Source organism: Ictalurus furcatus, chromosome 15, assembly GCF_023375685.1.
Source record: "Ictalurus furcatus strain D&B chromosome 15, Billie_1.0, whole genome shotgun sequence".
NCBI lineage: Eukaryota > Metazoa > Chordata > Actinopteri > Siluriformes > Ictaluridae > Ictalurus > Ictalurus furcatus.
Window position 1 is genome coordinate 23,812,484 of NC_071269.1, and position 144,179 is coordinate 23,956,662.

The 144,179-nt window shown below is 38.3% G+C and overlaps 5 protein-coding genes across 6 annotated transcripts in view; all 5 read left to right on the plus strand.

The window, feature by feature from the left end:
* The first annotated feature begins 521 nt into the window (after positions 1 to 521).
* Positions 522 to 27,791, plus strand: LOC128619072 (cadherin-like protein 26). Of its 2 annotated transcripts, none has more exons than XM_053642940.1 (19): positions 522 to 631; positions 3,392 to 3,451; positions 3,574 to 3,669; positions 7,800 to 7,955; positions 8,170 to 8,317; positions 13,188 to 13,357; positions 14,820 to 14,948; positions 15,999 to 16,184; positions 16,400 to 16,677; positions 17,568 to 17,710; positions 18,456 to 18,686; positions 20,008 to 20,229; positions 21,085 to 21,209; positions 21,874 to 21,933; positions 24,336 to 24,380; positions 24,509 to 24,568; positions 25,442 to 25,486; positions 25,614 to 25,664; positions 26,731 to 27,791. In XM_053642940.1, exons 1-19 carry the CDS (start codon positions 557 to 559, stop codon positions 26,941 to 26,943), a joined length of 2,493 nt encoding a protein of 830 aa, XP_053498915.1. In that variant the 5' UTR covers positions 522 to 556; the 3' UTR covers positions 26,944 to 27,791. The 2 variants fall into 2 exon arrangements, with proteins under 2 accessions (XP_053498915.1, XP_053498914.1); XM_053642939.1 differs by having other exon boundaries at positions 24,321 to 24,380; positions 26,731 to 27,790.
* A 13,535-nt stretch (positions 27,792 to 41,326) lies between these two features.
* Positions 41,327 to 59,378, plus strand: LOC128619656 (cadherin-like protein 26). Its single transcript, XM_053643979.1, has 19 exons — positions 41,327 to 42,610; positions 45,266 to 45,325; positions 45,480 to 45,575; positions 47,626 to 47,781; positions 47,987 to 48,134; positions 48,456 to 48,637; positions 49,692 to 49,820; positions 50,501 to 50,686; positions 50,801 to 51,081; positions 51,328 to 51,470; positions 51,967 to 52,200; positions 52,500 to 52,721; positions 53,124 to 53,248; positions 54,267 to 54,311; positions 55,275 to 55,340; positions 55,636 to 55,749; positions 55,969 to 56,010; positions 56,118 to 56,180; positions 56,792 to 59,378. Exons 1-19 carry the CDS (start codon positions 42,536 to 42,538, stop codon positions 57,008 to 57,010), a joined length of 2,586 nt encoding a protein of 861 aa, XP_053499954.1. The 5' UTR covers positions 41,327 to 42,535; the 3' UTR covers positions 57,011 to 59,378.
* A 10,914-nt stretch (positions 59,379 to 70,292) lies between these two features.
* LOC128619515 (cadherin-like protein 26) lies at positions 70,293 to 98,430 on the plus strand. Its single transcript, XM_053643732.1, has 17 exons — positions 70,293 to 70,405; positions 79,168 to 79,281; positions 81,150 to 81,299; positions 82,015 to 82,159; positions 83,103 to 83,275; positions 84,656 to 84,787; positions 84,984 to 85,166; positions 86,243 to 86,553; positions 86,924 to 87,066; positions 89,407 to 89,631; positions 91,766 to 91,987; positions 92,426 to 92,547; positions 93,926 to 94,033; positions 94,496 to 94,558; positions 95,781 to 95,828; positions 96,230 to 96,310; positions 96,862 to 98,430. Exons 1-17 carry the CDS (start codon positions 70,337 to 70,339, stop codon positions 97,063 to 97,065), a joined length of 2,493 nt encoding a protein of 830 aa, XP_053499707.1. The 5' UTR covers positions 70,293 to 70,336; the 3' UTR covers positions 97,066 to 98,430.
* A 7,168-nt stretch (positions 98,431 to 105,598) lies between these two features.
* Positions 105,599 to 125,525, plus strand: LOC128619493 (cadherin-like protein 26). Its single transcript, XM_053643700.1, has 16 exons — positions 105,599 to 106,859; positions 108,023 to 108,136; positions 110,732 to 110,881; positions 111,758 to 111,899; positions 114,039 to 114,211; positions 115,861 to 115,992; positions 116,467 to 116,649; positions 119,107 to 119,411; positions 120,257 to 120,399; positions 121,260 to 121,490; positions 121,828 to 122,046; positions 122,660 to 122,778; positions 123,630 to 123,719; positions 123,816 to 123,863; positions 124,556 to 124,633; positions 125,298 to 125,525. Exons 1-16 carry the CDS (start codon positions 106,818 to 106,820, stop codon positions 125,523 to 125,525), a joined length of 2,397 nt encoding a protein of 798 aa, XP_053499675.1. The 5' UTR covers positions 105,599 to 106,817.
* A 7,681-nt stretch (positions 125,526 to 133,206) lies between these two features.
* The window catches only part of LOC128619495 (cadherin-13-like), a 23,817-nt gene continuing 12,844 nt past the window's right edge, over positions 133,207 to 144,179 (plus strand). The window contains exons 1-12 of the mRNA XM_053643701.1: positions 133,207 to 133,618; positions 135,898 to 136,005; positions 136,817 to 136,963; positions 137,576 to 137,708; positions 138,253 to 138,401; positions 138,583 to 138,714; positions 139,620 to 139,802; positions 140,015 to 140,319; positions 141,566 to 141,714; positions 142,355 to 142,570; positions 143,319 to 143,522; positions 143,624 to 143,754. Of these exons, the coding sequence (XP_053499676.1) occupies positions 133,574 to 133,618; positions 135,898 to 136,005; positions 136,817 to 136,963; positions 137,576 to 137,708; positions 138,253 to 138,401; positions 138,583 to 138,714; positions 139,620 to 139,802; positions 140,015 to 140,319; positions 141,566 to 141,714; positions 142,355 to 142,570; positions 143,319 to 143,522; positions 143,624 to 143,754 (1,902 nt within the window). The 5' untranslated portion in view covers positions 133,207 to 133,573. The remainder of the gene's footprint in view (positions 133,619 to 135,897; positions 136,006 to 136,816; positions 136,964 to 137,575; positions 137,709 to 138,252; positions 138,402 to 138,582; positions 138,715 to 139,619; positions 139,803 to 140,014; positions 140,320 to 141,565; positions 141,715 to 142,354; positions 142,571 to 143,318; positions 143,523 to 143,623; positions 143,755 to 144,179) is intronic.

Sequence of the window (144,179 nt, forward strand, 5' to 3'; positions counted from 1 at the left end):
TCGGAACAATGAAAATTAGGTGGATAAATGTTAATAATATGGGGTGTATGCAAGTGTATATCACCCCTACCACCACTTAAAGCTTGAGACATGTGACCAGCTGGGGCTGCTGGGAAGTGTAGTCGTGTCAGTGCCGATTTTGGCATAACCGTGACAAATGCCCATGGATATGGCACAGAATGTTGAATATGTTAAATTATTTTAAAAGCAAGAAACACCTAATCACATGATAAGTGTTTTTGTTATTTGACATTATGTTTTACAGTTCGTATGAGTGACACAAAATACAATACTCAAAAAAATACAATACTCAAAAAAATAAATAAAATTGTCACAGATCATATAACAAAGGCTCTCATCTTTCACGAAATTTAGACAATCCTGTTTTTCCTGTAGGAGGATTGTAACATCCCTCAACCATGTCAGCATGACCACTCCCACACCTCCTGCGTCACCCGCGCAATACACACGCCCACACAAGCTCTCTCTCTCTCTCACACACACACACACACACACACACATACACATAAAGAGAGAGAGAAACTGTACAGATGGTATGTGGAACATTAGGACAGCTTCCTGTACAAGCTTCAGGATGAGGAAAACCACTGTTTTGCTGTTTCTTCTGGCTGTGAGTATAAATATTTCTGTACAAGGCTAAATGTAGTGTAGTTTGTTTTGCATAAGCCAGAGGCTGGGAGGAATATAATTGATATTATTTTTGACTACATTCACAATATGTACACAATATGTAACACCACACACATACACACACACATTTTTTACGCTATTAGAGAGGGTGTGATTAGAGCAATGCTTACAGCTGGTTTCTTTTCAACACACTGATTATGGCTTGAGAGTTTTGTCTCTACAAGTCTTTGCTTTGAGGGGTTTTATGCTCTCATGAGTTCCTAGTTTGCTCCTAAAAATTTACAGATGTCTGCACACACCAGGTCTGCTTGCTGTGCTAGAAAATGTGTACTTGCTGTAGTCTGGGTTTAACTTACATTTTAATTTAATTTGATTTGATTTATTAAACAAAAAAATAGTGAAATAGACTTATTTGTCAAGGATAGCACAATAAAAAAAAAAATAAAAAAAACTTGTTTCCATTGCGGTCCTTGATGTAAAGAACAAACTTCACTCCTAGCGACAGGTTACTTTGGTATTGCTTACTAAAATGCAAAGCTACAATAAATTTCCACATTTGCAAAATTTACAATCACAATTTTTTACAGATTCTTCACTGTCTAATTACCAACTTCTGAGTTTCGAACTAAAACCTATCATATTTGAAATACTTTTAATATCCAGAGGCAACTTATTCCACACTTGATTCCCCTGAGTATTCGAAAGACCTACGACCATACATAGTTGTAAAACGATATAATGTAATATCCATGACACTTTGTCTAGTATTATAAAAATGTCTCTCACTTACCCCAGAGAAATATGTATAAAAACATGTAGGAGCTCTTTTATCTTGTGTACCACTTTTTGTATAAAATATGCTACTCTGCTTTCTATAGGTAACCAGTCAAGGTAACATCAACATGTGTAAATCTCCTAAAACCTAAAACCGACCTTATCAATTTATTTTGAGATTTCTGTAACTTATCCAACCATACATGAGACAAATCCGACATCCATAAAATGCATGCCTACTCAAAATGACATTGCACTAAACACGATACAAGTAATTTTACATTTTGTTTATCCAGAAAACGAACATATCTAGCAAGAAATTTTGTCCTAACATTAATGCTACCTAAAGTTTTCATATCCTTACTAGCACCACTTAAATCCAGGACACATACAAGATAATTAACAGTGGTTCTGCTTGATATTATACAATCCCCTACCTTGATAGACATGTTAGGAACCTTGTTCAGTTTACTTTTATACCCAAATCATATGGATTTCGTTTTACCTAAATGCAATAAGAGTTTATTTTCAGAGAGCCAGAGAGTCAGTCTTACATATCTCCTCACCTAATATCACTTATATTTATCTGACATCCTTGAAACTAGTAAAGCACTTAAAAAACAAACTACAGTCACAAACTGCTTGCATATCATTTATGTAGCGGTGGAATAAAAGGGGACACTTCCATGAGAAACTCAATTATTAATAATTATTTCCTCAGAGAGAATCCCATCAATTTCTACCCTTTGAACTCTCTCAGTCTCCTCTTTTCTTAGTTCTCCTGTAAGTCGAAAGAGCCTTAATCCTGCTTTTTAATTATTCCATTATTTCCTGATTCATCCAAGGACTCGATATTTGCTTCACTCTTACTTATCTAAGGGGGACAATTCCATCTAATACTTTAAGAAATAAAACTTTAAAATGTGTCCAAACATCATCAACTATTGAGGAATTACAAATGTCATTCCATTTAACTCTCTTAAATTGATCTTTGAATACTTCAAAGCTATATTTTTTAATGATCTAGACCATACTGTTTTATGAATACTAAATTTTAATTTATTTTGTTTCCTTGTACAGAAGATAATATTGTGATTGCTAATGCCATATTCTAGCATTAGAGTCTAGCAAGTCCATATGTTATGTTTCATTGATTTATGGACACAAGAAATATGTGCAACAGTTATCAATTCACTAATATGTAAATAGTTAAGCCAATTGTTATTTGATTCCTAATTGCCTTTCACCCTATAGAAAGACTAGAAAGAATTAAAGAAAGACAAGTATCCCACACAGATATACCACAGTTCAAGTCAATTGGACCTACGGTTCATGAGGAGAAGATTTTTGTAGGTTTGGACAAATTTTCAACGTACTGGAAAATCTATCATGGCAGACTTTATGGGACCTAATAGCTTTTTTAGTTCCCCATGAGAAATAAGGCATGTCTACCAATTTTCAGACATTTTGGACTTATGGGGCATAGGGAAAATCATGTAGATTTTAGGTGTGGCCTGTAGTGTCACCTATGGGCTCGTGTGAGCCATTTTTGGTGTGGGCGTTACTTGTGGCCTGTAGTATTAATGTGCCAAATTTCAAAACTTTTTAACACTAACTATTACAATAGGTGCCTACAGACTTTCGGTGCTTGGCCCATAATAATAATAATAATAATAATAATAATAATAATAATAATAATAATAATAATTATAATAATTATAATAATACAATAATAAGTACGTGGTACTGCAGCCCCGCCCCCAAGGTTCAGCCATTTAAAAAAAATACAAAAATATAAAGAATTTTCTGTGGGGGATGGGGCAAATTAATGATGCTGATTTTGAATATTATTATTCTGTCCTCTTTTTAGAAAATTAAATGTTGATCTAGTTTACATTTGTTTTAGTCTTTTATTGCACTTACAGGTTTTGCTAATTCTTCTGCTCATTGTGTTGTGTGTTTTCAGCTGTGGGCTGAGAGTTCACACGAACTGAGAATTCATGAGAAGACCAATAAAGAGACAAGTGTATGTATTTATTAATATTTTTTTTCATACAAAGTGTTTACACTAACACATGAAAGTGAATACAATGAAAAAAAAAAATTATTATACTTTGACCATTATATTATGACTTTTTTTTTTCTAAGGAACGAGTGCTCATTCGATCCAAGAGGAGATGGGTGCTGACTACTATTGAACTGGAGGAGGAAAGTCCTGGACCTTTTCCTAAAAAAATTACAGAGGTATTACTTTTGATAAGGCTCTCTGCACAAGAAATGATGGCTGAGCCACAATAGCATGTTGGTGCAGTGATGTTTATTTACAGTGTATGTGGTGATACAAACAGTCCCAAAATATCCAAGAAAGTGCACAAACCCCCCCCCAAAAAAGTTAAAGAAACAAAAAGAATATATATATATATATATATATATATATATATATATATATATATATATATATATATATATATATATATATATATTTGCAATATAGAGTGAGGGAAATAAGTATTGACATTTTTTTCAATAAATATATTTCCAATGAGGCAATTCACATGAAATTTTCATCAGACATCAGTATTAACTCAAGTAATCCAGAAATATAAAGAATTCACAACATTAAAGTCCATAAATAAAGTTATGTGTAATAAAGTGGAATGACACAGGAAAAAAGTATTGAACACACTAAGAAAAAGCAGTTCTCCAAGGCAAGGTAAGGTAAGGAACCAACTGAAATCTGTAAGTAATTATACCCCCTATCTGTGCAACTTAAAATCAGCTGGGTTAGAAAATTTATGGTCTACATAAAGGCTTTTCATTACCAAGGTGTCACACAAGAAACATATCATGATGGGTAAAAGCAAAGAGTTCTCCCAAGACCTTCAGAACCTTATTGTTGCAAAACATATTGATGGAATCGAATACAGACGTATTTCAAAACTTCTGAATCCTCCAGTAAGCACCATTGGGGCCATTATCCGCAAGTGGAAGCAACATCATAAACCGGCCACGCTCAGGAGCTCCTCGCAAGATTTCTGACCAGGGAGTCAGAAGAATAGAATGCATCCAGGTACTGTGACACAAGTCTGGCAGCTGACAGACCATCGGCTGGCTCATGCGCTTGTACCCAAGTCCTGACAAAATAGGGAAGCACGCGAAGCAACTGTTCAAGGATAATGATTTCTCCAATCTCCTCCTTTGCATGTTGTTCCAGTCTGACCCAGCGTAGGTAGGGTCGCTTGAGATGGTGGCAGATCTCAGTCGGCGTTTCTCCCAGCATTGTTAACGGGTGACAAAAGCGTTGATGGTAAGTCTCCGCCGAGATGTCTAATTTTTTCCAGCAGAGCCTCCTTCAGGTTACCATAGATGACAGACCTCAGTGCTTTTTCGGTGAGTAGCGGAACCAACCGACATGACCATTCCTCCTCTGGGCATCTCCAGGTCCTTGCCAGATGCTCAAAATGACTGAGCTAATTCTCTATGTCCTCCCCTTCCTGATATACTGGCATTCAGGGCTTCTGACATGGCACACATGGTGGATCAGGATCAATGGATGGATGGGGCCTCACCGGATCGCTGGAGTAGGGCGCTCCATCCGCAGACTTTGTGTCGTCTCTGACATTACTGCAGGCTCTGGTGATCTCTGCTTATGAATTGACTCTCTGAGGCCTCAGAGCTCATGGAGGCAACCTTCCTCCCTCCTTTGCTGTGCCACCAGAAAGTCTTGCATAAGGGTCACGATATCTGAGGAGGTGTATAAATAAATAAATAAATAAATAAATAAATAAATAAATATATCCTCACATCCAGACGGCCTTGTGTTCCACAGGCAGCAGAGCTCTTAAAAATTGATGCATCACCACCCGCTCAATGACCTAGGTGGTAGTGTGCCATTCTCGTTGAAGCCACCTCTTAGTGATATGGAGCAGGGTGTCCATTTGGGCCTGAGGGGTGGCTCCAGGGTGGTAGGACTATCTGTGGAACTTGGCTGCCATGTTGGTGAGAGACAGGCCAAAGCGAACCAGGAATTCGTTGTGCCTCCCCCAAGAGAAAGGGAGTGAGCATGTTGGCCCAGGCATGCTCTTCCCACTCCTCTGGCAGGGTGACTCGTTTCCAGGAAGCCCTCTACATCATATTCACTACTGAGCTTGGAGAGCAGGTGCTGAGCATCTTGTCAGGGGTCCAGGAGAGGGATGGCAGCAGTGGAGCGGGGTTTATTTAGCTGCAGGAGTGCCAGTGTGGTGACCCAGAGGCTCTGGGCCAGCTCCTGAGTCACCACCTGCTGATGGATATTTGTCTCCAGCAGGTGATATAGCATGGGATCCATGCTGGAGGTCTGGGTTGGGTCTGTGCTCATGCCCGCATTCTCCACCACTAAGGTGTAGTGGGTGGAACACAGATGCCCAGGAGGCAAGAAAAGGGAAAAAAAAGACATGTCAGTGTGATCTTGACAGGAGACCTTGCTCACCTCTGTGTTGGCTGCACCCTTTTGCACTCTTAGGGCTTCTGAAGATGGGTGAAGAGCAGCCGCTCTTCTCATTGGCCGCCAGCCGTGTGTGCTTCGGCCGCCATGTGCTCTCATGCTGTCTTCAAAATGCGGAGTGCTGAAGCGGAGCTTGGCAAATTCTTGTATGTCCAGACACTGCAAAATTCACAACATTTATAACATCCATCAGCAGATTCTTCTTTAACCACCTTCCTTTTGGCATTGCTTTAGTTCCCGAACATTTTCAATGCAGAATGGTCTCAGACATTACGGAAGGACTGTAGGGGCTCATTTCTTATATAGATGATGTGCTTGTCTGGGAATTGACAGGATGAACATGATGCATGTTTGCACATGTTATTGCAAAAGATTCAGAATGCTCAAATGATACTTAACGTGGATAAGTGCGATCTGTAAAAAAGCGAGATTCACTTTCTTGGACATATCATCTCAGCTGATGGAATCAGGCCAGACTCTGGGAAAACTGAGGTTATGAGGAAAATGCAGATACCCTCAAATATTAGTGAAGTACAAAGTTTTCAGGGGATGGTGAATCAGTTGGGGAAATTTATCCCACAACTTACTCTGAAAGTCAAACCGCTTAGAGATTTATTGTCAAAGCAAAATTCCTGGGCCTGGGAAACAGAGCAGGACAAAGCAATTAGGGAGTTAAGAGCTTTCATCTACTCCTGTGTTAGCAATGTATGATCCTAAAAAAAAAGCTATCAAGGTATCCACAGATGCTTCATCATTTGGATTAAGAGCAGTCCTATTGCAGAAATAGGAAAATAAGTGGAGAAATGTGGCATAACCTTGATCTTTTACTCCTCTAGAGCAGTGTTATGCTTAAGTTGAAAAGGACAGCATTAGGTCTAAAGTGGGCATGTGAACCCCTCAAAAGATTTCCCTCATCAGCCTCCTCAGAACACAATCATTGGACTCCTTCCCTCTGAGAATTCAACATTTCAGGATGAGACTGATGAAGTACTCTTATTCAATGGTGCATTTTCCAGGGAAGAATTTAGTAACTGTCTCACACAAACCTGTAAAAACAAGGCTGAACAGTGGCGATACAGAGTTGCTAGAGGACACAAACATTTATGTGGACGTAACCGGTCTGACGTGTTGGGCCTTCGGCTCTGCACTGTGTGTGAAGGAAAAATGGACACTGTACTTCTGTAGCTGGTCAACGGCTCTTTATTTTCTGCACTCGTTACATGGACATTACATACAACACCCTACCTGCCAGCAATTCTTACCTCTCTAAACTAAAAGAACACTTGAAAGTAGGTAGTGTTTGTGGGCAGATCAGCTCAGGTGAAATTTAATTTTATTCAGGGCATTGAAAATATATGATCACATCATGTTTGATGTACGAAAACAAATTATGTTAATGTAACTCAATTCAATCACATGAAACCGATGTACAAATTTGAATAAAGTATATTCACTGAGATTTTTTTTCAGTGTGTGGACTTCTGTGTTCATTTTAAACCAGTTTTTTCAATAGTGAAACTTAAAATCTAAGAAAAGAACAAAAGTTTCCATTGGCAAGAAAGGAGACTCAGAGCTGTTATCTTGGCAAAGGGAGGTATCACAAAGTATTGACTAAAAAGGTGCCAATAATTATTGCACACTTATATTTAAGAAAGATATTTTTTGATAAACCTATGTTGTGTTTGCAATTGTTTGATATCCATGATATCAAACAAAAGATCAAAAGGTTAAACAAGCCTTCTCTGCTCATATTTACCAAGGGGGCCAATATTAGTGGAGGGCACTGTATATGAAAGCCAATGAAATTGTCCTTGCTCCTCAGACTTTTGACAAAATGTAAGATTAATTGGATTAACTTGTCAAATCTTTCTTTTCACTCTTTTGGTCCCAGTTGTTCAACGATAAGCAAGATGATTATTCCGTCAGGTTCAGCATAAGTGGCCATGGGGTGACGAAAGACCCAAAGGGTGCATTAGGCATCAATGAAAGAACTGGTGAAGTCTTCATGTACAAGCCAATAGACCGAGAAACACATCCCACTTTACATGTGAGTCCTTAAATATGCATTTGATCTTGTTGCTTATGTTTTAATAATTATTTTTTTCTTTGTATGTATTTTCAAGATTTACATTCTGTGTGTATTGATTAGGAAGTTAATGAAGATGACCCATTTGAGTCTTCCACTGTTTATTTCAGGAAATAAAACCCTAAACGTTCAAATGAAATTGCCATATGTGTCTCATTACATGGTTTATAACTAGGTGGAGTTCGATGTGTTCGATGCAAAAACTAATGCACCCCTTGACAAAACATTGTCCTTCGACGTGGCCATACTGGATAAGAATGATAATCCTCCTGTGTTCAACCATAAAGTTTTCAGTGTAGAAGTTCCAGAGAACCAAAATGAAGGTGAGGATTGTCCACATTGCTGTTTGTCTGCATGTTAAACATTTTGAATAAAGACATATTCTTCCCAAAAAATCTGTAAGCAGAAATTAAGCCTGTTCCCTTTCAAAGGGAGCTTCACATTGCTTTAGCTGAACGCTTTGGGAAGCACTCTCGGGTGTGACCAGTAGATGAAGCTTGTGTAACATCATGCCTATGTATAGGCCTGCCATGATCAGGTAACGTGGCAATTAAACGCGTCACGTGATATATAAATGCCATCTCTGAACCATGCCGTCAGCCTTATTATCTTCAGAGAGACTGCATGTCGGTCGTTTGTGTAACGAAAACAAAAGACTCTTCATTTCCTCTCTCAAAAAATCTAGACTTTTCTATCCTTTTAAAAAAAAGAGAAGAAAAAAAGAATGAGCAAGAGAGAAAAGTATGAGTGAGAGAATTCAGGAAGTGTGTTACACTTTGCTCCCGTTTCATCACGGGGAGGGCTGTACACTTTCTGTGGGAAGTGTCTAGGAATGGAGCATGCCACGGCAGTCCTTGAGAGGTCTGACTGTGCACATTGCCTTACAATAACCAGCTCCGCTCGCGACTCGCTCTCTTCTCGGAAGCCGAAGCGAGTTGGGTTTCAGAGCCTTGCGGATCTGGGCCGTCTCAGGTCCTGGGGATCTCGTATAGATCTTGAAGAGGAGCCGGAGATGAGCTCTACCTCTTGCTCTGTCTTCTGGGTCAGGCTCTCTGCTGGATTTTGGAGCTCGCATCACAACTCCTCCTTCCATTATGGAAAGTCAAAAAAAAAAAAACCCACAACCCCCCCCCAAAACAAACAAACAAACAAACAAACAAACAAACAAAAAAAACACACACAAAAGTAAAAAATAATAATTCCTCTCTGACTCTAAGGAGCCAGAAGGGTATGCTACAAACTGAGAGCAGCATATAAAGATCTGCTTGAAGTGATGACTAAGTCTGGATGAGCTTTTTTCTCCCCAGTAAAAATAAATCCCTCACACAGCAGAAAACTCCCCCTTTTTTCCAGAAGTGCATAACAAAATATCAGGCTTCTGGTGGAAAACCATGCATAAGCAGTATGTATAACCCTGCGATGTATTTATAACCCTGGATTATTCGGCCATTGTGGGGAATGAACGGCATGGCTATTTAGCTATGCTGAAGGTGGAGGAGGCGCTTGTGAGCTGCCTCTCTCCATCGACTGCAGGTAATTTAGGGGGTCCAGCTTTGCCATCCAAGCCATGTAAGACAACCGTGGCATTGGTGGGCAAGGCCTTTGCAGTAGTGGGTCTTGCTTGTGGGTCACTGCAGACAATGGCAGTGTTGCAGGCCTACAAAGCAGACCTGCTGAGTGAACTTGACATATGGCGGCATTCAGCCAACTCCTTCCCTGTTGTGTTGAGTTCACCCAGGCATCCACGAGTAGACCCTGGGCCAGCACTAGTGCAAAGGAGGTGCAGAAGGTGAGTACGGAAGCCCGACAACCCCTGCAGACAGCCAGGGAACCGGGCGGCCAAAGTCGCGGCCTGCTACTAGGCCTGATCTGAGAATGGTCATAAAGGCCAAGCAGACAAAGATCAGCGGTACATGAGGTTATTAGGGAAGTTAGACCTTAGTGCTGCTGTAGGGCCTCCCCTACCCAAGGCTGTCCCAAGTTTTCAGTGTTCTCTAGTCAGCGAGCTGTCACAGGGCAATGAAAATCTGATGCTTTTCCTCCAATAGAATGTGGAAAAGTTAACGTCACTAAAATACCATCTGGCAGCATGTAAACTACTGCCAAATGTGTTTCCATGGGTTCTGTCTACCATAGAAAAAGGTTGCCAGGTCCAGTTCAGAGCTTGACCCCCCCGGTTCAGAGGTGTGTTCACCACAGTAGTCAGCACAGACCAGAGCTCTACATTAGTGCAGGAAGTAAGATCCCTCTTGGACAAAGGGGCCATAGAACATGTAACCCGTTCCCTGAGGGAAGGAGGTTTTTACAGCCGTTATTTCCTGCTCCGTAAAAAATAGAGGAGTATGCGGCCAATTTTAGATATGCTCAACTGAACTGTATTCTTTGGAAATACAGGTTCAAGATGCTGACACCAAAACTTATCATTCCACAGATTCAGTTTGAGGACTGGTTTGTGATGGTAGATCTAAAAGGTGCATATTTACACATAGAAATATCGCCCAGTCACAAGAAGTTCCTGGGGTTTGCGTTGGAGGCGATGCAAACCAAGATCAGGTACCTCCCTTCAGGCTAGGTTTATCCCCTCTCACCTTCACAAAGTGCTTGGATGTCATTCTGGCTCAATTGTGACTCCAGGGCATCCGTGTACTAAAGTACCTGGATGACTGGTTAATTCTAGCACGATCCAGGGAACTGGTAGTTCAACATCGAGATGTTGTTCTCGCCCACATGAAGAGCTTGGGGCTCAGGTTGAACCTCAGAAAAGTATGCTTTCTCCAGTGCAGTTTTCTAGGGGTTATAAGGATTCTACTACAATGATGGAATTTTGTATCCCCAACATGCATAGGGTCAATCCTATCAACATTGAGCAACATAAAGCTGGATCTTGGCATCCTCTCCAGTCTCTATGGGAGACTGTGGGAGCTTATGGCAACAGCAGCCAATGTCATACCATTGGGCCTATTGCACAGCAGACCGTTTCAGTGGTCACTGAGAAGTTGGGGGTTTCGTCTGAGGATGAAACCTCTGAGAGTAATCAGTGTCACGCAGCAATGCCTACGTGCTCTGAGAATTTGGAAGTGTCCCTGGTTTCTAGCCTTGGGTCACAATCTAGGGGTGTCTCCTTTGTGCAAGACGGTAATGACAGTCATCTCCCTAACGGGCTAGGGCGTGGTCTTAGACAGCTGTCCAGCTCATGGTCTCTGGAGTGGCATATAAAATGCCTAGAAATGTGGGCCTTATTTCTAGCACTGAAATTCTTTCTTTCTCAATTGAGAGGTCACCATGTGTTTACAGACAACACAGCGGTGATCTCATATATCGGCCTCCAGGTGGTATTATGTGCGTGCCCCCTGTTCAGGCAGGCACAACTAATTCTTCTCTGGGCAGATGGAACGTTTTGTCAGTGAGTTCAATGTACATTCTGGGCAACAGGAATGTGGGGGCAGACATCCTGTTGAAGCAGGGGCTGAGGCCCAGGGATTGGTGGCTCCATCCACAAGTGGTGGAGTCCATATGGCGGAGGTTTGACCAAACGGGAGTGGATGTGTTCGCCTCTGAAGAGACAACACACTGTCCGCTGTGGTTCACCCTCACTCCTCCCGCACCATTAGGGCTGGACGCCATGGTGCACATGTTGCCAAGGTCACATCTATATGCTTTCCCCCCTATAGCTCTGCTCCAACAAGTTCTAGTGAGAGTTCACCAAGACGGTCTACGTCTGCTGCTAGTAGCACCTTATTGGCCAGGATTATATTCCTAAAGTGCCTACATTGGCTGCCAAGCCAGTAGTGTTGCAGGCTTTCTGCCCTCCTCTGTTCCTCACACTGGAACAAGAGGAATTGCACTGACTGTGTCCAGTAAGGGCTCTCTGTACTTACGTCCACCATTCCGGCCAGTGGTGTAAGTCAGAGCAGCTGCTGGTCTGCTTTGGCGGCAACAGTAGAGGTGATGCTGTGTCAAAGTGGCGCATCTCTAATTGGATAGTGGAAGCAATCTCTATCGCTTATGAGGCACGCAGTCTCACTACGCCTCTGGGCATAAGGGCTCATTCCACTAGGGGAGTCACCTCCTCGAAGGCTTTGTCCAAATGGGCATCCTTACAGGATGTGTGTGCTGTGGCAGGGTGGTCTACGCAGCACACAGTCATTCGATTTTACAGCCTGAATATACATTCCGACCCAGGCTCGAGTGTCTTGCCGTGACCCTCGGGCTCGGGTCTTTTTGAACAGACCATACCCTCAGTATGACTTAGCGGGTATTCTCATTGCCATAGCACTCAGCTAATGCAACGTGATGTTCCCTTTGAAAGGGAACGTCTGGGTTACGCATGTAACCCTGTTCCCTGAGAAGGGAACGAGATGCTGCATATCTTTGTCATACTGCAGCATGCCTGTGAATTACGTGTTCGCTTCAGATAATAAAGGCTGATGGTTCACAGGTGTCATTTATATATCATATGACACGCTTAATTGCCATGTCACCTGATCACAGCAGACCTATAAATAGGAATGCTGTTACACAAGCTTCAGATACCGGCCACGTGTGAGGGCGCTTCCCACAGTGTTCAGCTAACGCAAAGTCTTGTTCCCTTCTCAGGGAACAGGGTTACATGCATAACCCAGACGTTTTTCAAGACTGAGCTTATCACCTAAGCATCTTCTAGAAAATATTTCTGAACTTTACAGAGCAGTGATTTTTAATTTTTGGCTCTCAAATTCTTTTGTAGCCAGTGACCCTAATTCTAATGTATATTAAAACCATATTAAAACTATTCCTATTGTTATTAAAATTACACTTAAATATACTACAAGTTGACAAATTTATATTATTGATGTGTGGAGTAAACCCATTAGATTAAACTGATCATCAACTTGATGTGAAAGCTACATCAAGTTTCTAATATAACCTAACACTAACCTTAAATAGAGAAATTGAGTAAGTTGTCACATATTGGCATGATGTGATTTTAGACACAGCTATTGGTTGTAGTCTGTTGTAGACATGATGTCATATCTCGTTGTACTGAAATTTTTGGGACATGCAGACAAATGAATTCAGGATATACACAGCCTCCATCTTGCACATACATCATTACCAGCCAATAAAAACCTGGCCTAAATCTATAGTTACTATGTGAATCTCCCCACTGCTAAATTTCCACATCCTAATTGCTGTCCAATCTCACTGCATTAGGTGACCTTCCTTTAACTCTGCAAGTGAGTGACAAAGATGAGGAAGGCAATGACAATTCCCGCATATCCATGAGGATAGTGTCTCAGGTTCCAGCTTTGCCACAAATCTCCCTGAAATCCATTGCAAACAAGATATCAAAGCTTGCCTTCACCGGATGCTTTGATTATGATGTGAGTATGACCACGTACACATCTAAAGCGTTCTTCTCAATACAAATAGAATCAGTGTATAACACCTCTATTACTCATACATTACATTCTTTATTGTTTTTATGCCCAGAATATTGTGGTGATTTGTTTAATCAAGTAAAAAGACTCAAACTTGTTTTAAATAGAGCACATTTTTGAGCTTCACTGCACTGACTAACAATTGTTCAATTTAGATGTTAAAATGTTAAATTAAACATTAAAATGTTCAATTTAGAACTGATTTCAGAATCCTTTTTTTTTTTTTTTTTTGGGTGTTATGTAAGGACTAAACCATTCGGGTGCATGCTGTTATAGGAAAATATAATCAGTGTTGGGATGGTGTGATGTGACACTAGTGTTGATTATTTTCCTAAAACAGCACGTCCTGAAGTGTTTTAGTCCTCTTATACAATGACAACTTGCCAAAGATTTAGATTTTTATCCTTCTTAATGGATGACATTTTGTCATTTATATATATATTTTTTCATTTTGACTTGAATGAAGCTTTACCTTTGACTCAAACATGTTAGAAAACTGTGTAATTTCTGATATGATGAAGCCTCAGTGCTTTGTTAATTATTTGCCATACAAGTCCATGTGTAACAATTATACTATCTATATCAGTATCTGTGTAGTGCTCCAAATATTTGTATCTGTATTCGAAATTGAAGTGTGAGTGGGTATGGTCTACACTGGATTTTTTAATGTGAACCCTACTCTGTCCCTAGAAACATTGGAAAACACTTAAACAGGGCTGCTGGAAAAAGAAGTAATTTTTCATTCACAAAATTTAACAAATAGAAATTTGCAGAACATAACTTCTTCTTATTGACTTCTACAGTTCTATCAGATATGTCTTTCAAAACATTTCAAAACAGCATGGATCTGTTGTTTACACTTGCCAACTATTGTCACCCTAATAATATTTTAACCGATATACTTCAATTTTGGGTTTGTTACATTATAATAAGTTCAGAAACATTTGCTAGATATGCTATCAGGATCTACTATGTAGCAGGTACACAGTGAGATCTTTTAATATTAAGATTAACATTCTTTATTATTAATGAAAAACACACATGAACAAACAAGTTCATATTTTTACAAGCATAAAAAAAACGTTGTTGTTTAGTGGATTTCACGGCAGTTTACAAAGAAATATGGCAGAATTTATTTTTGCAGCTCAGTAAAGCTGGGCTACTTGAGCAAACCCCTGATCATAGTGTGCCACCTATTCCTATCTGTATTTGTATGTGTTTAGAACACATTATCTGTTTAATCCAAAATAATGTATTCATATTTAGTTACATCCCTACCCCATACCCCATGTAAGTTGTTACTATAGAAACTATGACATGTGAAAACGAGCATGTTAATATAACCCTGTGATTGTTCTATTGTACAGTACTATTATCAGCCCTACTGTTATCTTACATGATTTAGAAAGCAAGGACTTACACAATGATTGTTGAAGCACGAGATCATGGAACACCTTCACTTTCATCCACTGCGACTGTTATTATCAGCATCACTGACTCCAACACTCATGCACCTGTGTTCACTGCACCGAAGGTAAGGATTTGCAAACTTGCCATACAACGCAATACACCATTAGGTCTGTGCCACTACCACGAACTGGTCTTATATTTATCCAAATTTTTAATGCCATATTACATTCATGTACAAAAGGCCACAAGGAATGAAATAAGTCAGGTGAGGCTTAGTAAGGTGTTTTGGAGCTACAACAAGTCACCGAACAGATTCAGCGTGCCTTGGCATGGATCCTATGATCCTTGGCAGTCTGTCAAACTGTACTGGAATGATGAACAGTGTTCTTTCAAAAAATTTTCCCTCAGTTAATGTTAATGGAGGAGTGTAACACATCACTAAAATCTGCTGTTGCTTTTCAATTGTGTTGAGAGCAAGTGACTGTCCATTTACATCATTTTCACCCTCATCAAACTATTTAGTGAACACTCCATTCAGCCCATCATGATAAAAATGTTTCATTATAGTATAAAAGTGATCAGTAAGAAGAGCTTTGCATTGATGGCTCCCTGAGACAATTGAAGCAAAAATAAATTTTTAAAAATGCTCCCGACAGCATTACAGGGCTACCAGGTTTTCCTTTAAGTTCTCGCTTGCTTGTATATGGTGTCATTAATATGACATTTAAGAAATAATATATATGATATATCCAGACTTGATGTTTAATTGAATGAGCTCCTCAAAAACGGGCATGCTTCAGAAATTACATTCCATTCCCAAAACCTTTAATATACTAAGTTATCAGGAGTTGGTAGGTATAACTATTAACTTGGTGATCCTATCAAAGACTACAGGTGCACGCACATCAACATTCTGATATAAATCGGAAATTGGCAATATTCTAATTAGTATTAGAAAATTAAATTTACAAAGTAATTTTTTTTCCTATCATTTTATGTTCCAAAGTGATTTGTTCATCTTAGTCCACAAGAATTTACCAATGCTAACAATTAATTGCATTTATTGTAGAAGGAAACGCCCAGCATATATTTCTGTGGAGCATCCACTAAAATAGTTAAACATATGTAAAGCAAACTATGCTGTATTTATAATAACATATGTCTCTTGGTCCAGTACGATGCTCAGGTTATAGAACTGGAAACCAATAAGGAACTTTTAAGGATCCCTGTGCGAGACCAGGACACTCCCAACACTCCAGCATCCAGAGCAGTGTTCACTATTCTGAAGGGTAATGAGGAGGGCAACTATAAGATTGAGACAGACCCAGTTACCAACGAAGGAGTGCTGACTCTCATCAAGGTAGATTTCAGAAATTCACAATCAAATTGAAATAGAAATGCAAGTACGAATTTTCCAGTTTATTAAATATAACAATTTTGTAATTGACAACTAAGTGTATTTGCTCTGTGTATTTGATTCAGCACTATATTATATTTAATAAGAACTAGACATATTGTGAGAAAAAAAATAAATAAAAAAGATTTAATGTGGATATTTATTTCCTTGTTTCACAGGCAAAGGATTATAAGAAAACTACTACAGTTGAGCTGGAAATAGGAGTGGGGAATGAGGAGCCCTTATTTGTATGCATCGACGGAAAGCCAGTTAAACCCATTGCAGAGACTGGAACCGTGAAAAACAGCACAGTTAAAGTCGCTGTCAAAGTCATTGATGTGAATGACCCACCTGAGTTTCAGAATAAAATTCAGAAGATTTACAAGATAGAGGAAGAAGAGCCAGGAGAAGTGTTGTACACACCCACAGTAACAGATGAGGATTCAGTTAATATCAGGTATGTGTGAAAAGCAACTTTGATTGATTAAGATGAACCTTAATGGTAACCCTAAATGTACGCATGTCAAGTGCTATAATTTCTTAATTTATTTTTTTTTTATTTATTTATTATTTATTTTATTTGTATAGCGCTTTTTACAATAGACATTGTCTCAAAGCAGCTTTACAGAAATATCAACATGGTATACAGATATTAAAGGTGCAAATTTATCCCAACTGAGCAAGCCACTGAGTGGCGACGGTGGCAAGGAAAAACTCCCTAAGATGTTTTAAGAGGAAGAAACCTTGAGAGGAACCCGACTCAGAAGGGAACCCATCCTCATCTGGGTAACAACAGATAGTGTGAAAAAGTTCATTATGGATTTATATGAAGTCTGTATGGCCTTAGGAGCAGCCGTAGTCCCAGCAGTCTGGAATTAGAGAAGATTTGAGCTCCATCCAGAGGCAGAAAGGATCTGGATCTCTAGTATCTCCATAAATTCATGTGGGGCTCGGCGAAAGGAGAGAGGGAGAAAAAAGATTATTATGACTGCGAAGTAGTAGAACAGAATCTAGTCAGGGTAGGCTTGAGTAAACAAATACGTTTTAAGCCTAGACTTAAACACTGAGACTGTGTCTGAGTCCCGAACACTAATAGGAAGACTGTTCCATAACTGTGGGGCTCTATAAGAGAAAGCTCTTCCCCCTGCTGTAGCCTTCACTATTCGAGGTACCGTCAAATAGCCTGCATCTTTTGATCTAAGTAGGCGTGGCGGATTATATAAAACCAAAAGGTCGCTTAGATATTGTGGCGCGAGACCATTTAGTGCTTTATAGGTTAATAAAAGTATTTTATAGTTAATGCGAGAATTTTCACACAAAAACATGATGAACTGTTTTTGCTTCAAGGTACGAGCTAGCAGAAGATCCAGCTAAGTGGCTGTCCCTAGACCCAAAGACATGCAAGGTTACCTTGGTAAAGAAGATGGACCGCGAGTCTCCATATGTCCACAACAGCACTTACACTGTCGTGATGCATGCAATAGATGATGGTATGATTTCCTAGCACAGACTTTCTTCACTTTACATTCTATTGGATTCTGTAGGTGGAATGCAGTTCAATTGAATCTGAAAGAATATGTTATAATGTACTGATACCACAGTATTGTTGTATTTTTTATTATTAACTTCAAGGGAGAGTGAGGGAACAACTGTTTAAAGTTTTTAAAGTCGCTATAACATAAGTGGCAAGATGAGCTAATCAACTGCTGTGGTTTAAGAGGAATAAAAAAGTCGGGGACATGATGTTATAGGAAAATACTAACTTTCGGGATGGTGAAACTAACTCTGCTTCGCATTGGGCCACATTCCACCACCCTGTCATTGATTCTTTTCCTATAACACCCGACTCCCAAATGTTTTTTTTATTCATTAATTAATATATTGAGACATGCACTGTGTCTGAAATCACTTCCTCACTCAGTACATCTACTTTAAGTTTGCGATACATTAACAATTCAAACGATACAAAGTACATAGTACTAAGTATAAAGTCTTTAAGAGCTAGTTTTCATAGATGATGATCAAACTCAGCATTCAGCAACTTTAAAGCCTCTCTAATGCTTATATTCTTTATGTATAATGATGGCTATGTAAATTATTATAAACCACTGAGTAATCTAAAACAAACCATATCTTTATGGTTATGTCCAATTATTTCCAATTATGTCCAACTGTTCAATTGGTTAAATCCAATTTTCAGTCTCCCTATATTTCTCTCATTGTTTTGTGACACAGGGGAACCTCCTGCCACAGGTACAGGCACGCTGGTGGTCCATCTGGGAGATGTGAATGATAATGCACCTCATCTAACCTTAAACACTTCTGTGATGTGTGGGAACAAGGCTGACAGAGTGAGAGTCACAGCAGAGGATGCAGATGCTTTTCCATTTAGTGGACCTTTCACCTTCACGTTTGGCAAAGAAGATCAGGAGCTGAAGAGACTGTGGAAGCTTGACCCGAACTCAGGTGTGTAGAGAGAACAACTGTAAAACGTGGACATTCGTGGCAGTGGTTTTCCGTTAATGAAAATTACTATGACTGCTAGCTCGATTCATTTTCTAAAACAGCGGTTCTGTTAGTACTACAGCTGCAAATCACATGTTTATATTAACATTCTAATACATTACTGCTTCTATAGAAAGGACTGCTGAACAGTAGTTGAATCTTTCAGAGTTGAATTTATTCTCTGCTGTTCTTCCTTAAGTTCTGAAATGTGGACAAAGCTAACTGTGATGTGTCTACTAGACATGAGCCTTTTAGTTAGCTAGTGTTTTTCACCCATTCCATCTCAACCCTACTTGTGCTACCTCAATTTTACTCTAGATTGGACTTCCTGCCTGACTAATTATCTCAATTTTCTTTATTCTTTAAATATCGCTCTGATTGATTGGTTGATTGATTGATTGATGTTTCACTGCCATCATCTGCCTTACACTAATCTCTGTACTTACATATCACAGAGCCTAGAGATATAGTCCACAAAACAGGGGTCGTACTACCATAACCTTCATAACCTGGGGCAGTGGTGGCTCAGTGGTTAAAGGCTCTACGTTACTGATCAGAAGGCCAGGAGTTCATGCCCCAGCACTGCCAAAGCTACAACTGAGACTATTTGGAGTGAACTTGGAGCACGTGGGGGGCTGGTGATGTCACGGCACCATAATTCAATGCCTAATATTTTAAAAACGAAAGCAGCACAAACGAAATTTTTATCAGTACAAACCAGCACAAACGAAGCACAAACAATTGAGACTATTTGGGGTGAATTTGGAGCATGTGGGGGGGATGAGTGACCCCAGAATGACCTATGAATATTCTTTTAATATCTCCAGAACCGAAGCAGCACAAACAAAAATTTTTACGGCACAAACCAGCACAAACGGAACACAAACGATTGAGACTATTCTGCCGACGTTTTGCGGCGTTGGTGGGGGGGCCAACTTCACGCAGGCCTAATATGTGCATTTTCTTTTCATGTTGTACTAACCTCCCCCAACAGGGTTTTAGCTTGAGGGTATCCTTAGTCCCTGACTAGGTGAACAAGCATGGTGTCATGTTTTTAATAGAGTCTACAAAGTCACTTTTGATAAGGGGCATCTGCTGAATTCTGTAAACATAAATGTAAATGTAAATAATGCCATGCCAGTCAGTTGCTCCAAAAATATGTTTATAACACTGTCACTCATTCACTCACTTGATTTTATATTTACCTGATGTCATGATCATCAGTTTATTCACCTGCATGTCCTCTTTGTTTCGAATCATCTGCATATCTGTTTTGCCACAGGGTACCGAACCTCACTGATTAGCCTGACGAGTCTGCCTTACGGGACGTACTCGGTTCCACTGAAGATTACTGACCAACAGGGGGTGCTAGCACGCAACAACTTTCAAGTGGTGGTGTGTGACTGCGGGAAAGGAGACGTGTGTCAAGACTTGTTACCTCGATCCTCCAGCCTCCATGGAGCAGCTATCGGAATTCTACTGGGAGCACTGCTCTTGATGGCTTGTGAGTGTTTCCTTAAAAAATACAATTATAGTAATACGTCTGCTAATACATCCAGTCGCAATTAAAAATCAGAATCAACATTCAAAAATACAGTATTTTAACTTCTAAAAAAAATCAATTTTTGCTTTGTGAGAAATTATTGTTGTCTTTTAATGACTTTATACCGAATGTTGACTCATCAGACGCTGTTAAGCTTTCCATGTTATCTGAAATATTTCCAAGAAAAATGCTGGGCGAAGCTCCTTTTTTTGCATACATATAGGGCTCATGCTGTGTGCACACTGTATCCATAACAATGCTCTTAAGATTACATGCACTGACCAAACCAATTGAAATGGTATACGAAGCAAATTAAAACGGCATTGTTATCTGAAACACTTCTAAAGTATACCACATTGTTATACAGTGTCAGAAAGCACTTACTGTAGGTAAATGTGTTTTGAGATGCTGTACAAGTCCACAAAGAGGTGACTGTGTAATTACTTAGACGTGCACTTTGCAAAACTATTAGCTGTAAACTTTTTTTGCTTTAGTGCAAAACTTAAGAAGGAAACTACACAATAAGCATGTTTTGGGTGATTGACTACATTTGGTCCTAAGGTAAAACTGTGCACAATTTTGTTTTTAAAATGTTTTCATTTTAAATTGGCGTCAAGCTTTAAAGCATACTGAAAAGTCTCCAGAAGAAGTATTTTGGACAGGTCTAATAAACGTAACAGGGAAAACAGAGACTGAGACTACGTTCCACATTGATGAAAATCCTGCAATCTAAACATTTTTGCCATCAATAATTACATACTTAAATAATGCATATTAATTAACAGGTAATTAACAGAATCTACCATTTCCCCACAGTGTTGCTCTGCTTTTGTTTCCTCTGTAAGTGTGGAGAGAAAAAAAAAATCAATCAATACTTGCAAATTGATGGAATCCAAACCCTGATGGCATACAATGATGAAGGAGGGGGTTCATTGTGCAAGGTGTGTACATGCTGATGATAAACTTTACTATTTGTGGACTTCATCTTGTCTTTTAATGCCATTCATGTAGAGTTATTGCAGGACAAGCTCATCACAAGCTCATCACGAGTCATCTGCTGCTCAACACCTATAAATGATCGTTGGAGACTTTAGAGGGAGCCCATTAATTTAATTAAATTCATTTTTATTTGTATAGAGCTTTTAATAATATACATTTACATAGACAACGGCAAAGCAGAACAACTTCCTGAGATGAACCATAATCAAAAGGGAACCCATTCTCTTCTGTGTGACCCCCTATAGCAGGGCTGTATGTTATTACAATATACAGGTGTAGAGGAATTAAGGCAAACCATACTAAGTATGTTCAAATGATGTGTCTTTGTGGATTTATTCAGTGCTCCCTGGTTTCCTCCACTCTATAATAACATTCTTTATCCTTTGGTAATCCACTGTCATTTTAAGTCTACCCTACTGTACCATCCAGTACATCTATACCTTACCCTATCCTACTGAATCAATCCTACCTTACCATGACCTCTAACCCTAATATATCCTGCTATATTTTGTTCTCTTCTAATCTATTAATTTCCCACATACCTAATAACATTTTCCCCCTACTTTATCCAGGTGTATTTTATGTTTCTTTTCATTCTCCTTTCAGGCTGATCCACAGTTCGTGCAGAGCCCAACTAGCAGTATTTGTCCTTTTAAGACAGAACAGGTGTGTATTGCATATTTTCTATTTTTAATAGCATGTACATGCTTTAAATGAACATATTATAACTGTAATTATAATAACAAACCTGTTGCATTTTAACCTTTCCTTAATGTACAATATGCTATCTTAATCCTAGCCTATTACTACAAACTTTTTTCTAATACCCTTGATCAAAAAAATGAAATGATCCTGTTATGTATATTTTTTTCCAATAATATGTTACTACATCTTCCGATGTTTTATTTACAATATCAATCCTGTTAGGTAAGGCTTACCTTATCTTATAGATTTATCAATCTTTCATCAACTAGGTGCACAATTCAGCTAGAGTTTGGGTTGCCTATTTTGGTGTTTCACCTGTTCACACACGTTTTCTATGGGATTGAGGCAGGGTGATTTAGCAGTTCAGTCAACTGGAGTTCGACTATTCGATCATACTCATCAAACAAGTCACACATTTTGGGCACAGATTTGGCTCTATGTCTGTTTTGCTAACCTGCTCTAATCCATCAGATTTATCAGATTTTATATGATCCTATGCCACAGGTTCCCAACCCTAGTCCTGGAGTACTCCCTGTCCTTCACCTTCTAGCATTTCCCTGCTCTAATATGTCAACTCAGCAAGAGCTGTTAATTAGCTGATTAGATGAATCAGCTCTTTTGTCTGCAGGGGAAACACTAAAATGTGTTGGAAGATACTCCCTTTCTGCTTCCTTCCTCCTCCCTTACAGTACTCGATTAGTGCTCTATCTGATTGTCTCACAACCTTGCCTACTTCACCATATCCTACCAAGTTACCAATACATTTTAAACCCCACCCCATCTATCCATCTCACTTTATCATTTCTCCTGTACCAAACATGATACATCACACATCCTGTACTACCTTGACCTTCCAGACAATCACTATTGTATTCTACCAGAACTTATGCTATTGTCTCCTGTACCATATCCTTCTTTACATTTCTTTACTATAATCCTATACTCTCAGAAAATTAGGGTACCAATCTATATTTAACCTTGTTGCTAAGGTGCTACCATCATGGGTACATCTTTTGTACCTTTAGCATGTATCTTTTACCTGGGAACATGCATGTGGTGCACCTTTAAATAGCTTATAGAGTGTACGTAAATGAGCTATTTTAGATTATGCTGCCCACATTCTCCACCATTATGTGTGAGGGAAGTTTAGCTATTTGTCATATCACATCAAACCAGTGACTACAATTCCAATCCTGCACTGCAGCCTTCAAACATGGCCGTCATGGACCGCAATTCCCAGAACACACCTTCATTCTAATCACAAAGTCCTGCATCCAATTTACACTCACTATTACACCACACATAAGAGACTGTTCAAACACTTAGTCTTTGAGAAGTATTACGCTCAGTTGCTTAGTCTCTGTCGTATTTCCAAGCCTTATATGAAGCGCCTCCTCCACCTTTAGCATAGCAAAATAGCCATACTGTTTACCCCCCATGATGGGTGACTAATCCGATGTTGCGGGATTATAAACATGGCTTTCCCCAGAAGCGTGACACTTCATGGTGCACTTCTGGGAAAAAGGGGAGTTTTCTGCGGTGTGAGGGAGCACTCTCCTTCTCATTGGCTCCCCCGCTGGCTCCTCGGAGTCAGAGAAGGTCGGTTTGATTTTGTAATTATACATATATATATATATATATATATATATATATATATATATATATGTATATTTCACAGTGAGCCCAGTCAGCCCCCTCGAGGGCTGCTGCAGCATGCTCCACTCCCACAAAAATGAAGCACTGGCTCCCCCCTCTTCATACCGGAAGGAGAACTCGCTTCACGAGCTCCAGCACCACGTAAAATGCCATGTCACCCGACTACAGCAGGCAAATAAATAGGTTTGATTTTACACAAACTTCAGATACCGGTCGTGCCCGAGGGCACTTCGCATAGTATGAAGCTCACGAAATGCTGAGTTCTCTTTGAAAGGGGACATGGTTTTGTAGTTCTATTTTGTGGGTTTTCTGGCTGCCTGATTGTTGGGACCTACAAGAGTAAAGCTTTTACGGTATATCTGTGGTCCTTAAGGTCCATTCATGTACGTTATATTTATGTATATGTATCTATATTTATGTTTCCAGGTGAAACATACATATTAAAGATACATAAGTAACCTTGATTGTATCACCCCACCAACAAGGAAAAGTATTGGTTGATCCCTTTATTTCTGAGAGTGTCCAATTCCACACATTATCCAACTTTTACCTTTCCTTCCTTCCTGTCACTACTGTATCCTACCAAACTTTACCCTGTTCTCTCCTGTACCATGTCCTTCTTTACCCTACTTTATCTTTACTCTACACAACCTTTTTCTAACATGATCCTTCTTCCTTCTTTCTCATCTAAGTTTGAATTTCAGCAGACCCCCACCAATCATTTAGGCAGCTTGAAGACAGGAACAATTCAGGTTTGTGCTGCATTTTTGCGTTACATTTCACTTACAGAAATACAGACTGGTGACACTTTTCATGAAAAAGTAATAATACAGGAATACAGTTAGTCTCTCTAAATGGTTTTATGCTGTCTCCTGTATAGCTCACACAGGCATCCAGTGGATTTAGAGATGCAACTTCCCTGAGGAACATCTACCGAACAGTGAGTTTCACTAACACTAATAACGTTTTCGCTAGGATTACATTTGCGCTTGAGAGTAAATCAGAGTAAATCAGAGAGTATGACATGTATGTCATACACTATTTGGCCAAAAGTTTGTGGACACCTGACCATCACACCCATATTTGATCATCCCATTCCAGATTTGTTCCCCTTTGCTGCTATAATAACCTCCATTTTTTTGAGAAGGCTTTCCACTAGAGCACGTGGCTGTGGGGATTTGCCCGTTCAGCCACAAGAGCATTACTGAGGTCAAGAACCGACGTTGGGCGATGAGTCCACACAGTTGGCATTCCAAATTTTCCCAGAGGTGTTCAGTGGGGTTGAGGTCAGGGCTCTGTGTAGGCCACTTGACTTCTTCCACACCAACCTTGGCAATCCATGTGTTCACTGACTTCGCTTTGTGCACAGGGGCACTGTCATGCTGGAACAGGTTTTGGTTTCTAAGGTTCCAATGAAATGAAATTGTAATGCTACAGCATACAAAGACATTCTATACAATTGTGTGCTTCCAACTTTGTTGCAATGGTTTGGGGAAGAACCACATTATGGGTATGATGTTCAGGTGTCCATGAGTGGGGTGTCCTTTTGGTTATATAGTGTAGCTAATTCAGACACATTGAGTGCAGTCTGAGCAACTGTGAAGAGCAACTGAATGTGCATTAAAGACAACTGGATACTAGACAACAAAAAAAATACCTTTTGAATTATAAAATGGTGTCTGGCTGCAGTGGCTTAAATGGCAGAAATTCCCATTCAGATTATATTTACCATTTAGGAATGTGGAATAATTTGAACCACAGTTTCAAAAATAAAATAAGGTCATTATAACACCTGTGTTTTGTGTCCCATCAGAATTGGACCAGAAACAGTAGGACTAGTACATATGACACTGTTTGGGTAAGTTGTTTTAGAGGCTTTTAAAAATTATTTGAAAATATTTACAAATAAAAAGAGGTTTAATTCAGTAGCTATTATAATTCAGCAGTTCATTTTTTTTTTTACACACTGTATTTGCACTTTCCAGAGTGGGTTGAGCAGATCCTTTAGCTTTAACATTGAAGACCTCCTTGGAATGGTAAAATATTTCTCTCTTTTCACACAAACCTATCCTTTATTGAAGCTACAGTGATTTCTTTTTTCTTCTTCTTCTTCTTCTTAATGATACCAAGGAGTTCTTGAATCTGATTGGTCAGAGGGTGTCATTATTCCATACATATTCTCTAATCCAGATAAAATATCATGATCCTTTAAGTATTATAAGACTGTATATCCCATCCATTCTTAACCCAGATATAATCTTATAATACTCAAGTCAATATTTAAAACAAAAAAACTAAGAATGTCTTATTTAGTTTTTGGGTGCATTTTATATTGTTCTGGAATAATTGCACTTTCATATTATTCAATGACAATAAAACATAATGCAAAAAGCATCAATGAAAATATGATAAGCTTGTCATTTTGCCTCATATTAAAATTAATTTTACTACCATTAATTAAACTGGCAGATCTTCAAATTGTATTGTTCAGAACTAAATTAAGACGTGAAGATAAGGTAAGAAAGGAATTATACCATGTGTATGGTATATATACATATATACACACACAATAACTGGCCAAATTTAATGTGGTGTTTTGAGCTGAAATCTTCTGGACAGATTTGTTACTGCAATGCATGACAAACCAGAGCAAGTCAGAGGCAACAGTAGAAAGGAAAATAAATTATATGTATTTATCTGATCAGATGATAAATGATATAGAAAACCTGAGCTTGTTGCCAGTCCATCATTTCCCTACTTTATTATTCTATTTAGTTTGATTTCATTATAACATTTTTTTTTTCCTTTTCTGATTGTATTCTCTGTTGCTTTCAGAAAAGTGGTCTATATTTCAGATTTGATCACATGTGTTTCACATGATTGTGAGAAATATGTGATGTGTGGAAAACATGTGAAAAACTTTTATTTAAGCAGTCAATAATTAAACAGAACAAACATTCTCCTTTTTTTTTCCTCCTAATTTTGAGATGCTGACAATCTTTCTTGTAAATTTTTGCCAAATCTGTGTTTTGCTAAATCTCTCAACGTTTTCAAAACTATTTTTATCTCATTATCTCTTCTCCTGATGATTCATTACTGCAGAAGATCGCTAAACTTTCTAAGGAGGACTTCCCTGAATATCAACCACATGATTACAGCTCTGAAGGGACTAACATCGACACCACATCACTGGACAAGCTCTCCATCTGCAGCAATGGAGATGATCTGGACTTTCAGCAGAATTTGGGGCCAAAATTTAGTGCACTGGAAGAGATCTGTCAACAAGTGTTAAAAGAGAAGAACATTAAGTTGTAATTGTTTTTGAATGTTATTTACTTTCCCAATGGATCTTACAACTTTTTGGGTTGTCCTCTTTCCTGTCTCCATGTTTTGTGCATAATATTATACGTCATGGCTAAGCACTGGATTTTTGCAACTATACACTTCACTTTACTTAATAATAGTTTCTCCTCAGACAGATAAAGCTTACAAAAAGACATCAAGACTCCAGTATGTGCATACTGAAGAATGATTTTGTGGTTAGCATGTTTGCCTCACACCTCCGGGGTTGGGGGTTCGAATCCTGCCTCTGTTTGCGCTGAGTTTTGATGTTCTCGCCATGCTTTGGGGGTTTCCTCTGGGTACTCTGGTTTCCTCGCCTAGTCCAAAGTCATACGCTGTAGTCTGATCGGCATTTCCGAATTGTCCTTAGTGTGCGAATGTGCATGGGATTGTACTAACAGTTTTAGTCGTTCAGACTGTTCCTAGTATTTGAATTTATATGGGAGGGACACACACAGTGAAACGTCCCAGTTTGATTATACTTGGAACACGACTCATCCAGTCAAATGAATAGAGCAGAACTAACTGTTGTGTAAAAAGCATCATTTATTTGTTTTTGTAATGTCCTGAATGTTGATAAAGGAAAAAACCTAAATAAAAAAATGCTGGATGTGGGTTCAGTGAATTTCATTACTGTATAAACAAGAATTGTTCGTGTAAGTTTGGTAATAAATGGAATAATATCCATCTCACTATCATTTCAACACTGATATTTCCTTATGTGGCATGTAAGTGTGCAAAATATTGTTCAGATGGTAAGTTACTTCCTATTCAAACATTGCTTTACTGCAAACATGCTGCAATCCTTGCTCAAGAAATTTGTGTATGGGGAATGATTTTATATCTTGGTAGGGACTAAATGTCCCCACAAGGATATGAATATCTGGCAGTTTTAACCTATTCATTCAATGAATAATGTTAAGTTGTATTTTTAATCAGTGCAATAAGCAGACAATGAGCATTCATGACTTGATTACTGGTAAAGAATTATTTTTTCCATAGTATCATATTAGTATCAAACACTGTGATACTAATGTTGGTATTGGTGTCAAAGTCAAAATTCTGCTACGCTAACAACTCTAGTATCTAGCAGATGCCGTGCCTCTCACTGCATGTGGCCAAGCATATAGATTGTCTTAATTATGTCTCATATAGTTGCTCTTGACACAGTGAATGCACAAAAATATAGAGGTGGGAGCAATTGACTTTTGTCGAATTGTGCCGTTCTGATAGAAGAATATTGTTATATTTCATCGCATATCCTGAATGAAAAGGTGAATTATTATTTCATTTTTGTCTAGTTTCTTCCTGGAAAAGATTTAGACAAACATTTTTATCCTAATTATTGTCAATAAAATAACTAGCACTGTTTGTCACGCTCGTTATATACCACCCATAAGTTGGGCATATTATGTTCAAACATCATAGAAATGGGCTTTTGTTAAGGATGATCCTCTACAAAAAGGATCTCGCCTGTCACTTTGCAACCTAAAATGGCAATTTTAAATTGTCTGTTTTTAACTGAGATAGATACATCGTTCAGTGACCTGATTAACTGGAATGCTCTCAACATGCTCCTGCTTATAAAAACTTGGCAAACATTGATTCTAAACAAACGAATCTGCCTAGCTCTTCCGGGAGTCAAAACGTGTTAAAGACATGACTGAATGGCATGGGCGGTGATGGTGTTCATCATAAATAACCTAAAAATGAACTTTCATGAAGACTCCAAGAAGCCTATTGTGAAATATTATAATTGTTATATTTTCATCAAACAATTCCTTATAACATGCTCAGACTTTGTGTCTAATCTCACCAAACTGCTAGTATTACCCTGTGTCATTTGTTATGCTATAATATGCATATTATACCAGTATTTCCCATGGGTCTGAAATAAACCTGTGGGAAAGATGGATGGGGTGTGGTGGTTTTATTGATGATATTCATTCAAACCCTTCAAAGGAAACCCTTGGGGGTGAAACAGGGCATGCAGCAGGTAGTTGGGGTGTAAACCAGTGAACATGCATTATTTGGTCCATTAGGTTCTTATCTTTCCTGACTGATTTACATTACTTCTACCTTGGTCTACTCTCCACTACCCCCTTCCCCCAGCAATGAGTCTCCATTGTCAGTGCCACTTCCATTTCAACCTTGGCAAAACCACCTTTTTGTGGACATCGGACTTCTGCACAGATGGCCATGAGCTCAAATCCCAGCACTGCCAAGCTGCTACTGTTGCAACTTCTCAGTTTATAAAAAAATGAGATAAATATAACTCGGTCTGGATAAAGGCATCTACCAACCTGCTATCTTTGGGATGGGAAGGTTTTTTTTGCATGCTGTGCCATATTTTGTGTGCAGGTCCGAACTCCCTCCCAGAGTTTCCAGCCTGCCTTGCTCCTGCCTCCCAGGATCCATCCATCCATCCATCTTCTACCGCTTACTCCTGTAATCTGTATTACAAGTACTGAACGCTCTCGAGGGCGTGTCGGGATTCCCAGGAAGTGTGTGGGGTTTCCCATGCCGTCATCCACCGTCGTGTGTGATCTCACCAGCTGGCGTCTTCGTCCGCACCCGAACCTTCGGGAAGAGAATGAGAGAGAGAGAGAGAGAGAGATTAGAGAAATTATGTTGCCGTGTCTGAGGTCGGAATACCTTTATGCAGCAAAAGGACGCGCACGTGGTCTTTGAGTTAGTACTCTCCCTCGCACGGGTGGAAGATTGTCCTCTTATACTCTTCCCCCATCGCCTGAGTGGTGGAATTCTCCCGACTGACTCCCCAATCGCCGGCCGGTGTAGTGTCGGTGGTTCCGCCCCACCGTGACGGTCCTTCCAGCTGATGGTGTGTTTAGCGCGAGGCTGTCCGCTTCGTGCCTGTGCGGCAGTCGGGGAAGGAGCGACTTTCTTATCATGCGTGCCGGCTGTCAGTCCGTCGCGACAGTACCCCCCCCCCCCCCCCAGCTCCAAGCCTACTGCCGCTGGGTGGCAGGCCCAGAGCGTGTCTCGCCGCGAGAGCCCATCTGCATTCCCATGTTGGGCCCCCGCCCGGTGTTGGACCTGATATGAGAAATCCTGTAAGGCGAGGAACCAGCGGGTTACCCTGGCGTTCGTGTCTTTGGCCTTGGCCATCCACTGTAAGGAGGCGTGGTCCATTACTAGGACAAAGTGCTGGCCAGCCAGGTAGTACCGCAGCTCCTCGATGGCCCACTTTATTGCCAGGGCCTCTCGCTCCATGGCTGCGTATTTCCTCTCAGCGGGGGACAACTTCCGGCTGATATAGAGGACCGGGTGTTCTTCTCCATCGAAGATTTGTGAGAGAACTGCGCCAAGCCCGGTTTCGGATGCATCGGTGTGCACCGTGAATGGGAGGGCGAAATCCGGGTTGCCCAGTACCGGCGCGCTGGTGAGGGCACATTTCAGGGCTTGGAAGGCCCTCTCCGCTTTGGCTGACCACTTAACCCGGTCCGGCTGGCCCTTCTTTGTGAGATCTGAGAGGGGGAAGCTACAGCAGAGAAATTAGGCACAAACCTCCGGTAGTACCCCGCCAACCCCAAGAAGGCACGTACCTGTTTCTTTGACGTGGGTCGAGGGTAGTCCTTTACGGCTTCGATTTTCTTTGTTTGTGGCTTCAGCATCCCCCGGCCAATGCGATATCCCAGGTACTGGGCCTCAGTCAGCCCTAGGTGGCATTTCTTGGGGTTGGCTGTCAGGCCGGCCTCCCAGAACGCCTTCAAGACCTCCCCCAGATGAAACAGGTGGTCCGACCATGTGGAGGAGTGGATGACTACGTCGTCCAGGTAGGCAGCTGCAAACATGCGGTGGGGCCACAGGAGGATGTCCATCAACTTCTGGAACGTTGCAGGTGCCCCGTGTAGCCCAAAGGGGAGAACCCGGTACTGCCAGTGGCCAGTGGCCATACTAAAGGCCGTCTTGGGCCTTGCGTCCGGCGCCAGTAACCTTTGGTCAGGTCCAGGGTAGATATGAACCGGGCCCTCCCCAGTTGCTCCACGAGGTCGTCCACTCTGGTGAGGGGATAGCTATCGAACTCTGATACCTGGTTCAGCTTCCGGAAGTCATTGCAAAGCCGCATAGTCCCGTCTGGTTTCGGTACGACAACGATGGGGCTGGACCAGGGGCTGCTGGACTCCTCTATGATGCGATCCCGCAGCATTTGGCCAATTTCTTCATCGATGGCTTTGCGCTGGGCCTCTGGAACACAGTAGGACCTTTGTCTTACCACTACACCGGGAGGAGTTTTGATCTCGTGGTGGACTAGCTGTGTCATCCCTGGGGAGGTAGAAAACACATCGGAGAATTGGTCCACCAACTCGGTGAGCTCCTGTTTCTGGGCGAGGGTAAGGTCCTCCCCCAAATCGACCAAGGTACGCTTGCCGTCATCTGTGTCCCAGGCCGCATACGCCGACACTACCAGTGCCGGTTTCACCCACTTCTTCAGAAGGTTCACGTGGTAGAGCTTCTCCTCCACACGCTTACCGGGCTGTTGCAGGCAGTAGTTGATGGGGCCTCGGCGCTCAAGGACTGTATACGGGCCTTGCCACCGGGCCAGGAATTTACAGGCGCTGCTGGGTACTAGTAGGAGGAGTTGATCCCCCAGTTGGAATTCCCGGGGCTGCGCCGGGTGGTTGTATACCCTTCGTTGTTCCTCCTGCGCGGCGCGCATGTGCTCCTGGACTATTGGGGCTACCCGGTCAATCTTCGCTTGCATTTACTGCACATATTCGATAACTGAGCAAAATGGGGACGGTTGCTCCTCCCAGGCTTCGCGGGCCACGTCCAACAGTCCCCAAGGGCGCCGTCCAAAAAGGAGCTCAAAGGGGGTGAAGCCCGTGGACGCCTGGGGGCACTCTCGGATGGCAAAGAGCACGTAAGGAAGGAGGAGGTCCCAATTCCTCCTTTCCTCATCCACCACCCAGCGTAGCATCTATTTGAGTGTCTGGTTGAATCGACCAGCCCGTCGGTTTGCAGGTGATAGACAGACGTCTTAAGGTGCTTCACCTGTAACAGTCGACACAGATCGGACATTAGTTTGGATACAAAAGGCGTACCTTGGTCAGTCAGCACGTCCTTTGGGATCCCCACCCGACTGAACAGGAGTACCAGCTCCCTGGCGATGTTGTGGGAGGTGGCTTTGCGCAGCGGCACCGCCTCGGGGTACCGGGTGGCGTAGTCGACAATGACCAGGATGTACTCATGGCCCCGGGCAGACTTGGGAAGGGGGCCCACGAGGTCCATGCCCACTCGCTCGAAGGGAACGCCGATAATAGGCAGAGGGATAAGTGGCGCCGGCGGGGGCCTCTGTGGGGCGGTGCGCTGGCACTGAGGGCATTGCTGGCAGAAGCCCCAGACCTCCGCGTCCATCCCGGGCCACACAAAGCGATCCCTCAGCTTCTCCAAGGTGTTTCGTGGCCCCAGGTGGCCGCCTAGGGGATGGGTGTGGGCCAGATGCATTACTGTTTGGGTCTTTGATTTGGGTACCACCAGGAGGTCCACCTGCTCCCCGCGGCGGCAGGCCCGTTGAGAGAGGAGCCCGCTTCGGACGAGGAAGTACGAGGTAGGGAGTCTCAGGTCAGGGCTCTGGTCGACTCCCTCTATCACTTGCAACTGGGCCCAGCAGTGCTTCAGGCGGTCGTCTTCCTTCTGCTCCCGTCCAAACTTCTCCTCCCGGTTCACCTGGTGAAAGACAGAAGACAGAGGATTAGTGTGTAGGGGGGCCTTACCTTCCGTGGCGGCATCTCCGTCGTCCTGGGCCAGGTAGGCCTGCCGGGCCTGGGTCCTCTTCGTGCGTTGCCGCGGCCTGCCAGATTCAATAGCTGGGCCCATCGGGAATCCTGGCCAGTCCCTTCCAAGGAGCAGGGGTACCGGGAGCTCGGGGATCACGCCCACCTGGAGGGGCCAGACCCCGGCTTTACCCCAAATCTGGACCTCGGCTGCTAGAACCCCCCCCGGGCAAAGTCCTTTGGGTAGAATGGATGGTCGGGCGAGGGTCACCATGCTCCCGGTGTCCAGCAGGGCGGTTACTGGGCTCCCCTCGACCCACACCGTCCGGGTGGGGCCATCCGGCGGCTGCCGTAAATGGAGGGCGCACCCCGCTAACCATGGCTTCTGGGTCAGCCTGGCGGGTTCCATCTCCGGCTCTGTGGGCATGGGCTCGTCCACGGGGGCTACACGGACGGGTGACCCCCGGAGGGTCCTCCAGGTGCCGGGACGGTGTTGGTGGTCAGGCCGGGGGCCAGAGGCACCAAGGAGCCACTGTTCACCTTGGCCAAGCTCGAGGGTGGCCATTGTTCGCTCGAGGGCAGTTAGGAGCTCCTGGGGCGTTGCCGGTGCTTGCACCCCTACGGCCTGGTGTTTTGTGCGGGGCAACGCCCTCAGGAAACGGTCTACGGCCCCTTTTTCCGCCACCTCCGCGGCGGTATGCCGGTCTGGCTGGAGCCACCTTTTGGTTATCCGGACGAGGGTGTTCAGCTGTCCGCGTGGTTGGGCCCCCGGCCGATAGGCCCAGTGATGGAACTCCGTCGCCGCCTGGTAGGGGCTTCGCCCACACCAAGCCAGGACTCCCTCCCTCATCGCCCCGTAGTCAGCAGCCTCCTCCGGCTCGAGGGCATAGTAGGCCGTGCGTGCCTCTCCCATAAGCAGTGGGCCGAGAGCGCGGGGCCAGTCGTCCCGGTCCCATCCCTCTCGGCGGGCAATACTCTCAAAGGCCTCAAAGTATGCCTCGAGATCTTCCTCGGGAGAGAGGGGGGGAAGCAGGTGGCTGATCTCACGTCCCGGATCGGGGTGTGGAGGCAGCGGGGGTCTCGGTCCTCAGGGCAACCAGCGTCTGGGTTGCAACCTGGAGGCTTTTGGCGAGCTGCTGTGTAATGGTTTGCTGCTGGATGCTAGTTTCCAGCAGGCATTTCAGTGCGGGGTCCATGTTTCTTTCTCTCTCTTTTTTTGTTGTTGTTGTTGTTGTTGTTGTTGTTGGCGGGTCTGTGCTCTATGCCCACATCCTCCACCAGTGTAAGGGAAATAGCCCGGGGAAGGGCGGAGCACAGATACACAGGAGACTGGTTGTAGTGATGCAGTGATTAAGGATTTATTTTTCTTACTCGGTGCTGTCTGCAGTGAGGAGACGTGTGTGGGTGAGTGTGAGAGGTTTTGTGGGGGTGTGGCTGGCGTTGCGACGCTCTCGAGGGCGTCACATGCCCAATAGTAACCATTGATATGATTTTCAGACGTATTTCACCCCCCAAAAACCAGACTCATTAACATAAACACCAAGCTACCTAACAAAAGAATCCTTTTGTTTATTATTTTGGCCTTGGCCCACCCTGAAGTTACGTCTGGTGTTTGGTTATTTGTATAGTTGTATGTATTTAACTGTGTGTTACAATATACCACAACTGTTTTTGAACAACCCTGTTTGTGTTGTTATTCCTGGCTTCCCTTATTTAAAGGTCAAATTCCACTGAATCCCGAGCTGGTTACTCTGTGTGGCCTAACCTAGACCGGGCCGTAACAATATAAAATGCAAATGTCATGCTGGAACAGGTTTGAGCTAGCTCCATGGAAGAGAAATCTTAATACTAGAGCATATAAAGACATTCCAGACAATTGTGTGTATCCAACTTTGCAGAAACAGTTTGGCCACTCCTATGGGTGTGACGGTCAGGTGTCCACATATTTTTTGGCCGTATACTGTAGTTTCTGTTATCATGCACGTTATAACAGCTATAAACCGACATTCCTTCACCAGCCTCTCTTTTTTTTCTTGAAACTGAAAACAGAAAACTCAGTTTGCCATGTTACAGAGAAACTGGAACGCCTAAATCCCTCTGTGCTGAAACGTTTTCTTTGGTAGAAAACTTACTGAATGGTACAAAGTGCTGACACTGGACACTGCTTCCATAAATGTTAAATAAATGTCTACTTAAAGAAAACTTCATCATATGAATGATTCATATATTTTTTTCTTCATTAAATAACAACAGTTGTTTTTCCTTTCATTTTCTCTTTACTGAGATTATGTGGTGTACCTGTCATTCAAGTCACAATAGAAAGGATAGCGTATTAGAACAAGCACATTCATATAAACATATCATTTGAATTACAGCCAGAACCACTCTCGGAGCTGCTGTCATTGAAAATTAATCAACACATTCTGATCAATTATAATAAAATATCAGAAATGGACTGGCAGGGTATATGAATTATAATGACTTTATTCAACTATGTACCCTTCTATAGTCCTTCAAGACAGTTACACCCAGACCTGATTACATTTCCACATGTGAAATATATTTGTATTTAATAATATATAGGCTAGCAATACAACAATTTCAGATTTCCTTAATATCATATAATATCATACACCGATGTTTTATCCTCCCCCTATATACCGTGGTGCTTCAAAGTTTGTGAATTTTCTACATATCTGTATAAATATGATCTAATCATCATCAGGTTTTCACACAAGTCCTAAACGTAGACCCAAAAGAAAACCCAATTAAACAAATGAGACAGAAATATTATACTTGGACTTATATAGTATGTGAACCTCTATGATTAGCAGTTAATCTGAAGCTGAATTAGAGTCAGGTGATTTCAGTCAATGTGATGACAATCAGGTGTGAGTGAGCGCCCTGTTTTATTTAAAGAACATGGCTCTATCAAAATCTGATCTTCACAATACATGTTTGTGGAAGTGTATCATGGCACAAACAAAGGAGATTTCTATGGACCTCAGAAAAAGAGTTGTTGAGGCTGGAAAAGGTTACAAAAACATCTCTAGAGAGTTTGGACTCCACCAATCCACAGTCAGATAGATTGTGTACAAATTTTGTGCATGGCAGAGTTGCAAGGAGAAAGCCACTGCTCTCCAAAAAGAACATTGCTGCCCGTCTGCAGTTCAAAGATCATGTGAACAAGCCCGAAAGCTATTGGAAAAATGTGGATGGATGAGACCAAAATAAAACTTTTTGGTTTAAATGAGAAGTGTTAATTTTGGAGAAAGGAAAACATTGCATTCCAGTATAAGAACCTTATTTCATCTGTTAAACATGGTGGTGGTAGTATCATGGTTTGGGCCTGTTTTGCTGCATGTGGGCCAGACGACTTGCCATCATTGATGCAACAATGAATTCAAAAGGAAAATGTCAGGACATCTGTCCATGAACTGAATCTCAAGAGAAAGTGGGTCATGCAGCAAGACAAAGACGCTAAGTGCACAAGTTGCTCTACCAAAAATGGTCAAAGAAGAATAAAGTGAATGTTCTGGAATGGCCAAGTCAAAGTCCTGACCTTTATCCAATAGAAATGTTGTGGAAGAACCTGAAGCAAGCCGTTCATGTGAGGAAACCCACCAACATCCCAGAGCTGAAGCTGTTCTGTACTGAGGAACGGGATAAAATTCCTCCAAGCCTATGTGCAGGACTGATCAACAGTTACCCCAAACATTTAGTTGCAGTTACTGCTGCACAAGGGGGTCACACCAGATAGTGAAAGCAAAGCTTCACATACATTTGCCCCTCACAGATATGCAACATTGGATCGTTTTCCTCAATAAACAAATGACCGAGTATAATATTATTGTCTCATTTGTTTAATTGGGTTCTCTTTATCTACTTTTAGGACTTACTGAGAGTTACTGTCATGTACTGTAAAACTCAAACTCTCACTGTCCTCTTTCTCCTCTTAACTTATTAATGAGGCCCACATGAACGGTTTTGGTTGAACTTTTGCCTAAGAATGGTTGCTCTGACTAAAGAAGAAGGAAAAGAAATCGAGCGCAGCAAATTAAAGACATGTTTGCTAAACTTCTACTAATTTCAGAGATATAGCTGACTTTTACAAAATAAGCCTTTCTCCACCTCATCTTTTCTTCCAGTCGCCATAAAACTGCATAACTGCAGTGAGGAGTAGTGAGGACATCCCTGCAACCTTGTATTAATGCAGTCAATGCTGCTGTGATTACTTTAAAGCACTCAAAGCCACAGCCGCCCCAGAGACAGAGACAGAGGTGTGTCTGTCTCTGACCTATTTTTATGGTTATTAAGCTCAACCAAGGCACCACTGAAAAAAAGCTGAATAATAGGATGTGCCGCCAAATAATGAAGATATAAGCCATATTGATAAATTAAACTCCATTTGCAGTGATTAATGGGATCATTACTATTAAAACTACCCACAAACTAACATTTTCGACTGCATACAACCCCCCAAGAAAGAGTTCTCCATCCAATACCCAATAATCCATTTTGAAAGTTAATACCAAAATGAACCTGTAATAACATGCTTTGCCCCCGCTAAGGGGCAAATTATTATAGCTTGACACAGCATAAACAAGACATACCTGCTAAGCTACCAATCACTATACACTATACAATACACTATACATTTCAACACCGCATGCTGCAGCTTATTTCTGATAAGAATACTGTCTTGTCAATGCCTCACCCTTGTCCTTTTAGACTCTTTGGAAGATTGCATGATTAAGTGATTACTACATTTCCAAACCTCACTCGTATTACCGGCAGTTGCAGATGCAAACACATACAATAGTGAAAATGATCTAAACACTTTTTGTCATGGTCATAAATGAGAAAAAATTAATTATTAGGTGTAAAACTCATCAATAGAGCCCTAACTCATTTTTGAGCTTCTAGAAGAATATAATTCCAAGATTCAAACATGCCAAACTTCCAAAGAATGGAAAGGGTCACCTTGTCTTTTCCCTGTTTGGGTTTGAGTGAGCCAGTGCCTGCTAATTCCTGTTCTTGGCTGATAGGAGTGGAACCCGATGTGGTCTTCTGCTGTTGTAGCCCATCCTACGGTGGCAACAAAAGTGGCCAGAAGCAAATCGCACACACAACAGCAAATCAAAAACACAACATTAATTCAATATGGAAAAAGGAAGGTCCTTATTGAAACATGCTCGTTTCTGATTGGACAAGGGGCGTGACTATCACAGAGAAAGGAACTACGCTTTTTCAGTCTGTTGTTACCTTAGCCTAATGAAAATTGTTGAATGATAATGAGTCTTTATTGGTCACGTATACTTTACAGCACAGTGAAATTCTTTTCTTCGCCTACCCCAGCATGTCAGGAAGTTGGGGTCAGAGTGCAGGGTCAGCCATGATACAGAAAATGATCAAACAAATATAGTGCTGATGGTTTCAAATACTCATGAAGAATGTAGCAATAACACAACACAAACACCACCTCTGTTCTGCACTAATGCACACCTAAGACTCTACAAATCAAGTGTTGTACTGTGACTACACAATGAACAGGTGTAAGTATCTAGGAGAAGTGAGGCTCTGAGAAATACCCTGATAAGAACTTCAGACATGAGCTCATGTGTAATTAGTAGATCTTGCTAGAACCTGTAGAATATGCTCTTCTATTTTAGAGCACCTTTTATAAGCAGTGTAGATCAAATGACTGTACTGCTAAGTATAAGAAAAATCAGAAAGTTTGAGTTAAGTGCAGAATCTAAAGTGAAAAGATAAAGACACAAATAGAAATAAACTGAATGTAAATGAAAAGATTCAAAGTGTTTTAGCCTACTAATACGACATCCATTTTCTGTACCGTTTATCCTACACAGGGTATTCCAGGGCACAAGGTGGGGGACACCCTAGACGGGGTGCCATCACACACTCACACTACAGACAATTTGGAAATGCCAATCAGCCTACAAAGCAGGTCTTTAGACTGGTGGAGAAAACCCTGAAAGCACAGGGAAACTCCGCACACACAGGGCAGAGCTGGGCATCAAACCCCCAACCCTGGAGGTGTAAGGCAAACATGCTAACCACTAAATCTCCGATAGGCTAACTAATGTGGCAGAATGACAGATGCTAAAACTACAAAATCAAATGTGCTCTTTTATTAGCTCAACCAGTTTTCCAACGGCTACAGCGGCCTTTCGTAGCCATTTGATTGATATCTGTCCACCCCCCTTTACCTGATGGACTGCATGCTAAAGTGTACCAACATTCTCAAACACATCTTACAAGTTTGTTTTTCAGGAGAAGTGATGATGTGTACGTGCGGACATATCTGATGGATCTTTATCTGTACACGGTAAACCCCTGCAGATATGAAAGCTTGTTTTTCACTGGGCTATTTTTAACAGTGAGAAGCCGCACACACAAAAATCAGGGCTGTGGTTAAGATGTCTTGGAATGGGTGCAGACAACATTTCCTTTCATTTCAACTTCTTTTAACGTGCCGAATTTTTTACTGTGTGGTACGTAAGAATTCATTTTGATTAATTCCGATTTACCACTGAACCGACAAGTTATCACTAAGCAGCGTAGCTTAGCTAGTTCAGCTAAAATTCGTTTTAAATGTATGACTAGGGTTAGGGTTAGGGTTAGGACTAGCCGCTAATGTGACTAGTCTAATTATAAAATGATAGAAACTGTGTTGTCTACAGTTTTATTTTTGGCATGTAAAAATCATGACTATAGTGTGACCTAGCACATATGTTTTTATTTTATTTTATTTGGGTTAAGTCAGTTATGGACACATACTTTTATTTTATTATTATTATTTTTTTAACATTTGAATAATATAAGCTTTTACATACAGCTGGTTGTTTCTATATCCAAACATTTCTTGAAGTTAAATATCAGTTAAACCCATACAGGTTTTTATCATTTTAGCATTGAGCTGTCTCATTCATCTGTCTTCATTACAGCTACTCAGTCTCATGCAACTAAAGTAGACTTTGCTCATAGGTTATGCTTTTTTTAAACACATATTTGTGTAAAAAAAAAAAAAAAAAAAAAAAAAAAAAAGTCTGCTCATACTGTTTGTGTTATATATGATTAGACAAGGGTGTGTTAAATTTTTGCCATAGTAATAGTTCAGGGATGTGCCTGAAGCTTGCGTGCATTTGTATTAAGTCAAGGCAGTTGTTAAATACTACACAGCAGTGTGACAACAAAACCTGGGCTGTTCTTTAAGCAATAACTCAGTTTTAATCCAGTCAATCCCAGTTATTTTTTAAAAAAAAATATATTTATTTATTTATTTTTAACAATGCTTTGATAATGGGTTTAGTTTTTTTGGGCGGAGTTTAAACTTTTTTGGGGGGGAGTTTAAAGTCAGTTAGATCAATTTGATCTATCACATATTTAAAAGTCATAGATCAAGTTTAATGTACATTCATTTTTAAGATATAAACTTACATATACACTTATATGCCCCATATTATCAAAATTTATCCACCTAATTTTCAGTGTTCCGATGGACTCGGTCTGTATGAATGTTTTTGTGTAAGATTTCCAGTCATTTCAGCAGACTAGCTTATATTCATTACAGAATCTTTCAACACTGCACTTAATGTCTCCTAGTTATTGTTAATAGTTATGGATTCATGAAAAACTGGTATTATTTGTCTAGTTAGGGTTTGCCTTAATAACTAGCCCACATGAAAGGTTTTATTAAAGCAGATGTGTGTTGACCATAAACCACACACCAGAGCTGAATGTGAAAAGCCTTACATTCCCCATCTGCCTCCTAAAAATGAAGATGATCTTCAGCTTTGGTAAAGCTTTGCGTATAAAGAAACAATCAAAGGCAGTGTACATTTTATTAGCTTATTATTAGCTATAAAATGTGCATTGGTTTAAGATTTGTTCACTTGTTAAGGTATTTTTTCCTCCCAGTGTCCAAAAAAGGGCAGGTAGGTGGACTGGCTATGCTAAATTACCCCTAGGTTGAATGAATGAGTTGGACTGTTGCATATTTCCGTGCCATCTGGAGTGAATTCTCCCGCCTTGGGCCAAGTGTTGCCAAGATAAACATTATTATTATTATTATTATTATTATTATTATTATTATTATTATTATTATTTTACTTAAAAGATTATTTATTTATTTATTTATTTATGGACTGCATGTGACTTATGCCATTATAGCGCTTAGTATTCTGCAATGAAATGGACCAGAGTATGTGGACACCTGACCATCACACCCATATGTGGTTCCCAAAACTGTTGCTACAAATTTGGAAGCACACACTTGTATTGAATGTCTTTATATGCCGTAGCATTAAGATTTCTCTTCACTGGAACCAAGAGGCCAAACCCTGTTCCAACATAACCACACCCCTGTGTACAAAACAAGCTCCATAAAGACATTGTTTGTGAAGGTTGGAAGAAGGTGGAAGAACTCAAGTGTCCCGCATAGAGTCCTGACCTCAACCCCACTGAACCCCTTTAGGATGAACTGGTGCCCCAGGGCTCATTGCCCAACATCAGTACCCGGCTGTGCTCTTGTGGCTGACTGGACAAATCCCCACAAACACGATCCAATAATCTAGCCTTCCCAGAAGAATGAAGGCTGTTACAGCAGGAAAGGGGAAACAACTTAATATGAATGCCTGTCATGTAATGGAGGCAAAGATGGATGCCAGTGCAGATTTTTAATAAGGAAGTACACACAGGTAACCAAAAGATTGAAGCTGGAAACATAAACCAGAGCAGGAGACACAAGGCAAAAATACATATAATAATAGTCGAAGTAAAGTGCACTTTACGACACACAAACAAAACCACAACAGAAGCTAGTCAATAAAATGTAGGAAAACGTCTGGGTAACGCATGTCACCCTGTTCCCTGAGAAGGGAACGAGACATTGCGTTTAGCACAACACTATGGGGAGCACCTCTCACGCAACCAGCATCTGTGCGTCGCGTGATATATGGCACCTGTCATAACCGCACCATCAGCCTCTATTATCTGAAGCGAAGACACAATTCACGGGCCTGCCCTGGTATGACAAAGCTACGCAACATCTCGTTCCCTTCTCAGGGAACAGGTTACATGTGTAACCCAGACGTTCCCTTTCAATGGGAACTTCGACGTCGCGTTTAGCATAACAGTATGGGAACAAGAATACCCACTCCGTCATACCGATGGTACGGCCTGTTCAAAAAGACCAAAACCCAAGGGTCACTGCAAGACACTCGAGCCCAGGGTGGAATGAATATCCAGGCTGTAATAACGAATGAACGTGTGTGGTGGCACCCTGCAGCAGCACACACATCCTGTAAGGATACCCCTTTGGACAAACCATGATACAGCACCCCCTGGAGCAGAGAGGGTTAAAGGCCTTGCTCAAGGGCCCAACAGTGGCAGCCAGGCAGTGCTGGGGCTTGAACCCCTGACCTTCTGATCAGTAACCCAGAGCCTTAACCGCCAAGCCACCACTGCCCCAGTGACAAATGTTCAATTATTTGACTATGACTATGACATATGACATATGACTATGACATATGACTATGTTCAATTATTTTAAAAGCACAAAACACCCAATCATACGACAAAGTGTTTCTGTTTTTTAAATATTATAAACACCTATAACTCAGGTTACTCAGGCTCTCATATTTTCAGAATCTAGACAATCCTGTTATTCAGTTAGGAGGATGAATTCAAGTGCAAGATGCACAACATCCCTCAGCCATGTCAGCATGACCACTCCCACATCTTTGAAATAAGGCACGCACGCAAAACACACACACAGTAAGAGGGAGGGAAACTGTGCAGATGTTATGTGGAACACTAGGACATCTTCTCGTAGAAGCTTCAGGATGAGGAAAACCACTGTTTTGCTGTTTCTTCTGGCTGTGAGTATAAATATTTCTGTACAAGGCTAAATGTAGTGTAGTTTGTTTTGCATAAGCCAGAGGCTGGGAGGAATATAATTGATATCATATTTTACTACATTCACAGTGTGCACACCTGCAAACGGCACACACATACACACACACATTTTTTAAATACTATTAGAGCGGGTGTGATTAGAGCAATGCTCCTTTTCAACACACTGATTATGGCTTGAGTGTTTTGTCTCTAGATGTCTTTACTTTGAGGGGTTTTCTGCTCTCACGAGTTCCTAGATTGCTCCTAAACAATTTTAAAATAGCTCTGAAAACTACAGACTTTCCTGAATGTATCCCAAACACAATGAAAGTTCTAGCATTTTAAAATCTCCCCAAAAGTGCAAGGGTAGAAAACTGTTCATCACAGCATCACAGACATTTCCGACAGTTCCGACATTCAGTTTGCCAACTGAATTCATTAGACTTGTGTCTGTTTTGCTATGTCACTGATCACAACATGATGAGAACCAGACATTCACTGTGTGAGGAAATCACACTTAGCTAGCTTATACTGTATATTAGCTCTGCAATATTCCATTGCAATTTATTTTAAATCTAATTATTTTTTGGCCGAGCTGCTCGTGCTGAATTAAAGGGCCAGTACACGGTTGAAAGATTTAAATGAAGATGAGTTGACGAAAAAACAGCTACATATTGCACAGAAAAATATATTTGTAGAGTAGTGCATTTCATATTCAGTTAATGTTAATGAGTTGATATCATCAAAAAAAAAAGTTTATATAATATATATGTTTTAACAAATATATGTAATATATTTACATATATAATATATATGTATATATATATATATATATTATATGTAATGTAATGTAATATATATTATATATGTAAATATATTACATATATTTGTTAAAACATATATATTATATAAACTTTTTTTTTGACTTTTTTTTTTACAATTCAGTCAATGTTAATATGAATTAATAACATTCAATAAGCTAAGAAATCTTAATTTAATCTTCAGAATTGATTTCATGTGTTAATGTTAATTAGAGTACTGTGTTTTCTGTTTATGAGAGGAGTTACTGTGAAACAACTTGTCGAAATGGAGAGAATAAAGACTTTATTTGCATCTATTTCAGAATCGTGGAATTCATTTATTAATTTAAAAGAATGTATAAAAGGCAGAACTATCGGTGTCGGTTATCGGTATCGGCCGATATCACTCTGAATAATCGGTTATCGGTATCGGCTGAGGAATTTAGTATTGGTGCATTTCTAATACAGGCTCATTGATATTTACTTTAATAATGTTTACTTTCAAGGAATGTGTGCCAATGCTAGATTTGCCTTGTGCCCCATGCTCCCTGGGCTCCAGGTTCCCCATGACCCAGTAGGATACGCAGTATAGAAAATAGGTGGATGGATGGACTTTCAAGGAAACAAAAAACCCGAAACAGCCCATATATGTGCATGAGCTCTTGAACGCATTCACAAATGACACATCATTAACAAAAACATAAAATAATTCATTTATTCATTTAAAAGCGATCCAGTGGCCCCATGATACCCAAACATGCAGACAATTTAGAACATTGAGCATTTGTCCAAGATGAAAAACAAAATTGTACTGTTTATACTATCTATTACTACTAATAAATAATAAATGCATGACACTGCAGCCCCCCCCCCCCCCCCCCCCGGAAAAAAAAGGTTCAGCCATAAAAAAAAAAAGTAAAGAGTTTTCTGGTTTATAATGATATCAGAAGGAACAAAGACACGCAACACAAATCTGCCTTAATTGTTACAATTGATGTTTTTATGGAAACCACATGTTAAACTGTGTCTTAGTCTCAATTTCTATAATGCTGTCTGGTACCATTTATGAAAGCGCTTATCCTTTCAGGAGGGGTTTTTTTCATGTGAACACCATGGCCTAAGGCTTCATCTCACTGTTAGTTTTTGCCATGTGAATACTTCCCATGAAATGGAGAATGCATCAAGACAAGAATCCTTGAGGGCTAAACTAAAACCAGTTTTTAAATAAGTACTGCTTGAACACCTGGACCTTTTTATGAATGTTGTATTACAGTTTAACAACTGCGTTATGATTAAGTTCTATAGAATAGCAATTAAACGAGTAAGGCTATATCTTTGTGTAATGTATGAACTGCTCCATCTCAGATTGTAAGGCAATTCTTTAATGACGGGAGCGTAAAACTGTTAAGCCCTAAGGGAAAAAGACGACTATTTACACTGATAAAGATTTGTCTGGTGTATATACTTACAAGATCATTACTTTTTAAATGAATTTTTTATGTGTAAACATTTTTTCTTTCAGGGTGGGGGGTGGGGGGAGTGGAGTGCATGAGGGGGGGGGGGTAATACTTATGAAAGTCTTGGTTTTATTGATTTACTCAGTAATAATCTGGCAATTCAGCATTCTTGTACAAATTCCTGTGTAATTCTGTAAAACCATGGGGGGGGAATCAATGATGCTGATTTTAAATATGAGCATTCTGTGCTACCTCTTTTTAGAAAATATAATTTTTTAAATCCGTTTTTGCATTTGTTTTATGCTTTTATTGCTCTAACAGGTTTAGTTTCATAAGAGAGCACTTTGCTAATTCTTCTGCCCATTGTGTTGTGTGTTTTCAGCTATGGGCTGAGAGTTCGCACGAACTGAGAAGCCATGAGGAGACCAATAAAGAGACAAGTGTATGCATTCATTAATAACTTTATCATACAATGTGCTTACACTAATACATGAAAGTGATAAAAATGGAAAAAAAATAGTGAATTATACTTTTAATGAGTGTAACAAAACCTATTATGTTATGCCTTTTTTTTTTTTTTTTTTTTTTTTTTTAAGGAACGAGTGCTCACTCGATCCAAGAGGAGATGGGTGCTGAATACTGTTGAACTGGAGGAGGAAAGTCCTGGACCTTTTCCTAAAAAAGTTACAGAGGTATCACTTTACAAGCATTTAGGCCTCATTTATCCACCTACAGTGCATCCGGAAAGTATTCACAGCACTTCACTTTTCCCACATCAAACAATTCTTCAAACAATACCCCATAATGACAACGTGAAAGAAGTTTGTTTGAAATCTTTTTTTAAAGATACAATTTTAAAGTAGTAATTAGTAATCTGTAGTGGATTACCTTTTTTTGAGTAACTTACCCAACACTGGTTATGTGTCAGATACATATATTATATAACAGCAACACTCAGAACTCAAACCAGGAACTTCATTTATCAGGAACCTTAGCTAGCAGGAAATTTAGTTCTTGGAACACATTGTATTGAGATATAATCGTCATTCTCTGTAGATTACAGAGAACATTGTCTGAGTTATGTACTTTTTTAATAGGCAGGTGTGGTACACAATCTCATTTAGTCACTTCAAAGCACAAACTACATGAACAACATTTTCTTGATTCGGTATTGATGACATCATTCATTATAAAATATAAATGATAGCAAGCAAATTGCTGTGAGATTAGAGTTTGTGACGTGCTTTTATAGGAAAATAATTTTCGTCAAGCAAGTAAACTGTATTCAAGCTGAATAGCTGAACACATGACGAGCTACATAACGAGCTCATAAGAGACAGACTGGTAGTGGGACTGGCTGATTTAGGTCTGTCTGAATGCATGCAGCTGGATAAAGTCTTGACATTAGAGAAAGCAGTTAGCATAGCCAGACAGTCAGAAGTTTTCTGGGGATAGTGAATCAGTTGGGGAAATTTATCCCACGACTTGCAATGAAAGACAAACCGCTTATAGATTTATTGCCAAAGCGAAATCGATGGGCCTGGGAAACAGATCAGGACAAAGCTTTTAGGGGGTTAAAAGAAGAGACGTAATCTACCCCTGTGTTAGCGATGCATGATCCTGAAAAAGACAGGTGTCTGCAGATGCTTCATCATTTGGATTAGGCACAGTCCTACTGCAGAAATGGGAAAATAAGTAAAGACTTATGGCATAAACTTCATGCTCTTTTACTCCTCTAGAGTGACATCTGAATTGGGAAAATTGACCGCAATTAAGTAGATATAAGAACATCCAACAAGCTGATTTTTATTGTATTTTATTTATTTATTTATTTTTTTACTTAACACATCATACCTATGCAGATATAAGGTAGAATTTTTAAAGTAAAAGCTGTTATGACCTTGAAAATCCCAATATTAACATCAGGTTGTGCTTTGTACTTCATTTTAAATAACTCGGTTGGAGAAGTTTCCTTGATATTATCTGTGTGGTCTAAAAGAAAAAAAAAAAATCATCTCGAGTAATATTCATTACAATTTCTATACTATTAATCATACTTTTTCGGCAAAATTTGGCTTTAACAAATGAGGAGGTGAAAACTTTCAGTCTGCTTAAAGATTTCTAAAACCTTGCCAGGTAAGTGTGTTTCTACAGAATTTTAATCAAGGTACATGCCATAGTGACATGGATATAAGCCTAATCAATTCTAGTTACTATATCTAGTAACCAGATTTAGACTCCCAGATACCACCTTACATACGCGGCAAAAAATGGTATCGTAGCAAGTGAAAATATCTTGAATATTTTCAAATGTATCTAGTGTTTCCTATTACAAGATTACCACAAACACAATGTAAGATAACTTAATCCTATTTCTAGACATTTGTGTTAATTTCAAGCTTGAAATAATCTTATTCTATTGGCAGATGATTTTGGTCATTTTATGCGTAAGAAAATACAAAGTTTGAAATGAGTAAAAATGTCTACAAAGAGGTTTAATAATCTTATATTTGGATAATCGTAATCTTATAATCGGAAATACTAGATAAATCTATATTCAAGATATTTTAACTTGCTAAGATGTCTATTTTTTTTTTTTTTTTTTTTTTTTTTTGCAGTGTACTGTACAGTATATGAAATCCAATGAAATTGTTCTTGCTCTTCAGACTTTCTGCAAATATTAAGATGAACTGGATTAATCTTAACTGTCTCTAATCTCTCATTTTACTCTTTTGGCTCCAGGTGCACAACGATAAACAACTGAATCACAGCCTCAAATTCAGCATCAGTGGCCAGGGTGTGACAGAAGAGCCAAAGGGTGTGTTCAGTATCAATGAAAACACTGGCGAAATCTTCACACACAAGCCCATAGACCGAGAAACCTACCCCATTTTCCATGTGAGTAATCCATTCTGCATTTGAACGAGATCTTTTTCGAGAATTTACGCCTATTTCATGTATTTCCACATCATTTATTCAGTGTGTGTTCATTTTAAAGTTCATCAAAAATGAGTGGTCGTTTGAGTCTTCTAATGTTTATTTCAGAAAAATAAAGTTTAAAATGAAATAACAAAAGTTGTTTTATTGCATTGCTTGTGATTAGGTGAATTTTGATGTGATGGATCGACAAACTGGTGAAATTCTTGACAAAACTTTGGCTTTGAACGTGATCATAAGGGATAAGAACGATAATCCACCTGTATTCATACCTAAGATTTTAAACATAGATGTTCCAGAGAACACAAAAGAAGGTGAGAATCACACACTAATGTTTGTAAAACAAATCTGTTCTACTTTGTTAAGTAGAAAACAAAGGATTTCCTTATCAGAAAGGATTCCTCTTTAGGAAGTTACCGTAAGACGCTTTATTTATACAAAGAGCATTTCAAAGAACCCTTTGAAAAAATACTGGAGTAATTACTACATTTTATTTCTTTATTTCTTGGCCCACAAAACTCAAAACAGTTACATTGTGTACTATGTAGGTTTTATTTATTTATTTTTTTTAAAGTGCATCATTTTATCACACTTTTTCCTAAATTCCTAATCCTTGTCTATTATCGTCACGTTAGGTCGGCTTCCTGTTTCGCTGCAAGCAAGAGACATTGATGAGAAGGACACTGACAATTCTCGCATCTTGATGAGGATAGTGTCTCAGGAGCCAGCGCTGCCAAAAATCTCTCTGGCTTCCATCTCGGATATAAAAGACAGCATGATCACAAATCTCGTCTTCACCGGCTGCTTTGATTACGATGTAAGTGTGAACATGCCCACAGTACCAGGTTATCACACCTTCAATATTCATTCAATAGATACTTTTTACGCCTAGATTATTGCCACGATTTGTTTAATGGCGTAAAAGTAGGCAGACTCCAACTTGTTTAAAATACTACCTTGAAAAAGTACATACAGTATGTTGTTGTTTTTTTTTTTTTTTAAATTTCAATACATTGTGAAAACATTCTGTTAATTAAGAAAGAAAGCACACTGTGTCAGGCTGTTATAGGAAAATAATCAGTGATGGGGTGGTACGATAAAGAGAAGTTTCTGTCACCACCCCAAAGATGATTATTTTCCCATAACAGCACATCCTAAAGCACAGGAATTTGCTAATGATTAATTTATCTCATCAATTAAAGAACTACATAAGAATTAGTCATGTTTAATATTGTGGAACATCTCCAAAACATGTTAGTTCCTGTTATCACTTACGTTACAACAGCGATAAACCGTCATTTCCTCCTGTGTTGGAAAACGTACTAACCATTATGCTGGAGACTCGTTTCATGAGCGTGTCCTCACAGAAAACTTTCTCATATCATTTATTATACATTTCTCTTTGTTAAATAACAAGACATTTTAATCCCTTTATTATTAGCCTTATATTATGTGGAGCATCTGCCATACAAGACCCTGTAAATGAGTTGTTACTTTACAGTATAAACAATGATATGTGAAAATGAGAGCACGTATATAAACCTGTGATTTGCCTCGTAGCTGGAATTATTGTCAGAGCTGCTGTTATACAAAATTAACCACCAATCAGATTTGAGAATTCAACAGTGGCATGCTATAAACTAATTTAGCATCTCCAGCTATCCTCTACATCTTACATACTGTGTGCATCACGCTTTAACATCACCACATGCTGCCTTACTGAGCATGTCAACAGTGTCCTGTTATACTGTAACAGTTACTTTATATATGCTAACTAAAATTATTTTATTTGTGTTACACTTGAGGTTAATTATATTAGGATCACAGACAGTCACACATGCTATCACTTGCTTTGCTCTCATATGCTTCAGAAAGTAAAGACATATAAAATGCTGGTCGAAGCGTGCGATCATGGAACACCATCTCTCTCATCCACTATGACCGTAAATATTGCCGTCACTGACTCCAACACTCACTCACCTGTGTTCACTGCTCCAAAGGTAAGGATTTGCTTCTATCTCTACCTCTACCAAGTACTGTTTTACTTTATCAGTGCCAGATTACATCCATGTGATACAAATACATATCCATGTACGAAATAAAGATTGATGGTATATTAAAGAAAATAAAAACAAATCTCTGAAACTGTGCTGGAGCGATGAACTTCATTCTTCCATAAGATTTTCTCAGATTTTCACTCTAAAAACTCACATACGTATTCAGTGGGTGAGTGTGAAGGAATAAGGATGTGAATTATATGATTTTTATCCTCATCAAGCCATTCATTGAGACTTGTGTCATGTGAATGGGGGTGGGGCCATCCTGGAAGAGACCATACCCATCAAGAAAGAAATGTTTCATTATAGGATAAAGTGGAGTAAATAACAATAGTCCAATAACTGAGCCCTGAGGCACTCCTAAAACAGGATCCTGTCAAACATACTTATGAAGCCTCACCATTTACTGGACCTTAAATTTAATCGATACTCTCACAGCATTGCCTACAAGTCATTTCATACATAAAGTAAATAATGGTCTGAAAACTGAACACAGAGGCACCTCTATTGCGCGACGTGATTCTGCCAAATACATTTTTGATGGTTCATCATGTCTGTTGTACTTGCCCCTTAAATTTAAACATATGGTATTAACTGATTTAACTTGTGTTATTTCTACTCAGTTCAATGCTCAGGTTATAGAACTGGAAACCAATAAGGAGATTTTAAGAATTCCTGTGCAAGACCAGGACACTCCCAACACTCCAGCATCCAGAGCAGTGTTCACTATCCTGAAGGGTAATGAAGAGGGCAACTACAAGATTGAGACAGATCCAGTTACCAACGAAGGAGTGCTGACTGTCATCAAGGTAGATATCGGATATTCACAGTAGAATAGGATATACTTTTATAGATAAGCTTGTTTGAGAAATAGAACAACTCTTGAGATTTAATATGTGCATATTAACGTCCTTGTTCCACAGGGAAAGGATTACGAGAGAACTACTCTAGCTGAGCTGGAAATAGGAGTGGAGAATGAGGAGCCCTTATTTTTATGCGTCGACGGAAAGCCAGTTATTCCTGTACCGAAGACTTTAAAAAGTAACAACACGGTTAAAGTCGCCGTCAAAGTCATTGATGTGAATGACCCACCCGTGTTTCAGAATAAAATTCAGAAGGTTTACAGGATTGAGGAAGAAGAGCCAGGAGAAGTGTTGTACACACCCACAGTAACAGATGAGGATTCAGACCCAGCTAAACTGAGGTATTTATGAAAAGTAGCCGGTTTAACTGTGAGTGATGCCATGAACTTGGGTTATTTTTTAGCCTAAGATAGTTAATGAGACCAGGCAAAGTTTACAAACTATACTAAAACCTTAAAGGCTTACAAAGGCCATAAGCTTTCTTTGAAGTATAAACAGTTCAAAAGCAGAAGTTTCTTGATTTCCACACAACTGTACAATGGTAGGAGAAAAAAAAACCCTAACAATAACTGCATGTGCGTTTCAAGGTACGAGCTAGTAGAAGATCCAGCTAAATGGATGTCCATAGACCCACAGACAGGCAAGATTTCCCTGGCAAAGAAGATGGACCGCGAGTCTCCATATGTCCAAAACAGCACCTACACCGTCTTGATGCGAGCAATCGATGATGGTATGATTTCCTACCACAGACGTCCTGTACTGATACCACAGCACTGTGTTGTTATTTAACAAAGAAGGTATATTTACATGGGTGCACGGTGGCTTAGTGGTTAGCACGTTCGCCTCACACCTCCAGGGTCGGGGTTCGATACCCATGTGCTGTTTGCATGTTCTCCCCGTGCTGCGGGAGTTTCTTCCGGGTACTCTGGTTTCCTCCCCAAGTCCAAATGCAGACATGCATGGTAGGATGATTGGCATGTCCAAAATGTCCGTAGTGTGTGAATGTGTATGTGTATTGTGATACACATGGATCACATGGATTGGCACCCTGTCCAGGGATGATCACTGTCAGCAACTTTACCTCCTCTCTAATGTATAATGATGTCTATGGGAAATGATTAGAAAATTAATAATAAACTGAAACTAACAAAATTAACCTCAATATCTGCGCTAATTACGTCCACTCTTCACGGTCTCAATGTTTCTGTCATTGCTGTGTGACACAGGGGAACCTCCTGCCACAGGAACAGGCACTCTAGTGGTCCATCTGGGAGATAAGAACGATAATACACCTTATTTAATCTCCAACACGTCAGTGATGTGTGGGAACAAAGCGGACAGAGTGAGAGTCACAGCACAGGATAAGGATGCTTTTCCATTTAGTGGACCCTTCACCTTCGCGCTTGGCAAAATTGATCCGGAGCTGAAGAGCCTGTGGAAGCTTGAGCAGAGTGAGTTAGGTGAGTAGTTAGAACAGCAGGATAATCCTGTCAGTCATACTCATTTATTTGCACTAAACTAAAACCAAATAAAACAACAAATCAGTGATCTGAACTTGAAGACGCATTAAAATAGTTTATACCACAGGACTGTTGAATGCTTGATTCTGATTGGTCAGATGGTGTTGATTCATTTTCTATGACATCAGCTCTGACAGTAGTGCAGCTGCAAGCACTTGTTCTAATATATCTTTATTTACCTGTACCAGACTGCCATGTTAAACACCAATCAATCCACATCTGCTGTGTTTCTGCCTCAGGTTCTGAAATCTTATTGATTAGTCAGAAGAGTCTGCCTTATGGGAATTATTCAGTTCCCCTGAAGATTGCTGACCAACAGGGGATGCTAGCACATACTGTCTTGCAAGTGGTGATATGTGACTGTGGGAAAGGAGATGTGTGTCAGGACCTGCTTCCTCGATCCTCCAGCCTCAACGGAGCAGCTATAGGAATTCTACTGGGAGCACTGCTCTTGATGGCTTGTGAGTCTTTCCATAAAAGATATATAATTATAGTCATACTCCTAAACCCAGATTTAATAATAATAATAATAATAATAATAATAATAATAATAATAATAATAATAAAGCATAATCAGACTTCAAGAATATAGTTATTAAAACTTATTTTGGGTTTATTCCAAGTTTTAATAAGCTAGTTAGCTGTTAGTTCCTACTTTACGGCATTCTGACATTCAGGCGGATTTCAAGAAGCAATATTTTGGACTAGTCTAATGAATGTGAAAACAGAAAAAGAGAGTGAAACCTCTACATTCCACTCCGCTGGAAATCCTGGATATAAATCTAAACATCTTAGCATTTTTATTTACCTATGAATTCACATAAATTAAAAGGGTAATTAAGGATCCTACTTTTTTTTTTCAGTGCTGCTCTGCTGTGTTTTTTTGTGCAAGTGTCAAGAGAAAAATAATTTCAAGCAATTCTTGCAAGAAGATAGTATACAAACCATGATCAAATACAACGAGGAAGGAGGAGGTTCAATCTGCAAGGTGTGTTCACACTCTGTTAAACATTAATCCATGTGGTTCATGGTTATATACTGTCACATTGTACTCTTTCTCATTTTTCCCCCCCTTCAGTTAACTGTCAGGCTAGTGACTCACTCAGAGTAACAAGACAGGGGCCTTTCCATGGTGCTTGAAGTTTTGGACTCTTTTCTAAGGCTCGTCTCTTGATGTAGTGATCATGTGATTTCTTTTGCCTTTCTTGCACAGTCCACAGATGTTGTCTAGCAGCCTGACTGGGCAGCCTATTGCCTATTATCATTAGTCTTGACCTGTTCACTTTGTTGCTGTTGTGCAACTTTGAGATGATATCATCTGGACTCTTTTTTTAGTCATTGAAGGGTACAGACAATGATTAATTAAACAACATCCCACTCCTGACCACAGTTGTCGTGTTGGAAAGCTAACGCTTTCCCCTTCAGTTAGCTCTCAGGCTAGTGACTCGTTCACCTTGCTTTTTGTGCCGTCCCAACACATTTAAGCTGCCTTGAAATGTGAAACATGGGGAATTGCATGAGTAGAGAGTTTATACAGCAAAAGTGGATTTCATGCAGCTTATTTAGTGAGGGATTTGCTCAGAGCTTACCACTAATACTCTCCAGCCAAACTACTTATCTGGGTTCAGTGCTGGGGCTAACGACAAGTCTCAACTTGCTGTGATATGTGCATTGACATAAGAACAGGCTGCTCATTTTAGATTGGCTGATACAATCACGCCTACTTTCTCCCTTTACAATACTCTATAAAACCAATAAACCACAAAAAAATGGTGTTTCTTTTAACACAAAATCTGTCTGAATGTGTAGTTTCATGATGTCCAGTGATGAACTGGTGTCCAATCCAGGGTATATTGAAGCCTTGAGCCCCAGTGTTCCCAGCATACAGTACAGTAGGGTGCAGGGTTAAAGGAGCTACTCAAGATGAATGATTCAATTGCTCCACTTTAACTTAACATCATGACATTATGATATTCTTCTTTTTGTCTGCTCCACAATTCATCCAGTCCACAGTTGGCCATTATTGTGACTTGATGACTGAACATATACAGGTGTGTACTTTATCTTACCCTATTCCCTCCTTTTCTATATTATTGTTTCCCTCTACTTTACCCTACCCTAATCTGTCTTATTCCATACACTACCTTTACCTTCCCTTTTCTCCTCTACTGTATCCTACCAAACCTTATCCTGTACCATATTCTTCTTTACACTACCATATTCTGTCTTCTACCCTACTCTTTCCAATTCCACACATTACCCCACTTTTTTTTTTTTCACTATACCCTAATCGACTGTATCCTATCAAACCATAACCTCGTTTGATAGAGGGAAGTAAAGGGAATATCCCTATTCCTTCTTGTACCACACACTACTTACCCCTATTTTACCCTATCCTATTGTGTCTTATTTCACACATTACCCTACCTTTACCTTCCCTCCCCTACTCTACTCTACTGTATACTACCAAACCTTATCCAAGTCCATCTTGTATCATATACATATATACTCTTTTTTTGGTCATTATTTTACACAGTAGTCAACCTTTACCTTCCCTACCCTACTCTACCTGTACCTCACTCTACCTGTACTGTATCCTTCTGTACTCTATCTGTCCAATCTACACATTACCCCACCTTTATTGTCCCTATACTCCTCTACTGTATCTTACCAAGCCTTACCTTATTCCCTCCTTTACTAGATCCCCCATTAACCTACTTTACCCTACCCTATTCTGTCTATTCTACACTTTAACCTACCTTTACGTTTCCTAGACTACCCTCTCTGCTGCATCCTACCAAACTTTTCCCTATACCATATCCTTCTTTGAACCTACTCTACTCTGTCTTATTCCACGGGCTAGCCGACCTTTACCTACAGTCCCGTTGTCCTCCCTACCCTACTCATCAAAACTTATCTTACCCTATTCCCTCCTGTACCCCATCGTTCTTTAACCTACGTTTTATACCTCTTTGTAATATACTGTGTCCTCCTTTCTTCCTCCTCCTCTTTAGTTTGTACCACAGTTTCAACAGAGCACCACCAAACAATTTGGTGGCCTGAACCCAGGAGCAATTCAGGTGTGTATTACGTGTCTGCTTTCTGTACAGACTGACATACAGATGGGTGACATATTACAGGGCACATGACACACAGCTGTTTTTCTGGTTTTCTGTCATTAAATAAGCCACTTTTTCACATAAGATGGGACTTTTACTGTTCATATTGTAACACCAGTTGAGCATTCTTTTGGACTTGATCCAAAATCTAGGTTAACTGGGTCTGCTCATCTTTTTTTGCAAGTAGGATAAGAGCTTCATTTGTTAAGTTTGTCCACTTATTTATTCAACTTTTCCTTTACTTTGTCACCTACAGAACACAATTGCAGTCCCTTTACATGATTTAATGCGGTCCCCTGTACAGCTTACACAGATCCCTAATGGAGTTAATGATGCAACTGACTCAAGGAACATCTATGCAAAGTCAGCAGTGAGTGTCACGAATACTAAAGATTATCTATCATCTGTCAAAGTCACTTGTTACTGCCAAACATAACTTGCAAACTGTACATTGCCATCTGTGATGTTTTGAATCATTTGAAGTCTCATAAATGCATATTTAGTCTTCCATGGGATTATTACAGCCGAAATATTTTTCAGAAAGACATTGTGATGTTCATTATGTCACCTGTATTTTGTGTCCCATCAGACCTGGAGTAGAAACAGGAATAGAACATATAACGCTACTAGGGTAAACTGATTTACATACAAAACAAGCTTTCACATATCATTTCAAAATGGCATTAGGAAGTGAATATTTTTTGCGCATTCTGAGTTTCATGTATTTGTACTTTCCAGCGCGGATTCACCAAATCAGTCAACTTACTGTCCGTTTTGAACATGGAAGAACACCTTGAAAGGGTAAACTCTCACTCGCTTTAATTTATACATACACACACACACCTGCTCTTTATTGAAGCTACAGGGGTCTCTGATTGATCAGAAGCTGACAGTGTTCAGAAGTTCCTATAACAGCAGCTCTGAGAGTCGATCTGATGTTGCGGTTTAATTAATGTCCTTGTTCTAATACATTATCATGTGTATAGTAACAGTGAAATCACCAGGACTTGTACATCATGCAAGACTAATAATAACCTAATTAAAAACATGCTCATTTATGCATACATGCATATGGTGAAGCCTTCTGCAGTTTGAAAGTCAATAAGAAATCAACACAGAAAGCATGAGCACTAGAAAGAAAGAGACAATTCTTTGGAAATTTGCACACCAAGCAAGGTTTTTGCGTGTACTAAGTCTAATATAACGGATAACTGATTAAACATTCAAAATATTGTATGAACACAAACCAAAGACAAGTGTGCATTCTGTTAGCAAGGTTCGAGTTTATGTAAGCTCATTTACCCCCTAATTATTAGCTGCTAATGATCCTTCTTGTTAATATCAACACTGAGAAATGTATATGTATTGCCTTTATGTTAATGATCTCTTCTCCTATTGATTCATTACTGCAGAAGCTCCATAAACTTTCAGTGGAGCAGCAGGACTTCCCTGAATATCACCCACATGACTACAGCTCTGAAGGAACCAATACCAGCTCCGTGTCACTGGACAAGCTCTCGTTCCAGAGCACAGGAGATGATCTGGGATTTCTGCAGAATTTGGGGTCGAAGTTTTGCACTCTGGATGAGATATTTCAGCAAAGAATAAAAGAGAAGGACATGAAGTTGTGAAAATATATATATTATTTACTTTACTAATGGATCTTTCACCTTGTAGTGAAAGTAGTAGTAGTCGTCCTTCCCATCTCTGTTTTTTTTTTTTTTAAATTTATAGATAATATATAATATAATATAATATAATTATATCTTAAGCTTAAGCAGTTGGGCAACAACAACAGTCCATGTACATTACTTACTTTGAAACTCAGTACTATTCTTGGACAGGACCTGTTTTGCTCTGAGAACAGCTTCAGTTTTTTATGACATGGATTCAACAAGACTTTGGAACCATTCCTTGGAGATTCTGGTCAATGTTGACATGACTGCATCAGAGAATTGCTGCTGATTTGTTAGCTGCACATTCATGCAGTGAATTTCCCATTCTATGACACTCCAAAGATGCTCTATTTGGGTCTGCTGCATGGGGAGGCCATGGAAATACACTGAACTCTTTCTCATGTTCATGGCACCATTTATCTGGAACTGGCCTATTATCATTCTGGAAACCATTTTAAGATAAATTGTTCACATAATTTTAATTCGTTCACTTTGATTTACAGTATATAGCATTTTTTTAACAATGGCCATCGTGTTACGACCCACGGTGTGTGAGTATGTTTCGTGTTTTCCGTGTGTGTGTTTCCAGTCTGCCCAGGTCGGTCTATTCCAGACTCCAGTCTGGGCCTTCCTGCCCTGCTTCAGCTGCATTTGTGTTTTTTCTAAACGATGATGTCATCATTGGACGCCAGTATTTCACTTTTGTCAATGTTCACCTGGCTGTGTTTGTGTGTTTTGTTTGCCTTTATCAGCTCTGGGATTTTACGGTGAATTTGGGAACCAATGCAGTGTCGATAAGATAAGGGTGATATGGACGGTCACATTTTCTGCTTCTAGTAAGGATTCTGGCTTCTGCATTCTGGACTAACTGGAGCTTGTTAATGCACCTACTGGAACATCCAGACAGACAGGCATTAAATTAATCCAACCTAGAGGTAACAAAGGCATGAAAAAGGCACGATCTTTCATTTCACTGCTTTGCGGACAATACTCAAATTTATCTACCATTGAAATGAAATGATACTAATGCTTTACTAATGTTTAAATGATTTAAAATCATGGATGCAACAAAATCTTCAGAATCTTAATGAAACTAAACTAGAGATGATTGTATTTGGTTCTTCAGATGGATATGATCTCCGAAATCTTAACGTCGGCCAATTGACTTGCTTTTATAAACCGCCTGTGAAAAACCTGGGTGTGATATTCAAGAGATCCCTTAAGTTTGATAAACAGATAAACTCAGTTTTTTTTCTTTTTTTTTTTCTTTTCACTTAAGACTCTTGGCAAAAGTCAAACCGTGGCTTTCATTCAAAGATTTTGAAAAGGTGATACATGCTTTTATCTCTATTGGCTTGATTGTTGTAATTCCCTTTATGTAGGTATTTATCAACCTGTCTCTTATTGGTTACAAATGGGCCAGAATGCTTCACTGGCTTCTAATCCAGCTTTTATATCTCTAAATGGATTGGCACCAGCCTATTTATTTAGTCTTTTATCTATGAACAGTCCATCGAGGTCCTTGAGATCTTTAGAACAAAGGTTGCTGACTGTTCCTAGGGCAAGACTAATATTAAGAGGCAATCGTGCTTTTACAGCCATTTTTTTCAGCCCCAAAATTCATCAGAAATGCTTCAACATTATATGATATTAAATCTAAGTGTCATATATCAAGGAGGTAACTCTGGACTTCAGTTCCCATCAGCCACTGCACTGTACTACATGTCACATGACCACCTGCACCTGAATCACGTTTCTGTTAATGAGCACACTTATATATAGCCATGGTTTGCACTGCTTCTCTGTCTTTCGTTTGTCCTAGACTACTGTGTTTTGTTTCTTGCCACAGTATTTTGCCAAGCTGTCTTAGTTTGTTTTGTTTATCTTGAAGCGTGACACTAAGTTGAAAGTGTATTTGTTCTCTCAGCCTTTTAATGTACCATAGAGAGTAATTTGATTTCAGGTTATTGTATTTTTGAATTGTGTGTTTGATCGATGTGCAGCACTTTGGTCAACTCGATGTTGTTTTAAATTGTGCTATGTAAATAATTGACACTTTCATTGACATTGAAGTAGTTTCTTATCTTAGCAATATTTCTGTGATGAAAGAATTATATCCTAGTAATATTATTTACATGAGCTTCAAATGAGAGACTGGGGTCAATAATCACACTAAGGTATTTTACTGATGCACATGATGTAACTGAAAGGCCATCCAGAGTTACTATGTAATCAGGAAGCTTACTTCAAGCTGCCTGTGGTCCTAGAAGTACTTCTGCCTTTTCAGAATTAAGTATACGGAAGTTAATAAGCATCCAGTCTCTAATGGCCTTTACACATTCCTGAACTTTATTAAGCTGGCATCTGTCATCTGGCTTTGATGAAACCAAACGCCAAACCACATTCTGTCGAAATTACAAGCGCATGGTTGTGTAAGCAGAGAGTGCAGGTGCTAGCATGGCCTGCCTTGTGTGTCACATTATGAAGTGCAAAACAAGGCAACAAAGGCCCTGTACAGCTGCACAGCTGAGTAAATGTATAAGGGATGAATGAGGGAAAATTCCACTTGCTAAACTTAACCAACTGGTGTCTTCACTCAGCGCACATACTGTTCCAACTTTTTTGGAATTGGGGTCATACATGCATGCAAACATACCTATATGCACACTTGTACACCTGCACATTCATGCAAGTGTAAATATCCAACCAACCAATCATGCAGCAGAAGCATAATGCATAAAATCATGCAGTTATACTTCAAGAACTGTAGTTAATGTTTAGTAAATCTTTAAGCATGCCTTTATTTGGGTTCTATAATATACATGGTAAGAATCTTACAAACTGTAACCCTTCTTAGCTAAGCTGAGTGAACTCTCATTTAAAAATTACTTAATTAGTTTAAAAAAAAAGCCAACTGGACAATTAGATAATTGTCATAATGACAATTACATTTGAAGGGAGGATTTTACATGTATTTTGCTACAAATATATCCATAGCAAGCAGCATACAACCATTAGTCTGACATTTTTAACCATTAATGGATTTTTAAATCCAACTAATAAAGAAACAGAAAAAATGGTAATCCGATAAGGTTAACATAGTGATAATGAGTCTGTATTGGTCACATAGACATATGCACAGTGAAATTCTTTTCTTCACATACCCCAGCATGTCAGGAAGTTGGGGTCAGAGTTCAGGGTCAGCCATGATACAGTGCCCCTGGAGTAGAGAAGGCTAAGGGCTTTGCTCAAGGGCCCAACGGTGGCAGCTTGGCAGTGCTGGGGTTTGAACCCACGACCTTCCAATCTGTAACCCGGAGCCTTAATTGACAAGCCACCACTGCCTCCTGTAGCAGCTCCTATTATATTACAAACTGTCTTTCAACGTTTCCTCTGAAAAGAATTTGTTGGGAGTGCACACAGCACATAATAATATGTTGTCAGGTGATATCTTGTATGGTGTGTTTTGTATGGAATGTGAAAACAGTTCAGTGGAACTAGAGGGAGTGTTAAGAATGTTTCCATTTACAGTAAGTCTTTTTCAATTTAGCCTATTGTCACGTATCGTGACGGAGCGGAGATAGGACGGATGCAATTGCAGTATGAACAGTTGTTTATTTTAAAAGAGAGACAGGCAGACAAATCCAAAACCTGATCCAAAAACATAATCCTAAACAGGCGAAGGTCAGGCGATCGGCAAACAGGCATACACAGGGTTAAACATGAATCAAGGTCGTGGTCACGGAAAACAGGGTCGATAAACAGAACGAGAAACATGAACTATGACGAGGAACTGGGAGCGGATAAAACAGCGTGAACTAACTCTAAACATGGAACGTGACTATGACTTCCAAAACGAACTAATCTAACTCTACAATAATCTTCCGCGCCATGTGCTGGGAGGCGCGCGGTATATATGTAGACATGATCAGCATCTAAACTGCTAGCAGCTGAGGGCAATACAGACACACCTGAAATCCCAGCCAATGACAGAACAGGGAGGAGACATGACAGAAACATAAACAAAACACACGTGTCCAGATGTCACTACTGTCAACAATGGAAGGTATAATACTTTTGAATGTTATATTTTTGAAGGTAAATAACTAGGATTATCATATTTGTATATACATTATATTATGTCCTGCTATCTTTCTGTCCTCATTGGACTTAAAAAAAAATATATATATATATATATATATATATATATATATATATATATATATATATATATATATATATATATATATATATATATATATATATTCAAACATAGCCTGCTTGCATGTTAAGCCTGTAAGCCGTAGTTAATCTACTCAATTACTGTCTGAAAGGGAAGTGACAGGTAAATGGGTATTAGGGCGTGACTTAAATCATTGTGGACAGTTCTGAGTTATCAGCGTACTACCCTTAGCTCTTCTTTGGAATATCTCTAAACCCATTTTCTCAGCTGGACAAAACACCACAACATTAGCTTACTGCAAAAAAAACCAAACAAACAAAAAAAAAAAACTGCAACAAAGCTTATTTAACTTTAGGGAATATATATCCAGATATTTGTTACATTTACATGACATTTATTCATTTAACAGATGCTAAATTTTATCCAACATGACTTACACATGATGCAATACAAGCAAAATATAAGTGGACAAGTTCGGGGTTAGTTAAGTTCTGTTGTTAGCTAGCTTTTTGTTTAATTTAATTTAATTTAATTTAATTTAATTTTATATAACTCCACCTCCCCAGAGTGCAGCTGCTGCTTTAGATTTAGGCTTCACAAAAGGGAAGAAATATTAAGACTTTTAACATTCTGGAAAGCTTAGGGCTAGATTCTGTGTTTGGTTTTAAACCAAGCAATACCAAAACAAACCAGAGGACTTTGGAGACTGCTGTGTCTCTACTGCTGCTTTGATCAGCTTTTACTTTTACCAGATTACAAAATGAAAGTAAATGATTACTATCAATGATCGTAATTATTGCATAATTATAAAAATGACTGTAAAGATTGAACCGGGTCTAGAATTTTACTGCAGTGCGTTACACATTATTCACGCAAATCAAGACCATATCTTTTGGAAAATATGTTTTACCAAGAAAATGAATTCCAAAAACAAAGGGCGGTAACTTCTTCCCCGAGGTGTTGGGTGAAGGTCGTTGGACTAGTTTGTTACACTTCATAAAAGAGACGAATGTAGGCCTTGCATGTGTACTTTAAAAACAGACGCCTACATTTTGTGATATGGTACAGTAAAACTTGGCCTCGCACAAAAGAAAACTATGACACGGGGTGTGAAAAACAACAGTACGCACACTTTCAAAGGCACACACACATTTTAAACGGTCTCATTAACCTATTCACACACACACCAATGGTAACACAGCTGCCATGCAAGGAGCAACTTGGGGTTCAGCGTCTCGCCCAAGGACACTTTGCACGTGGAGTCACGTGGGCCGGGATTCGAACCACCAACCCTACGATTAGTGCACAACCCGCCCTACCACCTGATCCACAGCCACCCATTTTAAACTGTTAAACTCTTGGACAGTTTGGAGGTTTAACCTCTGTCTTCTTACACTCTGCTAAATCAGTAGCGTTACGTTGCCTCAGAGCATTTTCCTTTCAAGGGTTAAAAGCAGAAAGGCAGAGTCTCACGTGCACATCTGTCAAAGTTTAATAATACTGGTCTTAAAATGATCTTCATTGAAAGTGCTGAGGTGCCAGAGGCGGTTTAGCGTTTTGTTTTTTTTTGTTGTTGCTTTTTTAAGGTTGCAGATGTTTGTTCCCCAGTCTTTCTGTTAACCAGAGTTTCAGATTTCAGTTCCCATTCATCCTCACAGCAAAAAAAAAAAAATCCATTTATAGAGAACACCTGTGTAGTTACATGGTCTTTCAAGGATAGTATACGTTTTCAGACATTTTTATCTCATAAGTGAGGCACAAACATGGACAGCTATCCCCTTATGAAATGGGTTACCTTCTTTAACAACATACAAAAATTTTCATATTTGAATTATATTGCAAAAAAAAAAATCTAAAATCTGCTTGCTTTTTTTTTCCCACTGACACACTAAGATGTATAAATAAACATCCAAGACAAATGATATTTAAATATTATAGGGTGTGTTTTAAACCATAGTGACCCTGAATAATATAAAGCATTTATCGACAACGTGGGAGTCCCATGTCATCTTATGCTCCCTGACTCCTGCCCAAATGAGAGTAAAAACTGCCATGCAGCTTTTTTTGTTTGGTTCGGCAGGATCCCTGTACTGATACACACCTTTAGTTGAAACTATATGTTCATCATGTGTATCACTTGAGCGTTGTGGTTCAACTCTGCCTTGAACACAATTTGGAGGTAGGGCTTAGAGGGTGGAGTGATAACAAACCCCAAAGAAAAGTAATTCCAGTTGTTCAAAATGGCCACCCATATAATGTTCCAGGGTTCAGTTACATGTTTATAGATGTGTCCTAACCCACATTAGCGAGTCTGCGTAACATCTCTGAAGATCTAGATGTGATCAGAGATGTCTGAGCTAAATATTTACCAAAAAAAACAAAAAAAACAAATAATAAATCAAATTGTGTGTAAAAGACACAAACTTAAGACACTAAACTCGTCTTGGTAATGTATTTTGTGTGATGTTGAACAAAATGTTGAATTCTGATTGGATTCATTTTCTATAATAGCGGCTCTGACTATAAATCACAGGGTTATATTAACAAACTCGTTTCTATAGTAACATGTAACTCAAAAGAGCTTGTACACATAATTTAAGTCTAATTAATAAATAGATTTTTAACTTGTTATTTAACTAAAGAAAATGTAAATCATTTACTGCAAAAATGGCATCTTAGCAAGTGGTCCTGAATAAAGAAAAAGTTATCTATTTGTTTTTATGAAATTATTATTATTATTATTTTTTAATGTGACTGTTATAGCTTATGTCTATAGCTACACACATTTATTGATTTCAAGCTTAAAATTGTCCATCCATCCATCCATCTTCTATACCGCTTATCCTTTTCTTCAGGGTCATAGGGAACCTGGAGCCTATCCCAGGAAGCCTCGGGCACAAGGCGGGGTACACCCTGGACAGGGTGCCAATCCATCGCAGGGCACAATCACACACGCACTCACACACCCATTCATACACTACGGACACTTTAGACACGCCAATCAGCCTACCATGCATGTCTTTGGACTGGAGGAGGAAACCGGAGTACCCGGAGGAAACCCCCGCAGCACGGGGAGAACATGCAAACGCCGCATTTTTTTTGTCTTATTAACGTGAAGAGACATTAAAAAAAGAGAGGCTGGTGAGGAAACAACTGTTTCTAGCTGATGTAATGTAAGTGAGAACAGGGGCTACCTTGTTTCATGGATGTTTCACAACATTACTTGTAACTCTAAATGGATAAAAAGTATGACGCATCATTTTTAATTAACAGAACATATAATCATAGGTAAATTGTTGTTGTATAAGGGAACTTTACTATCAGTTATGATCTGTATTGTATTAATTAAAATTCCACATTAATAGTGCAGTGAGGAATAATTCAATTAATCAGGATTTCTCAGTTGCCTTCAGAGTTAATTGCTATTTGCTACATCTGAGACTCCAGCAGTGATTTAAGGTGTTTCATGAAGACAAAGAAATAAAAGTCGTTAAAGTTACCAGGCTTTAACTACTACACCCAACATGTACAGAGTAAACGACTCAGGCCTTAAAGGCATCATCTTTATAATGGCAGTAATTAATGAAGAATTCTTGCTTGTATGAGAAAACTCCAGCTGTGAAATAGCACCAGAAGAAACTGCAGCTGTAAAAGAATCATAAAGATCATAAAGTAAAGATTATATCATGAGCTTTCAGGCTGTGACATGTTTCATTCTCATGTATCTGTGAAATGTTTCTGAGCTCCTATATATATATATATATATATACTCTATATATCCTATATAGAGTGTTTGAAGCCCCCTAACCATAAGTGCAGCCAGCTTATCAGTCTTCAGCTTAACCCTTTATATATCAGCTGCTTTTATATTTAGAAAAGCAGTTCACACACTGTTTACATCTTAGACACTTTTATCCAAAGTGTGATGTCATTCATGTAATTCAGATGGTAACATAAGCAACTGTTAAACTTTGTCTCCTTGTGAGGAAAAGTGATTTTAAAAAACTCACAAAGAGAGAGAGAGAGAGAGAGAGAAAGAGAGGGAGTGAGAGAGAGAGAAAGAGAAAGAGAGGGAGTGAGAAAGAGAAAAAGAGAGAGTGAGTGAGAAAGAGTGAGGGAAAGAGAGAAAGAGAGAGAGTGAGCGAGAGAGAGAAAGAGTGAGTGAGAGAGATAGTGAGTGAGAGAGAGGGAGAGTGAGAGAGAGAGATAGTGAGTGAAAGAGAGAGAGAAAGAGTGAGTGAGAGAGATAGTGAGTGAGAGAGAGAGAGAGAGTGAGTGAGAGAGATAGTGAAGGAAAAAGAGAGAGAGAGAGAGAGTAAACTTTCACGCAGGCTTTGTACAGAAGCTTACCGGACACTGTTTCAATGTTCATGTCACCTCTGAACTCCAGGAGGGGGCCCCCACACCTGTCTAGGTCTGGAGCGATGCCCAGCTGGGGAAAAGGTTCTTCCTCTGTAGGCCCAGTCTCGCTTGTTTTGTTGTCCATCAGCTGAGCACGCTCCTCTGACGTTAAGGTGGACCTCCAGCGATGTAGGAGCTTATTCACATCACGTAGGGACCGTAGTCTCAGCCGCGCTGCTAAGTCCTCTGCCCGTGACAGGTCCAAAATGTCCTAGAGACGTCCAAAATGTCACGAATTAAGTATACATTATCAAATATAGACCTGGCAGGCACACAGTATGTCTGGTCATGGTGAGTGATTTGCTCCATTTCCTTAGTCAGTCTTGAAGCTAATGCTTTTGAGAGCAGCTTGTAGTCAGTGCACAACAGTGAGACCGGGCGGCAGTTCTTCAAATACGTCAGGTCTCCCTTTTTCGGCAGGAGGGTCATGACGGCTCTCCTGCAGCTCAATGGGAGCTCACCTCCCTTCACACTGTCTGGCAACACTTCTAGTACATTCTGCCCTACAACTGCCCAGAAGGCCCGTCCGTTCTCCATCCCTTTTGGGAGCCTCATAGAGCTCTGCTAGCATTAGCTCTACGTCCATGTCTCTGGCCACATGCTCTGAGAGTTTCGGCAGGTTCTTAAGGAAGCTCTCCTCCACTATCTGTGCTCCTGACCACTTGCTGATGTACAGCTTTGAGTAGAAGCTAACTGTAGGCTTGCGAATTTCAGTGGAATTTGACAGAAGATCCCCTGATTCTGTTCGCACAGCATGTATGAATCTTTTCTGTCCATTCTTCTGCTCTAGACCAAAAAAGAACTTAGAAGGACCATCTATCTCATTCATGCTTTTAAAGCATGAGTGGACCAGCGCCCCCTGTGCTGTAATGCCCAACAGGTCATTCGTTATGGCTCTTTTACTTTTGAGGGCTTCAATCTGCCCTCGATCTCCTGTGGTCTCCAAACATTGGAGTTCCACTATTCCAGTCTCCAGGGCTCTCAGATCTGACAATGTCTCTTGTGACATTAAGAGTGTACTGTTGACAAAATGCTTTAATTTGAGCTTTAGCCACATCCCACCACTGTTGTACAGAAGTAAAAGCCACCTTCTCCGATTTAAAAACATTCCAGAAATAAATAAAAGATTCTCTAAAATTAGTATCCTCTAAAAGTGCAGTGTTAAAATGCCAGTAAGCACTCTTTGGTTTTACATTTTTTTTTTTTTTTTTGCTGACGATACACTGCACCATGCTGTGATCAGAGAGGCCTACTGGCCTCAATAAAACAATAAAACATTTTGTAAAAAGTGTCAGCTGATGTTTAAAACCATAAAAGCGATCCAGTCTTGCCAGGGAGAGTGTGTTATCTATAGAGTGGGCCCATGTGTACTGTCTCTGTTTTTATTTAAAGTTCTCCATACGTTGTTTAGTTCTCCATATGTAGAAAGTTCTTCCACAGGCGCTTACTGGAGGCCACATGAGGTTATGTATGGTTCCTGTCCATGTTATCTGTTGTGCAGTTAAAATCCCCACCCAAAATTAAAATATCGGCAGTGTTGCAGTCAGCAATGACATTGTCTAGTTTATTTCAGAAACCCATTCTCTCCACTGCACTGCAGGGAGCATACACACAAATAAAAACAAAACTCTCATTCTCATAAAAAAGCTCTTACTTTTAAAAGCCTCCCATTTAAAACCTCATCTACTGTATAAGAACTGGGAATAAAATCTTGAGCAAACAGTAAGGCAACCCCACCACTAATCGATGTGTTAAGACTTAAAATTGCCAGCCCACCCCACACCTTCATCCGGTTAGTAGCATTGTCGACATTACTATGTGTTTCTTGCAACATCGCTACATCAATACGCTTCTGCTTTAATAACTCATACAACTTTACATGCTTTTCGTGTTCTCTTGCCCCGTTAACGTTTAAACTTGCAACATGAATGCCAGTCATTAGAACAAAGCGTAGATAAAACAAGCAGATGATAAAAGCCATTCTGATATAAAACACACCAAACACTCTACTGGTCATCATCAGAAGGTTCTTTGCTTATTCTAGTGATCAATTTCGTGAATAAACTGCTTCCGATCTGGGAAATGCTCTTCTACTACAATGTTCTTTTGGTGCTTCTTAAGTACTTTTTAATGTCCTCAACACAGTATACAACTTCTCGCCCGCATTACCTCATTCACCCATGTCAAAAACAAGTGATAGACAGATTGAGAAATTTGGCTGGATATCCCTGATATCCCTGCCATTATACAAACACTAGTTGTGTAACAAATGTCAGATCTTACACTTGTCTTTAGACCAGCTGTCGTAACTCTATTTTCAACACCATTCATGCAAATCAAGGTTTTGTGCTAACTTGCCCAGCCAGTTTTTGGCTCATGCATCAGTAGGTTGCTATAAATAGGACTGTTGATGGGCACCACTGGCACCACTACAACACAAACCACTATGACTTTGAATTGTCTTTGAAACCATGAGCTCATAATAATTAATGATTAAGCTTTAAATGGTAACTATTCACCATTCAGTGATGTTCTGTAGACCTTTTTAAGCAAGGAATTTTATGTGCCTGTCTATTGAAGATAGATGTGTGTTCAAATGCCTGCACAGAAGCTGGTCTATCTATCTATCTATCTATCTATCTATCTATCTATCTCTATCTATCTATCTATCCATCTATCTGTCTACCTATCACACTAGATCTCTCATATTGCTACAGGATGAACCATAGAACTCAATGAGAAAAGCTTGCCTGCTGACTGCTACATTCTGCTGACTTCATGAAAGGAGCTTTAAATGCACTACATGGCCAAAAGTTTGTGGACACCTGACCATCACACCCCAAACTGTCCTTCCAAAACAATGGGCATTAATATGGATTTGGTGCCCCATTTCTGTTATAATAATCTCCACTTTTCTGGGAAGGCTTTCCAAAAGATTTTGGAGTGTGGCTGTGGGGATTTGTGTTCATTCAGCCACAAGTACATTAGTGAGGTCAGGCAATGATGTCACTTGAGAAGTGATGATGGCATGTAGTCGGTGATCTACTTTATCCCAAAATTGTTCGGTACGGTTGAGTTCTGGGCTCTGTGCAGCCCATTTAAGTTCTTACACACCAACCTTGGCAAACCAGGTCCTTATGGAGCTCATTTTGTGCACAGGAGCATTGCCATGCTGGTGTTTGGGTCCCTTAATTCCAGTGAAAAGAAAACGTAATGTGACAGCATACAAAGACATTCTAGATAATTGTACGCTTCCAACTTTGTGGCAACAGTTTGGGGAAGAACCAGATATGGGTGTGATGGTCAGGTGTCACGTCTAAGCTCAAGTGCAAGTAATGTACACATTTTTGGAGGTGCGTTATTTAAAAATTGGCATTGAATGGGAAATATTGAATTTCAATATTTGTCAATGTATATTTTAATATAATAGATTTGCAACCACAACACAGCTTCATCAACAAAAATCTTTGTTAAATATAGGTGTGCAAGAGTTATTGGCACCCTTTTAGTCAATACTTTGTGCTAGCTCCCTTTGCCAAGATAACAGCTCTGAGTCTTCTCCTATAATACCTGATGAGGTTGGAGAATACATGGCAAGTGATCTGAGACCGTTCCTCCATTCAGTATCTCTCCAGATCCTTTAAACGCTGGTGGAGTCTCCTCTTCAGTTCACCCCACAGGTTTACTATGGGGTTCAGATCAGGGGACTGGGATGGTCATGGCAGGACCTTGATTTTGTGGTCAGTAAACCATTTTTGTGTTGATTTTGATGTATGTTTTGGATCATTGTCCTGCTGGAAGATCCAACCACGGCCCATTTGAAGCTTTCTGGCAGAGGCAGTCAGGTTTTCATTTAATATCTGTTGATATTTGATAGAGTCCATGATGTCATGTATCCTAACAAAATGTTCAGGTCCTCTGGCAGAAAAACAGCCCCAAAACATTAAAGATCCACCTCCATATTTAACCGTGGGCATGAGGTACTTTTCCATATGGCTACCTCTCTGTGTGCACCAAAACCACCTCTGGTGTTTATTGCCAAAAAGCTCCACTTTGGTTTCATCTGACCATAGAACCCGATCCCATTTGAAGTTCCAGTAGTGTCTGGCAAACTGAATACGCTCAAGTTTGTTTTTGGATGAGGGTAGAGGCTTTTTCCTTGAAACCCTTCCAAATAACCTGTGGTGATGTAGGTGACTTCGGATTGTAGTTTTGGAGACTTGATCACTTGGGTAGTTTTGACCCCAAGACGCAACTAACTTCTGCAATTCTCCAGCTGTGATCCTTGGAGATTTTTTTGTCCACTCGAACCGTCCTCTTCACAGTGTGTTGAGACGATATAGACACACGTCCAATTCCAGGTTGATTCATAACATTTACAGTTGACTGGAACTTCTTAATTATTGCCCTGATGGTGGAAATGGGCATTTTTTTCAAGGTTTAACTAAAGATTTTAGAATGTGTGCTAGGTGCAGAAAATGTTCCCACATTACCAAAACTTGTTCCCAGAAATGTTACAATCCAGAATGTCACAGGTTTTGATGAAAGCACATCACCTGAGCCTGATCAGCTTCGGCTTCTTTTAAACTCAAACACACATACACACCCAGAACACATATACTGTATATATACACACTCCTCCCCCTTGCTGTAACAGTAGACTGGTGTATGAGGAAGGTGAAGGTTTTTACAGTTCGATGGATCACAGCTGTTTATTCACTGCTACAAACATGAAGACTTGGACTTTCATGCTTATCCTCACACTGGTGAGTGTTCACATTGCATATCTTCTGTTTACTGCGTATAATCTCATCATATTTTAGACCAGATTCAGGTTGGATTTGATCACGACTGTACAGGGCAGCTTTTATTCATGAATCAGTATAAATGTACTTATAACTTTCTTTTTTAAACCATAACACTGTTTTCTATGCAGGTTTATAAATCCCATGCCTAATTATTATTAAGTATAATTCTCTGGTAATTTAAAAACATGCTGTAACATACATGGTTCATTATATTGCCTCGGGCAAACCGCACTGAAGTACTTTAAAGCACCTTTACTTAATAATAATAATAATAATCATAATAAAATATACTTTATAAATACTTAATAAACCTTAATAATAATCATCTTTAACACAGTTTCACACTAGGGTTAGGGGTGGGGTTGTTGTTTGTACCATTTCTTAGAGGTACATCAAAGGACCTCACCTTTGTTCATTCAAATTTGAACCGTTTTTTTTTTTTTTTTCATATGAAATCAGGCTAATTATTAGGTAATAAACTGAAATAATCACTGAGCACTTCATATAAAGTGGTATTGTGTCATTTTCATTATTTTCATGGTGGACAATTCAGTACTTTATAGCTTAATTCATTACATTGTAGCTTATATCAGTACATTGTAGCTTAATTTACTATATTTTAAGTTAATTCAGTGTACTGTAGCTTAATTCATTACATTGTAGCTTAATTCATTACATTGTAGCTTAATTTAGTATATTGTAGCTTAATTCAGTGTACTGTAGCTAATTCATTACATTGTAGTTAATACAGTGGTCTTTTCTTTTATTTCCATTTATTTTATTTTTCCTAATTTTCTGTGTTCCCCTAGTAAAACTAATAATGATATCAGACACTATGAATGGTAAATTACCATTAGTTAATTAAACTTTGTTAATTAATTGTTTTGCGCCATATGGTTAAATGTCACATCCATCAGAATAGCATTTCTTAGAAGAAGAAGGGACTAGACTTATTATATCCACCCATTCAGTATAAAACTTTTATGATAATAAAACATTACAGCCTTTAAAATAGAATAACTAAAAAAAAAAAAAAAAATACTATTTTCATGCTGTGGCATCTGTCGAAAAAGAATACACGAAATCTCACCCATTCATGTCATCAGGTGTTTGTCAGGAGTGAAAACGTAAACTATCATACAAAAGTTTTTCAACCAAAAGTCTTTGGTTAAACTTCAAGAAATTAAACACTCTTTGTGGTAGAATTAGAAAAGGTATATATACATATGTATGAAATCTGTATCAGTGAACTGAGAAATGTTTTTATTTTATTGGGCAATTTGGATCACTCTAATCAGGCATTTGTAGCATAAATATACAGTATTTATCTTATAGTCGATACTAACACTGTCTAAAATCAACTAAAGCGAATCTATAGTAGATTATAGTTAGCAACTAGCATCGTTCTTAAATAAAACGAGGGATTAGGGATTTGGTGGAACACTAGTTTAACTTCTTTCCTTATTTAATTGACAGTATTGGGGGGAAATAAACACTCAACATGTTCAAAAACTCTGACTGGCTGTATAAAAGCACCACCACTCCCTTCGACAAAATATTGACCTTTAAAAATTATTTCCTCTGGGTCTCCCGTAACAAACTACACATCTGCTTCTTCTGAAAACTGAATGGTTTTGACTGAATACATGGAAACGTTGCCAAGAAGCAGACCTAAAATCCCCAATAATACATTAGTCTAATGTATTATAGTGAGTAAATGTGCATAAATAATCATTTTACTATCGCCCAACACCGGGACCTTTTTCATACAGCACGCTAAAGCTAGTCAGGTTATGACTGGCTAGTATATTTTCTTACAAAAAAAAGAAAAGCGGGAATGAATATGAACGATTATGTATTCAGTCATGATGGATGTGTGTTTATACTGCATCTAGTGAGAAATGTAAAAGTCAGTTCAGGAAAGGGCCTTATGCAATAATGTCTCTTATAAAAACATTAAAATGGTAAATGGTCTGCACTTATATAGCGCTTTTTTAACCTTAGCGGTTCTACAAAGCGCTTTACACTGTTTCTTATTCACACACTCACACACCAACGGTAGCAGAGCTGCAATGCAAGGCGCTAGCTTGCCATCGGGAGCAACTTGGGGTTCGGTGTCTTACCCAAGGACACTTCGCCATGAGGAGTCACGTGGGCCGGGAATCGAATACGATTAGTGGACAGCCCGCGCTACCACCTGAGCCACAGCCGCTCAGTGGTAATTAAATTAGATCACTTCACTAAATTAACTCATTCACTTGATTTGAGTAACGTTTATTTTATCTATGTCAAAACCAACACTTTATTGTTATTGTCTATGGCTGAAGACGCATGAACAACATTCAATACTGTGCTAGACAGCACTGTTTAATACATTAATCTGATTGGTCAGAACTTATTATAGACTGATTATTTTTCTATAACAGCAGCTCTGTTCACAGGTTTGTATTAATATGCTCATTCTAATACATTATTGTTTCCATAGTAAAAGTCCACACAAAGATTCTACACACGAATAGATTTCAGATAAGCACGTGTAATCGTTCTGTAATTGTAAATTTTCTGTGAGGAGAGGTTTATTTAATATTCATGGAATGAGTCTCCAGTTTTAGCACTTTGCTACAATTTATTCTTCTTGTTATAATGGACTGACACGGAAGTCTCTCCTTATGGAAAACTTCATCATATCACCATAGATTTATTTTTCATTTTATTTTTGGCATGCACAATGTGCACGGTATTTTATACACTGTATTTAGCATTATGCACTTTATATTTCGTGTTTGTTCATGCTTTTTCAGGCATGGACAAAAAACAAACAAAACTAAACAATTATCTTTTTCTGTATGACAGAAAAGAAAACAAGATGATATAAGCGTGAGATAATGTGATCTCATTTAATCTTACTGCAAAACACGAAACTATTTTTGTATGAATCAATCTAAACATTTCGCAAGTGAATGGAAATGAGCACATCCATCACCTAACATTCTTTGCTGTCAGCAGAGATCACCCATAAAAACCTGGCCAAATTGAACGTGGAATATAATACAGGAGTCTATATAATAAATCTAAAAACGTGTAATTGAAATAAAACTGTTAAATATATATATATATATATATCTGTTATATAAAACTGTTATATATATATCACCTCTTCACTCGACTGAACTCGTTCATGCTAACGTTTCGGCTGGAGAAATAAAAGCAGATTCATTCTGTATAGAGGATGTACTTTTCTCTGTTTTGATGATATAATGGCACTGAAGCGTTGTGGACATTTTGACAGCCAATATCTGATTACAGACTGAATTGATTAGGTGTATGTCTGTTTCACTATGGCACATAACTGTCCAAAGCATGATGTTTGCTGTCTGAGGAAATCCCACGTATCCTGTGAAGTTTTAAACATCTTTAGGCAGACTGAACGCTGTGTTTGTTAAACTGGGTCCTTGCAGAACATGATTATTTTATTTTGTAGAAAGAACCTAAGCTTCATTAAAAAGTAATTAAAAATATTTCCATGTCATTTAATAACACATATGTATGGCTTTTTAAAGTATGTTATAAAGTTTATTATTGACAAACACAATTTTGGCTAAGCACAATTTTCCATTTATTAATGATTAATCATGATTTATAAACACACACATTGGGCCTCATTGATCAATATTTGCGTAAAATTTTGGGTAAACTAAACAAACTAAAATTCCTGCCAGATTTAAAAAGGTTTTGGAAACATAGCATGCACGGCACCGCTAGTTTGCATTCGGTAATAGCGACAAAACTTCATTAACAGCATATTATTTTACCATGTAACAGCATATGAAAACGTTCAAATCTATAGACAAATGACAGAAAAGGTGAATTAGACGTGAGGTAAGCGATATGACAAGAAAATGGTCTGAAAATTGAGGGGTAAAGAAGATCTACACTGTACCCAAGTGATCATGCACACCAAACATAACACAGCGATACTGCTATGATTAACTTGTATTGCGTCTCGGCCGATGTTCTGGAAGTGTTGCACAGCTTAAAAAGAAGATGCAGGGCCAAACGGATATCATTTATAAGCCAGCTTTCATCCTCCAAAGAAAAAAAAAAAATCATGGTCTTTAAACATCAAACAAGAGGAATTCACAAAATGTTCTCATTGGTATTTTTAGTCTCTGAGCTAGTGAACTAGCGTGAGGACGTTTCTGATCGAGACTCCAAAGCGTTTCTATACGTCTCTCCGGATAAGGCCGTCTAATAACTGATGTAAACATCATTAAAAATAAGCAACAGTATATTCCAGATATAAAAGTGCAACGATCCATACTAATTATATAATTTAAAGTTAATCAACTGGCGTGTACCTTACCTTACTCATCTTTTGCATGAAATTTACACACACTCTGGAGAATGAGTAGGATATGAACGTTTTTTGTCCAAAATGATAAGCTTTTCATGAACACCGACTTTCTCGTCTAAACGCTTCTTCAAACAATTTACATATAATGAATATAACCGAGGCCGATCGGAACATGAAGTGCCATCGTAATTCATAATAGGTACTAAACTAAATTACAAAGTGAAAACCCATAGATCACGTTTATGTTTCAACTTGTGCGAGGCTTTGAAGGACTCATTAGAGCTCATAAAATGTTCCATGAAGAACTGCGGTGTAAAACTGGTACTGTGTTCAGTAATACAGCGACGGTTTATTAATTAAATGAAGACGGTACATGAAATCTTGTTTGAGAAATTTAAACAGTTGCTCAGCAGCAAGCTCAGACCTGACAGTATTTTTGTTTGCAATATTTGCTTTATGACATGTACTGTATTATTCATTGGCTTTACAGCTTAGAACAACAACATAGTGAAAATTGTCTTCATTATGATTATATAGAGATGTCAGGCTAAATGTGTTCTAACAACAAAAGAAAAATCCCATAACATTTGATATCTAGCTAGAATTTTAGATCGCAACTAGAATTACATGGCAGCATATGGAAAAATGACTGAGACCCCTAGTGGATAAATGCAAGTAAATATAAACAAACTTTCATCCTTGGGGCATTTTTTTCCCCCAGTTGTTATTGTCTCCGGGGTTAATATGGATGAATAATTTAACAAATATTAAATGTAACACTACTATAGAAACATGCTTACATCTCCATATACAGTATCTCACAAAAGTGAGTACACCCCTCACATTTTGGTAAATATTTGATTATATCTTTTCATGTGACAACACTGAAGAAATGACACTTTGCTACAATGTAAAGTAGTGAGTGTACAGCTTGTGTAACAGTGTAAATTTGCCGTCCCCTCAAAATAACTCGACACACAGCCATTAATGTCTAAACCGCTGGCAACAAAAGTGAGTACACTCCTAAGTGAAAATATCCAAATTGGGCCCAAAGTGTGGCCACCATTATTTTCCAGCACTGCCTTAACCCTCTTGGGCATGGCGTTCACCAGAGCTTCATAGGTTGCCACTGGAGTCCTCTTCCACTCCTCCATGACCACATCACAGAGCTGGTGGATGTTACTGACCTTGTGCTCCTCCACCTTCCGTTTGAGGATGCCCCACAGATGCTCAATAGGGTTTAGGTCTGGAGACATGCTTGGCCAGTCCATCACCTTCACCCTCATGTGATGACACCAAATTTAGCACACCTGCTCCCCATTCATACCTGAGACCTTGTAACACTAACAAGTCACGTGACACCGGGGAGGGAAAATGGCTAATTTCGCCCAATTTGGACATTTTCACTTAGGGGTGTACTCACTTTTGTTGCCAGCGGTTTAGACATTAATGGCTGTGTGTTGAGTTATTTTGAGGGGACGGCAAATTTACACTGTTACACAAGCTGTACACTCACTACTTTACATTGTAGCAAAGTGTCATTTCTTCAGTGTTGTCACATGAAAAGATATAATCAAATATTTACAACAATGTGAGGGGTGTACTCACTTTTGTGAGATACTGTATTAAACATAAAATATCAAGGAGAATTCAAGTAAACATATACAGCATCATACATATTAATCATCTTATAAATCACATGAATAATAAAACCACTTGCCCTACATGTGAAAAATGTATGTTAAATGTGAAAGTGAAAGTAAAAAAATAAAAAACGTGAAGTGTAAATTCATGCGTGTAATTTTCACATGGGTTGTGATTATTTACATGCAAATTTTTTTTAATTACATTAATATTTATGAAGTAGGACGCTGAAGCATTTTCATGTTTTTTTTTCAGCCATGAATAATATGTGTAAAATAATATATATATTACACATATTATTTTATGTGCAATATATAGGAACATACGAATGTTTCTATACAAGATACTGATAATTCATAAGTACAGCTATGATTTATGTATAAACGCTTCATATAAAGTGTCACGCAGGTTTTTATACAACACCTCGTATTGAGAGAAAAAAAAAAAAGTTGGATTGGGATCAACATATCATTGGCAGTCATGGATATGTGCTGATGTAGCTGGTGAGAATGTAAACAGCCAGAGGTAAGAAACATGCTCCTGTCAGAACAGACAAAGGAGGGTTTACGCAAGATAAACTCTAAAGCATTGAGTCCATGCTACCTGATGCAACAGGAATTTCTGTCCAATGACTCTTTTATTTTATATATTTATTTATTTTGAATGACTCAATTGTCTTTGTCACATTTCTCCCTTGTTAACCATTTCAGAATAACAATGACATTATAGACAGTGAGAACTGTAAATAATAGTGAAAAACAAGTTTGTCTACAGTGGTGCTTGAAAATTTGTGAAGCCTTGAGAATTACAGTATGTATAGCATCTGAAAAAGCATGGAAGGAGAGCCTTCTGAGCTATATACATATGTGTTCATACACAACTGCAATAAAAATTATTCAATCCAAATTTCAAATCAGGTTTATGTCAGCTGTTTGCAATGAACAAATCAAACAAAAGCAATTGAAATAGTTCGGATTCTTCAAGTGGTTTCCCCAAATTCAACTGAAAATGCAACTTATAATGACTTCTCCAGTCTCCAAATTATTCAACCCCCTGAATAGAATCCCTCACAACAGCACATTAGTTGCACGGCTTCATTAGTTGCACCACATGTGCTTGAGGTGGAACACATGAAATACCTGAACTAGCTAGGGGCAGAAAATTCATGAAATACCTGAACTGGCTAGGATTTTTATTTAGTGTCATGTATGAATGCATGTTAGAAATATGGCTAAGTCAAAAGAATGGTCCAAAAGATTAAGGGAAGAGATCATTGCCCTTCACAAACAAGGAACAGGATACAAAAAGATAGCAAAGGACCTGAATGTTCCTAGAGACACCACTGGAAGCATAATTCGCAAGTTCAAAGTTAAGGGAACAATGGTTAGACTACCTGGACGGGGCAGAAAAAGGAAGCTATCGACGGCTGCAAGCAGATTTCTGAGAAGGCAGGTTGTGAAAAACCCTTGAGTGACTGTAAAAGACCTGCAGCAAGACTTGGTGTAACAGGCACTGAGGTTTCAGTGAGCACAGTAAGGCGCATACTAAACGCAGAAGGTTTCCATGCCAGAACTCCAAGATGTTCACCACTACTGACCCAAAAGCGCAAGAAAAGTCGCTCAAAATCATATAAATAAACCACAGAAGTTTTGGGATTCTGTTCTGTGGAGCAATGGAACAAAACTGGAACTTTTCAGCACGATGGATCAAGATGAAGAAAGAACACTCTGTCCACAGTCGAGCATGGTGGTGGCTCGGTGATGCTCTGGGGCTGCTTTGCATCCTCTGGCACTGGAAACCTGCAGCGTGTGGAAGGCGAGATGGATTCATTGAAGTGTCGGGAAATCCTAGGAGAAAACGTCATGCCGTCTGTGAGGAAGCTGAAGCTTGGGCGTCATCGGACCTTCCAACAGGACAATGAATAAATATCTGCATTTATATGACCTATAATCTGCATAAATATGACCTATAAAATCATTAGATCTTTACACAAGTGCTAAAAGTAGATAAACAGAACCCAATTAAACAAATGAGACAAAAATTAAGGAAAATGATCCAATATTACACACACAAACACCTGCACTTTGTTAATCTAATCTAATTAGATTACTGTAATATGTTAATTTGAGGGATTCAAATCTCTGCCTTTTATAAGAGATATATATATATAAAAAAAACACTCCTCATATCACTCATATATTGCTTACTTACATTTTTTTAAAAATCTTACATTATTTAAAAGCTTACTGCATGAAGTTTAATCAAAATATTTTAAATCAGAGTGTTTTACTGGCAGTGTAGTGCAGCTGACACTGATATTAAACCATAACCAGTTTTAATAGCCTACTGAACTTCAAAAGTGTAATTTCAGTTGTCCTCACCTTGGCCATTTTTTAAACTTTGGAGGCCTTAAATTTATTCAGTAAATCACAGTTTCATTACCGATAGATATTTAAGTTGGTGAATTGATTATGAGAAAGTATACCAAAAAAAGCAGTTACAATTAAATTATGAATGATCTGATTTTAAAAATGTATACAGTAGTATTTCATATATTGTTATGCGAGTTGAATTAATTTATTTAAACACTATTTTTTATTTAGTCCCATTTGTTTTTAAAATTTCTCATAAATATATGTCATGTTGGTATATTACATATATATAAAATACACTGAAAATCGTGAAATTACAACAACTCAGAGGTTTTCTTTATTTCTCTTAGTGTGTAGTTGCAGTGTCAGCGCACAGCAAAATCAGGCAGAAGAGAACATGGATTATCGACTCCTTCACTCTAGAGGAAGAAAGTCCTGGCCCGTTTCCATATGCACTCGGCACCGTGAGTATCGGAGTATCGTCTTTCTTTAGATGAACCTGTACATGTGGAAACTCTGTGAACAGACAAACTGGAATTTCATACAGTTACACAACTGAGGTTATTCGCTGTTCATTACATTCAATGCACGCTGAAAACACACAGTGTGGAATGAGCGTACACTCCTGGGCAAAAATGTAAAATAAAAAAAAAATGGGCCAAGCCCAAAATGGCAAAATATTAAGCTTTAAATGGTCTTAACAACAAATCAGTGATCAGAAAATGAGCAAGAATTAAACAAATAGATAAAGTAAATTAGTGTGGGATAGCTTTTCACTTTGATTTCTTTAAATGTTTAAGCCTTATGGGAAAAGCCTTGAGGACAGTATACAGCGGGGGAAATACATATTGAGCGCGTCATCATTTTTTTCATTAAATATATTTCCAGTGAGGTTATGCACATGAATTTTTCACCAGACATCAGTATTAACTCAAGAAATCTGGAAATATAAAGAATTCACAACATTAAATCCCATAAATGAAGTTATGTGTAATAAAGTGGAATGACACGGGGAAAAAGTACTGAACACGCTAAGAAAAAGCAGTTCTCCAAGGCAAGGTAAGGCAAGAAACCAGCTGAAATCTGTAATAATTATACCCCCTATCTGTGCAAATTAATATTGGCTTGGCCTTTTTTTGCCCAAGAATGTATACTGTAACTCAACGTGTGTCTTGTTTGCAGCGCTCTTCTTGCTAAACACAGCATGATACATATTGTTAAAGCGGTAAATGTTAGGTACATGAACAGAAACATTTCTGATCCTTACATATAAACCTCACACTGCTGTGCTGACGCTATCGTGGTGTGATGTAAAAAGTGTTTAATGATTGATGACACATGTCCCTCCTAAAATCAAGCAAGGTATTGTGAGATTTGAAACTAGAAACCCAGTTAAGATTTATTGTTTTTAAGTATCAAGATTAGGTTGTTACGTTATAGCAAGGTTTGAGTCTTGAAGCTCAGTTATTCTCTCATTATTTGAATTTCAATATTCCTCCTGTTAAATATCAGAAACTATATGCACTGCATGCACCAAAATGACACTTATTTATTAAAAACATTTATTTGTATGACCGTGTGATATGATGATAGAACGGCAATATTGAGATATGTCATGTCAGAATCATGACCTTGTATTTTTATTATTATTATTATTATTATTATTATTATTATTATTATTATTATTATTATAAACTGACTAGAAGCATTTGACCTGATGTGAACATTTTGTAATCTTTAAAATGAAAAAAAAAAAAAAGATATTTAGGTATTTAACCTTTTCCCCCACTGTTTCAGTGTTTTTCAAACAGAACAATACAATTATTTGTGTAGATATTAAAGTATCATCAGTTTTAGTTTTTAAATGCAGCACTACTACAGTGTTGGCAGCTTGGGAGAAAACCTAAATACCATTATATATTTATATATATATATATATATATATATATATATATATATATATATATATATATATATATATATATATATATAGTGTATCAGAAATATACAGTAGCTCTGACAGCAGTGCAGCTCCACATAATCTAAGCCCAATAATAGACAGATTTGATCATTTTTCCAATTCCGACCCACAAGCCAGCTCTCCCCTACCATACATCAGCTTCCAACTAGGAAGGGTGAAGGTTAACGTGTTTCCTCCAAGGCAGGTGAAGCCAGTTGTGGCATTCAAAATTGTGATCTCCCGATGATCGGACAGAAGCTTTGTTGTGCCACTCGGGAGCTTGTGCACTCATTAAAGCATTGCATAAATTTCTTTTTTTCTTTTTCTTACTATTGTATGTAAGCCCATTTTTTTAATGTGTTTTTGTTTCAGATTCATGTGGACAAGAAATATTTAGTAAATTTCGAACTCAGTGGCAGTGGTGTTGATTTGCAACCCACAGGTGTGCTGAGTATCAACAAAAAAACTGGTGAGATTCTTGTGCATAAAAAAGTCGACCATGAGACCTTTCCAGTTCTCAGGGTATGTATGACCTTATGACCTTTAAAGATGACAGTTATACTCAAAATAATTACAGTTATACACAAATCAGCTGTGTAACTGATAACCATATACATAATAAACGCTGCATTATATTCATGAAGTATCTTACATGATTTATAATTTATCTTCATTGAATTAATTAATTCATTTGAACAGTATGTTTAACGCAGAAGTAATTTATCGGCAATGCTTAAGGTCAGTAATTTGTTAGTTGCTAATCAGTCCGTCCAGGAATTTTGCGATTTTGCGACCGCAGGAATGAATGGAATATCAAGCAAACTCTGCAATATTCGGAGGAGCTTGCAACATTTCTAAATTACCACAGATTTGGACCGTCATGTGACGTCATCACAACTTCACACTTCTTTGATTCACTTGTGTCAAACATGAGTACAAATAAAAGGTCTCATTTACCAGCAAACTTCACCGTGATAGAACAATTTATAGATAGAACCGTGCAAAACAATCTTGCGCAATTGCAATTTCACCAGTTCCAGTAGTTTTCCGCCAAAAAAAAAAAAAAAAAACGCAAATTAAATCACATCAAAATCAAGCGTTTTTGTCCACGAAAATTACAAATAAAATAATGCTCTGTGTGAAATCCTGTACGGACTGGTTAATTTGTTCTTTATTCATTCATCCAACAGTGTAAATGTTAATGCAACATAAAATATTTGTGTTGATCCTATTGCAGCTCAAGTTTGAAGCAAAGAATGCCTCTAATGACAAAGTGGACACGAGGCTAGGTGTTGAGGTCAAGGTCCAGGACATTAATGATCATGCCCCTGTTTTTAAACCCCTTAACTATGAAACAACACTCAACGAATCTGTGCCTCAAGGTGGTGTATCACTATACACACTACGATAATGTACTGCATATCATTTTAGCTACTAATTTACAAATACAATGAACTGGGCCTCTTTTTTTTTTTTTTTGCCAAATCTTCTTTTAATTTTTTTTTTTTTTTTTTTTTTTTTTTTTAAAGAGTCACTCATTTTTTTTCACAGCTCCTTAATAAACCTTCTATTATCATGACGCTGGTGATTTTAAATCATTGTTCTCAGTGATATAGTGGTATAGTGTTTTTGAATGTCCTCTCCAGAGTAAAGATAGAGAAAATTGTTTTGGATATTTAGAAGTAAGAAGCTCATATGTATCAAATGTCTGATCTCAGACAAAGTTTACAACGATTTTTATATATATATATATATATATATATATATATATATATATATAATATAAGAAAATGTCCATTGCAGATAGGCTGGGTCTGTCAGTATGGCTGAGGTTGCAGCTGTTTTCTGAATTTGTTATATGACTTTATAAAATATTTCTAAAAGGTTTCTCACTATCCTCCATGTGGCTGTCGTCAGAGAAACAAGGATAGAATGATTTTGATGAATTCACAAAATGGGAAATATAACACAATATAATACAACTGTAACCAATGTAACATGCATATGCATGCCTAGTGCATAAAGCATTTATTAGTTATTTATAAATGATTATTATTACTCACCATTCAGAAATAGTCATACGGTTAATCAGATTATAGTTTACTGAAAGTGTTACCTAAGTTTCAAATAGGATTTCAAACCTATGAAGACATAAGAAAATGTTCAAAAGCTAACCCTGCCTCTATGCCTAGTTTCAACCACTATATATATATATATATATATATATATATATATATATATATATATATATATTCTGTAAGAACTGTTACTAATTTTCAATGCTGAGACCATACAATATTGTATTAAAACAAAATATCTCAACAGGTAAATTGGTTATGACCGTCTTTGCATCAGATGATGACGATGTACTCACCCCCAATGGCACCTTCAAATTCAGACTTGTCTCATCCACCCCAAAAACAGACAATCTTGAATTTTATATGACTCAGAACGAAAACACAGGAAATATTTATTTCAAAGGCTGCTTGGACTATGAGGTAAATACAACTCCGTGCTCTACTGTATATAATGTTTTCTTCCTCTATGCTAACATCTTTTTCCCACCAACATGGTTTTGTTAACGGTTCTCCAGATAACCTATTTGAGAACCTTTAAGAACTGGACAACACAAGTTTGAAAAATGAACACTTCATCAGGGGTATATAATCAGGATCAGGCAAAAAAGGAACAGTATATATCAGGAGAAAAAAAAAAAAAAGGAATAGTCATCAACAAAACTTCACAAATTTACAATCAGCTGAAGCCTCACAGAGAGCACAGGTACACTGAAACATGTACGGTGGCTTGCATAAGTATTCACCCCCCCCCCCCCCCCCCCACCCCCTGAACATTTCCACATTTTGTAGTGTTACAAGTTGGAAGTGAATTCGACTTAAATGGGACTCTCCTGAATCTACACAAAGTAGCCTATAATACTGAAGCATTCACACACACACACACACACACACACACACACACACACAAACACACACACACACACACACACACACACACATGCATACGCACATTCTCTTGCTATAATTGTAGTTAATGGATAGCCAGGGCAAGGGGGCCTTGGATGACCACCCCTTACATCCACATTTAAAGATGGCCCTTTAGTCTAGTCCAGTTTAGTTAGAACAGGCTCTATGCACTCTAGTAAGAATATCAACTAGAGATTAATTCCAGCATTATGAAAAGTGCTTGATTTTGCCAGCTGAGAACAGATTGTGTTGCAGTGGAATGCTAACAGTGGAAAATATGCCATAATTTCCTTTCGGCATAATTTCCTCAGTTTCCTTTATTGAAATGAATGCATGTTGCTTAATAAACTATACACGCTTGTTTTAATGCTCTAGATTAGGGGGTTCAAACTCATTTTAGATAATGGGCCACATTACACTTACACCAATAACATTAAGACCAATAATAATAAATAAACCAACATAGTTCATAGACTATATGTAAAAGTTGTGATTGCATACGTATTCAATCCGCATTTTTTAAAATGTCTAAATTAGTTATTTTGGAAAAGACAACTATACAATATATTTTTTTAGGTTGCCAGTGAACATTTTGTCAGTTTATGGTGCTGAGTTTGTGCTCCCTAGTGGAGTAGTGAAGACTAGATTTTTTTTTTTTTTTAAAGGCTTCAGTTCAATTACAGTCCACAAAATTATTTTAATTCAGAACATGAATTTGATGGGCAGTATAAGAACCTTACCAGGGCCGAATTTTCCCTGCGGGCCTTAAGTTTGACACCCCAGCTTTAGAGCATATTTATTAAAAGTTGAAGAAAAAAAAAAGTTGCTTGTAATATGTTAAAATAACAATTTTTTTTATGTAATAATGGGTTAATGATTAATTATTATTTCCAGAAAGCACAGAAATATAGCCTCTTGATCGAAGCCAAAGATAATGGGGACAAAGTACAGCTTTCCAGTACGAGCACAGTGGTCCTGAACATCATCGACCATAACAATCACCTCCCTGAAATCACTGGTCACACAGTGAGTACTAAACTGTTTATACCATTAAGCAAACTTACTTATCTTACTAATCTTCTCATACCTGATTGCTTTGAAGGTTGAATACAATCATCTACCAAATAAACAGATGAAAATATAATACATTATTTAAGCTAATCAACTAAAAGCTCAATCTTGATATTTCAGACATTTATATGATAAGGTTTTTTTTTTTCAGGGTCCTGGAAAGATAAAAGAAAGAGAGAGCGGTGTGGACATTCTGCGATTGCAGGTAACGGACAAAGACAGTCGAGGTTCACCAGCCTGGAAAGCTAAATTCACTCTTCATGGAGATCCGGAGAACTATTTTAAAATCCAAACCGACCCCAAAACTAATGAAGGAATCCTGACTGTTGTAAAGGTATTTCTTTATTTATTTATTTTTGACAAAGAAAATGACAAGCTGGAAACCTGTTATCTTGTCGTCCATGTTGTCTATGATGTTTTCAGAGACCACATACACAGTGAAACTCATTACTTGTATGCGTGGCAGTCTGGGAAATCACTTCACATGGTCAAATTTGTACAATTTCTACTATATGAAGTTCTGAGCTTTTCTATATTTTTACAATATTACAACCTGTAACTGAAATAGATTTCACTGAGATTATGTGTCATGACGCTACACAAAATCACCCATAATACTGAAGTGGCCTTTGGCTAAAGGTAGGACGTCCACCAAATGTACTCAAAGAACCAACCTAGAGACCAAGAGTAACTGTGAAGGAGTTTGAAAGATCTAAAGCTCAGGTGGGAGAAGCAGATCACTGGACAACCATAACCCCAATACTCCACAAAGCTCGGCTTTATGAAAGGGAGGTGATCCATATGAAATCCCATTTAGAGTTTGGCAACAGAAAAAAAAAAATACTTAATGGCTTTGGCACAAAACTCTATCACCCTGAGAACCCCCACAGTGAAAGGTGACAGTGGTAGCATAATGTTTAAGAGTTATCCTTCGTCCCTTAGTCCCTTATCTGACTAATCCCCTCTTTATCCGGTAACTGACATTTGGGGGACATTACCCTCTAAGCAGAGTTACTTTATGCCAAATTCTTTCCATTTGGTCCAAGCGATGTTCTGGATTTTTATTTTATAACTCAACCCTGATTTTAAAAATTTCCAGAACATTGTCTCAGACTTGTTTTCACAGCTCATTTGTCTTCATGATGCTGTTTATTTAGTCATGTGTTTTTTTTTTTTTTTCTGACTGTTGTCCAGAATTTAGTCACAGCAATAACCAAATGGTTTTCCCAGACACCACACATCTATACAATTTAATTTGACAGTTATAGCCTAAAACATGCATACTCTCTGACTGCCAAAGTTAATTATCTATAAATAATTATTCAGTTACATAATGGACAATAAAGTGATGTCTAATTTATTTAATTTGTTCACACCTGTCGCAAACATTATCCTTGCTTTACTAACTAGGGAATGGATTATGAGGAGCAAACGTCAAGAAACGTGTCAATCAGTGTGAAAAACGAGGTGCCCTACTTCTTCTGTAAGGTGAAAAACCCTACTTCGCAGGGTTTATGGGAGGTCGAGACTCTTGCTGAAGGGTCCAGCACAGATGCAACTAAACTTTATCCGGTCACCATCGCTGTCGAGGACATCAACGACCCACCGGAATTTGTACCTCCTGTTAAAGAAATAATGATCATGGAGAACACAAAAGTAGGAACCTTATTGGACACCCTTACAGCCAGGGACCCAGATAAATCATTTGGAAGCTCATTTCAGTAAGTGGAACTACCTTTCTAAAGTTCTCATCAAGATAAATGTTAAACCATACGATCATTGTGTTTGAAGAAACGGAAAAATGTGTGTAATTTCTGGGTGTGTGACAAAAAAACAACACCTCTTGCTACAACTTGGCAATCAAGCTATGCAATCGAGCTAGAAAACAGTAAATATTTGTAAAAATTTGTTTTTTAAAATTAAGGGTTCGTTAAAAATGGTTGCCAGGCTGGATTCTGCCCACAGGTATAAATATCCGGTATAAATGACTGAATTAAAAATGCACAGTACACTAGAATCCAAATGTTCAAAGTGATTCATTACCAAGAACTGCGACTGGATATTGATACTTGATATCTCTATCTCTTCTAGCTTTATTAAAGGAGAAGATAAAGAGAACTGGGTAACTGTAGATCCAAAGACTGGCCAGATTTCTGTGGCCAAGGTTATGGACAGAGAATCACCATTTGTGAAAGACAGTACCTACAGTGTCACTGTGTATGTTGCGGACAATGGTAAGAAACAGTAAGGGAAATCCATTGACTTTCATTTTTGATATACTGTAAGTACTAACACGTTGGGGCTCACTGGTTTTGAGGTCGTGAGTTCAAATCTCAGCACATCCAAGCTGCTATTGTTGTGCCTTTGAGCAACGCTCTAAACTTTCAACTACAAAGTTCAACTATAAGTTGTTTGGAATGAAAGTGTCCACCAATTATGGTTTGGTTTCCTCAGATTTCCATTTTAATCAGCAATCTAAAAGAAACCTTTACCTTCTCACCTCATTGGCATTATAATTCAACAATGTTATGGAAGTTCATTCCATACCATTGTTGAATTATAAGCTCAAAATAGAGGGGGGGGGGGAAAGCATGACATTGTGTTCCCTTTATTTCTTGCAGCAGTGGTGTATAAAAATATTTTATTATCTCATGATTTTAACTTAATATCTCCAAATTCTGACTTATTATCTTAAAATTCTGATTTTATCACACAGTTTCGACTTATCTCTCTCTTGAATGATCTCAAAATTTGGACTTATCCTAAAATATTTACTTATTATCTCAATAAGTTCACTAAAAAATCCCAAAATTCTGACCTATTATCTGAAAACTTTTACTTATCTCAAAATTCTAAATAAATCTGAATTTCAATATACTGCTGCTGCCAAAAATAAAGGTTAAAAAAAAAAAAAAAGTATGTTCTACTTGTGTAAAATGTTCTACCTGGCAAAAACGGGCTTATATAAGATGTTGCATGGTGATACAACAAGAAGAGTGTTGACAAAGAACAGTGATTAGACATGTTCTTCCAATATCTATGGAAGTATAATAGTGCCAAATGTCCTCAAGGCAAAATGGCATGTAGAATTACATAAATTGAACGAAAACATATCGCAATAATTGCGATACCTAACATGACACCTAAATGAACACTGTACAGTTGGTTTTGTGACTGTAAGTCATTCCCATTCAAATGCTATTGAAGTTAGAAACATGTATACCGATGTCGTATGTAACTTTAGAGACGGTCCCTTAATTTGCGCGTATCTGCGAATACCGAACGTCCAACATCAAGCCAACTTTATACCAGTCCGCTAGGTTCTTCTTCTCTTGTGGCTTGTCAGCACAATCCCACCACTAGGGGGCGGCCCAGAGTAACATGTTACAGTATTATCGGTAATCCATTGCTCTTCCTGTGAGACCCGGATATGAAGACTTGAATTTTAAGACCTGAATTTTTGCAGCCTGAATTTTTGAGGTTGAAAAATAATGTGTTGAAATATTCCCTGATGAATAATGACGATGGTATTTTAACAACTGAATATTTTGGAACCGTATTTTAGGAAGGTGAATACGTGTGCATTGAATTTTGAATGCTGGAATTTTGTTTTCAATCAAAATATTCAAACCAAATGAATTGCAGAAGAAACTAATTTCTGGGCAGAAAAATTTATTATTGTTATTGTTTTTATTCAATTTATGTAATTCAACATGCAATTTTGTCTTGAGGACATTTGGCACTATTATACTTCCATAAATATCAAAAAGAAGTCCAAAGAATGGACTTAGTTCCTAGGAAATATCTTGAATTGTAGAACTTGTATAAACACACAAGGCCTTTGGACAACATACAGTAGCGTTGTTCGCTGCTAGTGCTTATAGCTAAAGCAGAACGTTTATTAAACCAGTTAAAATGTCTGGTTTTACTTTTAGTTTGGTTCATAAGCTATTTCTCATGCAGTAGATTGCTAAAACACAGTGCAGTGTAAATTAAATGGAAACATTTTCCCCCATAGTGTATACAGCTTAAATACTCATATGCACATAACAAGTTCTATAACTATACAAAGACTAGACTATAGTTTGATGATCTATCTTGACATCTGTTATGGCTAATACATGCTAAAAAGTAAATCCTGGTTCAGGTTGATGAAAAGATTCTGTTTTCATTTGAAATGTTTTAATTGTCATCATCAAGCTCTTCCTGGAGCTCATGGGTTTGAATGGTCTGAATGGTCTTGAATGGTCTGAGCACTCATCTTCGTCTATTTTGAGATTACTCTCAGCTGCTTTTAGCTGAGCGACACATCTTGTAAAGTATCTTGTACATTGGTTCCTGTAGGGAACACCACTTTTTTAATAAGTTGAAGAAAACTTGTATTCAGCTTCTTTGTTGGTCATGTAGGCTTCTTCCAACTTATTTCCTATTGCACCTCTTAGACCTTTTTTTCAGGATCCTAACTTGGAACCTACTTGAAATAAATGCTCTTTCTGACCTCTTTGTTTTAATGGACTTCTCTCTATAGACGACATAATCACCGATTTGCTTTTTTCTTCTCATTTGACCTACAGCTGAACCTCCACTGACAGGTACAGGGATGGTGATCATCCATCTAGGAGATCAGAATGATAACGTACCACTGTTGGAGGTGGACAAAGTGAATGTGTGTTTATCAGACAAGGAAACCATGACTAACATCACTGCTTTAGATCTGGATCTTCCTCCATACAGTGCACCATTTCACTACGAGCTCCTGGGAGATGTCAAGGGGAAATGGAGGATTGAACCAAACCATGGTACAGCTTTTACTCTATCGTCACTGTCACCTAAAATTGTGATAAGACTATACATCTAGAATGGTTTCATGGCTGCGAATCTGTAAGCATTCTCATGATACAACTGATCAGACGCTTCTATTTTATGGAGTTACATAGTATCACTTTTAATTAGCTTTGGCTAGTAAGAGTCGGTTCATATCCTTGAGCAGATTAGGTGTGAGGAATCAAGATAAGCTTCACAGCTTGTTGTTTCCTATTGTCACAGCGCATGGTGGCTTAGTGGTTAGCACGTTTGCCTCCCACCACCAGGGTCGGGGGTTCGATTCCCACCATCGCCCTGTGTGTGTGGAGTTTGCATGCTCTCCCCTCCACCCCCAGTCCAAAGACCTGTAGGCTGATTGGCATGTCCAAAGTGTCCGTAGTGTATGAATGGGTGTGTATGTGATTGTGCCCTGCAATGGATTGGTACCCTGTCCAGGGTGTACCCCGCCTTGTGCCCGATGCTCCCTGGGATAGACTCCAGGTTTCCCCGTGACCCTGAAAAGGATAAGCGGTATAGAAGATGGATGGATGGATATTACTAGCTAGGCAAATTAGCTAACTTAGCTAACTTAACTTCAAATTAGCACCTCCTTCTAATAAAAAATCAGGGAGTCAGGAAAAAGGGAAATAAGTAGAAAATGTTAAAGAAGGCTGGTTCGTAGGGATGCAGGCTGTGAGGATTGTCTGTTCTGCAGAATATCATGTTATGCTTGTTTTTATTTTTGTCCTAACAACCATTTGGTTATGGCCTGCTTATCTCTTTCCTTGCTGTTTGTTGTAGAGGCATTTACAGTGCAAGATTCAACGCCTAGAATTTCAAACATGCTTGAAAATAGGAAGAGAAAACCCCCATTGCTGAACTGTTTACACTACACAATAGGGGTGCACAATAATTTGATCCCATTTGTCCCAGATTTGTCCCTCACAATTTATTCTGCGAAGAAAAATTAGGGCTGAAAGTGTGCAATCAGCATAAAAGAAAATACGAAAACCTGTTATACGTCTCACTGGGAGCCTTTAGAAGGAAAACAAACATAAAATCAATTCAAAACACCGTTGTCTTGTTTAAATTGGCTCTAATGGAGCTACCGCCATCAAGTCTACTGCAAACCACTCAGTGAAAACCACAGCACCAGGGTAAGAATGCATGAGATCTTTTTATTTGGACTCATGCCTTTGGAACACTAATCAGCGAGGTAAGGTAAATCATCGTCCAAGACAAACACCCCCCCCCCACACACACACACACACAGAGCTCACTCCTCAGTGAGAGAAAGAAAGCGTGAGCTCCAGAAAGAGTGAGATCACATACCATCAATATATGTTGAATAATGGTGGTAAGAAGTGCCAGGTTAGTCATTCCCCCTCTAGCTTTTTCCCAAACACCAGTTAACCATGCCCTCACTGGTTTTCATATGACATATTATGTTGCATGCAGTGTTGTATAAATACTGTATATCGCCCTGCGTGATGAAATCGTTGAGGTTCTTTCGGGAAAGAAACCTGCCAGTCTTGAGTTTTATCACAGACGGAACATGCCAATATCTTATTACAGGAATCACCCTGAGAAAACAAATGCTGCCTGAATAGGAACCTTGTGAATTTTCAGAGGAAATAGAGCGTACTCTACATTTCACCCTGCCTCTAATAAGCAAATGGAAAAAAATAAATAAATACATCTATATATAACAGCCAAAATTATTCAAACCTCTGTGGATGCATAATATCTGCAAATAACTCTATAAATATAACGGCTAATATGATAATGGTAAATGGTCTGCACTTATATAGCACTTTTTTTTTTAGGGTTAGGGTTAGGGTTACGGTAGCAGAGCTTGGGGCTCAGTGTCTTGCCCGAGGACAATATACTTCATAACAAAAAGTCTAGATGAAAAAGTATATGTTTTAATTGATTATTCATGCTTATTTTCTTAAATGTTGCTTATCTAATTTTCCTGCTATTTTACCCTTGCTTGTATATTTATTAAACATAACTGAACAGTTCAATTCTACCTATTTAGTTATATATATTATTCGCCGATATTGTACACAAAATCAGAATGCCGGATTAATGTGACATAATGAATATTTAATCTTGATCTCTCTGCAGGAACAACTGTGAACCTAATCCGAGAGACGACGGTCTATTCGGGCCATTATGAGGTCCAGGTGAAAATATCAGACAGCCAGAACTTTGGTTTGGTCCAAAACCTGTCCGTCACTGTGTGTGACTGCAGCATCTCATCCAACTGCCATGTTAGCAGATCCATGAGTGCACAGACGAGCGTTAGCGCCATCGGTGTCATAATCTTCGCTTTGTTGTTACTGCTAGGTAAAACTGAGATTCGGGAATACTCATATTATGCACAGGTGTAGCTTTCACAGAAGAAGTACCGAAATAAACGCTTTGTCTGATCAAACAAAGCTATCCAAATAGATGTTCAGTTTCAGCTACACAATAAAAACGGACTCCGTATTAAACAATGAATTCGATAATGATGAAGAATCATTTTGGATCAGTGCTTAATAAGGGATGGAAAACAAGTAACATTCTGATTTAACAATACTGATCTCGCCTAATTTTCATTTATTTGAAGTATTAAGATAGACTTTTTTAAATATATTCATAATGAATCGTTTTAATCAGTAATAATATATAAAGATGCTTCTACATCTTAAAGCTATATCTTTGGATTTGTCCCACAGACAAAACAACTGAAAACGTTTTTTTGTTTGTTTGTTTGTTTGTTTGTTTGTTTGTTTTGCACAGTATTCATTCTGATGGCTCTTCTGATCTCCTGTAAAGAAAAAAAAGCTATGATCCCGACTGATGATGCTCCTGACTGGTATCTTATTAACTCCAACATTGAGACACCTGGCACAGACTGCAAGGTTACTGAAAATACATTATAATTACTACACCGTAAAATCGGATCCGTTCATTTAACTCCAAAAATTTGAGGAAACATTTACCGCAACATTTTTAAGTTGATTAATCAATTTCTTTAAGCCAAATACACTTAAATATAACAAGTTCGAGTTAAATTTTTTGTTATATTTAAGTGTATTTGACTGGTTTTGCAGTGTATACATTAGGAATACATTATCACATTATATATTTACATTATAAATTCCATAATATGAAAATTCCCCTTTTTTTTTTTAAATGAACTACACAATTAATCACAATACATACAAACAAATGCACACATTCAGAATAAATGGCAACCAGAACCAAACAAACAGGTAAAACAATACTATAGCATTCTTAATCAAATGTCAATATTAAAAAATCCTGTGCCTTTTGTGCTTAAAAATTTAAAAGTTAGAGAGATTGGAAAAAAAGACACTTTGTAAAAATGGAGGTCCTGACTCCGTAATAAGATGTGTCTGTGTGGTATCATTTTATTTTGTTTATAACACTGACTACGTTTACATGGACAGCAGTAATCTAATTATTGACCTTACTCTGAGTAAGATAATAACTTGATTAAGGTGTTTACATGAGTCGCTTTTAGAATACATCTCTCATGTTCCCGTTTTACATGTTATAGAACATAGAGCGATTAACGGCACACGTCATTACGTCCCCACGCCACGCCGTCCGACGTTCCCTCCAGAATTTCACGTATCGACATACAGTTTGTCTTCGATATGGTACCGTATACAGTTTTGGGTGTTTTTATTTTAAATTTTTACGAACGCTTCCAGTGCGGTTTATTATTTGTCATGCTATACGTGCTAATGGACGACTGCTTGAAGCGATAGGCTGCGTCCCAAACCACATACTTACCTACTGTATAGTAGCCGAGATACATTTATTTCGTATGCAAGTTCCATTTAGTAGGTAAGTACGCGGTTTGGGACGCAGCCGTTCTCTCTTGTTAACCGTAAAACGGTTGAGCGCTGCCGTGTGTGTACGTGTCCTGTCGCACAATGCAGTGAAAACTCCCACACAACATTAATAGTGTGATTAAGGTGTGTACATGTCTGTAACACACGTCGATAACGCGACTAAAACAGGAATACGCCACACGTCTTAATTCCATTTGTGTTTACTTCGAGTATGACTTTAGTCGGGTTTAGGTCATTAAAAATTGCTGTTTACATGCTAGTTTCTTAATCAGAGTATCGTCTTAATCGGGTTCATAGTGGATTATTGTTGTCCATGTAAACGTACTGATTGTCAGTGACGGAAATGATGTATTGTGTACCTGTACTATAGTAACTCTGCTACAAGTGTTGATAACATTGATCTTTTTTCATAAAGATACCAGCTAAAATCACCCAAATGAGCATGAGCGAGACCACTGTGAAGGAATTCAGTCCTCTAGGAGATCCAAATGGAATTTCCACACAGGAGCCATTACTTCACAACGTACGTGATATCACTACGAACAAATCTAGTACAACATAGTACTTTTTTTTTTTCAGTATCGTGACGATGCCTACTTTGTTTGCATTTTATTTATTTTTTTAAACTTTATAATTATACAACTTCTATTGTTAGTGATATTAGACAACAAATTTAGGAAGGAAGTCTTAAAAAATTGACACAATGCCTTTTTTTCACAAGTTTAGGAGCTGCTTTTAGCACAAAATGCTTTGTGAATTACTCCTAATAGATCGATAACAGGAGTAAGACACCTTTACATAGATAGTTAGGAGCATTTTTAGCCTCGAGATTCTTTATAAATATGGCTCAGGAGTATCGTTAGGCTGAAATTTATGGTTCGTGAACATAAAGTCACACAGGCGTCAGTCTCCTAGAACTAATCAATCCTGGCCATCTATGTGATGTACATCAGCTCACTATTTTTTCTTCACGTCCCTCCTGCAGGGTTTCCATCAAAGTTTTGCATCATCCGCTGAACAACAGATGATTAGGAGATCTCTCCGACGGGTAAATATAACTTTTTAAAAAACGATGACTGCCCATTTTCCATTTACAGAATGTCTGTAACTTGAATTGCTAGATTTATGATAGTGGTATTTGTGCTCAAGGCAGGGTTTTATTTTTTTCCGAGGGAGTAAGTTTATGTCTATTTTTATGTTTAATTCCATTATACATAATTTTATGTTTAATTCCATGTGAAATTCACACTTAGCGGATGTAGTTAGTTAGTTAGTTAGAATTGACACTTACTGTGTATGAGCTGTAACCATGGAGCTGACCTGAACTTCGCAATAGTGGTTGAATGTCATCTATGTGTCTAGAGTTTTTATGAGACCCTTAGACCTGTTTTAAAACATGTCTTTCTTAAATGTCTTTCAGTGATAATGTATCCATGATGACTGGCAACAATAAATGTGATGTCTTTGTACTTAAAACCTAGCTGATAGTATACTTCTATAAACTAGACTATATTCATTCAACCAGGATAGATAGAACTATTAGGCACTATATTCTGTTAAACTGTAAACCAACTGGTTCACATGTGATAATATCTGGTGCACACACGATAATATCTGCAGTTCCTTTAATAGTGTCTGGTTTGCGTGCAATAAAATCCTGATAGTATCTCATGAGAACATGATCGTAAGTGTGCAATAAATCTTAACCTAAAAAACTACACCATGTCCTTTAAATGATTCCATAGTTGAACAGGTTTTCTTATATTTTCTAGTAAAAAAAAAAAAAAAACAATTATTCAAGTACTACAAGCACTTTGCATAAACCCTGGAAAGTAGTGACACATAATAGGACAATAACGATGTAACAATGAGGAAAAATTCACTGTAAGAGTTTAAACCTGAAACTAAAGCGCATAAACCCAGAGGTTATTAATAAATAATTAAGGAATTAACGCAAGATACAAGATGATAAAATAAACAACAATTCGAACGAGGTGTATAATCTGTTTGGAGAATCTAAATGGACCTAGGCCTTAGGAACCGTGTAGCATTAAGCTAACTTGACCTTAAGACAAATATCAAAAGACATGATCATAGATATTTATACTATACGCAGCATAGGCGACACCAAGTATGATACAAGACATAAACAAACAGTACAAGACTAGACAGGATTCTAAGTAGAAGAAGAAATGAGAGCATAGCGAGATTAGTCGTAGCACGGTCACGGTTGTATCTGACACGTTGTTTTTCCCGTGTGCACGTTACAGAGTTCGACAAGACGTTCTTACCGGCAGGGCAGCAATTATGATACGATGGTAAGATGTTATTAGGCTTCTAACATGCTAACAAGACTTGGCTATTTAGGCTACATATGGTGTATATACTGTATATATTTCATACATCTTATATGGCATTGTATGTAAATTGTAAATGCTAATGTTATTGCTCATTCTTATGAAATAAAAAATCACTTGGAATCGGTTGATTTTTGTATGTGTATGCAAAACTCATTGTGTCAGTAGAGGTCGGTAAAATCTTTTTGGTTTGAGGAAATTCATAATAAACTCTCTTAACAGCACGACAATTTCACTTATTTTGTGAAGTTTATACTTCAGAGCTTGGTCTATGTTTTTATTTTTATTTATTTATTTAATTTTTTTTCCGTATTATTCTGACAGTAAGATTTGAACGTAGCTGATATCTTTTCCCCATCCAGGGCTCCATGAGCAGAAACCATTCTATTTACCACTCAGATGACCTTCATATGAGACAAATATTGTTGATTCAGCTTGAGAAGGTAATGCTGCACTAGTTGTACTTTTCTTTTCGTCTCGTTTCATTTTACGTGATTTGACACACCAGTCTCATAAGAGTAGATCAGGTTTCATATGAAAGAAGTCAAGGAAAGTTAAACCTATCTAAATGTATTTAATAGCCATTTTAGTTTGGTAAAGAGGTGAGAATAGGAAATAGCATTCTTGTCTGCATCAGTACAGAGGACAACGTAATGACAAACACATCCTGCTCTGTTACATAGAATGTGTGTAGCTTTACCTTTTGTGTTACAATCAACTGATTGTCATTAACAGCATTGTACTGTAAATGTTCAAACTAACCCAGGTTCACACTGGATTATGGGTGATACACCCAGCCACTGAGCATAACACTGAATAAAAATACTTACGACAAAGAAAAGTATTAGGAAGTTTGACTCTATTCTATTTTCTCTAGCATTTCGGATGGAGCAAGGAATGCTTTGCCACACCTTTAAATGATTTTTTTTTTTTTTGTATCAGAAAATATATTATAATAATCGCGTTTTGATATTTTTCTTCTTCTCCTCTATAGCGCCTCCTCCAACTCCAGTCTCCACAAGAGGAGCTTGGCGATTATGAGCCGCACTTCTATGCAGACGAAGGCGAACCCGAGACAGGCCAAAACCTCGATACCATCTCCATTGCTGAGCTAGATTTCCATCCAGACATCCTTACAAATTTAGATTTCCAATTCAACAAATTGGCAGCTGTGTGCAGGCCTGATCTAATGTCATAGTTTGAGTGAACTGAAGCTGAAAGTAATAACCAGTGAATGTTTTTCCCTCACTCACTGAGAGAAGATTAGGGTTTACGTTGTATGCTTACATGACACTTGTCATGTGATGCAAATTATCCTGATTTAGCACGCCTACCTCATGGATGGATGGATGGATGGATGGATGGATGTGCAATCCGATGGTGTTCTGGTAGTTGAGGTTACATGGAGAAACAGGGCTGTAAGAAAACCATTTTTTAGAGAGAAATTAAAACTGATGTGGGTTTACATGGTTCTCTGCATTGAGCATCGGTAGAATGATTAAAGCTCAAGCAAAAAGGACCTTCAATAAGATAATTTACCTCTCAAAATTCGTTTAATTGAGAGTGTGTAAAATGAGTTTTCTTCACGGCGAATTCATCTAAGCATACTTTAATTCCACGAAGTTGGGAACGCTGGAATGGTTACCAACAAAAACCACAAAGATGGGCTGTAGTCTAGTGATAGAGATATGGATTATTTGTGTGGAGTTTCATATGTTTTCCCCATGTCCATGAGGATTTCCTCCAGGTTGTCCAGTTTCTTTCCATCTCCTCAAAACATACATGTAGGTGGACTGGCTACTCAGCATTGTTCCTAGGTTTGAATGAGTGTGGGAATGTGTGTACGAATTGACGTCCCACCCAGTGTGTCTGCCTGCCTTGCTCCTGGTGCTTCTGGTATAGGCTGTGGATCCACTGAGACCCTGATAAGGATAAAGCATTTACTGCAGAATGAATGAATGAATGAATGAAAAAATGGGAGCAATACATTTTTAAAGCTGTTTTAGAGAAGATAGCTTTGGTTGCAGTTATAATGGGGTTGTAGCGTCTTTTGTAAAGTTCTGCATTAGAAGTTGGTGGAAGATTTTAAACTCAAAGGACACATACTCTTACTTGGAAAAAAAAAAAAACCCTAAGAATTTATTTGAAGATGATCGTATTATTATTATTATTATTATTGCTGATCTTACATACTAGGGCTGTAATGCAATGCCGCTAACTGTATGCGTATACTGATCTAAAGATGTGCATCTCTATTCCGAGTCAAAATGGGGTCCTTGTAAACGGGCCCTTGTAAACTGTTTAGGATATACGTGTCTACAAAATAAATAAATGCTTTGAATATTAAATCAAGTCTTTGACTGTTGACATATACTGTGTGTTCTGTTGCACTAAATGTCACTTTCTACACCAGGGGTCAGGAACCGATGGGTCGTGAGCCACACGTGGCTCTTTGACAACAATTATGTGGTTCGCCTGGTGTCTCACCCTTTACCAACATGTGATCATTAAAAACTTCGACACACTGCTAGAGATCAGTTTCCTGTAGAAAATGCAAAGTCGGTTATAATTCCTTTGATGTACACCCTACCGAAGTTAATGAAAAGTCAGTTTACAATACTATATTTCAACTAGTTCCGACCAGTGGACGTATGCCGTGCTGTGCGCACGTGTCACCACACCAATCAACGGCAAACCATTTACGTTTCTATGGTAACCTCTCGTGCTCAGATTCCAGCAGGGACCTAGCTAGTTTGTGGAGATGGCGAAAAGAAAGATTTCAGAGGAGCATCAAAAATTTCAAAGTGACTGGACTGGAAAATGCTTTGATTGAAAGCTCTGGTGCTCTGCTGTGATTTGCATAGAATGTATTACCTCGGTGAAAAAAAAAATGAAATATTAAACAACATTTCAAAACCCACCATGCAGCTTTTGCAGCAAAGTACCTGGTGGGAGAAAGCTGAAGGAGGGCTTGCACGGCGCTCCAACATGCGACTTCAAGAGTGGACAGGGGCAACTGGAAGCCTGCCGTCAGCTTTGCTGGCTCACTGGAGATTGTAAGACAAGGGAAATCTTTTACTGATGGAGGAAATGTAAAGTCATGCGTGTTGATTACGGCAACTGAAGAAAATCATTCAGAAAATAAAGGACATGATTCATATGATTCAATAAAGGGGAATACAATATGACAAATAACATAACACCGGTGTTTTCATTCGGCCCACTGTACGTATTACTCAGCAGTACCACACTGTCTAGAATTCATGCTAGACCCGAAGCCCACGTTCCTCATTCACCACTGTACAGCGTGTGTGGACTTGAATCTCACAGCGCTGGAATGCTCTTAAAACAAACGCCGATCTGCTATAACGCAAGTAATTCAGGAAATGCACTGGGTGATGACTTTTAGTGTGAACCAATGATTGACTCCAAATCTCAAAATGTATCTCCTAGTAGGAGAAACCTACAGCTAGGTTGAAAAAAAGAAAGGCTCATGGAGTGCAAAAGCAAGAGAAATAAGGTTGTTTCTGCTTTAGGAGGAAATGGCAACAGCAAGAACAAACACGGAGGTGTCACGGTTTTCAGCAGTTACACTGGTGCCAAAGTGTATGTTGACATTTAAAAAAAAAAGAGGAAATACATGCAGGTTGGTGGATGTGTTACTATGAACCGTACAAACTGGAGAGAAGGTTAGCGGTGACTAAAATACCTATTGGTACATACTGGAGCAAAAGCTATAATGTTGATATTGACTGCAGCACAGATTACTCCATGATTCCAATTATTTAAATTCAACTCGAATTATCTAATTATTTAAATATCGAGCACTTAAACAAATACTTTCAATCATATTCGTCTGCTATGAGACTTTTATTCTTGATCCTATAGAACGTAAACCAGTTATACTGTTTTTAAAAGTCCTAAATCATTTTTGTAAACAGCATTAAACTATATAGGTTACATTTTGGTTCTCCATACACGAGCTAACAGTCAGTACGTTTACATGGACAACGATAATCCGATTTGAACCCGATTAAGACGATACTCTGATTAAGAAACTAGCATGTAAACCGCGATTATTGAGGACCTTAATCCGATTAAAGTCATACTCGAAGTAAACACAGATGGAATTAAGACGTGTGGCGTATTCCTGTTTTAGTCGCGTTATCGACGTGCGTTACAGACATGTACACACCTTAATCACACTATTAACGTCGTGTGGGAGTTTTCACCGCATTGTGCGACAGGACACGTACACACACGGCAGCGCTCAACCGTTTTACGACAAACAAGAGAGCACGACTGCGTCCCAAACCACGTACTTACCTGCTATATAGTAGGAGATATACATGTATCTCTATATACTATACAGTAGGTAAGTACGCGGTTTGGGACGCAGCCCACGGCTTCAAGCAGTCGTCTATTTGCACGTACAGCACGACAAATAATTAATTAGTAAGCTAGCTGTTATTTAGCCTACTCACTGTATACAAGCTACACTTAAGCCAAATAATAGTTCTGATTCAACTCAATTCCAATCAAGCCTTGAGCCATGCCAAAAAAAAATCTGATGAGTAAATACATCTATCATTCATTTAAATCATCAAATTATCAGTTGACACAAATGTGTTTGTTCATTTACCAATAACTACTTCTGGATAAAGATATACTAATGTCAGCTCATTAGTTATTATTTATAATATCAATGGTATGTACAGTATTACGATAATGGCGTGATTACAAAATACAGTAAAGTACATGCATTTCAATATACTCGAAAAAGAAAAAGGCTTCGGATTCAGATTCAGCATACTTAATAAACTCAGTGTACATTCACTACTTAGTCAGTGTGTCTACATTTTACATTTCTAATTGTACTGCTTGAATACCAATACAAACATATTCAGATAAGGATAAAAAGCAATGCATGACACTACATACAACAGGAATATAACCCAACACCCCCCCCCCAAAAAAAAACAACAACAAAAAAAAAACAAAAACAACTTGATTCTACTTGTCAGTTTTCATGTTCACATCCGTTGGGACGCTGTTTGCATGTGGGAGTGATAAAATGATAAGCCGTGACTAGGTGTGTGTTTTTGTGTAGAACTATTTTTCCAACTAAACGAGTGGGTGTGTGTCCCTTAACCTGACCTTAATCCGCTCTTATTTGAATAGGTGTTATAGCCATAATAAATGTGAGGCAGGCTTGGAAAACAGTTCACATGGTGGCATTTGATATTTTCTGCTATACAAGTTTTGAAATCTGCAGGTTCTCTTGAACTACGTTTCTCTTTTGGGCATATCGCAATCGCAAGTATCTCAATTACAAGTCATTCAAGTGGAAAAAACAAAACAAAAAACACCTCCCGTTGTGGCATTATTGGAAAATAATCTACAACATGCTGTGATGTGCCACTATTACCACCCCAAAGCTGATTATTCTGCAATAACAGCACATCCCGACGCGTTTTATTCCTCTCATACAGCACCACAGCAACTTGACAACGATTATAGAGTGCAGTAAGAATTAAGTTATCCAGAAGTTAGCATCACCTTGGTTCCTTCTAGAAAAAGTCAATAGGATTTTTTTTTTTTGATTGGCTTTTGGATTAACGTAGAAAATAAGCTCTGAGACCAACAAAAGTTTATGCTTCTTACACGTTTTGTTCATCGAAATAATCATCACCTTTTATGAATTTTGAAGCCTAAATACAATCGCCAGAAGTAAAAAAAAAACTAAAGGTAGACTACAAACGGACTACGTCACGGTCGCATGACTTCAACATCATCACCACTAAGCTTTATAGCACCACAATTTTGAAGAAAAAAAAAAAAAACACTGCAATTAGAAAATACTATAAATTGATCAATCTAAAAGTTGGAAAGTTTGAGTTGGAATAGAGTAGAAACACAACGAGGCTGTAGTAGATTCGTTTTTCTTCATTGTTCGGCGTCATGACATTTAAGGTCCCCGACAACCTCTATAGTCCCATTTAGCCACTTGTTAGCATCTGCCTTTTTCAAGACACGTCAAAGCTTAAAAAATTAAGAGTAGGGTATTACTGATGTATTTTATGTCATATAATAAAATATGAAAAAATATCTCGAGCAAATGAGGAAATAGAAGCAAAGCGATATATCAAGCAGAGAACAATACAAGTAGTGCTACCATACAAGATCCATTAATTGAGTTCCAGAAGAAGCAAAGTGCGCAGAGTAGAGGTGTAAGTGCAATTTTTTTATTTATTATTATTTTATTTTTTTATGAGTCGGTTAGGTGTTCACGGAAGACGTGGGTCTTTAGCTGTTTTTTGAAGATGGTGAGAGATTCTGCGGTCCGGATTGAGGTTGGAAGTTCATTCCACCACTGAGGAACAATTAGTTTGAAGGTTCTGGGAAAGGACCTTGAGCCACGCTGAGTAGGAACTACTAAGCATCGGTCGTTGATCGATCGCAGATTGCGTGAGGGAATGTAAGCCTTCAGGAGAGATTTGAGGTAGGAGGGTGCTATTCCAGACAAGGTCTTGTAGGTGAGCATCAAGGCCTTGAATTTGATGCGGGCAGCTACAGGAAGCCAGTGGAGGGAGATGAAGAGGGGTTCTCTTGGGCTGGTTGAAGACGAGGTGTGCTACAGCATTCTGAATCATCTGAAGGGGTTTGATGGAGTTGGCTTGGAGGCCCGAGAGTAGTGCGTTGCAGTAGTCCAGCTTCGAGATAACGAGAGCCTGGACTAGTATCTCTGTAGCCTGTTCGGTGAGGTAGGGTCGGATTTTCTTGATGTTGTACAGGATGAACCTACTGGACCGTGCAGTTGTTGAGATGTGGTCTGTAAAGGTCAAGCTGTCATCAAGAATCACCCCAAGGTTCCTGGCCGTCCTGGTTGGCTTGAGTGTGGTTGAGCTGAGCTGTACAGTAAGGTTGTGGTTGATTGTGGTTGATTATATCACACCAATTACACTATATAAAATGCGAAGGATACACAGTGCAGGTGCCAAGGTATCCATGCCATCACAAAGGAAGGAAAACACTGTCCAGAATGAACCCACAGAAAGCTGCAGGTCCCAACAAAATACCTGGTTTGCAGATGTCCTAACATATATCTTCAACATCTCCCTGACCCAAGCAGTTGTCCCTGTTTTGCTCTAAGATGACCGTCATACCTGTGCCAAAGAAATCATTGATGTCCTGCCTGAATAACTACTGACCTGCCACACTCACTTCTATCATCATGAAGTGCTTCAAGCGGCTAGTCATGAAACACATTATGAGCAGTCTTCCCACCATGCTGGACCCATTCCAGTATGCCTACCTGCTTAAGAACTCAACAGAGGGCACCATATATGCTACCATCCCCCTGTCACTGAACCACCTGAACAAAAAGGACAATTAAGTGAGCGTGCTGTTCATTGCATTCAACACACAGCAACTAAGAGAAAAGTTGAGCCTGCTGGGCTTGACCACTTCCTTCTGCAACAGGATCCTGGTCTTCCTGACTGGGAGACCTAAACAGCTTTGACTCTTCGAGGCATGGACACCACAAGACCTTTGAAGGTGTGCTGTGCTATCTGGCACCAAGACATTAGCAGCAGATCCTTTAAGTGCTGTAAGTTGTGGCGCCTCCATGGATCGGACTTTTGTCCCGCACATCCCACATTGAGATCAGAGGGATTGGTAGGCCACGTCAACACCTTGGACACTTTGTCATGTTCCTCAAAGCTTGTCATTAATGCTTTCTCTTGTCCTAGAGTCAAAACTCCTGACGACTTCATCCACCGCTACAACATGGTGTTGGAAAAGATTAAAAAGGAACGCATCAGCAAAGCTGAAGCTTATACAAGGCTTGGGGTAGATCTCAATCCTATTGTGTCTCAGGCTCCGATTACTGAACTTGCAACGACTAACCCAGATCTGTTCATTACACTGAGGTCCACTTTTTAAAGAACGGATAGCCTGAAAAGGTTTGCTGAAATTTGCAGGGGGGGGGGGGGGTTTGTTGTTGTTGTTTGTTTGTTTTTTTAACAGGAGCTTACAGCTTCAGCTGTCCTAAAGAAAAAAGATGATGGATCCTTACTGGATATTTACAAGACCTAAACAAGTAGTTTGTATATGTACTGCCATGTGTTTGTGCCATTTATTTGTTTAGTTTTGAGTCCACATCAGGAGCTGTTTACATTAAAAGGTAGCTCCGTACCGTAAAAGACACCAAGCTGTTTGTGAAAGCTTTTTTTTTTTTTTCATCTTTTAGCTTTTTTAAAAGATGCTTTAACAGCTTTATGGTTTTGAAAAGAGTTTTCAGGTACACAGGAATATAAAGTTCATGGTATATGTACTGACTTCCTTCTCAGCTCTTCCCAGGCATTGCTGTTGAATTTAACTGACTTATACTGTTTAAGAATGAAGCAGTAAAGTTAAGATCAAAGTCCGTTTGTGTCCACAGTACATTGTGTGTAAAGGCTTTCACGTTCATATCCGTGTCATTTCACAATTATGCCATCATTAGTAACACATTGTTCATCAATGTTTCACCACTTTAGTTGAGGGGCCACACACATGATGAAGTCATGACAAGGTAATGCTTAGTTAATGATGACTGCTATATTTGGATGTCAACAGAATTCATGTACCATGTGCTATGATTGGCTAATTCTGGGGTCTGTCCATTTACCTGCAGGCTACTATGAAGAAGACATGAACATGCTTGATGGCTCAGATCATAAATAATGAAAAACATTAGTTCTCACATTAATTGATATACTCTTCTAGCCTGTATGCATGCATGCATGAGGTAATGTGGATTTTTGTATGTTCCTTTAATAATTCAGGTAGTCTTACACGCATGAATTAATGCTTTTTTTTTTTTCTCATGCATGAATTCATGATGATTTACGTACCCTAACCGTAGCTTTATCCACACTGGATAGTAAAGACCAATTACATCATGATCATGTGTAATAAATCATAATTCATGATGATGTACTCATTTTAGTTAATGTTTTAATTAAGGTGTCGTTCATCCATGACGTCATGAATGAAAGACTTGGAACTCGTGTTAGTTCCTGATGATTCATGAGATATTAATGCATGCAGGTAATGCGTAATTCATGCATGAATTTATGATCATTCATGTGCCCTTACTGTAAAGTGTTACCATAATAATAATAATAATAATAATAATAATAATAATAATAATGTTCTACCTGACTAATAGTCAAAATGTTGGATGTACCTACTCTTTCATTTTGCACATTTTAAAATAACAGCAATAAGTTTAAATCCATATAAAACCTGTGGGGTGAACTGAAGAGGAGAGTCGACCAGCGTTTGAAGGATCTGGAGAGGTTCTATATGGAGGAACGGTTTCAGATCCCTTGCCATGTATTCTCCAACCTCATCAGGCATTATAGGAAAAGACTCAGATCTTTCACCGTAGCAAAGGGAGGTAGCAGTGTATTGACAAAAAGGGTGACAATAATTTCTGCTCACCTATATTTAACAAATATATATATTTTGGATAAACCTGTGTTGTTTTTGATAGAGCATTTTTGTGATTTTTATTATGTTTTTTTCAATAAATGATCAAAGGTTAAACAATAAAGACAATTTTTCACAGCCTTCTTTGCTCATATTTACCAAGGGTGCCAATATTATACAGTGGAGGGCACTGTATGTTTACCTTCAACCGAAGGTGAGTAAAAAATATCAGCTCTTACCCAGTGTGTTCTTTATGTGGTCATGAACTTTTATATAGTAGGTAAGTAGGCGGTTTCGGTTTGGGACGCAGCTCGTGGCTTCAAGCAGTCGTCTATTTGCATGTATAGCACGATAAATAATTAACTGCACTCGAAGCGTTCGTAAAACTTAAAAATAAAAACACCCAAAACTGTATCCGGTACCATAACGAAGACCAACTGTATGTCGATACGTGAAATTCTGGAGGGGACGTCGGACGGCGTGGCGCGGGGACGTAATGACGTGTGACGTTAATCCATCTATGTTCTATAACATGTAAAGGGAACATGAAAGGCGTATTCTAAAGGCGACTCATGTAAACACCTTAATCAGAATATTGTCTTATTCAGAATAAGGTCAGTAATTAGATTACTGCTGTCCATGTAAACGTAGTCAATGTAACCATTGCAACTCTACCACTGAGGTCTCACTAGTACAGGTTAACTAGCCAATAATAATTATCATTATCATTATTATTAATGTCCAACGTTGCATCAAGTTTTGGCATGGAAGAGGCAGCTTTGGCTTTGGAAACACAAATATTGAGAGGAATGCCTATTTATCTGGACGGCATTTGTTACACCACTGTACGAGGAGGACGTTTGCCTTCCGAAGGCAGAAAATCAAGAGAATTTGAATTTGAATCAGATTGTATACCGATGAATGTCTCAAATAATAAACAAGCTGTTGAGGTAAATAATTAATTCATATTTCTCTGAGCTTTTTTGCGTATTACTTTTCTCAAATTATGGAAGCATGCTACTGTAACAAAAATAAAAAATAAATAAAAATCAGCCATATCCCATATGTGCAAAACATGCATTGGTGGTAAAGGAATAAACAACAACAACAAACAAAATCAACAACAACAAAAAAAAAGTCCAGTGTGAAAGTTGTTTAAGTAGAAAACTGATTGTAAAGCTGATAGTACACGGAATAACATGACTGAAGCACGGAATGACTGCTGAAAAACTGGTTTAATGATACACAGTGACACTGAAACACAATGCCATGGGTCAGTTGTTATGGTGTTATCAAAGATAATGTCTGCAGGATTTCAAGAGAAATTCATCTGAATTCTCCTCCCACTATAACCGGCAGGGAACTGATAAGACACAAACACACACACGCTCAAATACAAGAAGAGAAAACTTTTATCCACATTCTACTTATTTAGCTACGCTCAGATTAGAGAAGGAATACGATGAAGACAGCATGAGGACGATAATAACAACGATGATCATTTTCTTCATGACGGTAAGTTGTTGTTTTTTTTTTTTCTTTAAAGGCCTGTATTATTTATTTATTTATTGTTATGTTTAACTGATTAAATTACCTTTATCCTTTTAATTTATTATATTAACTGATTAAATTATCCTAAATACTGTTTATAACCACAACACTGCTACCAACTACTAATGAGTACTTGGTAATTAGTAAGCAATAATAAAGCAATGATTTGGTAGTTCATTATGAAATAAGCAGCAATTACTGACGCTTGTATATCTCTTGACTGCTGCTCTAAATTTGTTTATTTTTTTCCATAAATATTTGTTTTTTTTTTTCCAAAAACCAACCTTTTAGTAATAGATATTTAATTATTGCTTTATATACGTGTGTAAAATGTAAATAATTTTAAATAAAAACAGAAACATAGAACATAGAAAACATATCATATGTTTAAACTGAGTAAACGTACCATTAAATGGAATAACATGATGATACCCAGTCATGTTACTGACCTGTTGCCAATTAACCTAATTAATTGCAAAATATTCCTCCAGCTGTTTCTTTTTAGTAACATTTCCTTTCCCAGCCTTTCTTTGCCCTCGTCCCAACTTTTTTGAGACGTGTTGTCGCCATCAAATTCAAAATGACCTTATTTTTTTTCTTATAATGGTACATGTACTCAGTTTAAACATTTGATATGTTTTCTATGTTCTATTGTGAATAATATATGGGTTTATGAGATTTGCAAATCATTGCATTCTGTTTTTATTGACATTTATTTACAACGTACACAGCGTCCCAACTTTTTTGGAATTGTGGTTGTGTGCGTGTGTGTGTGTGTGTGTATATATATATATGGTTCTGCATTTATCATTCCCATAATAGTTTTGTTATATATATATATATATATATATATATATATATATATATATATATAATCTTAAGCAGACTTTGTTATGTGATTACTGATATCGACCTTTCATTTTTATCCCAACGCAAGCACAATTTGCAAGATAAAGCCAAAATATTGATATTATCGTCGTCACAAGCCAATTCCTTCCACTTTGCTTTTCTTATTTGATGTTAAATGTAGGCTTTCAAAGTGCAGGCCCATTTCTTTTTTCCCAACACTTCTATTTAAAATGTTAACTAAATACAACCATTATCTCGGCTTTCTTTTTCTCACTCAGTGTGTAGTCATGGTGTCCGCCCAGAGCAAATTCAGGCAGAAGAGAGCGTGGATCATTGACTCATTCACTATAGAGGAAGAAAGTCACGGCCCTTTCCCATACATACTTGGCACGGTGAGTATTGCACTATTTTGTCATAGTATACTGTTTAAATTTGTATAAAACCTGTACAAGCTGAGAAGAAACCGTGAAAAATAAATCACTATGGAATCAGTATATACAGTAGTACTGTACTATTTATGAAGCAAATACTAAACAAAAACGGAGATATATAATTAATGTAAATTCTTTCTGTCACTGTAATCTTTACAATTGAAAACTAATGCTATTGTGCTGATCTCATCAACACCCTGTCCCTCTACAAATATAGCACTTTCTAGATGATCTTACTTAAAACCATTCGACAAACCTGAGCAGAGCAGAGTGTTTGTGTGCCATGATTCTCCTCGTATACCAACATGGCAAGCAGAACACACGTAAACATACCTGTCCCGTTGTCTCATGTGTTTATGAACCGTTTTCTCATGGCTGTTAGATCACTATGGATAAAGTAAGCTTAGATCAAGATGAATGAGAGCTCAAGAGCAAACAAGTCTCAGCAATATGAACTCTTCTTCATGCAAAAACATTTAGCTCGACATTTAGTACTACGGTGGAGTGTGTAGCAGGTTTCCACGTTGTGTTCTTATATTCGATGATATCATCCTGTATGACTTACTGACAAACATCTACAGTATAAAGTAAACATAGGAGTGTAATTAGTAAACCCGAGAGTTCGCTCTGTGAGGCTGAGATACGGTGCGGTTATTGGCGGGACGTTTCGGTAGCTCTCGAACTATACTTATTCTATTAATTATTGAACATTGAACAGTTTATCGTGATCCCAATACTCCTGAAGTGACCCTAGTGTTAATCAGAAGTTAAGCTAAACAACTCCATTGCAGAAATCATAGTCTCAAAGACAATGCCTGAAAGACCCAGGAACCCTAAATCAGCCAGTCATACTCTCACCAATGAGAAGGTTGGTGTCGGTGTGATCATAAATGTTGCTAAGCTATTGTTTATGGGTTTCTATATAGCCATCTCAGATTTCAGTCAGCGTCAATGCGGAACACACGGAAATAAATCAAATTGTCAAATTGCGTTGAGTGTTTTGTTGAGTGCGGCACAGGGCACATAAATTGAGTGTTCATATTCAATTGTTTCAAAAAGTTCAATTCAAGCATTTTTCAAGTACTTCAAGGACCTGTGTAGCTATGTATAGCTTCTAAGTTAGTGTGAAAATTTGTTGATTTACCTGTTACATGCTAGTTTTTTTTTTTTTTTTTTTTTGGCAGATTAGGAAAGCAATCTAAATGTACAGGCTTTTCCCCCCAGTTTTTTGTCCATTTTTAAGCAAGAGTAAATGGGAACTAACGGTAGGAACTAAACTTGTGATCGCATGCACTATAGGACTGGTCCAAGGAATCCTTTGAGCGAATGCTTCATCATAACAAATTTGCATGGAATTAAGAAAAGCTCAATTCAAATACAAATCCTTGCTGCGTAATGAAGGATAAGAGTGCAAGTCATCATGACTAACCCTAATCATAACTCTAGCCCTAACCCAGTGGTATAAAAACACAGTTCTGTGACGTCAGTTCACCAAAAAAAAAAAAAAAAAAAAGTGTGGCAAGGACATCATGACCTCATGCCAAATGACAATAAAACACCTATCTGAATTATCACTCCTGATCACTAATCAGCAATCAAATTTTATTTGAAAACATAATTGTCATTGCTGATTTTTTTTTTATGGGGACTACTATCATGCCAATTTGAGATACTGAGATAAATCGAAGACAGTAAAACAGCAATAAAACATCAGCAGCAGTCACATCATCATCAAGTCCATAATCAGCACCAACATCCTAGATGCACATCTAATTACAGAGAATGCCAGTCATTTTCCGCTAATACACAATAACATAATACTGCAAAGCATTTGCAATCAAAGTGACCAAGTAAATGGAAAATGGTCTGCACTTATATAGCGCTTTTATCCAAAGCGCTTTACACTGTGTCTCATTCATCCATTCACATACACACTCACACACCAATGGTAGCAGAGCTGCCATGCAAGGCGCTAACTTGCCATCAGGAGCAACTTGGGGTTCAGTGTCTTGCCCAAGGACACTTCGGCACGTGGAGTCACGTGGGCCGGGAATTGAACCGCCAACCCTACGATTAGTGGACAACCCGCTCTACCACCTGAACCACAGCCTACTACTCAACTACACAGCCTACTACTCAAATAAACTACTATTATTAATAACAATAATAATAATAATAATAATAATCCATCCATCCATACCGCTTATCCCTCTTCAGGGTCACAGGGAACCTGGAGCCTATCCCAGGGAGCATTGGGCACAAGGCGGGGTACACCCTGGACAGAGTGCCAATCCATCGCAGGGCACAATCACATACACACTCATTAATACACTACGGACACTTTGGACACGCCAATCAGCCTACCATGCATGTCTTTGTACTGGGGGAGGAAACCCCCCGCAGCACGGGAGAACATGCAAACTCCACACACACAGGGCCACGGTGAATCGAACCCCCAACCCTGGAGGTGTGAGGCGAACGTGCTAACCACTAAGCCACCATGCACCCCAACAATAATAATAATATCCTTTCTTTTTGTATGTGGTTTTGTTTTAGATAAACGTGGAGCGAGACTATTTGGTAAGGTACTTTCTCAAAGGGAGGGGTATTGATGAGGACCCTAAGGATGTTCTGAGTATCAACTTCAGAACTGGTGAAGTACTCGTGCATAAGAAGGTCGACTACGAGACCAACCGAAATCTCACGGTACATTTTACCTACCGTAGATGTTCCATTTATCATTAAACATATTCAAAATGTATACCACAGCACTGCTGAATTCTCGATTCTAACTGGTCAGAAGATGTTCATAAATGTTCTATAATGGCAGCTTTGCTGAGCTAATGCAAATCACATGTTTATATTAACGCACTCATTCTAATACAATATCGTCACTATAGTAACCACTAATTGTATAGTAGACACTCTTCTAAACCAGATGTAAATAGTGCGTTATTGTTGATAGGATGCCGCTTACTGTAACATTTATGTAAGAAGTCGCCAGTAACAGGTTTGTAACAATAAAGTTCAGCAATAAAATAAAGCTGAAGAGCTGCACGATAAGCTGTATTTATGTTTTTTGTCTTATTAACTTCCAGACACAGGAAAGCTGCTGTAATGCAAGTGAGAACAGGAATTAAGCTTATTTGAAGTCGCCACACAAAATTAAATGCAACTTAAAACAGCTACAAATTATGATATGTTGCTCTGTAATAAATGAACATTGCGAGTGTTTGCAGATCGCTGTGGTACAACAAAACAATCTGGGACATGCCGTTATAGGAAAAGAATCACCTTTGGAGTGGTAACAGAGTGATAGCAGCTTTATCACACCACCACATTGTTGATTATTTTCCTACAATAGCACACCCTAAGAATAAGATTCATTTCTGACACCTGTTTAAAAAAAGTTAAATAAAAATGAACATGTATAATAAGAAATCAAACATAAAACAGTAGCTCAATCTGAACCTTTATGTCACTTTTTTTTAAACAGATTTTTTAAAAACAAATTCCATATCTGTGTAGATCATTTAGCAGTTACTCCAGTGATCCAACACTATATTCATGTCTCTGTTGCAGTTCAAATTCGAAGCAAGGGATAAAGATCACAAGCTGGACACAAACCTCAGAGTGGTGATTAATATCTTGGATATTAATGATAACGCTCCTCTTTTTACTCTTCCTTACTATGAAACAACACTCGAGGAGTCGCACCTTCAAGGTGACTTAACACTATACGATGCATTCATATAATTCATTTAGCTACTATGTTACAAAATAAATACGATTATTAATATCAACACAATCGAACATTTTAAAATACATAATGTTAGGACTTTAAACGACATAAAAAGTCGTTTATTATGTGCTGTTCAGGTTTACTCAGTTTATATCTAATACGTTGGTATATACCAGTTTGGACTATTTTTAATCTCAACAACAATCACAAAATATTTTTACTTGCTTCTTTTTAGAAGTTTAAGTGTTTTGGTGAAAACAATAACAACAACAACAACAACAACAACAATAATAATAATAATAATAATAATAATAATAATAATACCTTATAATTGTCTACACTATATACTGTCATTCACTTGGCTCAGGATTTGATTGCTGCTTTATAAGTATGAAACATTATTACAGTGCCGTGAAAAAGTATTGATTTCTTCTGTTTTTGTGTATATATCATGCATAGTTTTAGATCTTCAAATGAAATGCAACATAAAACAAAGGCCACCTAAATAAATACACAATAGAGTTTTTAAATGATAATGTTATTTATTGAAGCATAAAAGTACCCACAAAAAATCTAATACCAACTGGACCTGTATAAAAATGTATTTTTCTTATTTACTTATTCCCCAAATCTATGAAACTGCATTTATAATGGGGTTCAGCTGGACTAGACACACCCAGGCCTGATTACTGCAAACCCTGTTCAATCACGTCAACACTTACATAGAACTTTTACAACAGCATGAAGTTGGTTAAAAGATCTTACACAGTAACACACTATGCTAAAGATGAAAGAAAATCCAGAAATGTTGAGAAAGAAGGTGATTGAAATACATCAGTCTGGGAAGGGTTATAAAGCTATTTCAAAGGCTCTGGGACTCCAGAGAACCACAGTGAGAGCCGTTATCTCCAAATGGAAAAACTCGACACTGTCGTGAACCTTCCCAGAAGTGTCCGACCTTCCAAAATTCCTCCAAGAGCACAGCGGCAACTCATCCAGGAAGTCACAAAAGAGCCCAGGACAACATCAAAGGACGTACAGGCCTCTCTTGCATCAATAAAGGTCACTGCTCATGACTCCACTATCAGAAGGACACTGGGCAAAAATGGCATCCATGAAAGGGTGGTAAGGTGAAAACCACTGCTAACCCAGAAGATCATTAAGGCTTCTCTAAATTTTGCCGGAGCACACCTTGATGATCCTCAGACCTTTTGGGAGAATGTTCTGTGGACTGATGAGTGAAAAGTGGAACAGTTTGGAAGACAGGGCTCCCGTTACATCTGGTGTAAACCAAACACCGAATTCCACAAAAAGAACATCATACCTACGGTCAAGCATGGTGGAGGCAGTGTGATAGTGTGGGGATGCTTTACTGCTTCACGGCCTGGGCAACATGCAATAATTGAAGGAAACATGAATTCTGCTCTCTACTAGAAAATCCTAAAGGAGAATGTCCGCTCTTCACTCCATAAGTTGAAACTCAAGTGCAACTGGATTATGAAGCAAGACAATGATAGAAAGTGTAGGAGTAAATCCATCTCTGAATGGCTCAAAAAAAGCTAGATGAAAGTTTTGAGAGTTGGCTGGTGGGAGGAATTGGCAGGTGACCAATATGGTGAGAAAATGGGGGAAAATCAATCAGTAAATCAGTAAGTAAATCAATACAATTGCAATGCCATTTCTTGTAAAACATGTTGCCACTTTTCATCATAAGCCTGTGCATCATACTGCACTGTATTTTAAGTAATATTTAATACAGAAACTGTGCACATCAGTATTCTGACCTCAGATGTAACTACAGACTTAAGGACATATTTCACAGCTGACCAAGAGTGATACATACAGGGCGGAGTTTACCAAAAACAGAGGTATTTCTCAGTTACAGGTAAAATAGGACAAGGATCATGCATCATGAAACCATTGCTGCAATTGATTCTTAAAGAAATGTAAACACAGGTAATGTGGTTTTATATGTATGAAGTTTGTAAGAAAAGTTAGGAAAATCAACCCCCTAACCTTAACCATAACTAGCCTGGAATTTTCATGCAATCTGACTAGTGTGAATTAGAGAATGACATCATGTTCATTTGTTCGTTATTAACACTGAAAATTTCTCAACAGGTGAACTGGTTACCACAGTCTCCGCTTCAGATAACGACGACCCAACCACAGTCAACGGCATTTTCAAATTTGCACTCGTCTCGGTCACCCCCAAAACAGATAATGTCGAATTCTACATCACTCAAAACAACACCACGGGAAATATTTACTTCAAAGGCTGCTTGGACTATGAGGTAAAAACAACTCAGTGCTCTGTTATATGTAGTGTTTTATTGCTAAGTTACAGTGGATATAAGATGTCTACACATACCTGTTTTTTTTGTGGAAAAAACAAAACAAAAATGACATCAAGATAAATCATGTCGGATCTTTTTTTCCATTATATAATGTGATGTAGCAACCAACAAAATCTAAGTAAAAAAAAACAAAAGGAAATATTTTAAGGGAAAAAAACCCCACAATAACCCTTTTATAATGGAGTATGGGACTGTGCTCAAAATTAACCAATCCCATTCAAACTCATGTTCAAAAGTAATCGTCATACTGATACACCTGCCATACATAAAGTGATTCTAATTCAACTCAAATAAACATCAGTTGTTCTGTAGGATTTTCTTGACATCACATTGGTTTCATCCAACTGCTGAAGTCATGGTCCAGAAAGAACTTTGTCGAAATTGTCAAAAGGTATCATAAAGAGACAGGTACATAAGGATTTCCAAAAAGTCAATGCACCATCGAACACCATGAAGGCCATCATCAACGAGTTGAGAAAATGGGGCAACACTCTGACAGTGTCGTCTGGGCTGTCACATGTCTTGGTTGAGGAGTCGGATGGTTACAAAATAAACATCCAAGCCCACCTAATTCACCCCAAACCATGTAGCAAAATGTCTTATGGTCTGATGAGACCTAGGTAGAACTGTTTTCGGCATTATTCTATGAGATATGTTTGGCGCAAAACACGACAGCTTATCACCCAAAGAATGCCGTACCATACAGTATGGTGGTGGTAGTGTCATGCTGTGGGGCTGCTTCTCTTCAGCTGGGACTGGGGCTCTAGTCAAGATAGAGGGAATCATGGATAGCTCCAAATATCTGTTTATTTTGGCACAAAACCTGCAGGCTTCTTTTCGACAGCTGATGACAACATAAATTTCACTTTCCAGCATGATAACCACCCAAAGCACAAATCCAAATCCAAGAAGATCAGTGTTTTAGAATGGCCCAGTCAGTGCCCAGATCTAAATCCTATCAAAAACCTGTGGAATAACTTGATCCCCTCAGAATTTGATAGATGTGGGGCATTTTTGCAAGAAAGAGTGCAATAAACTTGCTCAATCAAATTGCGCTGATCAAAAAGTTAGTAGACTCTTACCCAAAATGTCTGAGTGCTGTATTACAAGCAAAAGGCGATTCAACAAGTACTGCATACGTGTGTGCACTTTTGCAACCGGTTATTTATGATTTGTAAAACATTTATTTGTGTCTTTTTGGTTGCTATATCAATTTAAAGGTGGTGTTTTTTGCTGATGTTGACATCACACAAAAAAACAACAATTTTAACAGAGGTGTGCAGACTTTTTAATTCTTTTTTTTTTTTCACATAGCAGTGCTTTTGTCAAAATTGAATGCTGGGCTTTTATTTAATCTGAAGTATTCCCAAATGTATACATCTCTCTCTCTCTCTCTCAGTTACAACGCATAAATACTCAAACTAGGAAGTGTAGCTTGATTGTAAAGTGCATACATTTCCAATGGCTATATCGGTTTTATCATTTATTCAAAACGGATCTAGTCTTGTTAATTGATGTGGCAGTATTGTAGACTGTTGGGCCAATTTTCCAAATCTGTAATAAAGTTAAAAATTGTATATTTCCAGAAAGCACAGAAATATACTCTCCTGATCAAAGCCACAGACAGTGGAGAAAAAGTGCAGCTGTCCAGCACGAGCACATTGGTCCTGAACATCATCGACAAAAACAATCACCTCCCTGAAATCACAGGTCACACAGTGAGTACTGTTTAAACTATTACACAAATTCTATATTAAGCAAAATAACATATCAATCTGCTCATGAAGTGTATAATGATTTTTTTTAATGAATTACCAGGTAGAAATTCAGAAAGGTTTCAAATTTGTGCATCAACTTAAATGCTACATCTTTAAAAACGATTTTATTAAATCGGAGCAAACGCTAGCCTATATGTGTTAGCTACATTCGCTACATTAGCCTGGTGCTTGCATTAAATTTCTATGGATACAAATATCTACATTAAATGAATAAATGTAAATGTAGTATGTTTTTCACGCAAATCAACTGAAACGTATGGGTTTGTTTTTTTTTTTTTTTAGTTCTTAGATCTTGAGATTCTGGACAGTTATATGATAACAAGCCATACAATAATGTATCATTAGAATTATAAATGTTACGTTAAATGTCCAGTGTTTATTGACAGCATATTATTATATCTTTGCACCCTTCAGGGTCCTGGAAAGATAGAAGAACGAGAGAGCGGAGTGGAAGTTCTGCGCTTGCAGGTCAGCGACAAAGACAGTCGAGGTTCACCAGCATGGAAAGCTAAATTCACTCTTCATGGAGATCCGGAGAACTATTTTAAAATCCACACAGACCCCAAAACCAATGAAGGAATCCTGACTGTTATAAAGGTACTTGTGTGGTTTTTGAAGAAATATGCAAGTTGTAAAACTGTCAACCTAAGATCTTATTTTAATGTTTTCTGTTATATTGTGTAGGGGTGTTACGGTGTGAAATTTTCATGGTATAGCATTTTCTAAAAAAAAAAAAAAAAAAAAAAATTATGATGGTGTCATGGTATTAATTGACTTTTTTGAAACAAAAACCACTGATAAAAAGTGAAGTGAAGGAAAACGTTATTTGACATCTTTGTACGAAATCGTTTGGCACACTGTAGCATGAATTGGAAAGAGTCCAGAGAGAAGGAGTTACAAAATCTACCTTACATTTTTGGCATGTCGCAGCTGGACACAAAAGGGATGAGAACCACTGAATTAAGGAACTCGATCAGATTCAATGAGAATTGATAAAAATGCTAGATAACCATCTCCTCATACACAATAACTAACCTTGGAACCATGACACTGCAACAACAATAACTGTTTAAGTTGTTTAAACCTTTATTAAATTACTAAAATGTAAAATTGCACCTCTATTAGGCTTGAGAAGACTAACAACAGATTTGAGGCTCGCCAGTCGATTCGAACAATAGCAATATCTACCGAGTTTAACAGTTGACACGTCTGTCGGAAAACGTGCCACCTGCAGCTTCACGATCGAATCTCGTAATATTTTCATGCTCTGTGTCCTATACAAATAGCCTGCTGTCTAACTTCAGAGCAGAGAAACAAAACATCTTTATCGAACGCACCTGGGCTTCCCGTGCCTGTGCTTGCCAAAAAGATAAAGCCGTGCATGTCTTCACTCAAAAAAACATGAATGGGGGTATCAATTAAAAAAGTAAAAACAATGAGTTGTGTATCAGGGCTACTTCACTGTACAAGAATTCAGTAAGTGTCTCAGCTGCTGTTCAACAAAGAGCACATAGTCTATATTATTTTATTTAAATTTGATCAGTTTTAAGTTTAGTTACAGCTTATAGCTGGTTAGTGCAAGCATTGAGATTGTTAATAGGTTTTTTTTTTGTTGTTGTTTTTGTTTTTTAAACTGAATAAATGCTAATGCTACCACCTATCAGCTACAGCCAACTTTCAGTATCTCACAAAAGTGAGTACACCCCTCACATTTTCGTAAATATTTGATGATATCTTTTCATGTGACAACACTGAAGAAATGACACTTTGCTACAATGTAAAGTAGTGAGTGTACAACTTGTGTAACAGTGTAAATTTGCTGCCCCCTCAAAATAACTCAACACACAGCCATTAATGTCTAAACCGCTGGCAACAAAAGTGAGTACACCCCTAAGTGAAAATGTCCACACTGGGCCCAATTAGCCATTTTCCCTCCCCGGTGTCACGTGACTTGTTAGTGCTACAAGGTCTCAGGTGTGAATGGGGAGCAGGTGTGTTAAATTTGGTGTCATCGCTCTCACACTCCCTCATACTGGTCACTGGAAGTTCAACATGGCACCTCATGGCAAAGAACTCTCTGAGGATCTGAATAAAAGAATTGTTGCTCTACATAAAGATGTGAGGGGTGTACTCACTTTTGTGAGATACTGTATATCTATCTTTTGTTTTTTCAGTGGTGGGGGTTGGGGGTTTTTTTCATAAGCATTTGATAAATATTTACTAAAGCAATTTTAGAAAATTTATGAAAGGCTTACATCAAAATAAGTGGTATGATATTGGATGTTTTACGCAACTACGAGTTGACTGCGATATTGTGTTACTGTACTTCTTTTTCTCTATCTTGTTAAACGTGATTCGTTATCTTTCTTCCTAACGTCACACTTATGAGCTGATATGAGTGACAGATGAGTGTTATGAATGTAAACACTTTAGTATGAACGAATTAAAATCACGCATTTGGCTGGCATATGGACTTCACAAATAAGAATCTGTATTGGAATCAGGCTAAGAAGTAGATACCGTAAGTACACCTGACGAAAGATAAGATGGCAGGTGAAGACATTTGGGCCAATTCTTTATGATCATAGCTACTTTTTATAGGAACATGGAATTGAATGATCGGTTAATCTGTATAAAAAATGATTATGGAGCCCCATACCGACCAAACGAATGATTTTAACGCCCTCAAACTAAAGTGTTAATCACAGGTATGACATTTAGAGAGTGCTATGTGTACCTTCTTCAGCATTCTCACTGTGCTAATAACTTACAGCCGAGGATATGGATAAAGAAGTACAATGACACTGTATCTCAGTCAGTCAACACAACGACAATCGATGGCTGGTGTTTTCCCTTCCATGTAAAGACAAAGTTGCATCAACATTACATACATAACTAACAATAACATCATACATGCTTTGATATAAGCTTTGCATGAATCCTCCAGCATTGGTAGTCTATTCATTTGTACAAGCTTATGAATGTGTTATAAATGAACTATGTAGGCATCCTTTAAATAAAGTGTTTTCTTGTTTTACTACTGTAAATACACAGGCAATGGATCACGAGGAGCAAACGACAAGAAAAATGTTGGTTAGTGTGGAAAATGAGCTGCCTTACTTCTTCTGTAAGGTGAAAACTCGTACACCGTTGCACCTATGGGACGTAGAGTCGAACGCAAGTGTGTCTGTCCTCGTTAAGCCTTTTCCAGTCACTATCACTGTTGACGACGTCAATGACCCTCCAGAATTTGCACCACCTGTTAAAATAAGATTGATCACGGAGAATGCAAAAATCGGAACGCTCTTGGAAACTTTCACAGTCATAGACCCGGATAAGACATATGGAAACTCATTTCAGTAAGTGAAACTTACCTTTTATTTAAAAAAAATATATTATGTTTAACTGTGCTTAACCATTAGAATTTGATCGTTATGATTACAGAGATTGAGAGAAGTGCATCATTTGTGAGTGTGTGAGGTAATTTCTGGGTCTGCTTATGTACAAACTGGCGGAAAAAAATAGATCTAAGGATCTCCATTTTATTTTCTGCCCCGGTAAACGTGCATCGACGAGAATAAGAAATACACAGCACAGTGCAAAAGCGTTCACACTGCTGTACGGTAGAACGCGAAATAAATGTTATTTTGCACCAATATGTAAATATGTGGGGAAAATAATCACTCGTTAATTACATAAAAATCTTTAAGTTGATAAATCAATTTCTTTAAGCCAAATACTCTTAAATATAACACACAATTTAACTCAAACTTGTTATATTTAAGTGTATTTGGCTTAAAGAAATTGATTTATCAACTTAAAAAAAATATTTAGGTAATTAGTTTCTTCAAATTTTTTGAGTTAAATGAACTGATCCGGTTTTACAGTGTACACTTGTTAAACGCTCCTTAAACAGTGTGATCTTTGCAGACCTTTGACGCCAAGGCAAGGTTAGGCAAGGCATGTCCATCACTTTGGTTAAACATATCTATATTTGCTCAAAGAACAATACAATTTTCTTCAAAGCCAGTGGCTGTTTTCCAGAATGTAATGACTGTGACATCTGACAGGTTTTCTCCGAACATTACACATAGACTATATAGTATGTGTATATTTACCTTTGACCAAGAACTGGAATTGGATCATGATAAAAGTCTCTCTCTCTCTCTCTCTCTCTCTCTCTCTCTCTCTCTCTCTCATCTAGCTTTGTTAAAGTTGTAGATGAAGAGAACTGGGTAACTGTTGATTCATTAACTGGTCAGGTTTCTGTGGCCAAAGTTATGGACAGAGAATCACCATCAGTGAACCACAGTAGATATGATGTCATCGTGCATGCTGTGAATAAAGGTAAGACACAGTGCATGTGATGCTTTATAACAGGGGTCTTCAATCCTATCTGCAAAGCTCTGTTGTGGCTGCCAGCCTTCATTCCAGCCAAATAGGAGGCACATTTGATAAGTGACTGGAACCCAAGAGGACTGATTACACAAGTGGAAGCAGGTGTAACTCCTGACCGGTCGGAATGAAATCCGGCAGCCACACTGCTCCCTTGTGGACAAAATTGAAAACTGCTGCTTTATAATAACTTTTCATTCATTTATTTATTTTAATCTTCAGTTATGTCACGTATTAAGCCATGTAAGTCAGGATGACTTCGACTTTTTTTTATTTATTTTTAATACAAATGCATGAGTTTAGGTTTACTGAGATATTTTGTTATGACAGCTTTAATGAAAGGGACCCAAAGGCAGGGTGTAAACAAAGTCGTTAAAGTTCATCCAACATTAGGAAAACGGGCTGTTTCTCAATACCAAGAATGCAAAAAAAAAATCGACTTTTGCATGAATTCTATGGCTACGGTCAGAAAAGAGGAAAAGACTTCTATAAAAGTTTTATAAATGCTGTATAGTCAGGTTTGACTTGTGTAGTTTACTCAAGCTTGAAGGTTTAGTAGCTTTATATCTGTTGTATATACTTTATCACAATCTACATCCCATTAGTTTGTTATTTGTTTCAGTAATTAGTTCCATTAATTAGTTCATTTTTATTATTAATTTCAGACCACCAATTAAAAAACACCTCTCCTTGCTTCCGTTTCATTAAGCATATCAACTTTCTCACAGTTCTTTGCAAGAACGTTCAAATGAGGCACTTATTATTATTACATTTTTCAAAAAGCTTTCATTCTTCTCTCCCCTGACCTACAGCTCAGCCTCCACAGACCAGCACTGGGACTCTGATCATCCAGTTAATAGACGAGAACGATAACGTACCAAAGTTAGCGGTGGATACAGTCAGTATGTGTTTATCAGATGAGAAAACCATGACTACAATCTCTGCTGTAGATCCAGACCTTCCACCATACAGTGCACCATTTCAATACGAGCTAATGGAAGACGACGGAATGGAAGGAAAATGGAAGCTTGAGCCAATCAATGGTACAGTTCCTGAAAAGCAATCATCACTAAATGTTTCATTTACCATTTGTCACCTAGAAAGCAGATGAAAATGAATATATCTAACAGTATGGTCTCATGGTTGGAGATTTAAGAATCCCCATGATTAGATGCTTCATAATTATATACTTATATACTGTGGACACATGAGCGTAGGTCTACAAGAGTTGGCACAAGAGCACGCTTGGAAGAAATTCATGCAGAAACACAGTGAATTGATATAATGCCATTTTTTGTTTGTGACTATGAGAGGAGCAAACAAGAGGAGGAACACTTTTTTAAAAAAAAAAATAATAATAATAATCTGATCTCACTGCAGAGACGACTGTGAACCTGGTCAAAGAGAACACAGTCTATGCAGGCCATTACAGGATTAGGATCAAGATATCAGACAACCAACGCTACGGTTCGGTCCAAATCCTGTCCATCACTGTGTGTGACTGCACCGGCAATTTCAACTGCAGCTTTCGCAGTTTCAGAGTCCAGCCGAGTCTTAGAGCCATTGGAGTAATGATCTTCGCTTTCCTGCTTCTGCTAGGTAAGGCTGAGATGCAGGACCTATACAGTATACTGATGGATACAACTTCAATATAAAATACGCTGCAAAATTCAAACTTTATGAGGTTGTTTTGGTGGATAAAGGTAAAAGATTACCGATTAGTCTTTGATTTCATAGTGAAAGGAGCAGGAGAGAGAGAGAGGGGTTGTTATTGTATTTATTTATTTATTTATTTATTTATTTTTATTCTCAGGGTTCCATGAGCCTCGTTACTAGTGTTTCTGTTCGACTGTACCGTTGAATGCGTTCATATATGTTTCTACTTATTCATTTCTGTAGTTATTTTCTAATTTGTCTGTACCTAAGATTAGGCAATACGAATGTTAATATTTGTCTTGCCAATAAAGCAACCTTTTGACTTGACTTTGACTTTGAGAGCGAGAGAGAGAGAGAGAGAGAGAGAGAGAGAGAGAGAGAGAGAGAGAAAGAAAGAACCGAGAGCCTATACTGTATATAATCACTATGCATAGAGTTGGTGTAGCTTCCACTTATAATTTACAAATGTTCCAAATTACAAAAAAACACATTGTAACGCTGTAAAAATATGACTCTAACGAGTAAAACAACTTAAGAATGTATTTTTGTTTGACAGCGATGCTTATGATGGCTCTTATGTTCTGCAAAACGCCAGTGAAAACCATGATCCTGCATGATGATGGTCCTGGGAATCTCATTCAGTCCAACATTGAGATGCCAGGCACAGACTGCAAGGTAATCAAATATACCTTATATATAAGGTACCTGCTCCGAATGGGGCTCGAAACCAGCGTCGACCGGTATGGGAGGCGGATGCGGTAAAGAAAACTCTAAAGCGTATAACCTATAGCATACTGTAGGTCACTGGTGCGTCTCTTGAGGCCAGGGGAGTTACACACCAGCTAGCCTCCATTACTTTTCAATGAAATTATAAACTTACTGTCACTATAACATTTCTATAATAAAACACTGGTCAAATATGAGAGCCTTAGCTTTTACATAACATATTGTCAATTAAGATGAGGTCATTGGTTTAACTGTTCTGTGTAACGTAATATCATGTTCATTACACCTTTAGAAATCAGTGTGTGCTTAAAGAATATGCCACCTCACGGTCTTGTCTCGCCAGCGCTGACTGACTGACTGAGCGACATATCCCAGCGTACCGCGGCTTACTGCGAGATCACGTTCATTTTCTCTCGCATTTTTAACGGCCACTTCTGTAGATATATCATTTTCAAGAGTGTATGTTATTTAAATAAATACTATATCTACTATAATCACTGTATACTATCTATATTATATACTTTACCTCAAATCGTAAAGGCACAGAGCAAAATAATACAATTCATTATAACTTCTCCTCACTATTTTGATAGGATTACTTTTTTTTTTTCAGTGTTCTCAGATGTCGCTGTGTTCCATTTAACCAGTTAACTATGATCGATTTTGTGGAACAAAGGTCATGATTCATAATGAGCGGTGTTTGTGTGGCATGTTTTGTTTCTGTATATGACATTACCAATACAAGCTACAAGGGTTAAACAACTTTCAACTGCATGTGTTTCTTATTCTTTTTCATAAAGCTCCCATATGAAATATACCAGTTACTCACGAGCCAGAGAAGTGTGATGATGTCCAATGGCTTTTCTAAACAGAATTCTATGCTTCATAAAGTATGTAGTTTCATTCACCATTACGAAATACAGTTTATATATATATAATGGCTGTCCTGTCTAATGTGATGAGGCTCCTGTATTTTTTACTTTCAGGGTTCTACAAGACACTCATATCGTCAGATCCAAAATGATAACATGACGGTAATACACTAAAGCATGGGTTCCCAAACTTTTCCAGGGCAAGGCCCCCCAAATGGCTTTAACATTTGACCGAGGCCCCCCTTTTGCAAGATGTCTTTAAAACACATTAAAAATACATACATCTGAATATATACCCTTTTTTTAATTAATAATTACATCTTCACATTACATTAGAAATTGATTGTGTGTGTGTGAGAGAGAGAGAGAGAGAGCGAGAGAGAGAGAGAGAGAGAGAGAACATACTAGTGGGAGGGATGGGCTTGGCGGCTCCGACCAAATTGTTGAGCTCCCCCGGGCGCCCCCTGGCGGCCAGCGCTTTGAAAACCACTGCACTAAAGCATTGACGTCTTTTATTTAATTATTATATTATAGTTTCTAATATTACAATTACATGACAACATGGCATTTTTGATCAAATAAAACGTCAGTGCGTTTTTGCATGTGCCAAAATGATCATGCCAGTAAACTCCTTTTCGAAATTAGTTCAAATGAGCAATTTCAGATATTTCAGAAATGTCAGTTCCTTGTTCAGAAAGGTTTTGTCCTCAAGGCCATCTTTTAAGTTATCCGGTTTAAACCTCAGATTTGGTATATACATTACTTTATTAAATCATTTAGATGTTATGACTTATTCTGATGCTGATGCCTGGAAACATCTATGTTGATTTTCTTTTGTCTTTTCTTTCAAATAGACATCAGTGGGCGAAAACGGCCGTACTTACTACACAGATGACTTTTATAAACAGGTCCTGTCAAATCAACTTGATAAGGTAATGCTGTGCTATTTTAAACTTTTTATTACCTTTTATGAGACCTTCTGACCCAGTGTCACAGATTTTATAGGTTAGAATGAATTTCATATAAAAGACGCAAAACAAATCATAAGCCTACCATTAAATCTAGTAATTAGCCAATGAGCAACAGTAATTATAGTCCGGTGAATTAAAGAGCGATATGTACATAGAGAATACAGGAATGCTAAACACACAGCCTCTTGCTCTGTAATAGAGCCACTGTAACTTGGCAAATTTTGCTATTTAACATATATTAAATAATTATGTGAGTGTAAACAGACTCATAATTTGAAGACATTTCTCAGTGATAAAGCTGAAGCATTCTTTCAGTGCATTCTACGGTTGCCTTCACGCTTGACATGGACATTTTTTTTTTTTCACACATGCACTTGATCACCAATAATGATGTTTATACCTTACAATATAATTGTAAGTAATTGTGCTTTAACCAACCTGATCTTATAGATACAAACAGAAATCATGTTGAGACATACCGATGAATTCATGATTAGGAATCCTTCTTTCAGTAAGATTAAATAAAAGACTGACAGATAAATCCTACTCGATTTTACGTTGCACAAGTCAATGAGTTTTATATCAAGCAATATATAGTGCTGACGTTTTGATTTGCTCACTACAGAGCCTCCTCCTGCTCCAGACTCAAGAACAGGAGATCGGCGATTACGAGCCACACCGCTATGCGTATGAAGAACCCGATGAAAACCTCGATCCGAACCTCGAGCCCCTCACCATTCCTGAGACTGATTTACAGCCGGACATCCTCACAAACCTAGATTCGCGCTTTAGCAACCTGGCAGCTGTGTGCAGGCCTGATTTAATGTCATCTTCCCCGAAAATATTAGGCTAATGTGTGTCTACAGTATGTGTGAATTTTCTGGATTTGGAATCAGGGAACAAATCAACCTTACGCAAGAACTTTCGAGCAGATTCATGGGATAAAACGTTGTGAAGTCTTGTTTTTAAGGCGCAGTCAGACCAACTGCAAATAAAATTCGCTTGGCGATTGTAGAGGGGGGAAAAAAAGAGCAGAAACATACACACAGATAAAAATTTTGATCCGCTATGAATTTTTTAACCGTAGGAACCGGAGCCAATCCAAAAAAATAAAAATAATAATAATATATTTGTCAAAAACGCTTGTCAAAGTCAACCAGATCCTTACATTTGCCCATTTTTCCTGTTTCCAACACGTCAACTTCCAGAACTGACTGTTCACTTGCTGCCTAATACAGGGGTTCCCAAACTTTTCCAGGGCAAGGCCCCCCAAATGGCATTAACATTTGACCGAGGCCCCCCTTTTGCAAGGTGTCTTTAAAACACATTAAAAATACCGACTTCTGAATATATCCCCCCTTTTTTTTTTATTAATAATTACATCTTACATCACATTAGGAATTGATTGTGTGTGTGTGTGAGCAAGATGTTAACTTGCCATTGGGAGCAACTTGGGGGTCAGTGTCTTGCCCAAGGAAGCTTCAGCATGTGGAGTCATGTGGGCCGGGAATCGAACCGCCAACTCTACGATTAGTGGACAACCCGCTCTACCACCTGATCCATAGCCGCCCCATAAATGTGTCTAAACCGTTCTATAAATTATTCCACGTCAATTATTCGATGTTATGGTTGATCGGTGTATAATGTGGTTAATTTGACCTTTTTTTAAAATTACACAATCACTGGATTATGGGTGGCGAACCCAGCCATTGAGAACAACAATTTCATAAACACTTAAAGGGACACTCTGGCCAAAATAAAAATAAAAATGTTGTAAACATGCCTACTCAGGTCTTACAGTGAAGATGCTGTAAGATGAAGTAATACTTGGGAAACCCCATGCAGATTAAGTAAGTATCTCAGAGAGCGATACATACAGTAATTTGAAAGACTACAACGATTATGGTGGATATTTGGGGGAGAGAGGACAATGCACAAAGCAATGCCAGAGTTTCAGCTAACATTCACATCAAACATCATAATGAGGAAAAATTGTGATCTCAATGACGGTTGGCGTGGTTGCTGATGCCAGATGGGCAGGTTTGAGTATTTCAGAAACGGCCAATGATCTGGGATTTTCACACACAACGGAATGGTCTGGAAAACCCGAAAAAAAAAGTCCAACGAATAGCAACGAATTGCCAGACTGGTTTTAGCTGACAGGAAGGCTACTTAAATTCAAATCTTCACTCTGTACAACCGTACATGTTTCTGACAAACAGAAGGCAGAAGACCACATCTATGGTGCTACATTAGCCTGTTCACACACACATTTCTTAGCCTGCTCATGCACAAAAATGTGCACACGGTCGTGCGGCTTGTGTGCGAATTGGCTCTTCTCGCATTTCAAAAGTCCATGCACACATACTGGCTTCAGTTGAAGTTTTCCTTTACCACGTCACTGTGTTCGAATGACTTTTTCCGATTTCAAATGTATGTACTGTCATGTGATTACAGTTATCGATGTCAGTGCAATTCTGTTACGTGCATCACAAATGTATCGTTAAGAAAACTTTAACGTTTTTAAGTAAAAATGCATTTTTAAAAGGAATCACATTTTACGCGGCTGCAAAATACATTGAGGCGGCGCTGAAATGTCTGCTAAAAGAACTACGAGTTTCACTTTGTAGTGTATTTTTGGAAATTTTGATAGGTTTTGAAAGTACCGTGAACGTAAAGTCATTAGCAATCTGATTACGTTACTGATTACTGCATGTGTAAAGTAATCGGATCACTAATTATGTGCAATCGACTTCGTTAGCATTTTTAACCCCTAAGGTCTAGTACCTGCTAACTACATTGCAACATGTTTAGACTCTTATTATGAAGTGTGGAACCAGCTATGTTGTTTAAGAGATCAATGCATTGATGCTGCAAAATCTTCTGCAGGAGACTGAACTCTTTATTGCTCGTTATGCTCCTTTTTATACATTGTGGAAATGTAAAATATTTGTAGAAATACTTTAAATGAAAGAGTTCATTTGGATTGGCTGGGAAAATTTATGACAGTAAAACACAATACATACACAGGCTTGCAAAAATGAGATGTCAGATTGGTATACTGTAGACTTTTAATATATTTTGGTTGTTAGTAATTTATTGTATGTTATGTATTTACTGTGTTATGTGAGTCTAATGTTCTGAACTGGTCATGTCATGGTTATCCAAGATGAATTTCCCAGAAATGGGACAATAAAGTATATTCTATTCTAAATGCCTGCTGTGCAACAAGCAATGATTTTTTTGTCCTATTAAAACAGCGAGTACACAAACAGCTAACAGACACTAATTGATGCACCAGCTTTGATAGCGGTGTATTAGCACTGTGTTGGTGGCTTCATATCAGATTTTCACACAGGTTACACTGACTACGTTTACATAGACAGCAATAATCTAATTATCGACCGTATTCTGAATAAGACGATATTCTGATTAAGGTGTTTTCATGAGTCGCTTTTAGAATATTCCTTTCATGTTCCTGTTTTACAAGTTATAGAACATAGATGGATTAACGGCACACATCATTACGTCCCCACGCCGCGTCGTCCGACGTTCCCTCCAGAATTTTACGTATCGACATACAGTTGGTCTTCGTTATGGGACCGTATACACTTTTGGGTGTTTTTATTTTTAATTTTACGAAAGCTTCAAGTGCGGTTCATTATTTGTCGTGCTGTACGTGCGAATAGACGACTGCTTGAAGCCGTGGGCTGCGTCCCAAACCGCGTACTTACCTACTACATAGTAGCTGAGATACATGTATATCTCCTACTATATACATTTATTTCGCCTACTATATAGTAGGTAAGTACGCGGTTTGGGACGCAGCCGTGCTCTCTTATTTACCGTAAAACGGTCGAGCGCTGCCGTGTGTGTACGTGTCCTGTCTCACAATGCGGTGAAAACTCCCACACGACGTTAACAGTGTGATTAAGGTGTGTACATGTCTGTAACGCACGTCGATAACGCGACTAAAACAGGAAATACTCCACACGTCTTAATTCCATTTGTGTTTACGTCAAGTATGACTTTAATCGGATTAAGGTCCTCAATAATCTCTGTTCACATGCTAGTTTCTTAATCAGAGTATCGTCTTAATCGGGTTCATATCGAATTATCCTTGTCCATGTAAACGTACTGACTGTCTACCGAATAATGGGTTTGAGTTTAGTGAACAAACAGTAAAGTAAAAGTATTTTTATGTAAATATGATCGCTTCACACAGAAAAAGCAATCCCAGAGATACCCCAGGAATTATTACAATAATCCCAACTTCCCATGTACAGTAAATATATCATGACATTTTCATAACGCTGTCTGTATTTATGTGTTGTCATTATAAGAACAAAGACAGAAAGACAAAGTGGTTGCAAGGAAGAATGGCACATTGAGGTAACCTTCTGAGGTAACCATGACTACGATTTCCCTCAAACAGTGTTAAACAAAGGAAGAAGAAGAAAAAAAAAGACCTAAAAAAGATTTTGTCAAAAAGCTTAAAGAACAGAACAGACTGGCTTTTCTAGGTAGGATGTCTATCTCACATTCTTGAGAAAGCAGACACTCCTGTACAAGAAATGTGAGACATGCTGAGTACTTGTTTAAATTTCTGGTTATGGGAGCAATGACAAAACAAACACCTGGCATAAATCTGATCAAACACCATATTTGCTCGACCCAGATGACCAAATATCCAGAGACTGTATTACCCCAAAATTCCGGACACAGATTTGAATGTACTATTTAACTTAAATAAATAAACCAAAAGCACACTGTCCACTATCACAATGTTTACTGCGATGAAATCATTGCAGTAAATAAATTCTTTATTGCTGGCAAATCACCAAATGATGCAATATTTGAGTATGATCAAGAAAAACTACCTCACAGTTCCAGTCAGTTACAGTTTGTGATTACAGAAAATGAAATGGAGCAATTTCATTTCATCAATTACCATGCAACTGAATATATGTAATTTGTTGTAGTTAATACTACTTACATTATGCATATATATGTGTGTGTGATAAAGGTCAACATGATCTGTGGTTAACATGGAATTGGAGTTTTCTAAAAGTTGAGCCTAAAAGGAGAATTGTCTCATTGGGCTCAGGTCCTGATCTTGATTTTTATATTTAGCTTTCTGTCATGTTACACTCTTCTTTAGTGTGAAAAGCCCGCTCTTCTAATGTCTGAAATAGGCCTGGACTGATGATAAGTTTCCCTCCCTCTGAACCCTAACCCTGTAGCTCAGGTGGTAGAGTGGGTTGTCCACCAATCGTAGGGTCGGTGGTTCGATTCCCAGCACACGTGACTCCACATGGGCAAGACACTGAACCCCGAGTCGCTCCCGATGGCAAGTGAGCACTTTACATAGCAGCTCTGCTACCACTGGAGTGTGTGTATGGGTGAATGAGACACAGTGCATAGTGCTTTGGATAAAAGCGTTATATAAGTGCATTAACCATTTATATACTCTGCCTTTCTTTGAATAAATGAGAGATCTTGCCTTGAGAACTTTGTGTGTCTGTGTCATTTGGTAAACTCTCCCAAGCGCTTGGTGTGAGAAGTGTGTGGCGAGGCGAGGGCGCCGTCATTCATTTCGCTTTTTCTCTTCTTAAGAATCGTAACCCAGAGATCCTCTCGTTTCGAAATCCTAACAACTGACAAAGAGCCACTGAAAGGCCTGTGAGTCCTCAGGGTTTTAACTGTGCGCTAGGATTGAAGCTGTTTTGGATCAAAGTATCTGCTCAATATGAAAACCCAGGAGGTTTTTACATACGGGTTCTGTTACGCTAATCCGAACAGATTGCAAGTGAAACATTGGCGATCAGACAGAGTAATCGCACACTGTCCAGCCAATAACATGACAAAACAAACATGGCTAGCAAGTCAAGGCTAGCAGCTGTTGCTGTTTGGGTTTCAGTGTATTCTGACTCATTTAAAGGTAAAAGACCAAGTATGTGAGTGGTGAAATGCAACCAGCATGGATAGTACAGACTTCAGTTGGCGTTCAAGCGTGTGTTGGCACGTATGTGCCAATTTTTTTTTATCACTGAACTTTACTTAAGTTATAGGCTATAATCTTACAAGTTTAGTAATGTTTTGTACCATACAAAGGACAGTGAACACTTATTAAATTTGCAGTTATTCCTGTTTATTAGTAGCTTTTAGATTTGAAAAATGCACAATTGTATAACTTCATTGTAATTTGTTCATTTAGTTTTTAAAACAAGTAAACACAAATGACCCATCAATTGGGCTTTTAATGACTAAATACTAATAACAATAACAACAATACCACCAGTCCATGTCAGCCATTTTCCTTTATGGTGCTGACTTTCGTTGCATTCTCAATTTTAACTGGCTGTTGACAAGATCTGGTCAGATAGAAATCATTCACCAATGTATAATTTAAACTTTTTTTTATTTATTTATTTTTTATTTCTGTTTCTGTTGTTAGACAGTGGAACGAATAGGAAACAGTCCATTAAGACTACATGTTAACCAGCAGTCACTTCCAAGCCATTTCCAAATTTTGGAATAAAAGCATCTGCTCAATGAATGAATGTAAATGTAAATGTAAAGAGAGGTGTGTCCGGGGTGGGAAAGCAAGACCTCGTGCTCTCGGGGTGGTACTGCTGACCCTCTTCAACGGAAAGTAGCTAAGGTTTGCCCAAAAAGTTTGCTAGCTTTGTCCCTAGGTGCTTTTTTTTCTCTGTCAAAGTGAATGAGTGAATAGTGGGAGGAGGGGGAGGGGGAAGAGGTGCAGTGGGGTGTCATATTCTGTCATATTCTGAGTGAAAGGATTGTATTCTTATTCTATCAAAAATCAACACTTTAAAGTTATTTAGCGATTTCTTATTAATGGACTTATATATATATATATATATATATATATATATATATATATATATATATATATATATATATAATTCAAGCACATTTGAAGCAGCACTAGATTAAAAAACTTTCAATTTTGGCTATTTTCAAGGTTTTCGTGTATTTAAAATTCAAAAAACCAAATTCAAGTTCTTCAAGCACATGGGAACCTTTCCAGTTAAGTCATGCTCCACTGAGATAGAGATTGTAAGGGAGGATATTACTGTAATGTTCTGAAGAACACGCCCTACTTGTTTTGTAAAATATTTGCACTGGCACACCCTGCTTTCCTTGGAAACCTTTACCTTTTTTATTAACCACGCAATGTCTACAGTATGTAGACAGAAATGCACAGAAGGGATGAGCGGGGGGGGTGTGGGGGAATTGGGCGGGGCGGGGGCAGGTTTACTTTTAATTTTGTTTTCCTTTGTTAGTATAAAAAGAAAAAAAAAAGTGAATGTTTACTGCTGTGTGTTGCTCAATTTGTTTTTTTTTTGGTTTTTATTTTTTTTTTTTTCTCAATGGAATATTTGGGAAAGGGAGGGGAGGAGAGAAAAAAAAGGTGATGTTCAGCAGACATGTTTGGTAGACTTGTTCAGCAGAAATGTCCAGCAGAAATGTTTAGTTCAGCAGAAATGTCCAGCAGAAATGTTCAGCAGAAATGTCCAGCAGAAATGTTTAGTTCAGCAGAAATGTCCAGCAGAAATGTTCAGCAGAAATGTTCAATAAAAATTAAACTGGGGTCCAGGGTCCGGGGTTCGATTCCCACCGGGGCCATGTGTGTGTGGAGTTTCCTCCCCCAGTCCAAAGACATGCATGGTAGGCTGATTGGCGTGTCTAAAGTGTCTGTAGTGTATGAATGGGTGAATGTGTGTGTGATTGTGTGCCCTGCGATGGACTGGCACCCTGTCCAGGGTGTACCCCGCCTTGTGTCCCTGGGATTGGCTCCAGGTTCCCCCGTGACCCTGAGAAGGAGTAAGCGGTAGAAGATTGATGGATGGATGGATCTTTTCATGTGACAACACTGAAGAAATGACACTTTGCTACAATGTAAAGTAGTGAGTGTACAGCTTGTGTAACAGTGTAAATTTGCCGTCCCCTCAAAATAACTCAACACACAGCCATTAATGTCTAAACCGCTGGCAACAAAAGTGAGTACACCCCTAAGTGAAAATGTCCAAATTGGGCCCAAAGTGTCAATATTTTGTGTGGCCACCATTATTTTCCAGCACTGCCTTAACCCTCTTGGGCATGGAGTTGTTGCCAGTGGTTTAGACATTAATGGCTGTGTTATTTTGAGGGGACGGCAAATTTACACTGTTACACAAGCTGTACACTCACTACTTTACATTGTAGCAAAGTGTCATTTCTTCAGTGTTGTCACATGAAAAGATATCATCAAATATTTACACAAATGTGAGGGGTGTACTCACTTTTGTGAGATACTGCACACAATTCCTGTAAATGTGTGCAAGAGTTTTTCGGTTAAATGTTTTGAACCTGGCCATGATATAGGAAAGGTCTGTGCATGCAACAACGTGCAAATTTGATAATATCTGCAAAAACACCCAAACTGAGTTGCTATCACTGTCAGGGTGCTTGCATTTATACTAAATATTCTACTATTGTGCAAATATTTACTTTGAGAGCAAGAGAGAGAGAGAGAGAGAGTTCAAGGTAAAAGGTAGTTATTTCAATGGAAAATTTTAATTATTGAGTGTGTATTTATTTAATAGTCGTTGTTGCCTAATTCTCAACCATATTTATTTCTCAACAGTGGTTGACATAATCTAGGGTGGGGTATTTTTGACTTGTCAAAAACTGGTTCAAGGGGAATAACGCAATAGGTGCTTGAAAAAAAGAAAAGAAAAGAAAACAACCACTACTGAATGAAGAAATTACGATTGTTCTGCAATATTTCAAATGAATTTTGTCAATGTTCTCCTCCCACTAAAACTTTAAAAGGTTGGAAACTGGTGAGACTCATACACACAACAGAGCGCGTACACAAACGCAACGTACAGCATGAGGACGATAATGGCTATAACAATCATTCTCTTTGTAATGACAGTAAGTAACAGGCGCATTCTATAAATATTTGTTAAATAATAATAATAATAATATTAATAATAATAAAGAATACACTATATTATGGGTATGTTTTAAAAACAAGCTATTATTATTATTGTTATTATTATTATTATTTTAAAAATAATAATACATAATTTAAACATTTGTGAATTTTTACAAAATGTTTTAAAAATGCGATTCAGATTAAGATACAAAAGAACATACTAAATGCATTGATTCGGTGATGTACTTTTTTTTGTGTACACATTCAAATAAACACAATACCTGTACTACATTGGAGATTGTTCAAGTTAACTAAGTTGCGCAATTCATTTTTCTCTCCGATAAAGAAAATGTGACCACATTTAATGAACAATTTAACCAGGTAGCCATCGATTCGATTTTTAGCTGGCTTTACAGTAAGTGGGTTGGGTTCATAAATCTCTGTTTTCAATTTTATCGATTTTATTTGTCTAGCACTTTTAACAACGGACATTGTCCCAACGCAGCTTTACAGAAACATATAAACACAGGATACAGATTTTAAGTGTGTGAATTTATCCCTAGTTTTGTCATATATTTGTCATCGGAGTAATATATAGGATGCCGTATTTTTTTTACACTACTGTAACATTTTTTATTATTATTATTTTGTAAACAACACTACTTTCCTGAGCTGACTACGTTTACATGGACAGCAATAATCTAATTATTGACCTTAATCTAAGTAAGGTAATAATGGGATTAAGGTGTTTACATGAGTCGCTTTTAGAATACTCCAGTCATGTACCCGTTTTACATGTTATTGATCATAATTAGATTAAGAGCCCGCGTCATTACGTCACCGCGCCACGCCGTCCCTCCAGAATTTCACGTATCAACATACAGTTCGTCCTCGTCATGGTACCGTATACACTTTTGGGTGTTTTTATTTAAATTTTTTACGAACGCTTCAAGTGCGGTTAATTATTAGTCATGCTGTACGTGCAAATAGACGACTGCTTGAAGCCGTGGGCTGCGTCTCAAATCGCATACTTACCTACTGTATAGTAGCCGAGATGCATGTATTTTTCCCCACTACCGGCCTATAGTAGGCAAGTATGCAGTTTGGGACACAGCCGAACTCTCTTGTTCGCCGTAAAGCATAAATCTGCCGTGTGTGATCGTCACACACTCAGTACTGTCGATTATTTTGGCTGGAGGAAAAAAATACAGCAAGGAAGCGAGTTCAAAAAACGCATGCAGGTGGTTTAAAAAGCATCTAAATTTAATATGTAAAAGCCATATAAATGAAATAAGCCAACTCAATTCTGGGAAAAGTTCATTAAATAACACATTATTTTGTCTATTTATTATTGGGTGTCACGAATCGTGACGGAGCAGAGATAGGACGGATGCGAGTGCTGGATGAACAGTTGTTTATTAGAAAGAGAGACAGGCAGACAAATCCAAAACGTGGTCCAAAACGTAATCCACAAACATGCAAGAGGTCAGGCGATTGGCAAACAGGCATACACGGGGCAAGGCAGGAATCTAGGTCGATAAACAAAACAAGAAACGAACTATGACGAGGGACCGGAAGCGGATAATCCAGCGCGAACTAACTCTAAACATGGACCGTGACTATGACCCAAACTAAACTAACTCTAAACCATGGACCGTGACTATGACCCAAACTAAACTAACTCTAAACCATGGACCGTGACTATGAATACGCTACGACCTCAACCAACTCTAAAATATTACTCTTCCGCGTTGTGTGCTGGGAGGCGCGCGGTATACATGCGGACATGATCAGCGTCTAAACTGCTAGCAGCTGAGAGCAATTCAGACCCACGTGAAATCCCAGCCAATGACAGAACAGGGAGGAGTCAGAAACATAAACAAAACACACGTGTCCAGATGTCATTACAGTCAACAACGGAAAAGCAGGTGCTCGCGCATTCGCGCTTAGAGCACGCTGCTTCAAGGGGGAATCGTGACATTGGGCGTGCACAGCATCCATCATACAAGTCCCTGTGAACTGGCTGTTGATGTAGAAGCGATAACTTATAACGAGCATGTTAATATAAATATAGGATTTGCAGCTGCACTATTATCAGAGCGGATGTTATAGGAAATGAATCAACACCTTCCAACCAATCGGATTTAACAGCACTGCGGAATCATAGAAAATACAAACTCAGTGAAACATTAAATGATCATGATCATTTTTCATACGCAATGGAACATATAATTCTGTGTGATGTATTAACTGGCGTGTAATATTTCTGCCGCAGGTTGGGGCTCAGGAGATTGGCTCTTCGGTAAGCAAGATACGCCAAAAACGAAACTGGGTAGTGGACATTTTTACTATGAAAAGAGGCTTCAGCGGAACCGTTGGATATGTATGTACTGTATACCTTGGATATGTATTTTTTTATATATATAAAACATAAATAATAACACTAAAAGTGCACCTATTATGATATTGAAACGTGCCTAATTTTGTTTTAAAGCTCTCATACGATAGATTTACACGCATCCGAGGTGAAGAAACATGTGAACGTGCTCATAATTTAAACTGCAGCGTAGCTTTTTTCCCCCCAGTGTCACAAACGGCTCGTTAAATGATCCGTTCTAAAGGATTCGTTCTAAACAACTCCTTTCAGAGAGCATACTCTGCTCTGATTGGTCAGATGTCCCAGTCTGTTGTGATTGGTCGATCGTTGTCAGTGAGCAGCAGATGAAGACCAGAGGAGGGGGTTTTTTGTTACAAATCTACGTAGGTTAGTACAGGAAGTAAATCTGGAATCACTAACGAGTCGTTTCAGCTGTTCAGGATCGGTTCATTCTTCTGGGAGTCGATAAGTCCGTTTGTCGTGCGCTTCAATTTGTGAAACTTTGCAGACGTTTTTGCATTCACAAACAGCTACGTACATAACCCACTACATGAAAGGTCATATTTGAAACAACCATAATAGGTGCACTTTAAATCTGTTAGGCTTCATCAGTTGAACTGAATGGTACGAATGGCATACGCAGTCGTTCGTTCTAGAACCATCTAACACGCGATAAAGTGGTTCGCACGTTAGTGTCACACCAGTCTCATGACAGGTAAAGCTATTCAGTGCAACTGTTGCAGAACCTGAGATGAATGAAGATACACATTTAAGATTATCACACAACTGCAATCGCAATGATCTTGGTGTTTCACAGGTGTCCATTTTTGGAGATATCGAAGACTGCGATATCTATGGCCCTGGTGTGAATGAAAAACCAAAGGGCATTTTCCTGATTAACAAGAAAACCAAGGAAATGATTGCAAATGGGAATGTGAACTATGAGAGCAGAAAAAATTTCACGGTACCCATTTTATTTACTCGCACTGCAATCAAAAATACCATGTTTTCTAAGGTACTCTGTAAAGATTTTTGGCCAAATTGTATGTCGTGACCCTAACCCTACGTAACTACAGTTCAGACAAACAAGAAGAAGAGAAAACTTCCCAAATTTCAAGTTTCTTGTGTTTAAAACACATTCCTTATCAAATTCCTTCTGTAATATAAATGAGTTGTTATTGTAACAGGGAGCAATCAGATTCGCCATGTGATTGTTGATTAATTTACAGGAATAAATCGTGTTTTTCTGTGGCCCTGTTCGTATCATATGAATTATTATTATTATTATTATTATTATTATTATTATTTTCATTGTATCATTACACACCTACTATTTTGCAAATAAATTAAATTATTCCAAAAAAATTAATAATAATAATTAAAAAAAAAAAAACAAACTCAGTCAATCTGGTCTCCTTGTGGATTCTAATCAAAATCCCAACCCTTCTGCTATATATATATATATATATATATATATATATATATATATATATATATAAAAAATATGGCTGAAAGTATGTTTTAAATGAATTCTTACATGCATATATAAATCGTAGTATCTTCTGTCTGCTTGCAGCTTATATTTGAATGTGCTCACCTGCAACATGTGTACAAAAGACTTGCAGTGGACGTTCTGATAGAGGAGTGCTATGAGCCATATTTCAGTAAAAATACTTACATTATCAGCGCAGAAGAATCGATGCTGCAAGGTAAATCAGAACAGACAAAATCTGCACAACTGACCGTAAATTGATCACTTGACTCATTTTGTAAAATATCACAAGCATTATTTAAAACGCTTTGTGTCTTCTTCTTCTTTTTTCTTTTTTTTTTTTTTTTTTTGCAATTTCCCCCTTTTCTGCTTCAACCTGGTATTACTCTTCTCCTAAAGAGCCAAACGTTATTCTCGGCAAGCCATTTTTAATCGAAAAGTAAGAAAAATTCATTCTTAGAGCACTCTTCGGTCACTTTGTCAGCTACACCCACCATACAGGATACTCAGTAAGAGCACATTTACTGACTGTAGCTCATTCTCTTGCTGATGGTTCCTTTCTAAATATAGATAAATAGACCTGCTTATAGGAAAACTCCCTAAATGTATATACAATATGGGTATATATCGAACATTGTATGCATATCACACATATATATATATATATATATATATATATATATATATATATATAGTATGTACTGTATATGCATAAAGTGTATATACAGTTTATATGTTCTCTTCTGCTTGTGTTTCTGCAGGTACAAATTTATTATCAATGGTTGTACCCAATAGCGTACAAAATGAAACTTTAACCTTCACTGTTAAAGTGACCCCAAACCCCCATAATGCTGTGTTTGTTGTAAGTGAAAAGCTGGAAATGTCATTCAGAGGATGTCTGGACTATGAGGTATGAAACATTGGTGTTCTCCACATCTCTTTACTTGGCTTCATGTGTTGACGGTGCTATGTGCGGTATTTTTGTTTGTATTTTGGCTTCATTGACAATGTTAATAATGAATGTCTGGATGCACCAATCAACAGCAATGGGTTTGAGAGAATTCATACTGTATTCACACACTTTCGTTTAGGAACATAAGAAACACACTGTAGTGGTTGAAGCAAAGGATAATAGACTTTTAACCCCACATTCCAGCACAGCTACAGTGATAATCAACATTATTGACAAAAATGACCATAAACCTGTAATTACAGGCAAAACGGTGAGTGTAATTTTCAATGTTATTATCAATAATATTATTTTATATTTAATGAACCTATATGTATGTGTTTAAACTAAGCATGAAGTCACTTGCCCTAGCAAGTTGCTGTTTCCGGTTGATACATGATCTTGATTCAACTGTGGCTATATATATATAACCTGTCGTCAATTAATCCTATATATACAGTTTACATATAGTCCACAAGACACAATAATGGCTGAATTTATAAAAACTACCCCGTTCAAAAGTTTACACACCCTTGATTCATAATACCGTGTGTCGTTCCCTGGAGCATCGACGGCTGTTTTTATGTTCTGTGAGAGTTCTTCACGAGTCGCTTGTTTGTCCTGAGCAGTTAAACTGCCCACTGTTCTTCAGAAAAATCCTTTAAATCCACATTCTTTACTTTTCCAGCATCTTCTGTATATTTGACCCTTTTCCAACAGCGACTATATGATGCTGAGATCCATCTTTTCACACTGAGGACGACTGAGGGACTCGTACACGACTATTACATAAGGTGCAAACGTTCACCGAAGCTCAAGAACGCAACACGATGCATTAAGAACCAAGGGGATGTAAAGTTTTGAACAAGATGATCAGTGTAAATTGTTATTATTTTGTATAAAGAAAGTTACATTTACGAACAACATACTAACAATTTACAGATTTAGCAGATGCTGCAAGGGGTGTGCAAACTTTTCATATATATATATATATATATATATATATATATATATATATATATAGGGATAATTGACGATGAGTCATTTGGTCAGTTGTTTTTTTTATTAACTGAAGGTTTAAAACTATACAGTGGTGTCTCTGAAATCACACTTCAATCATGTTCCTGTGTTTTGTATTGTTTTGGGGTTTTTTTTTTTCCTCCTGTAAATAAATAACAGGGCAGTGGACATATAAAAGAAAGCGAGATCGGAGCTGAAGTTTACAGAATACAAGTGTTGGATAAAGACAGTCCAGGCTCTCCAGGCTGGAAGGCCAATTTCACACTTCATGGTGAAAAAGCAGAGAACTTTAAAATTGAAGCAAACCCTGAAACTAATGAGGGCGTCTTATCAGTCGTAAAGGTAAAAACATTTTACTTAATATCTTCTTTGATATCATGTTTCTAGACTGACACAAAGAAATGAATGAATTCACAGCACCCGGCTGTGATACACAAAAATTGAAAGTCTTGTGGTTGTACAAGATCTTCCTTGTTTTGAAGACTCGTGTAAGTCTTCAGTCATTCTCAGATCTTCCACTAGCATCCTGTGTTCTCTCGCAATCTTTTATTTAGCCACTAGACTATGAAGAGACCCAGGTGCTGAACCTGACGGTTCAAGTGGAGAATGAAGAGCCATTCTTTTCCTGTTCAGTTCGGAAGATGCACTACGATGGAAAAATGTGTGACATCGACTATTCGAGTGACGGCTCCAGCTCTACGATGCTTACCTTCCCGATCATTGTGGAAGATGTTAACGACCCGCCGGAGTTCACGGATACCATTAAACACGTCACCGTCATGGAAAACACACCACCTGGATACAGTCTGTGGACATTCACTGTAAGGGATCAGGACCGGAATCCACCAAACACACACAAGTAAGATATACAAATTTTACAATACTACAATTTTTCCCCTGAATTTTCGCCTGAATTGATACGTTGGTCAGTAAAAGGCATTCCTACTGTAATCAGACTTCACTGCTGGTTTTCAAAGGTTTCTCAGGTAGCTATTATCAAACTTCTTCACAATGTGATCTTTTTGTGAGGATTCAAGTACTGCATTAAGAGTGTGAATACTTGTGTAAATGTAAAATTTCACCTTTTTCTAAAATTCATATACAAATCTGGAGTTGTTATTGTTTTTTTTTGTTGCCGTTTTTTTTTTTTTACAAATTAATGAGAAAAAAAATTATTTACACCATTTTAGAATTGTAACAACGAAGAAGAAAAATTAAGGAAGTCTGAATCCTTTCTAATTGAACTATATTTTGAACAGTCACCTATACTTACTGTGTCATGTGGTGGATCTGTGTCAACTTGCTATAGTTAACTTACTGTATCATGTGATGGATATGTGTCCACTTGCTGTAGTTAACTTATCATGTCATGTGGTGGATATGTGTCTACTTGCTGTAGTTAACTTACCGTGTCATGTGGTGGATATGTGTAAACTTGCTATAGTTAACTTACTGTAACATGTGGTGGATATGTGTCCACTTGCTGTAGTTAACGTACCGTGCCATGTGGTGGATCTGTGTAAACTTGCTGTAGTTAACGTACCGTGCCATGTGGTGGATCTGTGTAAACTCGCTGTAGTTAACGTACCGTGTCATGCGGTGGATCTGTGTAAACTCGCTGTAGTTAACGTACCGTGTCATGCGGTGGATCTGTGTAAACTCGCTGTAGTTAACGTACCGTCTCATGTGGTGGATCTCTGTCAACTTGCTGTAGTTAATTTACCGTACCATGTGGCCGTTGTGTTAAATTACCATAGAATCTGCTAGGGTGACATGGTGTGTAAACATGGTGTGTATCAACTACAAAACTCCTTAATTATGTCTTATATTATGAAGCAAACAAATACAAGTACAAATCTAGTAGCCAGTCTATGCACCTTCCTACACATGGCTGTGTTTTTGTTCATTCTTCAGAGCATTAAAATCGGCTGCAATTTTGTCATTTACGTCTTATGGAAGTGTATTTACGGCAGATCAGCAGGAAATGAACGTGTTTCACTTTCTATCATGTCACATTATTTAGATTTGTTTTGTTTATACAAATCATGTCTCATGTATACTTCACTATGCTACATGTATCTCTGTCTCCCTCTTTCTTTCCTCAGGTTCATTAAAGGAAAAGATATAGATAACTGGGTAACAATTGAACCAATGACAGGAAAAGTTTCCACAGCCAAAGTTTTGGACAGGGAATCACCGTTTGTACAGCCGTTTAACAGCATTTACACGGTCATCCTCCATGTTGTGGATGATGGTAAGTTATTTAACAGTGCTAATGTTTATGGTAAAGTCACACACACACACACAGATATATATATATCTCCAGTAGTAAATGAGTATGTAGGAAGTGATCACTTACCTCGAAGAAACGTGTGTACTTTAATACATTATACATGCATTATACAATATAATACATTCAACATGATTCCACATTCAATTCGTAACAATTCTAGCAAGTGAGCGTGGTTTTCTTGAATGTGTATAAATGGAATTCTAATGATAAATAAAAATTACAGTAAAGGACATGTAATTAAGGCTACAAGTGCTAACCTTGCCCGTATCCTACAGTATGCAGAGAAAAGACTAAAAGGTTGAGGGTGGGGCACCTGCGCCCTAAAATATTTATTTGATTTGTTTTTAAGACCGTTAGAGCTATATAGTACAACTTTAAAAGTGAACTATATTTACTACGGCATGTTTTTTTTTTAAGTTTGTAATAAAACATTCAGCTTAGTTCAATTGCTCTTTCTATCTCTATACCTGACCATCTACTTACCTGACTAACAGCTCCAGCTACAAAGTAACCACTCACTTCTGCCACTAATATGAACGTTTCCGCCTTCACTTTACACACCAGATTGCATCGATGTGTCTTTTATTTACCTGACCTACAGGTATACCTCCGAAGACAGGTACAGGAACGCTGATCATCCATGTGTTAGATCAGAACGATAACGCTCCACACTTGAAGTACAATGAGGTGACTATTTGTTCACCGAAATCCATGACCAACATCACCGCTGTAGATCCGGACCTTCCACCATTCAGCATGCCCTTCACCTACAAGCTCCAAGATGACCAGGGAAAATGGAAGCTTGAACCATCCGAAGGTACATCAAAAGAATTAGACAGATGTACCTAATTGCAGATCTGCCATAAACACTGAAACATACTACACAGTATATTTTCAATATAATCCAGCGTTTCTTATTAATTACCTAGACTTTGACGGCCCGCCGCGGTCTAATTATGTTCCCAAAATCCTGTGGGAAACAGCTCGCTTGATTAATGTCCATCATAAGCCCTATAAGGACAGGATAATATTTACATAGGGTCCTGGGGTCCGGTCCTATTTTACAGGTGCTCCTCTGTGATTTTATTTCCATCTGGATCAGACATGTCGGTGTTTATTTCTATCCTCCTCTGAGATGGATTAGTACAAGCGTACTGTTTTTCACCAAATGGTACAAGAACAGCTTTAATTTTACTTTGTGTATGCCTTGGCTAGGCGTTTTAGGTTAATATTTACTGAAACTTCATGGGGTTAAATCAACTCTTTGAATCGAATCTTTAAGTCGGTTCTTTAACGTGAACGACGGGAGTCGACTCGTCGAGCTGAAGAGCCATTCTAACGGATATCGGCATTTATTTTCAAAGTGTAGTAAAGTAAAACGGAAACACAAACATTTATTCTCGAGTATAATAAACACGAAAATGAATCAGTTAAAATGAATAAATATCTCCTCAACGCTCCAGAGTTGGTTCTAGAAATTTCTAGACGCAGTCATTAGTGTGGTGAGGAGGCTACGGTTGTACTTTCATGTCATGAACTTATTATTTCTCTTTCTGTCTGTACAGGAGAAACTGTAAATCTGGTAAAAGACAGCAGTGTGTACTCGGGCAGCTACAAGCTCATTCTGAATATAACCGACTGTGGAGGGCTTTCGTCAATACAAAAACTGTCAGTCACTGTACGTAACTGCTCAGGTGATGGCAGACACCTGACACGGACTGGTGCCCCTGGCATCTTCATCATCTTTTTATGCCTTCTCTTGATACTATGTAAGCAAATCTTTTCCAGGTTTTGTTGTTGTTGTTGTTAACCGCTAAATTTTAAAACCTTGTATTTAATTTCGCTTTATATGTGTGATTTAAAACAAAAGGTGTCCTACTCATGGCGTTCAAGTGTTCATGGTGTTCCTACCAAGCAGAGAAAATACCATTTCCTGAGATTGCAGATTCGAAAACTCTTGTGCGTTGTTATAATGAAGAAGGACCAGGAAATGATGTTCAGGTACCATGCCATGTTTTTTTTTTTGTTTTTTTTTATAGTGACCAAAACAATTTACAGGCACATTTCGTTTCACGTATAAATCATGACCAAGTTTTCATTCCATGACTTATCAAAAAAGTAACACTCTGACTTACCGTATTATACGTATTATTCAAAATACAGTGCTTCAAATGATACAAATGAAGAATGAAATAACCATGAAGTCAGTGAACTGGTATACTTCTAACAGAGAGTGTTAAATTGTTGTGGCTGCTATTATTTCTACTGATTGAAACCCCTTTAATGGGGAATGAAACCTCATTTGAGATCATTTATAGCAGAATGTGCATATAATAAAAAGACAGGAAGGAAGGGAGGAAGGAAGAATGAAAGAAAGGGAAAAACAAAAAAAATGAAAGATAAACAAACTAACAAACAAAAATGTA

What these genes read in the sequence shown, in the direction of transcription:
- LOC128619656 (XM_053643979.1), top strand. Translation starts at nt 42,536, where the DNA reads ATGTGGAACACTAGGACATCTTCTCGTAGAAGCTTCAGGATGAGGAAA. An exon ending in GAGTGCTGACTGTCATCAAG is followed by an intron (nt 50,687 to 50,800) that starts GTAGATATCGGA and finishes CTTGTTCCACAG; the next exon opens with GGAAAGGATTACGAGAGAAC. An exon ending in GAGGAGGTTCAATCTGCAAG is followed by an intron (nt 53,249 to 54,266) that starts GTGTGTTCACAC and finishes CAATTCATCCAG; the next exon opens with TCCACAGTTGGCCATTATTG.
- LOC128619493 (XM_053643700.1), top strand. Translation starts at nt 106,818, where the DNA reads ATGAGGACGATAATAACAACGATGATCATTTTCTTCATGACG. An exon ending in AAGGCTGCTTGGACTATGAG is followed by an intron (nt 114,212 to 115,860) that starts GTAAAAACAACT and finishes GTATATTTCCAG; the next exon opens with AAAGCACAGAAATATACTCT. An exon ending in TCCAAAATGATAACATGACG is followed by an intron (nt 123,864 to 124,555) that starts GTAATACACTAA and finishes TCTTTCAAATAG; the next exon opens with ACATCAGTGGGCGAAAACGG.
- LOC128619072 (XM_053642939.1), top strand. Translation starts at nt 557, where the DNA reads ATGTGGAACATTAGGACAGCTTCCTGTACAAGCTTCAGGATGAGGAAA. An exon ending in CTGTGTTCACTGCACCGAAG is followed by an intron (nt 14,949 to 15,998) that starts GTAAGGATTTGC and finishes CTCTTGGTCCAG; the next exon opens with TACGATGCTCAGGTTATAGA. An exon ending in GAGGGGGTTCATTGTGCAAG is followed by an intron (nt 21,210 to 21,873) that starts GTGTGTACATGC and finishes TTCTCCTTTCAG; the next exon opens with GCTGATCCACAGTTCGTGCA.
- LOC128619515 (XM_053643732.1), top strand. Translation starts at nt 70,337, where the DNA reads ATGGATCACAGCTGTTTATTCACTGCTACAAACATGAAGACTTGGACT. An exon ending in GAATCCTGACTGTTGTAAAG is followed by an intron (nt 85,167 to 86,242) that starts GTATTTCTTTAT and finishes TTTACTAACTAG; the next exon opens with GGAATGGATTATGAGGAGCA. An exon ending in CGCTTTGTTGTTACTGCTAG is followed by an intron (nt 91,988 to 92,425) that starts GTAAAACTGAGA and finishes TGTTTTGCACAG; the next exon opens with TATTCATTCTGATGGCTCTT.